At 37.4% G+C, this 133,151-nt stretch overlaps 10 protein-coding genes and 1 long non-coding RNA gene across 21 annotated transcripts; 4 read left to right on the top strand and 7 right to left on the bottom strand.

Moving 5' to 3' along the window:
- Positions 1-13,055: 13,055 nt before the first annotated feature.
- LOC130094952 (M-phase phosphoprotein 9) lies at positions 13,056-41,417 on the bottom strand. Of its 2 annotated transcripts, none has more exons than XM_056261565.1 (24): positions 41,285-41,417; positions 39,493-39,767; positions 39,237-39,381; positions 37,888-37,977; positions 35,026-35,510; positions 33,606-33,753; positions 32,337-32,409; positions 32,055-32,140; positions 31,088-31,198; positions 30,615-31,018; positions 29,263-29,412; positions 28,645-28,732; positions 25,996-26,211; positions 25,858-25,905; positions 25,705-25,769; positions 25,168-25,269; positions 23,774-23,896; positions 23,503-23,663; positions 22,198-22,368; positions 21,634-21,754; positions 21,441-21,541; positions 17,853-18,061; positions 15,086-15,154; positions 13,056-13,981 (listed from the first exon to the last, which is right to left on the bottom strand). In XM_056261565.1, the coding sequence occupies exons 2-24, from the start codon at positions 39,729-39,731 to the stop codon at positions 13,880-13,882; spliced, it is 3,507 nt and encodes a 1,168-aa protein (XP_056117540.1). In that variant the 5' UTR covers positions 39,732-39,767; positions 41,285-41,417; the 3' UTR covers positions 13,056-13,879. The 2 variants fall into 2 exon arrangements, with proteins under 2 accessions (XP_056117540.1, XP_056117541.1); XM_056261566.1 differs by having other exon boundaries at positions 35,026-35,489.
- Positions 41,418-42,781: 1,364 nt separating this feature from the next.
- Positions 42,782-45,637, bottom strand: LOC130094957 (cyclin-dependent kinase 2-associated protein 1). Of its 2 annotated transcripts, none has more exons than XM_056261572.1 (4): positions 45,438-45,637; positions 44,699-44,790; positions 43,373-43,499; positions 42,782-43,267 (listed from the first exon to the last, which is right to left on the bottom strand). In XM_056261572.1, the coding sequence occupies exons 1-4, from the start codon at positions 45,490-45,492 to the stop codon at positions 43,200-43,202; spliced, it is 342 nt and encodes a 113-aa protein (XP_056117547.1). In that variant the 5' UTR covers positions 45,493-45,637; the 3' UTR covers positions 42,782-43,199. The 2 variants fall into 2 exon arrangements, with proteins under 2 accessions (XP_056117547.1, XP_056117548.1); XM_056261573.1 differs by having other exon boundaries at positions 45,495-45,618.
- A 638-nt stretch (positions 45,638-46,275) lies between these two features.
- Positions 46,276-64,575, bottom strand: sbno1 (strawberry notch homolog 1 (Drosophila)). Of its 4 annotated transcripts, none has more exons than XM_056261563.1 (33): positions 64,183-64,575; positions 63,019-63,135; positions 60,742-60,843; positions 57,956-58,283; positions 57,413-57,451; positions 57,169-57,269; positions 56,964-57,060; positions 56,605-56,765; positions 56,310-56,443; positions 56,119-56,209; positions 55,875-56,036; positions 55,514-55,649; positions 55,303-55,408; positions 55,045-55,198; positions 54,736-54,918; positions 54,546-54,643; positions 54,259-54,404; positions 53,870-54,067; positions 53,440-53,616; positions 53,139-53,311; positions 52,585-52,716; positions 52,364-52,499; positions 51,031-51,143; positions 50,877-50,948; positions 50,401-50,500; positions 50,226-50,300; positions 49,959-50,105; positions 49,628-49,722; positions 49,423-49,509; positions 49,199-49,336; positions 48,335-48,411; positions 48,023-48,216; positions 46,276-47,478 (listed from the first exon to the last, which is right to left on the bottom strand). In XM_056261563.1, the coding sequence occupies exons 2-33, from the start codon at positions 63,130-63,132 to the stop codon at positions 47,336-47,338; spliced, it is 4,209 nt and encodes a 1,402-aa protein (XP_056117538.1). In that variant the 5' UTR covers positions 63,133-63,135; positions 64,183-64,575; the 3' UTR covers positions 46,276-47,335. The 4 variants fall into 4 exon arrangements, with proteins under 4 accessions (XP_056117538.1, XP_056117536.1, XP_056117537.1 ...); XM_056261561.1 differs by having other exon boundaries at positions 64,224-64,574; XM_056261562.1 differs by lacking the exon at positions 64,183-64,575 and adding an exon at positions 63,443-63,563.
- Positions 64,576-65,184: 609 nt separating this feature from the next.
- Positions 65,185-71,666, top strand: kmt5aa (lysine methyltransferase 5Aa). The gene is made up of 7 exons (XM_056261553.1): positions 65,185-65,462; positions 66,831-66,987; positions 67,098-67,308; positions 68,301-68,388; positions 68,481-68,540; positions 68,621-68,811; positions 70,832-71,666. Exons 1-7 carry the CDS (start codon positions 65,451-65,453, stop codon positions 71,040-71,042), a joined length of 930 nt encoding a protein of 309 aa, XP_056117528.1. The 5' UTR covers positions 65,185-65,450; the 3' UTR covers positions 71,043-71,666.
- Positions 71,667-73,687: 2,021 nt separating this feature from the next.
- On the top strand, positions 73,688-74,533 carry snrnp35 (small nuclear ribonucleoprotein 35 (U11/U12)). The gene has a single exon (XM_056261588.1). The coding sequence runs from the start codon at positions 73,744-73,746 to the stop codon at positions 74,515-74,517; it is 774 nt and encodes a 257-aa protein (XP_056117563.1). The 5' UTR covers positions 73,688-73,743; the 3' UTR covers positions 74,518-74,533.
- A 262-nt stretch (positions 74,534-74,795) lies between these two features.
- On the bottom strand, positions 74,796-75,504 carry LOC130094970 (uncharacterized). Its single transcript, XR_008808032.1, has 2 exons — positions 75,347-75,504; positions 74,796-74,945 (listed from the first exon to the last, which is right to left on the bottom strand). It is a non-coding gene; the product is annotated as an uncharacterized LOC130094970 (long non-coding RNA).
- A 1,361-nt stretch (positions 75,505-76,865) lies between these two features.
- rilpl1 (Rab interacting lysosomal protein-like 1) lies at positions 76,866-92,053 on the bottom strand. Of its 4 annotated transcripts, XM_056261550.1 has the most exons (9): positions 91,521-92,053; positions 89,770-89,920; positions 86,758-86,876; positions 85,312-85,557; positions 81,817-81,990; positions 80,349-80,503; positions 80,032-80,136; positions 78,695-78,782; positions 76,960-77,099 (listed from the first exon to the last, which is right to left on the bottom strand). In XM_056261550.1, exons 1-9 carry the CDS (start codon positions 91,806-91,808, stop codon positions 77,094-77,096), a joined length of 1,332 nt encoding a protein of 443 aa, XP_056117525.1. In that variant the 5' UTR covers positions 91,809-92,053; the 3' UTR covers positions 76,960-77,093. The 4 variants fall into 4 exon arrangements, with proteins under 4 accessions (XP_056117524.1, XP_056117526.1, XP_056117525.1 ...); XM_056261549.1 differs by lacking the exon at positions 78,695-78,782 and having other exon boundaries at positions 76,866-77,099; XM_056261552.1 differs by lacking the exon at positions 81,817-81,990 and having other exon boundaries at positions 91,521-92,051.
- An 827-nt stretch (positions 92,054-92,880) lies between these two features.
- Positions 92,881-109,902, bottom strand: LOC130094946 (huntingtin-interacting protein 1-related protein). 2 transcript variants are annotated; one of them, XM_056261547.1, is made up of 34 exons: positions 109,740-109,902; positions 108,832-108,895; positions 108,139-108,281; positions 107,988-108,044; positions 107,787-107,867; positions 107,627-107,703; positions 107,487-107,548; positions 106,785-106,925; positions 106,640-106,697; positions 106,051-106,126; positions 105,765-105,896; positions 105,596-105,645; positions 105,318-105,390; positions 105,055-105,238; positions 102,522-102,616; positions 102,090-102,206; positions 101,188-101,289; positions 100,873-101,067; positions 99,689-99,799; positions 98,546-98,740; positions 97,903-98,053; positions 97,730-97,816; positions 97,551-97,658; positions 96,105-96,241; positions 95,903-96,013; positions 95,760-95,818; positions 95,637-95,667; positions 95,018-95,080; positions 94,833-94,933; positions 94,643-94,748; positions 94,436-94,559; positions 94,268-94,329; positions 93,069-93,401; positions 92,881-92,971 (listed from the first exon to the last, which is right to left on the bottom strand). In XM_056261547.1, exons 1-34 carry the CDS (start codon positions 109,824-109,826, stop codon positions 92,963-92,965), a joined length of 3,582 nt encoding a protein of 1,193 aa, XP_056117522.1. In that variant the 5' UTR covers positions 109,827-109,902; the 3' UTR covers positions 92,881-92,962. The 2 variants fall into 2 exon arrangements, with proteins under 2 accessions (XP_056117522.1, XP_056117523.1); XM_056261548.1 differs by having other exon boundaries at positions 102,528-102,616; positions 109,740-109,901.
- A 601-nt stretch (positions 109,903-110,503) lies between these two features.
- Positions 110,504-121,741, bottom strand: ccdc62 (coiled-coil domain containing 62). 2 transcript variants are annotated; one of them, XM_056261544.1, is made up of 14 exons: positions 121,421-121,741; positions 121,301-121,341; positions 120,333-120,470; positions 119,971-120,163; positions 117,673-117,839; positions 117,464-117,565; positions 117,205-117,376; positions 116,931-117,047; positions 116,473-116,561; positions 115,654-115,754; positions 114,145-114,672; positions 112,682-112,793; positions 111,889-112,107; positions 110,504-110,640 (listed from the first exon to the last, which is right to left on the bottom strand). In XM_056261544.1, the coding sequence occupies exons 1-14, from the start codon at positions 121,479-121,481 to the stop codon at positions 110,587-110,589; spliced, it is 2,094 nt and encodes a 697-aa protein (XP_056117519.1). In that variant the 5' UTR covers positions 121,482-121,741; the 3' UTR covers positions 110,504-110,586. The 2 variants fall into 2 exon arrangements, with proteins under 2 accessions (XP_056117519.1, XP_056117520.1); XM_056261545.1 differs by lacking the exon at positions 114,145-114,672 and having other exon boundaries at positions 121,421-121,734.
- A 341-nt stretch (positions 121,742-122,082) lies between these two features.
- denr (density-regulated protein) lies at positions 122,083-126,540 on the top strand. The gene is made up of 8 exons (XM_056261546.1): positions 122,083-122,243; positions 122,999-123,109; positions 123,227-123,246; positions 123,408-123,492; positions 125,108-125,227; positions 125,807-125,923; positions 126,012-126,151; positions 126,239-126,540. The coding sequence occupies exons 2-8, from the start codon at positions 123,010-123,012 to the stop codon at positions 126,281-126,283; spliced, it is 627 nt and encodes a 208-aa protein (XP_056117521.1). The 5' UTR covers positions 122,083-122,243; positions 122,999-123,009; the 3' UTR covers positions 126,284-126,540.
- Positions 126,541-128,490: 1,950 nt separating this feature from the next.
- LOC130094969 (hydroxycarboxylic acid receptor 2-like) lies at positions 128,491-129,558 on the top strand. Its single transcript, XM_056261587.1, has one exon. The coding sequence runs from the start codon at positions 128,578-128,580 to the stop codon at positions 129,508-129,510; it is 933 nt and encodes a 310-aa protein (XP_056117562.1). The 5' UTR covers positions 128,491-128,577; the 3' UTR covers positions 129,511-129,558.
- Positions 129,559-133,151: the final 3,593 nt, after the last annotated feature.

Below are 133,151 nucleotides of genomic sequence, written 5' to 3'. Positions count from 1 at the left end.
GGAGGGAAAATTCCATTGGCCCTGGTACCCTATCAGACACGAGCTCGGAGAGGAACTTAGCCGAAACGCCGAAGCCAAAAACCTCACCACAGACACTAGCAGTAATGTAGCTAATCGAAGTCAGAACCACCAGCTATAGCGTTTCTGGCTTCAATTAGCTGGTAATGATGAAAACCATAAATGGTAACACTGCAGTTTTGATGCAACGTGCCAGTTTCGACATTAAGCTGCGTGTAAATATTCAAAAGGCAGAGCAAATATGAAAAATCAGTTTGTAGAACAGAAGGACTTGGGCTGGCATTGATTTTTATGTGAAATTAGCATAACTTGAGGCTTGAGAAATCGATCACACTGTTGAATACTGCATCAGGTGTTTGATATTGAGTATCATTTTACAGCCAGGAGATTAAACACAAAGCTCACACGAAAACAAAATAGACTCATCTACAAACTCCTGCACATACAATAGTTTAAAACAACTATTGAAAAATTGTGATTGTGGATCAGAATTTGATGACAGATTTTGTGTAAGAGAGACAGAAAAATGCCATCTGAGGACTTATTTTCTAGGGATGCACGATGATATCGGGACAACATCGGTTTCGGCCGATAAAAGCTTAAAATGACCATCATCGGCATCGGCCGATATGAATATTTCTGCCGATGAGCCTTGCCGATAGGGTGGCGTGTTTCCTATGCGCACGTGACGACCGTGAACGAAGCACGAGCGCCAGCAACTTAAACTTCCAACTAGGGGTGTACGTCTCACGCGGATTTTGATCGTGGACGATTAAAATGTCTCTTCACGATCTGCTTTTGAAGAAAAATCATAGTATCGTGCATTCTATCAGTTCAATTCTGGCGCCTTCATCTCAACATACTGTACAACGCGACGTACATTCACATCACATCACATGTAAACGCAGAGGTAGAGCTACACTCACGGGACACTGCAATTCACAAAAGTTCATTATTTGCATGTGCGTCAAAGTCTTGCTAGTTAAACATGTCATTCACGTGCTGATGCGCTGTTCTAACATCAGCTTTTCTGAGCGCGTAACGTTAACGTTACACCCGACGCTCACAGGAACTAAAAGCCTGTCACAGCGCCTACATACTGGACTAAGTTATCTTTCGAGTCTCATTGCGCTAATACTGTCACACACAAGGTTTAGATAAACAAAAGCCCCTTTCACACAGCGCTTTGAACCCGGCAAATTGCCAGAGTGCCTTCTGTGTGAACGCAAACACGACCCGGGACTGATGCCGGGATCGATGCCGGGTTGGGGACCTAGTAACATTGCCGTGTTCAGACCCGGAACGCGCGCTGTGTGAACAAAAGCCGTAACCAATGCAGTGTCGTAATGATGACGCTGAAGTGAAAGCAGGCTAGTGAAATGGTACGTAATGCGCTAACGTTAGTTTATGATCGAATCAGAGAAAAAAATCCACATGCGTGGTTTCTCCAGAGAGAAATCGCAGCTCATAAAGCCTAGTTCACACTACATGATTTTAAAACGTCGGGCTGAACTGTCCGGTTCACACTACATGACTTGCTCTCTGTGAAATCAGGAGTGTTCAAGTTGTTGAGCTGTTCACACCACACGACACAACGTGATTGATCCGCAACAGGAGGTGACGCACTACACGAGTTGACAACAACTCTGTCACCCAACGATTCTATCTTGTCTACAAACCATGTTTTGTCACAAAAAATCACGCGATAAAACGAACCGGAAATGACGCGAAACATCACGCGCGCTAATACCCAGCGAAGAAGACGAAGACCCATGCCTTGCTCTGATTGGAGCAACCCATGCCTTGCTCTGATTGGCTGTAGCTCATGACATCACTGAGGTTGAGTCGGGCGACAGCTCTGGATATCTAGCATGCTAGATATTTTTCTGGGCTCGGCGACGCGTCTGCGAGGCGTCAGTGAGCGTCTTTGATGCGTTGTTGGCTCTTTCATACTAACAGATTGGTGAGCGTCCATCGTCCGCTAATCCCCCACAATTTGCACGCGATAACACCCTGACCTGTCGGCAAACTCAACGATTTGCAAATCGGGCTTAAATCGGGCTTATAATCCTGTAGTGTGAACTAGGCTTAAGCAAACTATACACGTTGCTGAGACTATACACATGTCACATCGATGTCACGTGTCTTTCCGGAACATACACGGGTTGTGTGTGAACGCGCTCTCTGATTCCGGCAAATCACTGGCAGTGTGAATGAAGCAAAATCAAACGAACCCGGGTCAAATCCCAGGTCGCTTTATCCGTGTATTTTCCGGAATCTCTGTGTGAAAGGGGCTAAAGTTGGTTATGTCTAAAGTGAAAGCAAACAGAGAAAATCTGCTTGTCAAATGAGTGTATATTAGACGCGTCGCGTGCAGTTCTTAAAGAGACAGTAATAATATGCTGCCGCTTGTCCTTAAAGAGATACTGCACCCAGAAATAAAAATTCTGTCATTATTTACTCACTCTAATGTTGTTCCAAACCTGTGTTCATTTCTTTCTTGTGCTTAAATATACTATGGAAGTCACTGGAGTACAGCAACTGTTTGGTTAGCCACATTCTTCCAAATAACTTTTATTTTCAACAGAAGAAAGAAACATGAGTAAATGATGACAATTAAAAATTTTGGGAGAACTATCCCTTTAATGTTAATAAAACAACAAAACACAGAGGAAATCACTTGCTGCTCTTGACTAAGAACTTTAATAAGCTTTTTTTGCACTTAAAAAAAAATACAAATATATCGGTATCGGCATCGGGCAAAATTAGTTTGAAAATATCGGCATATCGAATATCGGCCAAAAATCCAATATCGTGCATCCCTACTATTTTCAGCTTTTTGGCGATATTGAATATGTATGTCAATATTTATATTTATGTTTAATCGAATCAGAGTTCTGAATAGGGCCGCACGATATATCGTTTTAACGATGTGCGCATCTGCGATAGTCACATCGCAGCGGATCGTAGTTGATCAGTGATCCGTACGGACCAGACCAAAACACACATGATTTGCACGCGTTTTAGGTCCTGTCAGTTTAAACATTCAAGTGATTTTAAACCATTTAAGAAGACGTGAAAGAGAAGAGTCGCGCAAGTAGCACGGACATTGAGTTCTGTTCTCTTTCTTGTCTATTTGTGCTTGAACGGACACATACATGCAAAATTATGTCAAAAATGCCCGTCTCAATGAACACAATACACAGCATCCTCATAAACACAGTCACTTATGGTCTACATGAACGTAAATAACTGAGAAAGAACGAATGCGTATCATTGTATTAGATCCATGCATTAGTTCTTAAAGTGACAGCAGCCTAAAATACCTGCTGTTGTATGTGTCATTAAAGGGATAGTTCACTTTGAAATTAATTTTTGGTATGTTTTAGCTTACCTCAAGGGCATCCAAGATGTAGGTGTCTTTGTTTCCGCAGTAGTTTCAATTTTGATATTTTTAGGTCAAACCGTTCTTGTCTGTCAGTCATATAATGCAGGTCTATGGTCACCACCTCAAAGAGCACGCACAGAGAAGTCCAAATTAAACATGATTTAATGACTCGTAAATGTAAGTACACATTGATGGCCTAAGACACGAAACGAGCGCTTTGTGTGAGAAAACGAACAGTATTTATATCGTTTTTACCTCTTGTAACGCACAGACCGAAGCGCCGGCGCCCTCAGATCACTTGGACGTGGCTGTGGTTACAAGAGGTAAAAACGATATAAATACTGTTCGTTTTCTCACACAAACGGCTCGTTTCGTGTCTTAGGCCATCAATGTGTACTTACATTTACGAGTCATTAAATCATGTTTAATTTGGACTTCTCTGTGCATGCTCTTTGAGGTGGTGACCATAGACCTGCATTATATGACTGACAGACAAGAACGGTTTGACCTAAAAATATCAAAATTGAAACTTCCGCGGAAACAAAGACACCTACATCTTGGATGCCCTTGAGGTAAGCTAAAACATATCAAAAATTTATTTCAAAGTGAACTATCCCTTTAATGTTAATCAAACAACAAAATACAAAAAGAAAATCACTTTGCATAGTCTTCACTGTATACATGTAATATAATTAATCTTTGTTAAAGCTGCAGTGTTTAAATTTGATTATTCAATTTCTGTACCTGAATACTGTTAGACTTACCTGAAAAACATAGGCTAAACCACTGTTTATTTAATTTGTATCTTTGTTCTACTGAATTTATATGCTTGTAATTTGTTTACTATTTTCAATGCAGATTCACTCCCCTACAAAATTGCCCCAATCATTTTAGAATTATTCATTATTTTCAAACAAAGCTGTTTATCTGGTGAAACTGTTTCCATATCGAAATATATATTGTAGAAAAACAAAATATCACAATGTCATTTTTTTACAATGACGTGCTGCCCTAGTTCTGATTCATTAAAACCGACATCTTGAAGTGATTAAAATAAATTAAGCGATCTGTGCCAATTCTAACTTTTGCTAACATTAAAACATTAAAAAATGTAGAGATACTACAGAAACATATTAATACATTTTTGAGATATGATGCAAACTACTATATTATCAGAGTTTTGAATCAATAAATTGAAATGAATAGTTTACACTGATTCATGGAAATTTATATTCAAATTAAAAAACTCTAAAAACATTTGTCAGTCGCAGGAAAAATCCTTTTATTTGATCCTTTTTATGATTTATGGATCATAAAAGGAGCTTAATGACAATCTTTAGAAATGCATTTAATGCATTAACCAGTATTAACTAACAATGAGCAATACATTTGTTACAGTATTTATTAATCTTTGCTAATGCTAGTTAATAAAAATAAATTATAACATTGTTAGTTCATATTAGCTCAGGTCCATTAAATAATATTAACAGATCCAACTTTTGATTTTAAAAATGTATTACGAATTAGATTAATAAATGCTTTAGAATATTTTCCATTGTTAGTTCATGCTAACTAATGTAGTTAACAAATAAAACCTTATTTTAAAGTGTTAGCACTTAATGGTCTTAAAAGTAAATTAAATTAAAGCAATATTTACAAAGTTGATTCATTTTACATTGTCAGCAAAAACATTGCAAATACATTAATAAATATATGCTGGTGTAGGCGATATATATTTAATATATTTGTAGACACTTCTTTAACTTCAGTGTAGGCGACGACACCATCAAAGTCACAGTGGGCGTGGAGTGGACACACACCCTAATACCATTAGTGCCCATCCAAGTGCAAAAAAGTGAGAAATATACAGTTTCTTCTCGCAGGCATGCCCGTTCAGAGCCCATAATGGCACACACCCCACAACCACGACCCATTTGTTGCCAAGATCAGGAATCTATTAAGACCAACTGGCCATTTCCTGATTGCATTCATTAATAATAGCGCTCTGCTTTGTGGAGAACGACTATTGCCTGCACACAAACAAAAACCTGAAGTAGGCTACTGATGTCACAAAAGAGGTTGAAGCAGGCAAGTCTGTACTAATAGAGTGGTTCTTTCAGTGTTATTGCCTTTCCAAGTCTATTACTGTAAGTGGGGCGGACAAACACTATTAAAATTTCAAAAGACACTGACGTTTGGCTTTGCCGTCACAAGCAGCATGAGCGCAATAACGCTCGGGGATGGTCCATGCAACTTTTCCATTTGTGAAATTGGGACGAGGTCAGTGGATGGTAACATTTCAACACACTTCTGATGTGTTTGAAGGGAGAGTTCACCCTCAAATGAAATTCAGTCATTGTTTACTCGCCCTCATTAGCCTGGCAAGCCAGACCTACATCAAGATGTTAGGTCTGGGAACTCACAATTGGCATACCTCAATCCGAGGGGCGGGATAAACGGTTGTCTTTCAATATCCCTCGGCACGCAATAGGATAGCGCTACAACCAACCAGAGCAACGAACGGCTGTGGCTGAGTGAGTCCCATGCGTTTTTCCACCAGTGAACCACCTAGTTGGTATATTAAACTTTTGCCGTGTCCGGTCGTCAAAACTCTGAACACATCTTCCTTTTTTAGGAATGACTTAAGTGACGTTCTCTTAACTCCAAGTCATCCAGAGTCGCGGGCAAAGCCGATTCGAAAGACCGTGTTCGCCAGCAGCATCTTCTTTGTTTTCAAGCAGAGGGAAATCACCTATGGAAATCACGCGGAACCATCATAACTCTGCCGTCATTATGTTAAGCCCACCGACCAACTCTACACGATCTGATTGGCCGGACCAGTTTTAGTTTTTTCCAGCTCAAAAGTCTATGGAGAGTTGCTAGACCACACTTTGCTGCAAAATAATTTTTGCTGCCGCTAGGGTGCGTCTAGATTTCTAGGCTACGCCCTCACGTCAATCCAAGCCTGTATCGTCTTTTCAATTACATTTTATGGTTTATGGTGACCAAAACACTTAAAAACCAACAAAGGTGACAAAAACACTATTAAAGTAATTCATATGACTTTGACACTATATTCAAAGCCATAAGAAATTACTATTAGCTTTGAGAGCTGCAGATTTTAAGTCAATAATGAGAAAATATTTATAAAACTATCATGCGACTTCAAAAGACTTGAAATATAATGCACAAAATTCTCCTTTTGCGTTTCATAGAAAAAATAATCAAGTTTGATAAGATATGAGGCCGAGTAGTTTTAATTTTTGGGTGAACTATTCCATTGAGATCCCATGTGTGTCAGGTTACGGATCCTCATCCAAGCCATCTAAAACAGATCTAAATCCAGATGCCGTTGCTCTTGTCGACTGCGGGAATCAACTCTTCCACATCAGCTGAGCTGACTAATGAGCAGAACAGGGAATAGAGATGTCGATGGAGATGGTATGGTTATTTGTAACTTTCCGTAAGTTATATAAAAACACCCAAGCATATGCCCACACAGCTCTTCTGCCAACACCAACACGTTTCCTGCTACAGTACGCTTGTTACCGAGCACAAGGGGTATATGTGGAAGCGGAGATACCAGTGGTGCCCAGTGGAAACGTTTGCCAAGAAAATCCAGCAAGAAATAGAACAGGACAGATCAATGCCAGAATGACTGATGAGATGATTCTCCCACAAGAATACTCAAGGAGATCCGGAACAAGCTATACTAAACATGATACAAAGCGCTCGCACATAAACCTACACACTTCATTTATTAATGGTCTCACCTGAGAGATATAGTGTCTGGAGATGAGAGGGTCGAGCGTCTCTGTTACACTCTCTGCCTGCTCGAGGGAAAAGTGCTACTGTTACACGGGTTAACAGATTCCACTGTACAGTGTACACCGACGACTGTCAGTCATAGCACACGTATGAACACAATCTCCATATCTTGAACCATATAGGCCCTTTAAAATGAAGAAGATATCAACAGAAATGTATGTTAAGAACCAGAAACTAAAAGGAAATTAAGATATTTTTAATACTTCTTCTTGAGTTACAGGCATGCAAACTTGGGGCAAAAAACACAAGTGCTTTTTCCTATTTTTGAACTGTCACTGTTGGTATATGAAACAAAGATTGGTAAAGTCAACAGATTCAACTAATAGCTGGGTTTCAGTCACGTGATTATGATGACGCGCGAAATTCAGATGGAGGGCAGGGAGTGAAGAGCGCAATGGACGAGATGGAGGAAAGTCCGCACTGGACTACTTTACACGCTTTTACAAGAGAAAGATGTAAACAAAAAAATCAAACATATGTTGGACGTGATCCTTACGTTATGAAGAGGAGCGATTTTTCAACTGAATTGAAAGATTTTCCTGCCATCGAGGCGGTAGATATCAGCAACTACCTCGTCTTACAGACATACTTTGACTTTACAAAGTTCGGAAACGTTACACGTTACACAAACATAGCCACTTAAGTTGTATTAACTCACCTTGACGAAGTGATCACTGCACACGTGGGCAATTTCCCATTCGGCTCCTCCCGACCGCAGACGTAGGTTTGCAAGCCGGTTTTCCAGAGTTTTTCGGTCAATTTCTTGCATTTTCCCCCCTTATGAACAACAGCTTTTGGTACACGATAAAAACTCCTCGTGGTTTGGTCGATTTAAGTAACCATAAACGACGCAAAACATAGGCATTTTGAGTTTGTTATAGTGCTTTCTAAATACAGCAAATCACTTCCTGCCCTCCATTTGCATTTCGCACCATGGCAACGCAGTATGAAAACAAGCTATAGACCTATACCTGCCATCTTTCTAAAGTCATTTTACCCCCCTGTAATTTGTCTCCAAATCTCAGGTGAAAATTCACAACGAAAATGTACAAATTTACAATGAAAATGTACAAATTTACAATGAAAATGTACAAATTTACAATGAAAATGTACAAATTTACATTCAATTTTCACCTCCCACAAAATTCTCAGTAAATATTCATCCATGACATTTAATATTTTGACTTTTATCGCTATTTATCTTTGGATTTCTTCAGAAAAAATATGACCAAAATCAATTTGAGCCGAGGAGGTTACCGAAATTTGGTTGATTTGACATGGCCAAGCAAACAACCTACCAAACCTGTGTCGCAGATGTGCATTTCTAGTTTATTAAAATGTCAGTCAGTCAGTATTTATTTTGTGTAGACACGGTTATGGTTGTAATTATAAAATTAACATGTATTGAACAATGGGAGAAAAAAAATACAATTAACATAAAAATCAACTTATGTGCAATTACATGTGTTAATATATAGGACTTAGCTCCTTACATTGGCTTCAGACATAGCCTAACAAATGTATATATTATATTAGTTTTAAAGTCTACTGTTTTGTGCAAAGCTGTTATATTATACTGCTTTGATTTGCTAGCAGACATTCATTTGTCATCTTTTCAAGTATTAAAGTATTCACTTCAGCTGATTATCAAAAAAAAATTATCTCAACATTTTTATGTAATATATAACATTTTTGGATTGATTTTCCAGCAAAGATAACTAAATTGTAATACCCAGTTATCGTGATATAAAATGTCTCATTTTACCCAAGGAAAAGCCATTGTAAGGAAAGCACAGAACAGGCTATTTCACAGTAATAACACAATGGATGACAAACTTCCTGGCCCATATGAACACACGTATGTTTGGTAGCAGCTTTGTTGCCCCTAGCATGCTCGGTTGCCTTGTTTGGAGGGAATACATTTCAGTGTTTACTATGTGGCTATAAATAACAAGGTGCAACTGTGTAGTGCCGGCCCGTTGTTTCGCTTTCCTCTTTTCGGTGTGGCAACAACCCGCAGCTGACGGTGTCGGGGTCATATCGGCATGCTGTCATGAGCCTGGCAGCGGCCTGCCTCGCCACCGTCCACCCATACATCCCTGCCAGAGCTACAGCCATTAGCAAGCGTTCTCCGGCCGGGGCTGAGGGAGGAGGCAATCAATACTCTGACTCATTCTTTCTACGATGGCTGCTTCATAACAGGATTCATTAAGGACAAACCTAATCATTTTGGCAAGATAATTAGATACAGGGAAGCATTTTTTTTCGCTCCATCGATGTGCTTGAAAAGAACATGGCAAACTATGAGGTCTCGCTAACTAAAAATGTAGGTTGTTAGCGAAAGGGAGTGCCCTGCGCGAAGGCTCCGAAGTGGAATAGCAGCTAAAATGAACAATTCCATGACAAGATAATTGTGACCCTGCAATTAAGACATGAAGAACGTCCCAGTTATCTTGACAAGACTGAAATAATTACTGGATGATGCAGGACTGTGTTCGATATGTTTATTAATCAAAGACATGATCGAGGATGAAACCACATATTTAGGACTGGGGGAATCAAATGTAAAAAATGTAGAATCAACCACCGGATGAATGGATGGACGGACACTGGACAGACACGGATAGATAGACATATGGATGAATAGATAGATAGATAGATAGATAGATAGATAGATAGATAGATAGATAGATAGATAGATAGATAGATAGATAGATAGATAGATAAACATAAATAAGCCAAACTATATCCAAAACTATGTTTTACAGCACAAACTATGTTTGCCTCTGAGCAACAAAACCTTAAGGGCTTTCTAATCTTTAACCAACCATGTAAGTTATTTATTTCTAACATTTGATTAACTTTTGGTATCCAATAGACCACGAAAAACAAGGTCATCAAGGAAACAACCACCCAAAAATGGACAATTATTAAATGGACATGCACACAGAAATACAGTGTCATATATCTGTGCAATTTATGACCAGCCTTTTGAGACAGTTTTCTCACATTAAGAAAATCATACTGCAGAATTGATATTTACAAAAACAAATGTATATCTAATACGGTAAGTTACTTTAGAGCTTAGCTTAATTTCAAAAATGTATATTCAAAACAGAAATGTAGCTGGCCTTTGCTGGCCTGTTAAAGGCCACCTTCCCACCATAAGAAGTTTTTTTCCTGACTGTGGGAACAGTGTTAACTGTGAACCTAAAATCTTGACATAAAAGTTATATCACTTATTTACAGCACAGAATCACTCATATTAGGTATTCATCTGTTATATGGATGTACAGTGGATGTCACTTGTAAAGTTCACTAATCTTCTTCAACCTGTAGGTTATCTCTAAAGGCTAATTGACTTTGATGGACCGTCAGTATTAGGTCACAAATTCAACACCCCAATAACCAAATTATATATCTCATAACCAGGTTTCCTGAGGTAAGTTAATCACGAAAATGATCCAATTTCCATGCCCATTTATAAATTACACAGAAATAGAAATAAGTAAGACTCTTTGAAGATATCTTGCCAACTATCCATGAAAATATAAATAAACTGAATGCTAACTCAAGAAACTGAATAGTTATTACAGGTAACGAACAGGAGTTTGACTACAATATCAAACTGTGATAAGTGATTTGCCTGGACAGCGATAACCTTCATTAACTATTCATGCTACCGTGAAGATTGGCCAATTTATGAATCCCATCTAATCTAGACAACTGTAAAAGACTGAAGATAAGACTAAAATTACAGCATCTAAATAATACAATAATCTCTTCCACAATTAATTAACCCCTTTAAGACTCACATACATTAATCTCATTATAACTCCCAAATGGTCCGTTTAAATAGGGCAATCCGTTTAAGAAAAATCAAGATGTGTGGCGTTTAATTATCTATTTTGGTCACGAATGAAGGCCAAGACTAGCTAACTCGCAAGCGACCGTTAAAATAAAAATAATGAACGTTGAGAATTACATTTCAAATGTGACAACCGCGCGAACAGATATTTCGCGCGCTTTGTTTTTTCTTACCTTCGGCGTGGAGTTTTAGCTCAAATCGGCTCTTATCAGAGCGACGTGGCCATCAATATCCGGCGGCTTTAGCTCACACACATCCCCGCTGCAGGTCGAGGTGTCTGCCGGTCGCTGCAACGCAATTTCCTCGCGCGGTGTATAAGCAAGCGGCTGGCTACCGGTTCATCCGACTAAATAAAACAGGAAAGCAGGCCAACACTGTCCTCCATGCAATTAAATATAAACTCCTGTGGTTTTAAAATAGAACTTACAACTGAACTGACTGACCAAAACATTCACACGTCAAAGTCAAAGAGGAAGTGACAGGACTGGTTGAACCACACTAGAGCTCGAACTCGGCTGTCACTGCTTTTGCATTGTTGTTGTCAGCATATAGAGCAGCGAGAGAGATCTTCCTGCATCATTATATCCGCTGCAGCTGATGTAGTGGGTCCTTAAAAAACAGCAGGCAGAAAAACAGTACAGGTATGCTGATCCGTGCATTTGCGTGACGTCCCGTGGGTTCTGTGGATCTATTTAAAGCATGCTCTTTTTCAAAACCTTGACCTAGCTTTTCGGTGCGCGCACGTCCTTTCCTTCTTTCTATATTTACCGAAAGTGCGAGCACCAGCATCATTTCTGGTCCGATATCATTGGATGGTAAATTCGCCTCTCCCCTTCCTCTAGTCACTCTAGGCCGTTATTTTTCCATCGCTGTAGCGCCCTCTGGCGGCGGCCTGTCGTAGTGCGATCGCTAAATCGCTGTTGTAAAAGTTGAGGTGAGACAAAATTAAAATTCTGTCATTGTTTACTCACCATCACGTTGTTCAAAATCCATATCCATTTCTTTCTTCTGTGGAACACGAAGGGAGATTATTTGTCTTTGGAGACTATACAATGGAAGTGGATGGGGACTCGCTGCCCAAAAAGTAGCGCGAATGTAATTTAACTTTAAACGGATAGTTTACCCATACATTAAAAATCATTTACTCACCCTTATGTCATTTCAACGCCGGTTTTCATGCTTCTGTGAAATAAAAGTTAGAATTTTTTGTGTGTGCAAAATGTCCGAACAGTTCTTTTCCATACAATGAAAGTGGATGGAGACTATAGCTGTTAAAGGGATAGTTCTGCCAAAAATGAACATTTTGTCATCACTTACTCATCTTCTTTTGTGTTCAACAGAAGAAAGAAACACATACAGGTTTGGAACAACCTGAGGATATTTAAAAAATGTTGGTAACCAAACAATTGACAGTAGCCATTGACTTCCATAATAGGAAAAAAATACAATGGAAGCCAATGGACAGTCAACTGTTTGGCTACCAACATTCTTTAAAAATAGCTTCTTTTGTGTTCAACAGAAGAAAGAAACACATACAGGTCTGGAACAACTTGAAGGGTAAGTGATGACAACATTTTCAAAAAAACAAAAACTATAAATGTCTGCTAAAGCCATAGGACCATTCTGTGAGAAAGTAAATTTAAGAGTAGTTCACCCGTAAATCAAGTCATTATTGTTTAACAATACCTTCAAGTTATTCATATTCTCTGAAAATCTTGCCTTCCACCCATGCTTTTCCACATATAAATCTAGCAGGTTTGCATTACACACACTTCTTTGTTTACATATTTCCAGAAGGGAATTTTCCTTTTTTGGCTGAATTATGCCTTTAACACTAAAACAGTTGTGATGAATGCAAACACATTTCAAGCTCATTTAATGAATGATCTGAGCAAACAACCAAGAGTCTAACATAATAGAGATGTCATCAAATCATAATGACTCGACGCTAAATTACACTGCCAAACACATTATTCCGTATGCAGTTTTAATTGTGGAACATTTTTGTGCAACAGTTAAATACGATTCCATGAGCTACAGGAAAAAAAGAAATGAACTGTCAACAGCTAACGATGGAAAAGCAGAGAAGAGCATATTTTAAAATTTCATGCATCAAAGTAAGCAGCACATCCTGTGTTGCGTTGGAAAATGTCAGAGGTCTACCTTTGATAATCATGTGTAAACAGTCAGTGCTGGTTTGGGTTTGTGTTCTTCACATGAGATGATTTCAACAGGGCAATTCATCTCTACTATGTGCTATCATTCTCTGCTCTTATATGGCACAGGCAATGTTATCACGAAAATTATTCATTAATGAACATGCCACAAACCTGATATGTGAACAAATGATATACCTTTTCAAGTGTCATTTAAATCAAAAGTCATAAGACACAAGTGGAATGGAAACATATGCAAATGAGCTGCCCTGCAGGACTGTATGTTTGCCATTCATTTACCAGCAGCAAATGAATACAATTAAAAATATCTACATCATTCACCTGAATGAGTCGAGCTTACAATTTTCCATATTTCTGTGACATTAAAAAAGTAAATGTTTTTACAAATCTAGGCATTATTAAAATATACTTTATAGTATGTTCACCATGTAATAAAACATACAAAATAGATCCTACAGTAATAAAAGTAGAAATATTTACTTAACATGTACATAGAGTCTGTACAGTGGAACGATCGTTCCGTTGTAATAATAATTCATATGGTCCAGAATAAAGAAAGCCACTGCATTGTGATCATAATTCATGACAGTTCACTGTTGGCTATATGTTGGCAGAAGAACGCAGGATGTTGAATCGTTTTAAAGTCATGCGGATGAATCCGAGGTCACGGTTCACCTTTTCTAGGCGATTCTCCAAGGACACCTGGGAGATGAATAACATCATAAAGTTTATAACGTTACACATTTGGGTCATTTTTTGTTATGCATAATCATCAAAAAAAAATTGAGCCTTTCATTTGTAAAGTGTTAAATTCACTGGATTATTAACAAAAGTAATCATCACAGTTATGTAACATATAAAACACTTTTTTGGGGTTGAATTTCCAGCAAAAATAACTATATTGTAATCAGTGTTGGGTAAGTTACAAAAAGTAATTGATTACAAGCTACTAATTATATCAAAAGAGGATAGACATGAAACTGCTCTTTAAAATTCTTTCAAATAAATAATATCAAATTTCATAAATTATGACCAAAGTATTTAAAGAAAGAAGGTTACATTAAACATTAGATGTTAAATCCACTATTGTTTTATATAACATTGCCCTATACAGTCTATAGAGTATTTAACGCAATAACATCAGAAGTAACTGCAATTAAATAACAAAAAAAAAATTAAGAGTAATCCCATACTTTACTTTTTCAAGCGACAAGTAATTAAATTACAGTAATTAATTACTTATTATCGCATTACACCCAACGATGATTGTTATGGAAGCTTGTTTCTGCGATGGAATAAAACAATTTAAAAGATTGTGACTTTTTATCTCACAATTTGCGAGATATAAACTCATAATTGCGAATTAAAAAGTCAGAATTGCTAGATATAAATTCGCAATTGCGAGTTATAAAGTCAGAATTGCAAGATATAAATTTGCAATCGCGAGTTATAAAGTCAGAATTGCGTGCAATAAACCCGCAATTCTGACTTTTTAACTCGCAATATTGACTTTTTTATCGCAATTGCAAGTTTATATCTCACAATTCTGAATTTATAACTCACAATTGCGACTTTATTTCGCAATTCAAACGTTTTTCTTGCCACTGCGATTATATCTCGCAATTCAAAGAAAAAAAAAAGTCAGAATTGTGAGATAAAACGTCACAATTACCTTTTTTATTTTTTATTCTGTGGTGGAAACAAGCTTCCATAGATTGCGATATATACCGTGAAATAAAATTGCTCATTTGATATAATATTTTTGGTCTATATATGCATCTGAATGGAAAGCGATTGTGTTCTCACCTCGTCTAGCCTGGTCTGCAACGTGACCCGGGCCCCGGTCCCAGGAATCCGGCTCAGTGCTGCCTCAATCTGTGGACAATAAATAAATATATATTCGAGGAAACTGTCACAGCACTCAGCAAATTGCTGGATGGAAACAGCTGAGCTTAAACAACAGGGTTTTGAATTAGCACTCCTCCTCAGCATGATTAGGAAAAGGGAAGCCTGGGCTAAAAATAGACATGATTATCAAGCAGCACTATAAAGGCAGGTTATGTAATGTGTAGTGCTGAGGACACAGCAGAAACACGCGCTGACATCGATCTACAGCCGCTCTCATTCCAGCAAGACTCGTGAGGGAGTCACACGCCGTCCAAACACTCATGTGACGTTAAGACATGCAGTTCCTAGTTTCTTAAAGGGGTCATATAATGGTGCATGCACTTTTACAAGTTGATTGTACTGAAATGTGTGTTGGCAGTGCCTGTACACAACCATCATATAATGATAAAAATCCATCCAGTGTTTTTGTTTAAATCTCCTTATATGTTTTCCCCTGCCTCAAATCGAGCCGTTCGAGCCTGTGACGTCACACGGTCGGACGCCCCTCCCGTGATTGTTGAATGACAGCCGCGTTTCAACACAGACCCGCCCTCGCTCATGAGGGAGCTGTCAATCATAGTCTGCGCGGCGCGGACCGGCGGTCATTGTTGATACGCTGGAGCACTGTCTATGAGCAGAATGGCGTATAAGCGATTGTGGTGTTCTGTTCTTGGGTGTAATAGCGAACACAGCAGTCATTTTAATGTTCCTAAATCGGAACCGCTGAAGACGCAGTGGCTGAGTTTGTTTTCGAAGGGAATATTCCTCACGAGCAACGTCAATGCTTTCATGTTTGCGCGAATCATTTCACACCAGACTGCTTTAAAAACCAGGATCAGTATAAAGCTGGTTTTGCTAAGATGCTGCTCATGAAAAAAGGATCGGTACCAGCTATTCGTGTTCCTGCTGAATCTCCAGAAGAACGGAAGTGAGTGTAACGTTTTATTAAACTTTATATTAATATATTAATCTTTGCAAATCGCTAGCTGCACGCTTCACAATGAATGCGTCTAAGGTTTACACTCAGGGTACATTACGGCATGTTTTCTATGTATGACGTTCTCAATACAATTAATAATCCCACGTTTATACTGAACAACGCGTTATGGTTATTGTGTTATTGAGTTACAAATGGTGTAGGCAGAACAGAGGGCCGGGGTGAGCAAAGCTCATTATCATTTAAAGTCATATGCACTGAAACGGCGTGCTGAAAACAGAGCTGTTTTTGACCAGGTAAAATAAGTGTTTTCTTACAATACTAATGAGAATTTTTAATTAAAGTATATTACAAACTTTTAATTTCGACCCTAAAGAATCATATTAGCTTGTACAAAAATGGCATTATATGACCCCTTTAATAATGACTTTAGCATGTATATGACCAGAAGGAAAATACTGAATAAACACAAATGAGCTGAAAATAAATCATCGGTTTTGTCAGCTTTTAGAAATTGCTAAAAAAATATAATTTGTATTCTTCTTCTACACATCTAACTCAAGAAACTGAATAATTAGTTAAATATTCTGAATGTTCCAATATAATCTGACTTGTGACCTGTGATGCTGCCTGGATCATAATCATACACTGTTCGTTGGTTGGCCAGAGGAGGACTGAGCGACTGAGTCTGGGTTCTCCCAAGGTTTTTTTTCTCCATTCTGTCACTGATGGAGTTTTGGTTCCTTGCCACTGTCACCTTTGGCTTTTGGCTTGCTTAGTTGGGGACACTTAATATCCAACAATATTATTAATCTGCCTGCATTCACACCATTATATGAGAACTGAGCTGGACGATGACATCACAGCTTTCTCCACAGCGGCTGTATATATAAAATTAACTAAATTAATAACTTTTTTACAACAAAAATGAACCATCACTGAATTTACTGTGTAAAATAACGACTTTATTTCAACTATTCATTTCCTTCTCTTTGGGCCTCTAGTCAGTTAACGTAGTGTGATTGCGTAGAGCTACGTCACACGTAGGCTCACTATTGGCCGACGCTGTTCATGTGCGTGATGTGTGTGACGTACAACAACAGAAGCTTACGCTATTACACTAGTGAACTGACTCGAGGCCCACAGAGAAGGAAATGAATAGTTGAAATAAAGTCGTTATTTTTGTTTTTTTGCGCACAAAAAGTATTCTCGTCGCTTGATAAATTTAAGATTGAGCCACTGTGGTCACTTGGACTATTTTAACGATGTCTTTAATAACTTTTCGAGGCCGGCAAGTTCAATCCCTGAAGAAGCCTATGGACTAGTATGGAGGAGTGATCCAGCTCTCAGATTTCATCAAAAATATCTTAATTCACGTTCCGAAGATGAACGAAAGTCTTACGGGGTTGGAACAACATGAGGGAGAGTAAATACTGACAGAATTTCTATTTTTGGGTGAACTAACCCTTTAAGCTGGACTGTGATGCTATTTTCTTCTAGAAATAAACTTAGTTGCATTATTTTCCTGTTATCTCTGTAAAGCTGCTTTGAAACGATCTGTATAAAGCGCTTTATAAATAAATGTGACTTGACTTAGTTTATTAAAAATATGTGTATAATAGTGTGTTTTACTACATTATTAACTATACTACATTATCACACTGTTTAGCTTATTTATTTAAAAATATTTGACAATAGAATGGAGTATTCTAGAGAACCGTGTAACAACAGGAAATATCCCACAATCACCTGCTGCTTTTCCTGTGTGAGCTCATCAAGGAGGCGCTCTGCGTCACCCAGCGACTGAATGCGAGGCTGACAGGAGAGGGACGTCTCTTCACCGGCGTCCTGTGTCTTCAGCGAGCTGACAGCAGCTTCCGGTTCCTCCCAGCTCGCATGTTCCTCAGATCCACAGCTCTCTGCCGGCTCGGACGAGCCCACGCTGGACTGAGGGTTCCCTGAGGAGGAAATTCACACAAGAGTTACGTTTCCTGAAGGAAATACCACTGCTTACAGGGAAGCAAAGTAGTAGTGTTAACGTTTTAGGTCAAATAATGGTTTGAAAATCCATTATATATATATATAGCAAAATAATATTTAGTGGTCTTTTAATGGTCTTAACCATTTTTATCACAAATCACTGGTCAGGGAATTAGCAAGAATTGCACAAATGCTGTAGATAAAGTAGCTTGGCACGGAAAAGCCTTCACCAACTTTCAGACAGCTTTTTACAGGAAGAAGAGTCCACTTGATGTTAAGGGCTTCAAACAGTTCATCCAAACACAATGAGACACTTCCTCCATGCTTCACTGTGGTAGAGATGCATTTATTATTATATTTCTCTCGCTCTGGAGCATCGCCATGCAACTCGTGTTTCATCACTGCACACAACTCTGCTGAACAACTCTGAATCAAACTTCCCATATTTCTGCCAAAAATTCAGTCATTCTGTCTTTTGATGTTTTTCTGAGACAGCAGTGGCTTTTTAAGTAGTGCATTTGCTTAAATTTAGCTCATTTCCAGACCAAAAATATGTGGTTAAGACAATTAAAAGCTTTTTGAGTGTGTATAGCTACACATATCTGAAGTAATATTGTGAAATATTTTTACAATTTAAAAGCATCATTACTCCAGTCTTCAGTGTCAAATGATCCTTCAGAAATCATTCTAATATGATCATTTGTTGTTCAAGGAACATTTCTTATTATTATCAGTGTTGAAAACAGTTTATGCTGCTTAAGATTTTTGTGAAAATATTATGATTCTTTGATAAATTGAAAGTTCAAAAGAACAGAATTTGTAAAAAAAAAAAAAATCTGAAAATCTTTTTCATCAGTTTAATGCATCCTTGCTGAATAAAAGTCTTAATTAAAAAATGTATAAAACCATATATACTTTACATTTGCAATATATAATGAAAGTATGCAAAAAAAATATTTAGTATGCAAATTTAACAATGACAAAGTCAAAATGAGATTTTACATGTTTAATGTTGAAACAGCATAGCAAGTTTATATAATATATACACTACATACACTATTTATAGCTGGTTAACCGTTAACAGACAGTAAGAATTTTTGACCGATTAATTAATTTTTAAAGTAATTGTTCAAGACATTTTGAAAAAAAGTTTGCTGCATTGTAATTTTTTTTTTTTTTTTTTTTTAAGACAAAATAAAAACATAATTTGCATATAAAATTACATTTTGTTATATTATTGTAAAATACCGGTAGGGCTAAATAAAACGAAATGTTTACAAACATTATAAACACTATAAACATAGCTATAAGCTATTTTAGTTCCCCTCCCTCCACAACAAATCCTTTCAATTTAACGGTATTTAGAACAGAACTAGAATGAAAAATAAAATATAAACAAATTCATTTAAAGAGAAACTGAAACAGAAACTGGCGTTGGGCTCACATAGCCTAACTCTCTCATTCGGAACTGATGTTTCCATATTCGCAATCTATTCGGATGGTAACTATTAATTTTGATGTAAACTTCACTCGCGTTTCAATATTCACATAAAACATTTTCTTTCATATGCGCAGCAATGTGTTTGGCCAACACCACAGTGGTCATGCTGAACGGCACAGATTGTACAACGGACTATTTAAATTGACCAGTGTAACTTGTTATATGTTTAGTTGACTGTATTTTATTTTGATAGTGAACACGATGCGATGTCAAGTTAGCAATGCTAGAACTGATATGCTGTGTGTGTGCGCTTGAAATGTTTTGTAATAAAAGAGGAAACAACACTCTGTCATTTAAGGTCATACAGATAAGAGTAATAAAGTGAAAGTATTTTTTAGTGAGTCACAGACACTTATCTATTATAATTTAACTTAATTGTAGTTTAACATAAACTTGATTGATGATCGTTTAAGCTTCGGTTGTCGATTAAGGGGGAAAACGATATGAACATCCCTAATATATACACTCACCGGCCACTTTATTAGGTACACCTGTCCAACTGCTCGTTAACACTTAATTTCTAAGCAGCCAATCACATGGCGGCAACTCAGTGCATTTAGGCATGTAGACATGGTCAAGACAATCTCCTGCAGTTCAAACCAAGCATCAGTATGGGGAAGAAAGTTGATTTGAGTGACTTTGAACGTGGCATGATTGTTGGTGCCAGAAGGGCTGGTCTGAGTATTTCAGAAACTGCTAATCTACTGGGATTTTCACACACAACCATCTCTAGGGTTTACAGAGAATGGTCCGAAAAAGAAAAAACATCCAGTGAGCGGCAGTTCTGTGGGCGGAAATGCCTTGTTGATGCCAGAGGTCAGAGGAGAATGGCCAGACTGGTTCGAGCTGATAGAAGGGCAACAGTGACTGAAATAACCACTCGTTACAACCGAGGTATGCAGCAAAGCATTTGTGAAGCCACAACACGCACAACCTTGAGGCGGATGGGCTACAACAGCAGAAGACTCCACCGGGTACCACTCATCTCCACTACAAATAGGAAAAAGAGGCTACAATTTGCAAGAGCTCACCAAAATTGAACAGTTGAAGACTGGAAAAATGTTGCCTGGTCTGATGAGTCTCGATTTCTGTTGAGACATTCAGATGTTAGAGTCAGAATTTGGCGTAAACAGAATGAGAACATGGAACCATCATGCCTTGTTACCACTGTGCAGGCTGGTGGTGGTGGTGTAATGGTGTGGGGGATGTTTTCCTGGCACACTTTAGGCCCCTTAGTGCCAATTGGGCATCGTTTAAATGCCACGGCCTACCTGAGCATTGTTTCTGACCATGTCCATCCCTTTATGGCCACCATGTACCCATCCTCTGATGGCTACTTCCACCATGTCACAAAGCTCTAATCATTTCAAATTGGTTTCTTGAACATGACAATGAGTTCACTGTACTAAAATGGCCTCCACAGTCACCAGATCTCAACCCAATAGAGCATCTTTGGGATGTGGTGGAACGGGAGATTCGCATCATGGATGTGCAGCCGACAAATCTGCGGCAACTGTGTGATGCCATCATGTCAATATGGACCAAACTCCCTGAGGAATGCTTCCAGCACCTTGTTGAATCTATGCCACGAAGAATTGAGGCAGTTCTGAAGGCAAAAGGGGGTCCAACCCGTTACTAGCATGGGGTACCTAATAAAGTGGCCGGTGAGTGTATATATAACACACACAATCAAAAAAATAATTGTAGAAACGTATATAAAGTATATGTGTAAAAATAAATAAAAAAAACTGCACGGGCACTGTAAATAGTTTTCAGTATCAATGTTTATCCTTTGGATAATAATCCTAGGATTTTCACATTTGATAGCTAAAAGCTGAAAAAGAAAGTAACAATACCTTCCAGTCTCTCAGAAGGATTAAACTGTAACCTCTTCCTTGGACTTGGATGGGACGGTAAAGAGGAGCTGATGCCATTTCGATCAAAACCAAAATCAACCCTAAAAAACAAGGCATTTATGAGACACATTATGTACAGACAACTGATCAGCGCGGATGGCAAGTGGACCAGACAGCAGGACAGAAATGTTACCGGCTCTGCAGGTGTTCTTGGGATGGAAGAGAGTGACCCAACGCGGTGGAGAAGTTCTCGGTTGGGCAGCGCTTAGGACTGGACTTGGCTGACAGAGGCATGAGTAACGTGTCCCTCTTTGCTAACATAAAAAAAAGTTTAATCAGTTACTTTGAAAATGGCACAATCATACATCCAACTCAAGTCAAGTCAGGTCACCTTCATTTATATAGCGCTTTTAACAGTATAGATTGTTTCAAAGCAGCTTTACAGTGATAATAGGAAATTAAAGTAAAAGAGATTTTTAGCTCTAGAATAAAGTTATTGTCCAGCTAAAGTTAGTTAGTTAGGTACTTCCGTTGCAAAGATCATTAGTTATTAACTTAGGGTCCGCTTACACGACACCGTTCTAACAGAAAACCCTTAACGACAACAACAACAGTGCCTGGCGGCTCGAGAACGCAAACCTTGAATTAGGTTCCAAGGTGCAACCCTTTAAAAATTTTGGGGGAAAAAGTTCTCTGCACAAACTTCAAAAACGCGAACCTGTGAGAAACTCAAATACTAAAGATTTGGGTCACTTACTAGGTGTGGAGAAAGGGTTGGCTCTCTGTGCTCTGGGGGGCAGAGATGATGACCTGTGGCCTTCTGGAGAGAGACTCCTCTGGGCCCTCAGGACGGCCCCGCTCCGCTCCTCCACCGCGTCCCTCACAGAACTCTCCACAAAAGCCACCGTAGGCCTCCTCCTAGCCAACCCTAAAACATCACAAAATAAAAATTACCAGTGTTGAGAATATTAAAAAGAAATTAAATAACTGTTAGGATTAGGATTACTGTTAGGTTACTAGCTTAGCAGTATTCAATTTACTGTAGCTTTCCTTATACAGTAGATAATAGCAACTGTAAATCATAGATAATCAAAATGTGGGCTCATAAAATACCCAATATACACAATACAACCCCCTTTAAAAGTTTGGAGTTGGAACATCTTGTGAATGTTTTTGATAGAAGTCTCTTATGTTAACCAATGATGCATTTATTTGATAAAAAATACAGTAAAAACAGTAATATTGTGAAGTATTATGTCAATGTAAAATAACTGTTTACTATTTGAGTATATTTTATGTAATTTATTCTTGTGATCAAAGCTGAATTTTCATCATCATTACTCCAGTCTTCAGTGTCACATGATCTTTCAGAAATCATTCTAATATGGTGATTTGATTCTCAAGAAACATTTGCCGGTACTATTATTATCAATGTTGAAAACAGTTGAGGTGCTTCATATTTTTGTGGAAACAAACAAAAAATTCTCTGAATATTGATGATGAATAGAAAGTTCAAAAGAACATTTTGTGAAATGGAAACCTTTTGTAACATTATAAATGTCTTTACTGTCACTTTCGATCCATTTAATATGTCCTTGCTAAATAAAAGTTAATTTCTTTAAAATAAATCCCACTGACCTCAAACATTTGAATGGTAGTGTAAATATTATAGTCAATAAATATAAAAAAATAGACAAATATTTGTTTTTTCAATTACACATTTTCAATTCTATAATAAATATATAATTTTGTTTTATTACTTTGTATGCGTTTAGTATAAATTTGTGTGTCCAAATCTGATGCTGTCACCCTAATTGAAACCCACCTTACTTTCAAGCAACAATAATAAGGCTTATTATTTATATAATTTTATATCATTTAAATATTAACTCCTTAAGAAGATTCAGTCTGTAGTTAGTTATTGTTAATTATTTGTAGTGTAGCTAACTACCGTTTCAAGCTAAAAAAGGTATACACAATTTACAGTACATTCCCCCAAAACATTGCAGAAGGTACTTGGACACCATTCAGTCTATTTATTAAGGAGAATTTCGAGACATACTGGACGAACTGCAGCCGTTCTTGGACAGAACACGTCCCTCAGTGGCTTTAGTGTCCTCCATCTGGATCAGGGCCTTCATCATGGGCGTCAGTGGGACATCCCTCTTCCTCGTCTCTTCACAGTGACCCGGAGTCTGTTCTCTCTCTGGCGGAGACACCCGCCTGATGACAGAGGATAACATAAGTCAGAAATCACCTTCTCTAAGTAAACGCGCCACAGCACAGCATGGTAAAGAAATTAATATCGTGTAGAACTATGAATAATGAAGTACCCTCTAGCTGTTCGGTCAGAGGATGTTTGTTCACCCCAGAGACCAACGCCGTTCCTCATGCCGACATCTACATCACGATGCCTTTTACTTGGTGAAAGCAGAAGATCAGGGTGGTGGAACAATCTGGAAAGATTCAATTTGTGAGTTTCAGTAATAACTGTGATAATAAGTGAATCAATTTCATTGTTTAAAAATAATAATAATTAAAACTAGAGTGCTTTCACACTAGCACTTTTGGTGCTCGCCTGACGCCACAGTTCAGTTCATTTGGTTGATGCTAACGCTGTTTTCAGAACAGAGTCCAGCTAATAAGGGTTGTCTGGGGTACGGTTCATGTGACAGGGTTTCTGCAGGTTTTATGAAGGTACATTTAAAACTTTTTAAAGACCCTTTAAGACCAAGTAAAGAATATTTAAGGAATGAACATTGTGAACACAATACGTCACTATGTTCTCTAAATGTAAATGTTTAGGGAGAAACACGAGTTGTTTTAGCAACATTTCAGAGTTTGAAAATACTTGAAAACTTTCAACAGATATCTATTACTTTTCAATTCATTTTAACAAAAAAATTATTCTTAAATCAAGAAAAAGGAAAGAATCAAGAAAAAAAATCAAGAAAAATTACATAAAATAAGTCTTGTTTTCGGTCAAAATGAAGTGACTTTATGATTAAAACAAGAACAAATATCTACCAAGGGACTCAGAAAAATCTACTTAATTAAAAGGGAAGTTTTCATAACTTATTGACAGATATTTGTTCTTGTTTAAAGCACAAACTAATCAATTTTTCAAGATTTCATTTAACATTTGCATCTCAAGTAAATGTATATTGATTTAAGGCAGTTTAGATATTTGTTTTAGAAAACAGGACAAAAAAAATTAAGTTATTTAAATTTTTACAATGCATGCAATATTAAATGCCCTAACATTATGAATTTAAGAGTTTCTGCTCTGATTTAAGACCTTTTTAAGGCTTTAAGACCTGCAGAAACCCTGTGTGAAATCCGGTATAGTTCGCTGCTGATATGAATGCAATTGTACAAAATCACGGAAAAGAACCACGATTTACGACGACATATGATTCACTTAAACTGTGTTTGTGTGTGTGTTATCACTCACTTTCCTGACAAGCGTGACTGACTGCAAGCAGAGAGAAATGGACTCCCGTGATCTTTGGAATAGTTTAATCACGGCAGATAGACACAAGGTAAAAAACAGGAACGCAGCTTGATGACGCAAGCATACCGTGGTTCAGACCCAAATAATATAATGTGAACAGAAACCAGCGGGGGAAGTGGGAGGGGGAGCAATCGAACTCTGGTTCAGACCAAGCAATGGGAAGTGTGAAAGCACCCATAGGCCCCTGATGAGCATGTTTTGTGTTTTTCGTACCCCGCTCCAGACGGCTGTGAGTTACCATGAAGAGATTGACGTGTTTTGGACAGATTCTCATGCTGCAGCTGCCGGATTTGAGTTTCTAGCTTAGAGATGGCCCTTCAAAACCAGAGAAATTCAGACACGATTATTTTTAAAGATCACAAACGTTAGTACACAAAGTTATATTATATTAGTATATTAAATACACTAATATAATATATTATTTCCTTTTAACTATAGCATTCAGCAACACTTTTGACCACTACTGTATATATTACATGTACAGTTTGTTAGTATGATCACTATTATAATTCATCATATTTACAACACAAATGAATTGCATATTAAGAACATATTTTTCATTTTTATTCATAATTATTATAATTGGTATAATTAAATATATTACAAAATAAACAATTAATTATAACATTTAAAAATTAAACAATGCAATGCAATTGTTAAATATAATTAAATAGGATGTAATTAATCCTTAATTTAAATAGCAGTTCATATGATGATCCTAAATGCAGATTTTTAAATGAAATTGACTACCTTTTCAGTTCACATATTTGATCATTGGCATCAAAGAGCTTATTTTCAGTTGAGACCAGCTTGTCCTGTTGGGAAAGAAACAACTGAGTAGTTTGTGCACTTTATATTATTTTTGCCGATTTGTGTCATGGTGTCAGATAAAACAGTTTTCACCTTCGCTCCTTCATGCTCCCTTCTCAATGAATCATATTCGTGGAGGAGCTGCCAAAGAAACAACGCACATCATCACATTGAACTTTGCAGTCTAACACAACAGCATAAGGGACGTTTAAAGGATTCTGCATGGCTCACATCCTGTAGCATCTTGTGTTCTTTCTTCATGCGGGCCTCTTTCTCATCCACCTCTTTACAGGCGTTCTGCATGGCTTCCTCCAGCTGACGCAGGCGGTTCTTCAGTTTGATCATGGTGGCATCTTTCTCGTGGCTGCTGTGTTTGGTCTCTTCTAAGCGCTGCTGCATGGTCTGGACTGTGGCTCTGGCTGCATCATATCGCTCTGGCCATTCCCCCTGGACCACAAACACAAACTTTAGGAGAGCACAGTGTTTAAAAACATTTTGACCACTTTTCCAGTCATTCATGATCTCTATTATTAGGGACGTCACGGTAAGAAAATTGTCACATTGGCCTTACCGATAACACCGGGGGTCAGGTGAAAACACTAGTCAGTTTAAATAGTGGATCAATCAGAATATTGACTTTCTTGAGCCAACATAGTTAATGTTCAGCATATAGTGGGGAAGAAGCTTTGAGTTGTTGAAATGTTCATCTTTGGAACACAATTCGCCTTTGGCTAAGCCACACCCTAGAATGTAGATTGACCAATCACAGCGCAGCCAAGAACGAGCTCCCACAGAGGTCCGACACTTTTTCACAGCGCTCCATTGCCTTTAACACAGGCGTCTCATATTGTTGGTCTCGGCAGGCTATTATTACTGTCGTAGTTTTATCAAAAATATGGCTAAACGTTGTGCCTGGGGCATTTGTAACACAGATACGCGTTTCCCAGAGAGGTTGGAGGGGAGTGTCCGTTTTTTTCCCTTCCCAAAACCGAAGTCAAATCCTGACAAGTGTCGCTCACGCTGCTAATAAATACAACGTTATACTCGCCTAGTCCGTTTGCTTTGTAATAACGACTATAGAAGTGAATAGAGACCTACCCAGCTTTGCATGAACAGTGTTGCTCCTTGATATTGTTAGTCCCAGCCTCCGTCTCGATTAGTAGGATATGCGGTGGGTCATTTTTTGACTGTGACCGGTATGCTTTTGCCTCTATTTGGATGCCTTGTTGTTCCTTGCGTTTCACCTGTATGTCGTGAATATAGCCTTCGAACGTATATTGCAGCCCCTTTTGCCTACTTCTATCGGACACTTTATTTGCTGCTTTATAAAAGTTTGATAAAATTTCAGCAGGAAGAGCTGTCACAGCATAAGCCATGTTGATACCAGAGCCCAGATGAAGTTTGTTTGTCAGACGTAGCAACAGTAACTAAAGGGGGCGGGGCTTAGCCAAAGGCGAATTGAAGATCTTTTTGATGAAATCTGAGAGATTTCTGTCCCTCCATTGACAGCTACGCAACTACCACTTTGACACTTCAAAAAGTTCATAAAGAGATCGTAAAACTAATCCATATGAATTGAGCAGTTAAATCCAATTTTTTTTTTTGAAGGGACTCGATCGCTTTATATGATGAACAGATTGAATTTAGGCTTTTATTCACATATAAACATTCATCAACTCACACATCAGTTGTGGTTAACGGAAGCTCAAGCATGACCTGCGAGAACCAATGAGGTTCATTCTCGTGTTACGCAGCAGGTTTGAGCTTCTGCAAGAGGTTTGTTCTCGCGCGCCAAGTAAGGTAGTTGCGTAGCTGTCAATAGAGGGACAGAAATCGCTCAGATTTCATCAAAAAGATCCTTCATTTGTGTTCCAAAGATGAATGAAAGTTTTATGGGTTTGGAACGACATGAGAATGATTAACGACAGAATTTTCATTTTTGGGTGAACTATCTCTTTGGCCTCGTTTACCCTGTCAGTGAAATGTGACCCAATTCCGATTTTTTACTCGTATGCGAAAACAGATCGGATGTGTTCTATGACAGTGTAAACAGGAAAAAAACGCATGCATTCGGATATTTCGAGATCGGTTTCAGGCCTCGTTCATATGTAGAAATAAATCAGATGTAAATCGGATATGTGCCAATGCGACTGTCTTGTAAACAGGCAGATCGGATTTTCTGAGGCATTAGGCTGCGTCTCCGCGGTTTAATGACGAGAGAAACCCCGACGCGCATCTGCGGATGGACGGATGGCCCGATGAAACATTGTGTCGTCATAGGAGAGGAATGTGGACACACGTTGACACAACATATCAAAGGTTGGCTTGCTCATCCTAAAATTTCGGACCCACTGCTCCTCGTTAAAGCCCGCCACAATCTCATGAAAGTGCGTATATTGCACAATTTTTTTTTTCACGTGCCATTTACGCCAAAAATAGTTTTTTCGTGCATGATACGCACTTTATGCCGTTCAATACGCACGTTTACAGTGCGTATCATATGCAAGCAAAAACTATTTTTGGCGTAGCCTATAAATGGCACGAGAAATAAAATTCGTGCTATATTCACTTTCATGAGATCGTGTTGTATGTTCCCACCTGTCCTGAGATCTCGCTGCGCGTTCGTCCATCTGAGCAAGAAGACCCCTTTAAACATGCGCGATGTTTCAGTCAAGTGTAAACACATGACTCGGATATGGGTCACAATTTAAAGAACGTGTAAACGGACGGTCAAAACAATCGGATATAGGCAACAAATCAGAATTGGGCATCAAGACCTGCAGTGTAAACGAGGCCTTTGATATTGTTTTGCTGGCTACAAGCACTCAAACACAAGCCACTGATCTATTTCCTGTTTTAGATGGAGGCGGTGACTCATACCAGCTGTCTCTCCAAGAGGTGGTTTTTGATCTCCAGCTCTCGAATGCGTGTGCTTGCCTCTGTTAACGCTCGTTCCAGGTGCTGACATCTGCCAAACGATGATCAAAGACACAATCAGTCAGAGTTCATCGGACTCCGCCGATGACAGTGTTTATCGTGCGTTAAACACCAGACACCTGATGTCACCAGACTCACTGTGCTGATGTAAACGCAGATAGAAAACAGGCTGAAGAAAGAGCCAAATATATCAACATACCACATTAGACCTACTAGTTATTCATTATTTGCTTACTGAATTTCATTATGCAGTATGAAACAATGTAGCAGACACTTCATATTCAAATGTAAGGAATGACAAATATAGAAATAATGGCTGATGATATTTATGTTTGTCTAGTAATAACCAATATGGAATTTGTTCATGTATATTTTACATGTTTGTAAAGAAATGGGCCATCAAAACATTTAAATGTACTATAAAAACAGAGCTTTTGAAACTAATAATGTGCAGCTGACATTTTCAGACAGATATTGATAGCAAAAAATTGCTAATATTGGAGGATGCCAATCTGGAATGTAGAATGCAATCCTACAAAATAGCAGCGTCTTGTTTCTCACCTCTCAAGTAGGATCTGGTTGCTTTTCTCCATGTCAAGAGGCAAATTCACCAGATCCAGCTTTTCCTTCAGGGCACCGATCTCTGCTTCATAGTACGCTCTGAGATCGGCTATGTGGCGGGAATGTTTCTCTCTCAGCTTCTGTCTCAACCTAGCAAGATTAGACCAACCAGAGGAGTTAGTGTGGCACATAAGATGGTGGTGGATACACCAAATAGCATGGAATAGGTTCAATAAAGATTATCCTTAAACATCTTAAGCTACACTACCATTAAAAAAAGTTACAATGAAAAAGTGTACAATATGTACAACATAAGACAATAATCAAAAGAACACTGATGATCAAACAAATAAAAATTCACCGCTGCTTGAAAAGGAGTGGGATGAAGTTTATCACTTATTGATTCCCAAATAATGAATGCACAGAAGTTTCCATAAAAGCAACAGGGAAACGCCTTCTAAATGCAATTATAAGGAGCATGAATAGTGCATGTTATTTTAAAGATTTTTTTTTTTTATAGGAACCCAATAACTTTTTTCAAACATTCACAAATTTCTGCTTATGCAACCAAGGCCATATGGTAAGGGAAAATAATAATGACTAATAGCGTTTGATCATTAGGGTTTGGTATCGGTCAAAAAATTTCTATATTGATACCGATACCTTGACTTCGATAACGGTTCCTGAACAATACTTTTTTTCGATACCAATTTTATGAAATCAGTTTAAACATGATTTCTTAAAAAAACGTTTTATTTTTTCAGTTTGTTGACTTTTTTTTACAGACTAAAAGATATATATGCCTTGCGCTCAAGTGCACCTATAAAGCTTGCTGCAAAGCACTGGCAAAAGTAACCTATTGATTATGAATGTGTCAAGGGAAAAATAGCAAGGAGACATTTTAATTGTTTATTAATAAACTAGTGTTTTCTGAGTCAGTGTTGGCTGCAAAGATGAAATGTAGCCACACTTTTGATCTTTTCCACATCTTTTCATCTATGGGGTTGGGACGTTTACACACTACAGCCTCACGTGTTCGACACGTCTCTGGGCTTACCCGGCATAAACTAGTGTTTTTCCTTGATGCCTTGCCACAGCCAATCATGCTGCATGCTTATTGGCTCACTGACATTGACTAGATTACCCCCTTAGGTATCAAAATTTGGTGATTTTATGATACTCGATGGCATCAAAGCAATTCGGTCGATGCCTAAAAAGTATAAATCTCGATACCCAGCTCTACTAATCGTTATGCATTTTATGTGACCAAGCTATTCAAAATAATTCAATGATATTAATGCATTGTAAATGGCATTCCATGTTGAATTTAGGGGGATTTTCAGGACTCTTACAGCGAGAGGACAACCGGGTCCTCCAGCGAGGTCTTCCGCTCCAGTTTCCCATTGCCTGTCCCTGGGATGCCTCTGCTCAGCTTGTACATCTCTTGAGCAGACGGTCCTCTGGGCTGTACGGTGACCGTGGCAGTGTGGCTGCCCTCATCTTCACTGTTGGCCTGGTTTGCTCTCTGTGCAGACGGGGAGGGAGACGCCTGCTGTGCAGACAGACTGCTGGCGTTAGAGATGCAGTCGGTGTCGCTGTGGCTGCGCAGGGCCATGGAGTCGGGACTGACGGGCGCGTCGCTGCTGCTAGGACAGGCCCGGACCTGCGCAGACGGACTGCTGAAGTGGGACGGCGACGTGAAGCCTGATGTGCGATCTGAGTGCTTCACATGCAACGTGGAGTCCAGAGTCAACACCTGGGAGAAGGAGCAACAGGTAAGGGATGACACTAGTTATTTTGTTCCTTAATTTGGCTCTGCTCTGACCTGAGGAGACGAGGTGGACGTGTTTATTAAGGAGTCCCACTCCTGGCCTTTGGTATCTGCTCTCTTGTTTTGGTAGATCTCCCTCAGAGACAGACGGTTCTCTTCTGGAGTCTGTGTACAACAGAATAACAACTGCATTCAAAGAGTCTGTGGAGATCACTGTGTTCAGCAGGACAGACTTATCCTGTTTAAGCCCGATGTATCATATTTGATACGCAAATTCTAAGGCCTCTAAATTATCAACATTATCAAATCTTCGCTTAAAAACCTGTTGTACAGTAAATAATCTTCCATATGCCTTCTGTCGCCTGATTGATAGTTTATACTTTTTAGCAACTAAAAGCCTAGTATAATTGTAAAAACATCCACATTCACGTTTTGCTATGAAATATTTACTGATTTCTATAAAGTAAACATATGAATAATTTCTATGAAGTAAACATGAATAACTTTTATATTGCTACTGTTAGTAATATTTCAAGATGAACACTTAGTGGACTGAAGCAGGTTATGTTTACTTGATTGTCCATACATCTTTTTTTATATAAAAATCATGTTAAAATGTGAGTAGCAAATATGATCCATCAGGCTTTTTTAGGAACATCTCTCAATCATCATTGTTTTGCATATGTTTTCCCCCCCATAATAATAAAACTATAGAGCTCTGATCATAAAGCCAAGCATCATCTTACTAAGACATATTGGGAGATATAAAGTGACAACTGATATTTATATGCATTTTATGTAAGTAGTCTGTTATAAAGATCTCATTGATTTGCATTACAAGCGATCAGAATTTCATAGTTTTTGCCATTTAAATATCAGCAACTGCACCAAACTGCACATCAGAGGTTGGGATATCAGGGGATCTTACGATCGATCCGATTCCAAAAAGATTCTTCATCTACATTTTTTTCTTAATAAATAATGAGTTTACCAACTTTAAATTAATTCAATAACAATTTACCTGCATTAGGACAAAGGAGGCACTTTCAAAGTTGTCAGGTAGAGGGCGGTATAACTCACTCTCTTCCAGCTTCCAGTAAGATAGGCCTGAAAAATCAAACAGAATTAGAATATGTGAACAGCAATTTCACAATAATCAGAAATGAATTCAGTCTTAAGCACCAATTCAAAACCCCGTAACATAACACATTTCTATCCACACAAAGTCCTCCGATAACAAGCACATCCCTCCAGTGTGCGGTTAGACAGACAGCAGAGCTTGATTCTTAGTGAAACGTGTTACCTGAGGCTTCAGACACCAGGCTGTCACTTCTCCTTAGAGGCAAAGGGTTCATGGAGCCAGCACTGCATCCACGCTAGGGGTAAAGCCAGAAAAAAAGATGTTTACTAATTCAGAAAGCAATTTCTAAATGCACACAGAGGCCTCTATGAACAAAAGTAATGTTCATATAACTATGAACATATAACAAAAGTAATAAGGAGAATATTGATGCTTCATCTTATCTCTGAAACAGCAAATGATGGACAATTTATACATTAAAAAAATCAAAGATGCATAACAGAAATTTTGGCCAACTAAGAATCGTTTCTGCCTTTAAAGGACAAGTTCGGTATTTTACACTTAAAGCCCTGTTATAAGATCGTTTCGGATGAAATAGCACAGTTAAGATTGACATTTGGACACATGCTGCTGTCCCGAGAATTTTCGGTTTCTGTGGTTGCACCCCCCACCTCCACAATAGCCCCTTTCACACAGCGCGTTGATCCCGGGAAATTGCCAGAACGCCTTCTGTGTGAACGCAAACACGACCCGGGATTGATGCCGGGATCGATCCCGGGTTGGGGACCTAGTAACATTGCCGGGATCAGTCCCGGAACGCGCGCTGTGTGAACTGAACAAAAGCCGTAACCAATGCCGTGTCGTAATGATGACGCTGAAGTGAAGTGAAAGCAGGCTAGTGAAACGGTACGTAATGCGCTAGTTTATGATCGAATCAGAGAAAAAAATGCACAAGCGTGGTTTCTCCAGAGAGAAAAGCAAGGTTTTATCGTAGTTTTTGTCAAAGGAGTTGGACAAAAACTACGATAAAACCTGTTGGAAAGCATCTTTTTCAGCGATTTTTGTGTGAGCATAAACACCCCAGACCACTCGGTGAGTTTAACGTCTTTGTAAACTAAAGTTTAATGCTTTTTATGAAGGATTGTTCCAGTGCACCTATGCAACCATTGTGGAGGTGGGGGGGTGCGACCACAGAAACCAAAAATCCTCGGGACAGCAGCATGTGTCCAAATTTTAATCTTAACCGTTCTATTTCATCCGAAACGATCTTAAAACAGGGCTTTAAGTGTAAAATACCGAACTTGTCCTTTAAATTTAGAAAGTGAAATCCGACATCAAATATTATATACAGAAGAAAAGATGTAAGAACATTCAAGGAAGAGTTCGCCAACACCGATATGCTCACAGATTTCTCATGCATCCCTGCTGCCCATGGTTATTTAAATAAACAACAAAATAATAAACAATCATTCAATATTAATGTTTGCTTACCTCAGGTAGATGATCTGTGTGCTCCTTAGGAGATCCTGCTCCTGCTGTGCTCCTTGTTCGCTCCTCCACATGTGACGTCCGGTTTTGTGCTGTTCGGCTCTTTCTCGGTCTGTGTTTCTGCCGTTGGGCCCAGGAGGTCAGAGGTTGACTACACAACACATATCAACACAAAACAACTGTATCTATTAATGGTATAAAAACTATTTAACAGAGTTCATTAAAGCCAGTGTTATTTTAGCATTATTTATATACTATTACGGTTTTGATTTAGCTTTTACACTTACAATTTTCATTTTTAATTTGATCTTACTTTTTAGCCATTTTGTTATGCTTTTGTAAAAAAAAATTTGTTTTATATATATATTTCTAAATCGTTTTCATTTATTTTTATTTCAGCTTTAGTTTAATTTCAGTTAGTAATTGTAGTACTTAAACTTATTTCAGTTAGTTGCCAAGGCAGCATTTCTATTTATTTATTTTTAAGTTTTTCATCATTACTTCACAAGTTATATTTTAAAATATTTCAGTTAATAAATTTGTTTTAATTTAGTTAACAGGGACTACAACAAAAGGCTCTATTTATTATGTATTTGAACATTAGTCAAAAGTTAAAACACATTTGACTGAATTTATTCCAAATATAATTTTAGAGAGAAGCATTTTGATAACTTTATTACATAGTTGTTATATTTTAACTTAATGCCAGGGACACACTTAACGACTAGCTGAAACATTCTAAGACTGAACTGAACACACTTACAGACTGTTTCCAACGACTGGAGCAGATTTTAAATGTCGACTGTGAACACCGACTAAACGCGACTGTCTCTGACTCGGCGCATTTAGGCATGATCAGTCGTAAGTATCAAATTACATTCATAATCGGCCTTACAGTCGTTAAGTGTGTCCCCGGCTTAATCTGTTGTATTCATTATACAATGCGTTTAAATAAATCAGTCATGAAAACAAGTTATTACAGCCACCGTTTAAATGTTTATATTTCAAAAACAAACAGAACTAAAAAGGTCATTTTATAATTAAAAAATATTATATAAAAACATCCTTATGTGCAATGTAAATGTTTATATAAAATGAGGGTTGATTATTAAATAAAGTTGATTAATTAACTGATTATTTCAATTTACTTTTCAGTTTTCAGGTTTTCGGCTAAATTTAATCTTTAATTTCAGTTTCGGTTTTAATTTCGGTGCATAACTATTAATAATATCTATAATATTCATTTAGAAAATAGATTATAGTCAAAAGTTAATCACATTTTACTAAATTTATGAATTTCTCAAGTTGATCTAAAAAACTTTGACCTAAAGGCTCATGCTAAAATCTTTTAAATTAGAGTTAGACAAATATATTTCCCATACGTTTGATGACTCTAATCATACTTAACCAACTGCAACTTTACCTTATTACTCTCGGTTTATCAGTCATGGTATCAGGTGCGGTCATCGCAGGCGTCTGGAGTTTGTCATTGGCTGTGATGGATTTGCTCAGCGGGTTCTGGCCTAGCGGGCTTGTGTCAGGAACAGGGGACGGTGTAAGACTGCCATCCTGCTGGTTCGGGGACCACAGAGCCTCATACCGTCCCTCAGTGGAACTGGGCCGCCCTGTTTCTAACCCATGCTCCCAGGCGGAGAGAGTCCCATATCCGCTGCTCAGCACGGTAACCATCCCCTCCTCCGAGCTCTCCTGAGGGTGAACGGTGAGCTGGGGATGTGACAGAGGTCCTGGAGCCGACAACGTGAAGGTGTTCTCAGCAGCCGGGTCCTCTAGAGGCCTGTGGATCTTACCGGGCTCCAGAGGGTGTGTCTGTGTGCTGACTAGGCGGTTCTGTAACTGCACTAATGCCTTAATTTCATCCTGTATGAGCTGGAAGAAACCATGCAAGAACTGTCTCGATGACAGAATTTTCATTTTTGGGTGAACTATCCCTTTAAATCAAGTTTGTGTAACTAGAAGGATGTTCATTCGCAGAAATGCATGGCATATGTTTCAAGCCTTATGCCGGGGACACACTTAACGACTAGCTGAAACATTCTAAGACTGAACTGAACACACTTAAGCTGCGTTCACACTACAAGCGACACAATACCATTCATTTCAATGGAGAGCGGGTGATTTCCGGCGACATGAGCGATACTGACCGTTGGCGACCGGGTGGGGCGTGTCCAGCGACGCGTCAAAGTTGAGATCGGTTCAACTTTATGCAAATGAAGAGTGACTTTCGGGAGCGACAACCAATAGGAATGAAGTCAGTGGAGTCACGTGATCCGTCACTCTTCAATGCCGAATTCGACCGAGGCAAGATGAATGAGAAGCTCATTTTAGCAGTCAGAAACTGTCCTATAATTAATGATACGTCTCAGTGCACATACGGTGGTACTCGCCGTGATGACTTTCGTGAACCCAGATGGACTGGCCCTTTTGCTGCAGTTAAATAGCCGCGATGGCAAAGAGCCCTCGCTGTTTCTCGTTCATCTTAAATATAATGCATTTTATGTACTGATTCCATTTATATTTAGACTTCTCCTTCCAAAATATTTGTTTGTAGCTGCAAGAACGCGCATTTGTTGTCTACAACATAAAGTAATATCCGTGAATGTCACTCACAAACATTACTAGGCAACAGCGACAAAGTCACTTGTAGTGAATAGAGCTGGGCGATTTTTTCCCCTAAAAAACTCGATTTACGATTCGATTCGATTTCCCCCCCCTTCCATTTAAAACGAAATAACTGCGAACTGTAAATATATTTTAAAAATATATATTTATTGTATTTAATTAAAGTGCATCAACATTTACAAACCCTTTCTCTAACTGAAAAGTCACTGTGCAGTGTGCAACACTGAAGATACTGAAGAGGGGGAGAATTTTTTTTTTTTTTAAATTGATTTTTTGAAAATATGAATAGATTTGACCTACCAACTCGATTTTTTAATCAAATCGATTTTTTTCCCAGCCCTAGTAGTGAACGCAGCTTAACAGACTGTTTCCATCCAACTGCAGCAGATTTTAAACACCAACTGTGAACACCGACTGAACGCGACTCGGCGCGTTTGGGCATGATTAGGGATGGGAATTGATAAGATTTTATCAATATCAATGCCACTAACGATTCTGATTATCAATCCGATTCTTTAACGATTCTCTTATCGATTCCTGATAGCACTGTGTGGAAAAAAGTAGTCATGCTTTTTCGGGGGGAAAAAACCAAGTGGTTTTATTTGTTTTAAAGCTTACACTTGAGTAAGCAAACTGTACTTTTTATGTAATTTATGTAATAAACGGAACCTTATTGTAAAGTGTTACCGATTAGTTACACACCGATTAAACGTACCGTGAGTTCAGTGTTGGAAAGATCAGTTGTTTTAACCATTCATTAAAACGAATCGGTTCAAATGAGTCATTATTTCGCGAATTGGACGTGTCATTATCGGACGTGTGCCGGCGGTTGGGACATCCCACAAGATGTGTCATCACAGAAAACATTTCATCACTGGATAGTTTTTTTCGTTTATTTAAAGTGTGGTTTATGTCAGCTGAATGTGCGGAACGCTTTTTAGAGAAGATAAGGCAACGTATTTTAGCACAATTCACACCCAGCGGTAGCCTAATTCAGGAAAAACAAATCTCCGAATGCTCCACGTGAAACTTTAGTCTCCCGACCTTACCATTGTGTCGTTTATTTTGATTAATATGTGCGAGGTAGAGTGAGGAAGACAGCGCTCAGTTTTGAGACGGTGAAGCCGCCTTGCTCCGAAGAGAGAGAGTGCCCGCGCGCGACCGGGGCTCTCTCTCTCTCTCTCTGCTCGTTCAGTTAAACATGCGCCTTGTCACAAGCACAGCAGCAGTTCATCTACATTACTCACCGATCAAATAAGACTTCGGCGGTACAAAAATTAGCTTTGGACGCCGTGCTATGGTGCTTGATAAAGGACATAAGGGACAGTTGTGAGTTCACGGTCTGTAGCCTACATACTATGGCTGACTCAGAGCAGGAGCATCGATAAGAGGACTCGTTAACGTCGAGGGCATACAATATCGATGGATCGTAAAACTTAGAACCGGTTCTCGAGTGGAACCAACCATGATCAGTCGTAAGTATCAAATTCATAATCTGCCTTACAGTCGTTAAGTGTGTCCCTTAGACTAGCTAAACCAGATTAAACACACTGAAGCACCTTGTCGGCATCAGATACAAGGCACAACACTTGAATGAACACACATATGTTGTAAACAGTCCAATCAGATCCTTTGAGAAACATACCTGTATTTGGCACTGGTACTGCTCCTGCTGAGCAAGGATTTGTTCTTGATATTGCTTTTCCACCAACTGAAAGAGATGAAGCCACCGGCCCTGTTTGAGAAAGAAAACACTGTCACTATGTTGTCTGCTTTTTAATAAAAGCATAAAAACAGAATCTGTGGCTGCAAATGAAGGAAGTGATATGATAGACAAATTGGTGTGTTTTAGTTAGATGAGCAAGTAGAGGTTGTGAAATTTCTACTGTCAATATCACACACAAAAAACAGAAATGTGATTGCCGTGTGGCCAATCTCAGCATATAACATTTTTAAAAAGGCGATGAAACAGAAGTAGCTAAATATCTTTTCTGCTGTATTGTGACATACATCCGAATGTAATAGATTGTCCAAAAATAACCATTAGTCAGCTAGAAAAAAAACAATTGTTTTAGAGAGGAGCATTTTGATAAATGTATCTGCCCTACATTGCACATTCATAATAGTTACATATTATATAAAAACTGCCTTATGTGCAATATAAATGTTTGTATACAATGAGGGTTGATTATTAAATAAAGTTGATTACCGGTAATTAACTGATTAGTTTAATTAGTTTTTGGTTTCAGTTTTCAGCTAAATTAAAACATAACGTTTTGGTGCATAACTATTAAAGTCCCCCTGTGGTGAAAATCAAGTTTTTAATGTTGTTTATATGTCTGTGGTGTTTTTAGCTTTATATGCATTAAGACGAACCATGTACAAATTCATAAGTCAACACCATTGCAGAGTATTTTCTCCTTAAAACTGCAGTGAACCAAAGACAGTCTCAAAAAATCGGTTTGAAATCACTGGTGTTTCTGACGTCACAAACTACCTTGTAACCAATCATGTCAACGAGTGGATCTCTGAGCTGAGTGAGTGAGTGGAGGCGGGGCTCATTTTCATATTCATAGAACCGCGTATACTAAATGAGGCAAAGGTGTCGAATTACATTCAAGCTATTTTAAGGCATGGACACATTTTTTTTCAAGGAAAAAAAAACGTTGTTGATCAAAGATGAGTTTTAATGGATAAAATTATTGACTACAGGGGGACTTTAAGATCTATAATATGCATTTAGAAAATAAATAGGGTGATTTTTCATTTCACGCCAATTTTAAATGGCACAAGATACTTCTAAATGATCTATTTTTTTATGTCAGGGATCAGCTGCATTGTGGGATGTTCTCCCCAGCTCTGAGCGTGGCTGCTGTCGTCGGCTCGACTCCTAGGAGAGACCCCAGACGATGGCCCAGAAACCTGGGCCATGATGGCTGCTTCATAACACCACATGAGGGAGGGAATGAATGGACAGTGTGGACATCTGCGCACCTCACAGTTCTTCCAAATCTCAGGGTCGGTCTCCCCACTGCTCTGGATCTCCTGCACCAGGGCTCGGAGGGTCTCTAGAGAGCTTGGGTTGATGAAGGGTAAACTTCTCCCTGAGCTGAACTCCTCAGTACGAAGACACAGATTTCTAAAGCATGTGACATGAGGAGAAAGACACCCAGAGGGATTTAAAACAGCTTATCAATGACAGCATCTTTGTAAAGCTAAAAACAGTCAACATCACATGAAAAAAACAGACCTTATTTTGTTGGAAATGCTGCATGCTGGTGTGGTGGAGGGTCGGTTTGCCCCTTCTGTGGCCTGAAGGAAGCCCTCGGGGTGGGACGCAGAGTGCTCTTCTTCAGGGAGACCCGATACGGTGTCCTCAGAGGAGACGATGGACGCCTCGCTCTCTTTCCCACCATTGGCACTGATTTGATCGTGGCTCAAAGCCACAGAGCTGGACACGTCCTCAGAGATGCTGTCATCTGTGGACATGCTTAAACAGCCGTGTACAGTGACTGTATGCGAGCGCTGTGTATAAAAAAATAAAAAATGGCTAAATTGGAGAATATCATATATTTCATAAGAGTAAATGCATCTAGAAGACACAACTAGCAACTAGGGCTCAAACCTGCAAGCTTTCAATTACCAGCCCATATCTTTAACTAACTAGCCACAAACCAAAAGAAATAAAACCTATTTTTACTTTCAGAATTATTTACCTATGCATTTTTTTTATCAGCTCATATAAACTGAGATAGAAGTACTTTTTAAAATGTATCTGCCCACTGATTAAAAATAGTTAAACACACTGATTAAAAATTGTGGCCCGTTACAGGATCTAAAATATGTATTTTTATATGCATATAAGATTTTTTAAAGCATTCTTTTAAAAAAATAAAGTACATATTACAGAAGTAATATACTTTAAAAGAACAAGTGTGGACAGAATGTAATGTTTTGGACACTTAATTGCATGTTAAATTGTTTTACTTTTTTACTTTTGACATACTACTTAAGTAGGGCTTCAGTACATATTTATGTAATATCATAATTAACTCTACTGTCTCTACTGACAGAATGTACTGACATTTACTAAAAATGTATGTAATTTCTATTGATTGAAATGTGTATGTCATGTATTTAAATATATTCGAGATGAAGAAGCTGCAATTTAGTACATTTAAAATATACTTTAAATGTAAAATATTTAATTCGACCATTACAAAGTAGGCTACACTTTTTAAAAGTGTACTTAAGAAACAGTCATAAAAAGCTTACTCTCTTCAAGTAGCCTTTTATTGTATTAATATTATATTATATTATTTGTAACTAAGCATAGTTTAAAAAAAAATACATATATATATATACACTTTTAAGATTTGAAGTATGCTACAACTGCACATGATTCAATAGGATTAAGCACACTCAATTTCCACAAGGGATTTGTTTGTTTACTATTCATATTCATCCTAATACAATATGAAAAATCCTTAAATACAAGCAGCAGAAAAATATATCACAAGGATGTATCACGACTATCATGAACTTAGAAGATAACGTATCATTCATTATAATATTTTTAAGGGTTAAGGAATAATCAAGAAGCCAGCTGTCAGGAAATAATGGCCACATCTGGTAAATACGCGGTTTATATGCAGTCTGACATATTCACACAACAAATGTCATTCATTGTTAATAACTTAGATGGAGACCAACAGCAAGTTATATGCAACCATAAAGCCAGAACCACACACACATTATGTCATCAGATCAAGAAACAATACAAAGCAAATCTGTCACCTTACAAACCCAGCTGGTGGTGCTTTATTGCATATCTATTCTAGAAGATGTGAAGCAGGTTCACAGATGTGGACATGCCAGCAAAACACAGAGAGCTCTCCTCTCGCTATGGCGCTTCCTGTTCCACACACAACACGCGCGCGCATCACCTCTGCAGCTGCATCCCGCGAGCCACCAAACACAAGGGCTGACACAGTTGACGTTACCATGATGATAATAACTCCCCCAAGTAACGCGGCACTTACTTGTTACTTTTTATCATCACTTGTTCTCCCATTTTGACATTTCCTCATGTGCCGCGCGCGCTCTCTTTCCTTCTCTTCATCTGTCACTGACTGCTTCTCGCTCAACCTTCTAACGTTCTAAGCTAAGCAAGCAACGACGACACACTGCGCCGCGAAACGCCATTGGCCAAATGAGTTCGAAAGGCGTTACTTGATTGGTCAGCACCACTAGTCAACGTCCCTTAAGTCTCTGTGATTGGCTCCTTTGCAGGATTCTGCGCATTTTGAGACCACAACAGTGGTTCTGATTGGTCTTTTGAGTAACCCCGCCGCCGCACTACATGGGTGCATTCATGCATTTCACCTGTCAGGAAACACCGAGGTTCTATTTCCGTCAGTATTCAAAATAAATAAATAAGGATTATATTTTGCTTAAAGAAAATTAAGCCTTTTTGGGAACAGATTTTTTTTTTGTTGCATTGTGACGTAATTTTTTATAATAATTAAGGGTAAAAATGTATTTTAAAGTAACGTAGTTGCACGTTACTACATGTACTTACTGTACTAATAACAGTAAATTATGCATAATTACTTAAATTATGCAAAAGTAACTAACCCTAAACCAAACATGAAGTTAATTAATATTACTCAGCACTTATTTGAGTAAGTACAATGTAAATACGTCACCTTAAAATGAAGTGTAACCTAATTAAGTAGGCCTAGTTTATTTCACCTAAAAAAAATATTTTGCCCGGCCTAATACAATTAAAAAAATCTGTATTATTGCAGAAATGAAAATCACTTTTGAAATCAAAAATAATACCAGGATTCATTACAATAATGATAATTGTGCGGGGGAAAACGTGCTTAATTGTCATGAAAATATTTTCACAAATTAATATGGATCTAATCTATAATTAATATGGATCTTATATCATTTTCTTAATGCAAAATTACAATTTCTTAGTGGCCACACAAACTTAGATACTCTTGACCTGTAATCACATAGCCCATGAGGCCTCAAACATATCTAGCTTTTATGGTTATTCAAACCATTGCCAACATTTCTTTTTTAGGATTAATAAAATATTCCATCAATGACAGCATTATTTTGATTAGTTAAACATGCCAATTAATCACACAATAAAGCCTTAAATAATTACTATGGTAAGCATAACGCACTTTCTTCATCAAAAACGTAAAAATCTTTGTTATTTTAATTTCTTGTTTAGGTGGATCCTCAAACCAGTTTACCAGTTTTATTGTAGCAACAATAAAATCTTGTTAACTTTTTGTAAGGATAGTAAAATTGTCTTTTGCAAACCAATAAACAAAAGCATTTCATACACAATGAATGTCATATTTATTGACAGATATACAAAATTCCAAAGAGTGACCTTTTTTGTCTTTACATGAAAATACATTGTATTACACAAGGTAATAAATACAAATAAAGACGAAAGTAATGGCATCACTATAATACTTTTGAGTGTCCTCCCCGATTAAAAGAAAACTCAGCTATCCATGAGAGTGTCCGAGGAGAAAATATTATCCTGAGAGCTATTTCTAAAAGCACATACCTAGTCTAACCTGTAAAAGCCATGCAGATTCTAATGTGGGACCGTTAATCCGGTTGCATGCATTTTTGCTAATTTTGTTCTTAAAGATACTATGTGGTCAAAGAAAATGAAATATATAAAAACAACTCAAATGGCAACAGTTCTTCCAGATCTCTTGCATTTATAAATCGGATGATATATTCTCTGCGTCGTGCCTTATTCCCTCCAAACCACAGATGAGAAGCGCAACTCGTAACATAAATGCTCCACTTGTTGATTGTTTTATCCCCCTCAAAGGAAAGGCATGCATGATTCCCGTGTGACGGTATAGAAGACACAGTTCTTTCAGCCGTATGGAGAGAATGAGGAAGGAGGCGCTAGGATCTCGCATTTCTTTCTGTCTCTGCCAGACACTCACGGACAAGCCCTCTGGCGTGAATGATACCTTTAAATAAAGACACAATATTTGAGTTGCTGTGTAAGTATAACATGTCAGTGCATTTGTTAAAACTCTTATTTAGAAGCAGATTTATAGATTTTGTTCACAAACCTCTTTTAAGTCGCTCCATGGCGCTTTTACTCCCTGCATATGTTGGCCTTATTTCTTTCCCAAGTTCTTCGATGATGGCGAGGAGTTCAGCATATTTACTCTGAGGTACTTGGTTTCCATTTGGACCCTAAACATGATATAAAACGGGGGGGAAATTAAGGGTTATTAGTTAATCAAAAAAAAAATATTAATCTCTTTTAATGAATTAAAATCTCTTTTTAAAACTCTTTATAATGGAAGTACCAGTAACTGAGATTTTGAAGCCCAAAAAAGCACATCCATCCATCAGAAGAGTAATCCACACGGCTCCAGTGGGTTAATAAAGGCCTTTATGTATTTTTTTAATATAACTGATTGTGTTTGGCTGAAAAAAGAAAGTCATATACACCTAGGATGGTAAATCATGGGATAATTATCATTTTTGGGTGAACTACCCCTTTAAAAATATGCTTATTATGACAGAATGAGTATCAAACCTACCAGTGTTATTTTAGGTACCTTTATGGTTACTATTATGAATGAGTTTTTACTTTTATATTTTCTGTTTTAATAAAAAAAATTAGTTTCAGTAATTTAGTTGTATTTTTTTGTAGTTTTTGATATAATATTCCAAGTAACGAAACTGTTTTTTATGGTTTAAGTTAAAGTCGGCGATGGTCTTTTGTTCCCTATTGTGATGTTTATCTGAGTGAAACAGCATTTTAAACCAGGAAGAATTGTCCGTGGGGAATTTATTGAATGGTTGTGGTTTGCTATTGGTCGATCTCATGTGAGTGACAGGTTTCCCCGCCCTCATGCAAGTCATCAGAGAAGAGGGCTGCGTCCAAAATCGTAGGTACTTCTTATGAATAAGTAATTACTTAACAATTGCTAAAAATGTATGTTCTATATGGTATGAGTGTGTGTAGTATGAATGTAATCTGGACGTGCTACATTCGCCATGTTGTCATTATCATTTGACCTACCAGTGTCAGTTACGTCACTTAATTGCTATTCATAAATCCTCTCCCGTGGCCTCATGGGATAGTAAAGTGTCCATCATAAGCACACTTCAGAATCTAACCGGAAAAAGTAGGTCATCCGGGTACTTTTTGCCTACTCTTTTATGAGTACTGTGAATTCGGACATAGTTCTTTTGTCACATACTGTGTTTCGCCTACTATATAGTAGGGAAGTATGCGATAACGGATGCAGCTGAGATGTTATTTTGATCAAAAACTGATAAATTATTTATAACTACTGCAATATTCCATACAAATTTAATAAAAACATTTTAAATTTTGATTTCATGGTGACTTTAACTGCAATAATAACCATGAAACCTACCTGTGGGAATCCCAATGAAGGTGGTCCAAAGTCATTTAGAATTGGCTTGTATGACTGTATTGTTGCCATTGAAGACGGAGAAGGAATGTTTCCTGTTAAGAGTGAACAACACAATACAAATCATTCACTGTATTAAACAACACATTACGATTTACATAAATGCATAATAGATATTTCTAGACAGACTGACGGGTAGATAGTGTAGATGGACAAAAATTCTTTGTGCATTTGCGTAATTGGCCTTTTGTCTCGATCCCACTGAGATGCAACCCCTGTGACAACTAGCCCCGGTCTCCGTCACGCTCATTCCATGCGATACCACCGTCGGCCACTAGGTGTCCCCAAAGAGCAATAAAAAACTGCACGTCTGAATCCGATCAATCAACAGCCCAAGAGACAATCATGGAGGAAACGGCACGGGCTTGATCTTAGCCGCTAAAAGGATTCATTTTTATCACAATCTAGCGGCCTCCACACAAACCCATCCGGCCACGGCGCGACGCGGACCCTTCGGGAAGAACCCGAAAATGTACCTCAAGCCGATATTTAGCACTATAGAAGGCGAGGAAAGCGTTTTTTTCACTAGTAATAATGGCGGATGTGAAGGATCTGACCCTGTAGCGATCAGACTGGACAAAAACTACACACGGCTTTTCCCCAGGTATTCTTTCTCACGCCAATTCTTACATTCGATCAAATACACTAAAGACGAAGAGTTTTCCCCGCTTTTTCGGCATACCTTGGTTCCCAGAAGTTCCCGGAAGGTGTTGATGGGGATTGGGTTTGTAAGACATACCTGAAGAGTTAATAAATGAGAGAAATAAAATTGTCCCTAAAATCAGCGGAGCGTCCGTCTCACAGACACTTTTTGTTTACAGCAGAGCAGCACCGGCAAATATGGCCGCGTCACTCCTCATGACACCCACACTGCTGTCCATCATCATCACAAAGAACTCAAGACAATTAACACATCATTAATACAAAAAATTAACCAATGTTGTCCATCAACACCGTGGCAACCGGAGAAGTTACAAAATCATTAATAAAGAAATACTGCTCGTTATCACAACGGTTTACATTTTTTTTAAATGTATTTTACTAGGGAAAATGTTTTAATTTCGTGTTTTAGAAAAAAATGCTTTTCTTTCTTTTTTAAAAAACATGGAAAAAACGGAAAGTACTTGTACATAATACATTTTTTTAACTTCATTTTTATTTTGTGACAAACAAAAAAAACCATCAGACGTGAAGATCAAATTCCAAAAGGATTTAGTTTAGTTGAGAACAAACCTGATTTAGTCTTATTCTTCTAAAGCTTTGTACATAATGTACTTTTTACTGTGTCAAAGTGCTATTAAACTGTACACTGAAATAAATGTGACCTTGTTTTTTTTTTTATAAAACTCATCTGACTTTGAAAACTAGATTTACACATTTACTCACCAAATAATTAAAAGAATTAAAATTAAACTTACTTTCTTGTTCAACCCTTATTAACATTGATACAGAAAGCCAAATACCAAAAGTCCCCAGAAGAAGAAAAAATTTGGTTCCCTTTAAGTAAAGACATTTTGAAGTAGATGTAATCCACAAGATTTATTGGTCATATGCAAGAGGTAGAGATCTTGCAGTCAGTTAAATTTTTCCATAGATTCTTTGTACAACAGATCCATCAGTAGTGCAACTCGTGCAAGGATGAATGACATTGTCTTCAGAGTGCTGCAACATCTACAATTCAGCAAAAACATGACATTTCAGATATGCAACTATACATCGAGATATAGTAGAGAGACCGAGAAAGTGTCAAACTCACACATTTACAGCAGAAATGAGGTTCGGGAGCTCTTTGTCCCAAGTAACACGTGTGACAGCAAATTATTAAAAGCAAGAAATAGAAAAACAGAGCAAAAGCTTTGATTGATGTGGCCTTTTGTAAAAGGTCATTCCAGTTTACAATTGCATTAAACACTCAAACTGCAACACCGGGAAGCAGCGAAAACATCAACCCTCTCAGACGCTGACCTGCTTCCACAAACTAAACTAAATCCAAAGGGTTCACCAAACCATGCAACGTTTCTGATAAAGTCTTCAGGGTTGGGTTTACACCACTTTCTTACAGCCGTCGGTGAGCCAGAGCGTCCCTGCTTTCAAATCAGGGACTGTATTAAGTGGTAAACAAGCAGCGTCATGCCCAAGACATGCTGGGTCACAAGGCCAAGGTGGAGACAGGCGTGTTTAAAAAAATTAAAGAAAGAGGGACAAGAAATGAAAAAAGAAAACTCGATTGCGAGTAACCCCTGAGCGCTGTCCTGTGTACATAGTAGTGTGTGTGACTTCACAGAGCCACGTATGTCGATGGAAAGCACAGGCGATGATTTAGCCGACTGGAGGTTGTGAAAAGGAAACAGTCTGACTAAATATCGTCCAGTGTCGCCCCCTTCTCAGTGCGGTTTTCTGACGCGCAGAGCTCCGATTCTCTGGTCCAGCAAGCTCCTTTGGCAATGAGTCCTCTTTGGACACGAACCCTGAAATATTAAATACGGCACAAGCACTGTCTTTCTCACAGTGTACCGGAAGAAGGGAGGCTGGCTGGCGTATAATGCCACATCTGCCCTAAAGAGAGGCGGGTTTGTCACGCTATGTGTTGACGGTGTGGCTGATGCTCTGCGGATGCAGTTGCTGCCACATTTGCTGCTGCTGCACCGCCAGTTGCTGAGACTGATCTGATGATGACAGGATGTTGATCAGGGGCGACACGCAGTTGGCGGGAATGATCAGACCTGAGCGGGGAAAAAAGAAACGGGATTAAATTAAACTCATCTTGCTTGTTTTTTTATAACCACAATGTACACTACTGTTCAGAAGTTTGGGATTGGTAAGATTTTTTTAAAAGTTTTTGAAAGAAGTCTCTTTTGCTCTCCAAGGCTACATTTATTTGATACAATAAAAACAGTAATATTGTGAAATATAACAATTTAATTCTGTTTTCTATCTGAATATATTATAAAGCTGAATTTTCAGTATCATTACTCCAGTCTTCAGTCACATGATCCTTCAGAAATCCTTCTAATATGATGATTTGCTGCTCAAGATAAATTATTAATTGGGAAAAAAGTTGTGCTGCTTTATATTTTTGTAAAAAGTATCAGTGTCACTTTTGATCAATTAAATGCATTCTTGCAGAATAAAAGTCTTAATTTTTTTTAAAGTCTTAATTTTCAACACCTCTTGCCACAGTTACATTATGGAAGATTTACATTTAAAAACTCAGGTGACGCCGTGACTTGCATTTGAAATTATATATATATATATTTGACAACTTACCCACAATTCTCTGCCCATCCTCTGTTCTCAAACGTACAATCTGCATCTTCACATTGGATCCGCTGACTGAGGCCAGAACTCCCTCCACTTTAGTCCACACGCTGAGAACGGAGCCACAGAGGACGTAGTATGTCCTGCACCGCAGCCCGATCTCACACTGTAGCCCCACTGACACCTTCTTACAGTTCCCTCGCCTGTCAAACAAAGTTACTTGTGACAACATTTCCTAACTTGATGAGATTCACGAATCAAGTGAAACTGCGCAAATCTTTTGGATTTTCATTTCTGAAGTGACTTAATAGAAGCACCTACCAGTACGCGTGCGAGCAGACATCGGCAGAGCCGTTGTACTGATCAATCCAGTGCTGCTTGGCATCATCAGAGAGGACCTATTTTGGGATGAGATGTATTAGTGAACGCACAACTTTAAGAAATTACATGAAATAGTCTGCAGAGTGCTGACAGGGTCTAAAATTAACATTCACTCACCAATCACCAAATGACACAACTTTTGATTTGGATGTTGGCTTATAAGTGGTTTAAACTAGGAAGCCTGGGCTTCATTTGGTGATTGCAATGCTGGTGTAAAACCTATAAAGATCAAATTTAAGAAGTGGATCCTGACTGCTGTAGAGGAGTTTTACAAGCAAGTGCATCTCGGCAGATATGAATGCATGCTTGATTTTGGGATATTTTTGTGGGGTGGCATCTTTGCTACATTGAGGAGCTGCTTGATCTCAGACTGGCTAAAACAAGCTGCTTCTAGCGACACAAGGTTGCTTTCACACAGGTTCAATTGACGTCAGAGTTTAGTTTATTTGGATGATGTGAAGGCCGTTTTCCAAAATTGGGTGCGCACCCACAAACCATATCAAAGTCATTATAAAAAGGGTTCACATTACAATACAGTTCGCTGCTGATATGAACAAGCATACTAAACTGTGGAAGTGAACCACTACTGACGACTTGTGATTCGATAAAACTGTGTCAATCAAACACCCTAAGTGCAGTCTGACGATAAAAATATTGACTGAGCTAAAGCAAAATACACAGGCTAAAAACATCCGATTAAAAAAATTTATTCATGGCTGGTAAATTTATAATTTGACTGATGCTGAACCAAAAACATAAGGAACGCAATAAAACTGCATCTTATAAACAGCAGTAATGTAATACCTTTTTACTTCTCTTCTTGAGGTCAGCGTAAGTCTCCAGTTTAACTTGTTTTCCGATATTTGGTCTGTACACCATAAACAGTCTCTTTCTGGGATTGACTTCCTTTATAAGGATGGCAATTTTCTTGTTATTCCGCACCTTGAGATGAAACAGAAAATGGTTAGGTTTAGTAGTTGAGTGAATTGGCAGAAGGGTGTATAAGGGGAAAATAAAAAAGGCCTCACCTGGACGTAAAAACCATCATCCGGTCCGTTCTGGTCAGCCCAGACATGGGTGGCATCCTCCCATGCCATTCCTCGCTCCACACTCACCTGAAGACACAGAAACACATTTATTAGACATTAGCCAACTAAACAGACACATATGATATACACAAAAGGCATCATAAAGGTGCATAATTTCAGTTTCTCGGTATGGATATAAACATACTGTATAGAGCTCCACATGCCCTGAGGTGGAATATCCTGGTGTCAAGAATTTCTTTGCATCAACTTTCTTTACTTTTTCATCTCCAGAGCCCAAATCTGCAAGGAAACAATATTCAAACTGAAAAAGGAAACAAAAACAGCTAATCCTAAAGTCTAAAATGGTGTTCACTTCATTTGAAGATCACATTGAAATACATTTTAGTCTGTTAGCTTTGAGATTTGTTTCCAGTAGAACTTCCAGCTATAAAAACAAATTCACCAACACAGAAAAGAAAACCTGGGTTCTTCATTAGATCTTTGAGACTTAAGTCATGTTTAAAACACATTCTTACCTAAAATTCCCATGTCATATCTTCCAGTCTTTTTGGCATTCTGAATGACAGCGCTCAAAGTGTCAGAGAAATACTGAAAGAGTGCATTTTGCTGCTGGACCTCCATACCAAGAATCCTGTTCAGGAACTTCCCAATGTTGTTGTAGTCTATTAAAAGAAAAAGGTATGTGACACGAGAAAATGAAAACATTGTTTTACTAGGTCTTAAACATTCGACAATTCATGAGAAAATAAAAACTGAGAAAATTGACTCTGAAAATCTCTCACCTTTGTCTAGGGAGAGAACACCAGATCTATCCTCCACATTTATCAGCCCCACTCCGATTAAACCATTGCGGATTTCTAAAAATAAAATAAAAATGAATATCCAAGGTATTAAGATGAAATTAAATGTGATGGTTTTCCAGTGACTTTCCTATTGTCGAAAGACATTCAACTGTACCTTTGAAGAAATCCCCATTGAAGTCACCGGGTGGAGACACTAAAGGAGAATCCAGACTGACAATAGACTTCATGACTATTTCCAGAGCGTTTCTGCCATACTGTGGATGTACAAAAAGACATCAGCGAATAAGTCTAGCAACAACCCTATTTAAACTGCAGTCCTTAACTTTTTTTGTGCTCAAAATGTTATACAATGAGCGAGTACATCATGAAACCATTTTCCAAACCGTATTTTTGTCTTATCCTGAACCACTATAATAAGTGTTTATATTCAGGCTATTTTAGATTGGTTCAGGTCGTACCACTGCTGAGTAGCCCAGTAACTGCGTGGCTCGTCGAATTTAAACAGAGAGAAGTAGCTCCGGCTACAATGTTCTTCCCCAAGATGCATGCAGTTCTGTTTATTAACTGCTAGATCTCCAAAAGTTATGGACTGCAGCTTTATTACTGACAGTGCGTGTAATCCAATCTTACTTTGTTGTCAAAGTTAAATCGGCTGAGATCTCTCGTCTCTGTGGCCCTTCTGTCTCCGTGTGTTAAAGCACCCTATTTGTGAAAGACAAACAATTAGGCTTACAAAATTAAAACTGACACCCATTAGCATGCAGAATGTGCATGAGTGACTCACCAGGCTCTCCAGTCGTTTGGCAACAATAGAGGCGAATCGTTGCTCTCCAGCGAGTTCAGAGATGAGGAACACATACTCAGGTGCTGTGACCTGGTTGGATCTGTGAGTTCGACCTGATTGCAATGAATCCAAACAGTCAGTGAACTGGAAACTCTAATACAAATGTGATATTTTATATATTTATGCCTTATTTGAATTGCATTTAAAATGTAATCTATTTGGATTACAGTTTTAACAAACTAATAAAACTTAGTGTGATGCATATTTGTCAGTCATACATAAATGGAACAGATAAAAAAAACCAGCGGTTTATTATTAACTATCTGCATCTAATTTTATTTTTATTTAAATCATTTTAAAATGTATTAATTCAAACTGCTTAGGATCAGCATAAATCTGTTTATTGTGGAAACAATTAAATTGATTCAGTAAAAAAAAAAAAAAGTAATAACATGGTTAAAATATGACTAGTTGTGGAACAAGCAACATTCAGTTAGTAAAAATGATTAAGACTGAAATAAATTGGATTTAATTATGATAATTATAAAGACCTGGTTATTGTGCATTAAAGGGATAGTTCACCCAAAAATGAAAATAGTCATTAATTACTCACCCTCATGTTGTTCCAAACCCGTAAGACATTCGTTCATCTTCAGAACACAAATTAAGGTCTTTTTAATCAAAACTGAGAGATTTCTGTCCCTCTATTGACAGCATAAGCAACTACCACTTTCAAGGCCCAGTAAGGTAGGAAAGACATTTAAGTAATCCGTGCAACTCAAGTGGTTTAACCTCAATTCTATGAAACGACACGACGACTTTGCTTGCGCAAAAAAACTATTTACCACTTTATTTACAAATATTAATCTCCAACACAAGTTCACGCAACAACTTCTGCTCTCATGAACGAGTGTTGGAGATTAAAGTGGTAAACTTATTTCTCATGTCGATTCATAAAATTGAGGTCACATGGATTACTTTTATGTTGTCTTTACTACCTATCTGGACCTTGAAAGTGGTAGTTGCGTATGTCAATGGAGGGACAGAAATCGGTCATATTTCATTAAAAAGACCTTCATTTGTGTTCCAAAGATGAGTGAATGTCTTACGGGTTTGAAACAACATGAGGGCGAGTAATTAATGACAGAATTTTCATATTTGGGAGAACTAACCCTTTTTACTAGTACAATTACAGAAATCTTACCCGTGTCATTTATTTATGACTGACAAATATGCATCACATTAAGTTTATTAATTTGTTAAAACTGTAATCCAAAATGAATGGACATTTTGTATGAAATTCAAATGCATGAATTTATATATATATACCCACCAAACTGCTGAATAGCTCTGTCAGCACTCCAGGGTAGCTCTAATGTCATGTGTACCCTCCTCCTCTGATTCTTCACTCTGCGGTCGGCTTGAAGAGAAATGCCAGAGCTGGCAGCCTCTGAGATAATTGCGATGTTCTACCAAGGTGAACATAGAACTGTTAAGATGTTGTTCATAATACCAAAACATTACACAGACAAGGGTAAAACCAAAGCAGCAAACCTTATCTCCATCCATGAACCTCTGCTTCTCCGTGAGGTTTAGGATTTCAACTGGGACGTCAAGTTCTGATCGAGACTCGTAGGAAATGCTGCCATCATCATTGCTGACTACTCTGCCTTTGCGGCCAGTCATCTGCATTGCATAAGATGCACACGTTTAAAAATGGCATTGCTTTTTAGGGCTGTGAAACGATTAATCGTATCCAAAATAAAAGTTTGTGTTTACATAATATATATATATATATATATAATATTTTTGTGTGTGTGTGTATATATATATACACATATACATATATATTTAAGAAATATTTGCATGTATATACTATATATATATATATATATATATATATATATATGCAAATGCTTTATATAACAAATTCTTCTTAAATATATGCATGTGTGTATTTATGTATACACACAAAAAAATGATATACCATACACACACATTATGTAAACACAAACCTTTATTTTGGATGCGATTAATCGTTTCACAGCCCTAATTGCTTTAATTAAACAGTGTGGGTGACACCGAAAACCCTCTACAAACAGACCAACCTCTGCAACGTTTTCAGGGCCTCCCAGCTCATCGATGAGTTCGTCGAGCGTGTTGGGTGGTAGATCCTCTGCCAGCTGCTCCAGTCGATCCAGCAGGTCCCTCTTCATGCGCTGGGCGTCCTCAACAGCATCCTGACTGGTCACACAGCTGCTCTCCTCTGGCTCACTTTTGGCTTCAATACAATTGTTTGGTGTGATTATTAATATTCATTGGACAATGGCGTTCTTAATTATACAGCTTTATCTAACAACTTTCAGCTGTAATGGTCTAAACTTTGTGAAAAGCTCATAGGTCACTTACCTACAGCAACCGTGTTGTTTGAAGGTTTGATGGTGGGGGTTGTAAAAGTGGGTCTGGTTGTTCCAAGCCCGGAGGCTAACAAGGCACTTTGAATAGAGTCAGGATCAATGCTTTTTTTCTTCTTCTTGTTCCTCTTTTCTTTACTCTTTTTAGAGTCTTTCCTGATGAGCCACGGATCTAAGTTTCAAATAATAGGCAGCATTTGAATATTTATAATTATTTTGGTATCAACACTGAACTGAATAATGACACTATAGCATTCTGCAGCGATGCTCATAGCTGAACTGAATTTATCATAATTGAATTCTACAAGATTAACACTATTTTCCTGTTTATTAATGTGAAGCTGCTTTTTGATCTGTATTGTATAAAGCGCTATATAAATAAATGTGACTTGACAACATCTTCGGTGTAACATGCAAATTCTCACCATCTTCCTCATCCTCACTGGAATCATCCTTAAAGGGGTTGAAGTCATCTTCATCCTCCTCCCCTGAGCTGACCGATTTGAAGCTGTCGTCGCTTTCTGCATCTTTGTCCGAATCGTCCGAGTTGCTCTCGTCTGAGCTGGAACCAGACAGACCACCAGATTTACGAGCCTTTTTCACTTGCTTCTTTGTTTCTGGCCCTGCAAAAAAAAAAAAACCATGGTCAGAGCAAACACATTACTAAACTTCATTTTCAATTTGAGCAACCTAAAAGCCCAAGTGTGGTTTTGCTTCCTTCCACATTGAAATGTGCTTAGTTTCAGGGTAGAAACCATTGCTAAATATAACAGGGCATCTCTATTGCGGTTTCCAAGAGCATGTGAACTATTACCTTTCCGCTTTTTGCCTTTCTGCTCAGTGGTGGTTTCTGAAGGTGAAGGTTTTTTCTTCACACTCAGATCGATGCCTAAAAGGCTGAAGAGTTTTTGTCTGTCTGGTGCAGGAAAATGCTTCTCCACCAAGGACTGCAGGACACCCCTTTAAAGAATCATGCATAGAAATGTTTAGTTGGAGAAAAAAAAAAAAATCACTTTGTCCATTTTTATGTTACAGAGGCAAGTCAATTATAAAAGGAAATATTTCTCTTTTAAAAAAATCTATTGAAAAATTATTACTCACTTTGCAGTGGAGACAAAGTCATTGAGCTCGCCTCCTCCCTCCTCCAAGGCCTCAAGGGTTCGAGCTTCTCCAGTTGATTGAAGACCAATCACCACACACTACAGAGAATGTTAGAGGTCAGCACAACCAAAATCACTGTAATTCTTTCTCTCTGAAAGCTCTTTTGTAATAAGAGGACACCTAATCTAACCTTTCCATTTTTAACGTCCTCTCGGGCCAGCTGCACCACTCTTCGAACCTTAGAAGCAATGCACAGGTACTTGAAGAACCTCTGATGAGCTGACCAGAACTGACCCCACATCGACTTTTTCATCCGTTGTTCTGCATCCATTAGGTTGGCGGCTTGCTGGAATTTCTCTCTTGCGCTGACCCACTACACATTTGCAAAATAAAGTGTTTACGATTATTTAAGGGTGTTTTCACACTTGGCAGGTTTGGTTCAATTACCCTGGTGTGCACCAAACAAGCAGACTGAGACCCCTGAAAAGGTTTTACCCACCAAGCGGACTGATTTGTTGTACATCTTGATGTAGCTCTGCGTCAAAGGAACTTCTTCAATTTTAAACGTCACGCCTGTGAAGCTCAGCTGTCGAGCAATGTACATTCCTCTCAGCTTCATATCCATGGCAACAATCTCCATGGCACCGACACCTCTAAAATAAACCAACCAAAATAGGGTTGCATTCAATATTGAGAGAATGCAGGCTTGTACCAAAAAGCAAGGTCATGAACACAAACTCTTTTCTGATAGACTCACCTTCTCTCAACAGCTTGGATAAAATTAGTAAATTCCTTAAATGGAGTTCCTTCTCCCCAGATCCCAAGGCGATTCATGTAGGCCATATTGCGGGGCTCGGATGCTCCTACACAAATTCATACAAAAGATATATACATAGCAAACCAGAAATAAATGCACTGCTTACAGTGTTCCTACAAAAAATTTAAAAATACAACATCCAGTCACATACCTGTAGCACTTGCGTACACAACCCGGGCTTTTGGCAGCTTGTTCTGTAGCTCTAAAACCGCCAACCCGGTCTTTGTGGGCTTGGATGACCCAATAGGACAAACATTTTTGGCTTTGTGACACTCATCAAAGACGATCTGAGATGCTTAGTCAAGGGAATCAGTCACCATAGTTACCAGAAAGCCGAATACAATCACACCATGTGAAGTGCTTCACTGCAGTTCAGTCAATATGCAATGAAACTCGCTTTTTCTGGTCTAGAGCATAGAATGTTTTTCTAGTGTTGCCAGATTATGGCATTAAAGAATTTCTACCAATTCGGTATCACAACAACCTCGCTTCCCTGTGACGTGAAAGGATACAACACCATCAAAGTCATCTCCACACCAGTGTAGTAACTGTTTGAATCTTGTCTTGTACTTTCCTCCAGACTGGCTCTCTCCAATCAGGGAAGAGTATGTGGCAAAGATCACACCTTTTTTCACACTCCCATTGTGCTTTGATGAAATCTTACCATATTTGAACTGAAAGAGAGAATTGTGGAAATAATGTACTACTGGAAAAACACAAACATCTTATGTGTTGGGTAAGAAGCACTTAATGTACCTTGTTTAGCGAATGGACCTGAATGTTCTTTGCTCCGATGTCTCTCAAGTCCCTCTCTGCATCATATTTCAAGTCATTTGAGACACTAAACCTGCACAGACCAGTGGTGGGGAAAAAAAAAAGGCATGAATAATGGTACAATTACACACCAAAAAAAAGCAGATTGGAGGGGGAAGAAACCAAGTGATTACCAGAGGGACCTTTTCCTGCCAAGAAGATAATTTTCATATATGATTCCAGCAATGGTTCTACCCTTTCCAACACCGGCTCCATCTCCAATCAAGTAGGCTGCTCTGTCTCCATTTGGTAGGAATGTCTCATGTTGCTGTACGAAAAGACACGATTGAGAGAGACAGATCTGAAGTACTGCAGTAAACGATTTGAGAAAGTTTGACACTATTGTGATTTGACCAGCATAAATTAACTAAATCTGCTTCCTAACAGCTACTACATTTTAAAGGTTACAATATGTAAAAAGACCCGAACCTGAGCAGCATATGTGATGGCCTCTAGCTGGAGGGCAGATAACCAGCCTCTATCAATGGTCTCCTCTGTAATTGAAAGTCTGTACCACACATCTGGCGGGTTGACACTGGACAGAGAGCTGGTCTCCACCACAGGATCAGGGTGCCGCAGTCCAATTCTCACTGAGAGAGGAGATGCGAGACTAACTTTACAAAACTTGTCATAAACGCAGCGGAAAACCAATGGATCTGTTGGCACTAATAATAACAATCCAACATTCTTAAAAGACAAAGTGTGCATTTAATGACTGTATTAATGCTAAGAAGTGACTGGCTATTTACAATATATACATTAAGCACCCTGACAACAATTATACGTACGTTTCATTGGCATGTATTCGGCGTATGTCTCCGCATGACCCAGCTCCTCCTCTTCCTCTTCTTCTGGTTCATCTTCCTCCTTCATTCCTGGTAATTTCTACATTCAAGTAAATAATATTTTTTTTAAATCCAAAAACATTAAACTTACAGATAAAGGCATCAGTGCATGGCTCACCACATGTAAATAAATAATTCTAAAACTTACATTAACAGGTGAGAAGCTCCGCATTTTCATGTCATCGTTGACCCAGATTCTTGCTACATCTTTGCTGGACACTTCTTTTTTCAACCCATTGTTTAATTCCGCTGAAGAAAAGATAGAGACAACAGATTAGAGACAAATATTCACACAGCCACAGCAGTTTGTCAGAACTGATACGGCCCCACCACAACATGAAAGCACCTGTGAAAACAGAATCAGTGCACTGCAGTTAAAACCCTACCCATACCTGATCTGCTCATCATCTTTGTGGAGACCAGAATAATTTCTGAAAGGAAGAGCATTGCCATTAAGAAAAACACAGCATGATTGCATCCACACGGTCTCTCTAGATGAGCTTAGGTCAGTGTTTAAAACTTGAACAACGAAACTCACAAGCGCGCCGTAAATGTTTTGGATTAAAAAAACGTATTAAGTTACAATTAGTTGTTCGATTTGAAGCACTAAGAAGAGCCGAAACAACCATCTTTAGCAGCAACATGTACGTGGCCTAGGTTTAAAACTTTTTCTTAAAATAAAAATGGACCTAAAAACATGTCTTAGAGCATCTAAACAGCATCTAAGAGCATCTAAACAGCTTTAACGCCTTCAAAGGTGATTTGAGCTCATGTTGGTTTCTTGTTTTGACAGCTGGAGGCAGCACTTGAAAACTGGCATTCAGCGTTAGATCTGGAAAGTGCCACAAAGACGACAGCTGCAACGACAGACCCTTACAAGCAAAAAAACAAACATCTATGATCGCTCGAGGTCCAGCATGTCTGCCAGCACTCACTTGTGCCTGTGGCTGTTGCCGTAGCAACGGGCTGCGCTATGTCAGGTGGGGGCTTCAACTTCATAAGCTCTCCAAGGCTGCTTGTCTTCAGGCTGCTGGTTCTGAGGAGGTCCTTCAACCTGATCTGGTCATTATTCGGAGCACCCACAGTTGAAGATGATAAAGACCTCTGTTGTGCTGTCGAACTTGTGTGTACCACCTTGGTTACTGTGATGGTCTGCCTGGAGCCGGTCCCGGCTGATGGTTTGGTGACTACAATGGTACCCAGCGATGGCAACTGATTCAGTTGATTTAAAACGAAGGTAGTAGTTGAGGGCTGGGGCTTCTCCTGCAAAGACACAGAATAGGATCAATGCAGCATGTGTAATTCTGAGCTTTACAATCAAATATTAAAACGTGTCACACACCCAGAAGCCTCAAACAGACCACCCACAGTTTGCTCACTCACAGTCTGCATTATATTTCACAGAAAAACTGCACGAAATTGCTAGTTTCAATCTGATTGGGTAGCTTGATGCAGAAATGCTTCCAGAAATGCACTTAAAGGATTAGTTCACCTCAAAAAGAAAATGTCCTGATAATTTACCATCCAAGATGTTCATGTCTTTCTTTCTTCAGTGGAAAAGAAATTAAGTTTTTTGAGGAAAACATTTCAGGATTTTCCTCCACACAATGGACTTCAAATGCAACCAACGTTTTTAAGTCCAAATCAACGCAGTTTTAAAGGGCTATGAAGTGCTTCAAACGGCTCTGCACGTTCCCAGCTGAGGAATAGGGTCTTATCTAGCGAAACGATCGGTCATTTTAAAAAAAAATGTATATACTTTAACAATTGTTCATCTTGTGCTGGTCTGCGACGCGCCAGGGATTACGTCATCACGTTGGAAACGTCAGGATTTTTTTTTATATAATAATAATAATAATAATAATTTAAAACAGATGTCAGATGATTTTGAAGTTGGAGGAGAAAACGGTAGAAAATGAGATGGATTTTTCACCCTTCCCTGCCTTTTTTAACCGGATTACGCTGACAAATAACTTAGATAGATGACGCGACGCGTGTCGTTTCCAACGTGATGACGTAATCCCTGGCGCGTCGCAGACCAGCACAAGACGAACAATTGTGGTTAAAAAGTATATAAATGTTTTTTTGTTTTTTTTTTAGAAAATGACCGATCGTTTCGCTAGATAAGACCCTATTCCTCAGCTGGGAACGTTCATAGTTCATAGAAACTGCATTGATTTGGACTTAAAAACGTTGGTTGCAATGCAATTGAAGTCCATTGTGTGGAGAAAAATCCTGAAATGTTTTCCTCAATTTTTATTTCTTTTCCACTGTAGAAAGAAAGACATGAACATCTTGGATGGTATTGGGGTGAGTAAATTATCAGGAAATTTTCATTTTGAGGTGAACTAATCCTTTAAGTGCAAGTTAATGAGCAGAACTGGACTTAGAGTTATAATCGGTAAAATCATCTGTATACCGGGTATAATTTAATACAGATACACCTAGGGTTGGGTATCGTTTGGGTTTTATCCGATTCCAGTACCTACTCGGTATTTTTTAAACGGTTCCGGTGCCTCAACGGTTCTTAAATCGGTACTTAAGAAAATGAAACCGCACACACTTTATCAAAAAATAATACCCTTTAATTTACAGGGCCAAACTGGACACAATATTAACTTAAATCTTTGAACAATATAAATACAAGTAACAATTGGTAATAATAAAACCAATATAAAATAAAAATTCATATTTACATAATATCAAATGAAACAATATTGTATCAAACAATGTAATAATACTGGAGATTAATAGAGATTACTAGCAGGCAGAGCTGCCAACTCTCACGCATTGACCGTGAGACTCACGCAAATGACCCTTTTCACACAGAAAAATCGCGGACAAAGAGGACACTGACAAGACAGAGAAGGTTACTTTTGATAGGGAACAAATCCACAGCTGTCAGATTCTGTCAATATTTTTACGAGATTCACACAATTAATAACGTTTTGGCTCTTTGAAATGTGACAGATCGCTGTAGCGCGTCAGTTCAAACGGCACGTGATACAGCAGCCTACAAATCCACTGCTTCTTTGAGTGAACCTATGAAAGAGAACATCTCTGGTTACTGGTGTAACCTATGTTCTCTCAAAAGGGAACGGGACGCTGCCAAGCTCCTCGCGCTGCCGACCAGCTTCCTTTTTCGGCAGAGAAATCGGAGGAGCAGATGGCGCGCGCGCGCCAACATAGTATGACGACGTAAGTGCGTCGAGGCGGCGCCCGCGCCATCAGCCAATGAATTGGCTTGATTCTATATGGGATTCAGACTATCGGCACACCCAGAGGGCGTTCTGACACGTAATTTTACACGTGAAATGCAGCCAAACCTTGCGAGAAAGAGCGCGCTTGCGAGACAGAAGAGACTGTGGTCCAAACTGTGTAGCACACGCACGGCGGAGAGAGAGCGAGCGAGAGACCTTGTGTGTGTGTGTGTGCCTAATGAAGTTAGGCACCGAAATCAGGCACCGAAATTTTCGTTCTTATTCGGTCTGGTTACTACCGTTTACGTCGGAACCGGTTCCCTATTGGCACCGAGTTTCGGTACCCAACCCTAGATACACCTGATTCTAAACGACACCTAAGAACAAAAACTCTGGTTGGTTGCCTAATAACATACCTGTCTTTCTGCCTAAGTGGCCAGTTCTTGGACAGAATAAGCTGGACCAGACTTTACGATGTTAGTCAAAAGTCTAAAAATACTGACGCTATTTGCAACACTTACCCTGATTGTGACTGTAGGAGTAGGTGGAACTGCAGGTTCAATCCTGACAATTCCAGAAGTTTCATTACTGAGACCGATGTCAAGTGCATTTAATGAGACTGACTGAAAAGGGAAAAGAACAACTCATGTCAATCATCAAATGTGCTACTTTGAGAAAGATTGCTTTTAGATTCCATTCTGTTTTGAGTAGGGCTGGGTTAACAATATCAATTACACTTAATCAATCCTCATTATGATGAATTCGAAGATCAGTCTTTTAGTCTACGCTGTTTTCAGTTGATGCATGAACAAAACTTCACTAAACATTATTTGTAGCATGAATCCCATCCAATAATCGCAGTTAACATTGTGCTTTATATTAAAATTTATAAAGGGCATTTTTTCCACCTAATCTTATTGAATGCATGCTTCATCTTTCATTTCAAATTCTTAAATTTGATCATATTCAATTAGCAGGGTTTTTCCTGCATTCAAATTTTTTTTGGCGGCCACCAAAGCACATTTTTGTCCCGCCAAAGCCTTATTTGATTGGTGAGTGATGATGACTGCTGCGCTTGTGAGAGGGCGCATGTTACTGAAAGAACGAGCAGAGAGAGAGCCCCGGACGCGCGCGCACACTCTCACCGTCTTCAAACTAAGTGCTGTCTTGCTCTCTCTCCTTCGCGCATATTAATCTAAATCAATTGACACGATTGGTAAAAAGGTAAAGGTAAAAAAAAAACACCTTGCCTTATCTTCACTGAAAAGCTTTCCGCACATTCAGCTGACATAAACCACACTTTCAATAAATGAAAAAACCTATCCAGTGATAAAATGTTTTCTGTGTTGACAAATCTTGTGCGATGTCCTAACTGCCGGGATAATCACACAACGCACATCCGCTAATAGCACGTCCAATTCGCAAACTTATGACTCATTTGAACTGATTCACTTTAATGAATGGTTAAAACAACTGATTTATCCAACACTGAACTTACGGTGTATAACAAATCAGTAATACTACAATAAGGTTCCATTTAGCTAATTTTATTCAATTGTATATGGTACAAAAATAAACTATTAGTTAAAAGAATTTGTAATGCTACTTTTTTATTTACGTTTTGATATTGATATGATTATACCAAATTATCAGGTCATAGCAAAGAAGGATTTTATCTTACAAAGCTATGAAATCCAGTGGTAAAATCACAGCTTTTTTTTTTTTTAAAGAGGGCAAGAAAGGATGACAGTTTCTGTCGGCCATCACCGAAGACCAATTTTGACCCAGGAAAAACCCTGAATGAGAATAATATAATATCGGGCTGTTACCAATCAAAATTAAATAATTTACACTGAAATAACAACTGAATTAAATAATGTTGTAAGATTTTTATAAATATTTTTTTAATAAACAAACAAGAAATGTTGAAAATAATAATACTTTTAAACATGAAACTAAAAACCGCCAGTAGGTGGCGACAAGTGACCGTCTTAATGAGTGAGTGTTTGAGTCATTCATTCAAAAGGCTGATGAATGAGGCAGTTGTTTATGAATGGGTCATTGAATCTTTGACTCAACCAATTAGTTTAAAACGCTGAATAATTCAGTAAAGAGACATAGCTGAGTGTTGCTGTGAGATGTGCTATATTTCTGCTGTGATCTTTGTTTGGATATTTTCACTGCTAAACAGTCCATATCGCATCTAAAATGTAAGTGACATTAATATTATCTACTTGTTTATTTAACTGTTGAATGAAATCAGTGTCACATTATTAATCGTGATGGTATTCAGGAAGACAGCACTCTTGGTTGTGTGATGCTTAACTGTGTCATACGTTACAAACATAAAAACTTCACGGTTTTTTTATTTTTACCATGGTATGTTAACTGAGCTTATGTGTGTGTGCTGCACTCATTTGTTTCGATTTCTCCTCGAGAGTCTGCGTGAGCCTCAACAGCGCAACCTATTACCATCAGTACATTATAGATTATTATACACCATCAATCGCCACATACACTAGATGTAATAAAAACCAGAATCATTCTTGCATTTTGGTGATTCCCTTGTTATTGACGTTTTAATTAGGCTTCTTGTCTGGTCGGGCAAGTAAATTTCTCTTTTACTTGCCCCTTCAAAAAAAAAACATCCCGGAGAAGCCTTAATAATCAAAAAGTTTTGTAAAATCTGTCTTTATACACGGTTCTAGTTTTGAGTAAAAAAAAAAAACAAAAAAACTACAACTAGACTGCATGAAAATATATTGTATATCATGTTGCATGTATGCGTTTTAAATTACCTGTTGTGAAGCAGGGAGTGGAAGTGTGTCCTGAGGATCAACATCAAACAGATCATTAGGGCAGATTCCACTTTCACTTAGAGCAGCGAGAAGCAAATCTTGTCCAGGATCCATTTTCTAAAAGAGAGAAAGAAAGAGAAAACATTATATTAAAGATTACAAAGAGAATCTGCTTTGCAAAACATTTCACTTGATCTTCTAACATAAATCGATCATGTCCTCTTAAACTACACAGATATATTGAATAAAGACAATGACATATACCAACGTAAGGTTCACATCTTTCCCATTACATTACCAAGATAAATAAAGAATATGCTTGGGTGTTTTTTAAGTTAGACTTCTACGACTGAAAACCACATATTATATAAATCTAAATATCACTAATTAGTCAAGAAATGCATTCATAAGGGCAAAAACATACTAAACCACGGTAATGCTGCTAACGGCTCACCACAACATCCAGCTTCACACGTGTTTGCCTAAACTGATCAAACTAGACTTCCTGGTCTGACGTTGCTGCTGGATGTTAATGTCATCCACCTTACACATCCAGAAATCCACCCAGAAACAAAAGAAAACTCTAACGATCTCTGAAGTGTTCAAAACATTGAAATTACACAATAATAATAACAACAACCTGTCGTAGAATTTAACGGTTGTAAAGCACACGAGTAGACAACCGGTCCTAAATATTCAGCAGAGAAGTCTAAATGCTTCCTCAAACAAATAATCGCGGATTAAATACAAACTAAATACTAAAAAACGCGTAAAAAATATGCTGCATGTGGTGTAACAGCTCCTCAAGACTTGCTTAGGGTACCGTGGTTGCTAGCTAATTTCCCCTCACGAACCAATTAATCAACTTTAAATAGCAGAAAATGAGCTAAAACGTTCTTTAAATAGGCTATAACCGGGTTTCAACAAATCCAAAAGAACTTGATGAGCAGAATACGTGGCAAACAATGACATTTGAACGAATAATTCCTGTCAGTGACTTTGTCAAAAGTGCGCTAACGGCTCGCCTCAGGTTAGCTGCCTAGCGCGTGAACCAGTCGCGAGACTCCCTCAGCTTTCACGCGAAACGCAATAAAACTCAATATTCCTTTGCACAGCGGCCCTAAACCGACCGGAAATGTGATTATAAGGGAAAACAGAGCAAACCCGCTGTCTGACAGCTTATGTCCAAAAAGTCAAACACGTACTCCACTCGGTTTCTATGGATCCCAAACGTCGCGGCGGTGTGAAGGATGTCGCCGCTGCTTGCGCTGCTTGTTTTCTAACCGTCGGGCGCCATCTTTACCCGAGGCGCGTGCTGGTCACGTGACGCTGCAGCCCACAAAACAGACGATTTTGTGTCCAGAAATGTTCCCCTCGAGCCGCGTATAACGCGTCGCCATGCATCGATCGAGAGCCGACCTAAGACCATCTTTCATAAAGCCCCGGAGCCCGTCCATATGAATCGAGATTTTCAATTATATTTTTAAATCAAAAGTAGTCGGAGAAAGGAGAGCGCCGAAGCCATGTCACGTGACCACCCCCTTACTCATATTCAGGAAGTGACGCTGTGAAAAATAATTTCCTCCAATGACACGTCAAAATGACATTGCTGAAGCCATACTGGTAAGGTCAAAGGCAGAGCCTGACCTACGCTGTTTGACAAAGGTTGTAAACACCCAATATATCTGATGAAAAGTCTTTTAAGTCTATTAATTATTTCAATCAACTAAATCCACGAAATGAGAACATCTTTAAACAAATCTTTGTATGTTGTATTCTGCAATACTGTCCTTAAAGCACCCTAAACTTGCTAAAACTATAAAAAGTAAATTCTTTAAATCATCTTTGTACACTATTAAATATGTATGCGTTGTGTGTACATAATATACTGATGCTGGGATGTTTTGCAATGTGTCAACTATGTATACACTGGATGAATGGGTAGATAGATTTTTATTTTATATATTATAACGTTTTTTAAAAACATAAAAATGTAGTATCATGTAGTGATTAATAATTCGTGGTAATACTAAATCAGCCTAAATAATTGTTTGATTTTTAGAAACATATTTTATATAAATAAGAAATTCTAAAGTAATCCGTCTAACAGCTCCATCTTCCGGGCAATTTGAACTCAACTTCCAAACATTATTGGTTATTTAAATGCTCACATGGTTTCCTCCCGTGAATGAGATAAAAGTGCAAACATGGCGGCGTGAAACTGTACAAACTAGCTCGGATGGAGGAGCATTAATTAAAACAGCTCGAAAGTTTCTTGTTTTTTTTTTTTCTTCGTAAACACGGAGCTGTTTTTGAATGTCCTCGTTCGTCGCCGTTTAGAAGGACAGAAGTGTAACGTTAGAGGAGAAAACACTGGACCGGACCGGACCATCGCTTCACAACAACAGGGCTCGAAGAGAAAGTGGACTGAGATGATGAACGGGGTAGGTTTAGACGGCTTCTTCATCACAGATGATGATTATTTGACGCGATCTCGGCAGAATGATTACAGACTGTGTTCTGATGAATCTAATATCTTCAACTCTCCATCCGAAACACACGAACTCCATTGAATGATTCTGGTTCCTGTTTGATAAGTTGTATGAATGGATGTGGCATCGTGTGTGTAGTCAATGGGATGTACGATACGTGTGTTAGTACAGTTGATCGAGACGTTTAAAGCCGATAAAAGAACAATAGCGCTGCGGCGTGCAGTGTTATAACATCGCGAAGCGCGAGCGCGGCTGTTACAGGCCCAGTGTGGGCGTGTTCATCGACGATCAATAACATCACAATCACTACATGTGATCGAATTAATGATCGATTTAAATCTGATATTTTGAAAATCGCTATTTGGTTAGTCCCCTTCAATTGAATATATTATTTATATTAATATTATTACCACCACAAGTAAGTATAATTAGTATTATAATTAGTATATTTTACACAATAAGTAGAACTATTATGGGATATTCAAACTAAATGACCCATCATACCACTGATCAGCTCTACCAAACTTGGATGTCTTTTCCAGTAATAAACAAACACTGTTTAGTTGTTTTGATTGATACTGTGAAGCAGCTTTGATACAATCTGTATTGTGAAAAGCGCTATATAAATATAGTTGACTTGACTTGACTATTACATTTATTATGATTACCACAAGTAGTTCTAGTTATAATTGACGATTAGTATATTTTACACAATAAGTACTATAACTTTGTTTTTATTATGATTATTATATATTATTATATATCAGACATAATTCTAATTTATTAGTTTTTTCACAGGTACTATAACAATAATAATAATAATATTGATAATAATACCATAAGTAATTATAAATATAATTTATGATTGATTAGTATATTTTAAACAATATGTACTATTACATTTATTATTATTATTACTACCACACGTAATTCTAATTCTATTCGTTTATTTTACACAATGTGTAGTAATATTATTATTATTAATACTACTACACGTAATTCAAATTCTATTAGTTTATTTTACATATGTACTATTACATATTATTATTATTACCACAAGTAATTCTAATTACAATTTATGATTGATAAGTATATTTTACACAATATGTAATATTACATTACATTATTACTATTATTTATGCACCCAATGTGTCCTCCTATCATGTGTACCTGATTGCTTAGCTGTATATTACTATATTTTTTGGCCCTGTGTGTTGGTTTTAAATTATATCTGGAATGACCACAAAAAAAAGAAGCTAAATTTCCACTGCACAGAAAACTCAAGTTAGCGACTGCTTTCTAAAACCCGCTGTTTTGCAGGACGTCATATGCAACGGACACTCGCCATTTCACCGTCTCCTAAAGCACAGCAGCTCCAAATCCCCGCATCATGAAGCCATCGCCGTCAAACTCATCCAGGACGGCAAAACTTCCCGGTTATTCTGCACGCAGAATGAGCCACAGAAGCATGGAGATTGTAAGGACGAACAAAATGCATTATCTGTCTGTCTTGACATTGGTGATGTTCACTGCATGAATGTGTCACATTTATATTTGTTGCAAGTCATTCATTTCTGTGAATTGTAGCCAGGAGAGTCAGTACTGTAAATGGTGAGTTCATGCTCCCAAAAATGGCTGTGAATGAAGAGCTGAAGCACTCGGTGCACAGAGTAGAGGAGCAGACGCGTCAACTGCACTGCACGGCATCATACATCCACGCCAGCAGTGACATCACTTCCTCCAATCAGAGGAAACGACCCCCTCGCAAACTTAAAGTAAAGAGATCCACACCGAGAATGTAAGTCAATGGTGAAGTTGATTCGCAGATGTTAAAAGGATAGTTTTCATCCAAAAGTAAAAAATTCTGCCATGTATGAGTTTCTTGGTTCTGTTGAACAACACAAATAAAGATATTTTAAAGAATGTCAGCACTCGGTAACCAAACATTTTCTCGACCCCAGTGACTTCCATAGTATTTTCTTTTTTGCCATATTATTGAAGTCAATGGGGTCCATCAACCCTCTGGTTACCAACATTCTTTCAAAATATCATCTTTTTGTAACTTTAGCTGGAAAATAACTTTAATCTAGAGCTGCCATAAAGCCAAAACAATCTCAATCTCTTACTTGAATTTCCTATTATCACTGTAAAGCTGCTTTGGAACAATCTACATTGTTAAAAGCGCTATATAAATGAAGATGACTTGTGTCCAACAGAAGAAAGAAACTCATACAGGTTTGGAACAACTTGAGGATGAGTAAATGATGACAGAATTAAAAAATTTGGGTGAACTATCCCTTTAAGATTACAATTTTTAGACCGTTTTTGCACAAATATTGAAGAAATTAGTTTTTGTTCAGCCAATAGTCAAGCTTTTTTATTTCTAGAATGTCAATTATGTCCTCTTTATTTATATAGAAAATGTATATAAATAGAAACATTAACTGAAATTACATAAAACATTTACTTTTATTTCAGCTAGGCAAACTAAGTTTAGTTTTTAAGTTGACTAAAGTAACTAAAACATAATAACCTTTATATATACATTAAAAAAAAAATGTAAAAGTGACAGATAGCAAAATTACTAAAATTAAAATCTAATTCAAAATATTATCAAAAACTATAATATTATATTAATTACACTAAAATAATATAATAGTTATTTGTATTATTTCTATTTTTTCTCCTATATATTGTTGTTAATGATTTATCAGTACACATCATTGTATAGAAGATCAAATAAATTTCTCTTCTTGACATTCTTGGATTATGAATGAATTTGTTTTGCAGAGCTGATACCAAGATCCCTCAATGCCGAAAGGTTACAGATTATTATCCCATCAGAAGAAGCTGCAGAAAAAGCAAAAGCGAACTGAAGGTAGTGCACAGATTCATGTTTTTCCTGCGTTACATCAGCCAAAGCTGTAATATTGATGTGTGTGTGTGTGTGTGCCTGTTTTCCGTCAACAGTGTGAAGAGAAGAGGCACATAGACATGCTGATCACAAACGGGATTGAGAATGGAATGATGGTAATCTTTGACAGTGAATTGAGTTGAATGTTGAAGTCTGCTGGACGGACACAAACGTACCTTCATGTCGGTCTTGACAGGTCAGGTACATTGAAGGAAAGGGCAGGGGAGTTTTTGCCACACAGATGTTCCAGAAAGGGCAGTATGTAGTGGAGTACCATGGAGATCTGCTCCAGATAACAGATGCCAAAAAAAGGGAGGCTTTATATGCACAAGATCCAACCACTGGCTGCTACATGTATTACTTCCAGTATCTCAGCAAAACATATTGGTAGGTTCAAGCACTACACCCACTTTCCTCTCGTTTTATCTCGTTTTTCTTGATTTGATTTGAATGAAATTGAAGCAAACTGTCTTAAAGTCAACATTCAAACACTTGGTCACTTCTGTAGAAGAAAGTAAACGGCGTTGATTGTGATTTTCATGCTGACCAGTGAAACCAGAAAATGTATTTATCCACCTTTTTCCTGATGAGCCTATTTCCCGCACTTCCGGTTTAGGGAACTTCCACTCAAAAAGACTCAAATGAATCATTTTAAATGATAAGGTTGAGCTACAGATACTCCTTATCAGTTTGACTGAGTCAGCTATCCATCTTCCTTCATGTTTTATTTTCAGACATCAGACGAATAATGCAACGCTTGCTATTTTAAAGTGACGTGGTATCATAAGAATATCCGTGGCGAGAGCTTTTTTCAGTCGCTGCATTCTTTTCCTCATTATTATTTTCTTTGTATTCCATACTGTCCACAGTATGAAAAAGACAAACATATATTATACTGCGCATTTGCGGTCTGCTCTCCCGATTTCATTTACAATATATCCCATGAATAATTCACTGGATTGCACTGAATCTCTTCTTTTTCTCCCCAAATCCTCACGTCTCTTTCCAGGTTTGTTTTCACATGGATGCTTTAAAATGTTATTGTCTCCCCTTTTCACTTCTAATCCATATTAACATTGTTCATATTTGCTAAATACAATATGTGTTATCTGTCAAAAGGACGGAAAGCACTTTGAAATATTACCACTTAATGCTAAAGTTAATGGACGTTAAGGCAACGTACGTTACATAATATAGACAAATATTACTCCAGTTATATTTAACCTGTCTGTAATATTGCTGCGGACAGAATCAAGATTTTAGGGCAATTCATGGTTTATTGAAAGTATTTTGGTGATGCTTTTACACTTTTTAGTTTTCTTTTAATGTTCGATGGTTGAAGGGCGAGTCGAATAATGTCACTTCATTGTTTTTTAAAAAGTAAAAGGTTTTGCAAGGCGTCATGGGGTGTAGAAAAAAGGAGGATAGCGCTGTCTAAAAAGGCCCTGTTTACAGCTGGTATTAAGATGTTTTGGTGGATCGGATCACAAGTGGACGACTCTAAATACAGGTGTAAACGGGGTCTAAAACGCTTTAAGCTTGTCCACTTTCTGCCACTTCCAGAGGTAGTGAAAACACATTAAACCTGTATTGCTTTCGTAGTGTAAACGCTCATGTGGTCGAGTGTGTTCAAACAGCCACTAAACACCGTCTTCTCTCCGTCTACTGTCCTCATGAGGGAACATTATGGGTTCGCCGCGGCTATCAGAGCAGAACTGAAAGTACATTTACCTGCCCATAGACCCTCCTCACGAAGATATCATGACAGTGGTTGAAAGTGGTCAGATTAAAACACCAGGTATAACAGGAATGTGAACTCGTCTACTTGTGATTCGAATGACCAAAACGCATCTCAATACCAGGAGTAAACAGGGCCTAAAAAGGAAGGCCTACTCCTTTGTCTTTTTAAAGGAGTAAAAAGACACTTAATATCCAGTAATATTATCGATTTGACACGATTGGATGAGAAAAAAAAAACTTGAACTGAAATAAGCTGAATAATGACAGTCTTCTGCTTTATAGCTGAATCACTTATTGAACTGAACTGAATCAACATTGAACCGACTCGAGCCGAATAATGAAATGACCGTTTTCAGTAGAGCTGCTTATAGCTGAATTGAACTCTTCATAATGAATGACCTTTTCGGTTATTGAGCTGAATAATGTCTTGCTAAAGCTGCTTTACAGCAGAATTTCTCTTATATTTGAAGTTTGCATCATTGATTCCGTCACTTAAACCATTTCTATTGTAACCAGCGACTTGGCCTTTCACAATACACGTCGTTTCAAAGAAGCGGATTAGAGCTGGGCGAAAATAATATAGTCTCCGTTTGGACAGACTGACTTTATATAAAGAGATGGGCCATTATAAGCGCTGTCTAAAACTTGTGCATTTGTTCCCTGACAGCGTGGACGCTACGAAAGAGTCCGATCGATTGGGAAGGCTCATCAACCACAGTAAAACCGGCAACTGTCAAACCAAACTCCATGACATTAATGGAATACCTCATCTTATCCTCGTGGCCTCCAGAGACATCCAGGAAGGAGAAGAACTGCTTTACGACTACGGCGACCGCAGTAAAGCTTCGATTGAAGCTCACCCGTGGCTAAAGCAGTAATGTACTGAGAGGAGGGGAGAACACCTTGTTTCTTAACTAGACAGTTTTTAATGTAATTATTGCCTTAGTAAACAGAGAATGTTTTGGGCTAGTAAGTGTATGGGTATGTTACACAGTGACAGTAACGCGTTAGATTGCGGTACATATTCAACGTGTCCTACTTTTAAGATATTTATCCTGCTCTATGACATGCTAGTTTCGGCACATTTCTTTTTGTATATTTTATATATTGGTAGATCAGTGCTTCCAAAGCATGCAGTTATAGTCCAACTTTCTGCATTTTTATAAAGTTTTCTTAATCTAATCTAATGTAAGGTAGTTAGAGGCTTAGCAATAATTATTTATAATGCCCAAACGTTTATGTTTGAAGCAGAAAGCCTGTGATGCTAAAAGGAGCGGCGTTTTAAAAGGTTCAGAAAACTGGAATGTGAAACCAAACTTTGATATCATTTGAAATGTTACCGTTGTACAATGCTGGGTGTGTCGTGATTAACCTGAACAAAGCTGTACCTGTTACACACAAGCCGAGTGTTGATGACCAAAAGCTCCAACGGCCGGGGAGTGTTCAAATCAATCTGTATGAGATGGTCGATGCATTGTTTAAATAAATGATTTTATGCAACACTTGGTCTCTGTTGTCGTATATACAGTGGTTTCTAAAAGGAAATGTTTTAAGGAAATATTACAGATTGCATCAGCATAACAATTTTAGTGTTCAGTTGAATTTGATGGTCAATGTCACAAATTAGCTTGTTTGATTAGTGACCTAAACATTTAGCAGAATGTTTTCAGTATAATTCAATCCATGTTTTGTCATGATTTTCTTTAAGTCCTACTTTTTTCTCTTTTTTTTTTCAAAATTACATTTAAACTTCCCAGATTTTTAATGTGGTCTTGCACTTTTAAATAGAAACATTATTATTATTTTTAAATAACATTATTATAATTAGAATATTATTATTTTTTTTAAATTACTTTCAAAAGTCAAAAGCCTCTCTAAAGGGACAGTTCACCCAAAATTGAAAAATCTGTTATTTTCTCACTTTAATAATTTAATCATTTGTTACATTTATATAGTGGGTACTTTTCTGGGTACTCAAAGTGCTTTACATGGAAGGGGGAATCTCTTCAACCACCACCAATGTGCAGCACCACCTGGATGATGATGCGACGGCAGCCATATTGAGCCAGAACGCCCACCACACACCAGCTTACTGGTGGAGAGGAGACAGTGATGAAGCCAATCAGTGTGTGTTTATATATATATATGTGGGGATGATTAGGAGGTCATGATGGACAGAGGCCAAGGGGCAAATTTGGTCAGGATGCCGGGGTTACACCCCTACTCTTTTTCGAAGGACATCCTGGGATTTTTAATATTCAACGTACTGCATGAAGTACTTCTGTAGAACACAAAAGAAGATATTTTGAAGAATGTTAGTTATTGAACAGTTGATGGACCCCATTGACTTCCATAGGATAGAAAAAAAATATCATGGAAGTCAATGGGGACCAGAAAATGTTTGGTTACCCACATTTTTCATAATATATTTTGTGTTCAATGGAACAAAGAAACACATACAGGGTTGGACTAACATAAAAGTGAGTAATTATGATGACAACGTTAAAAAAAATAATTGGTGAACTATCCCTTTAAGACCATGCCCGGTGACGTCAGCGACAACGACACGAACACGGCCCGTCGAACAGCACAGCCGGAGTTTCCACACGGAGAGTTTTAGACGGCGGACCGACCCACAAGGTTTGTTTTGATCATAGACAGTAAAAGAAAGGTTTCGATGGTTTATTTTATTGTACTGTGTAAAATATGTGTATGACATTATTCAGAATTACAAAATTAAATCTCAATAGTATATGGTGTTAGTGAATTCAAAGAGGTATGACTAATTTAAACACTAAAATTGCACAACACATCTTCGTGTGTGCTTGGATTCGGTTAAAAATTACTGGATAACATCGTCTAGTTTGTTAACGAGTATAAAAGCAGCATCTTAAAACCTAGTAGACAACATTTAAAGGCGTGGAGAGAGGCCTTTCACTGGGTGGTACAAACGATCAGATGTCCTTGTTTCCACTGATCATTCTCTAATCATGCTGGGTTATTATTAACTAAAAAACTATTAAAAACATTTTTGCTAATTAAAATAAAGCTTTGGCAAATTGAAGCAGTAAAGTGAAAACTAAAAATAAAATTTAAAAAATGAAAGCTAAATAGTAATATAAAAAGAAAACGAATACAAATGGCACAGAGACAACAAAAGTACTAATATATATAACTAATACTAAAATAACACTGCATCAAGTTCTGTTCATGTCAGCTCGAAATCAAATACTGAAGACAAACAGATAAAATAGAAGCGTTTTCGCTAGTGTTGTCTTTGGAACCCACGTTACGATAGAAATAATATCTCACACAAAAATCAAAGTTGTGTCATTATTTACTCACGTCGATCCAATACCAGTATGCTGTTAGTTCCATCCATTTCCTAGCTATCAAAGGCTGTCAAGTTCAACATAGCACTATAAAATGAGTCTTCACGACTCATGCGCTATATTACAAGTCTGACAAAGAACGTTTAAAATGTAAGTTTCACGTAGGGTTAAAAAATAATGACAGAATTCTTCATTTATTTGAGAGAACTGGATTTTGCATTAATTATTGCATAAACTCTACCATCAGATGATGAGCGAGTGGAGTCCTGTTGCGATGGTTTACGACCCCCTCAGAGCGGGCAGTATCGATGGCACAGATGTGGAACCACATGACAGAGCCGTGTGGAGGGGCATGCTGGCCCGCTACCAGCCTAACAAGGGTGTGACCGGTGACCCTCACCTGACGCTGTTCGTGGCACGCCTGAACCCGCAGACGTCTGAGGACAAGCTCCAGGAAGTCTTCTCCAAATTTGGAGACGTCCGCAGGGTGCGTCTGGTCCGAGACATTGTGACGGGTTTCTCCAAGCGCTACGGTTTCGTCGAGTACAAGGAGGAGCGCTCGGTGAAGAGAGCCTGGAGTGATGCCAACAAGCTGGTCGTGGACCAGTACGAGCTCTTTGTGGACTTCGAGCAAGAGCGGACGCTCCAGGGATGGATTCCTCGCCGACTCGGAGGAGGCCAAGGTGGCAAGAAGGAATCCGGGCAGCTGAGGTTTGGAGGCAGGGATAGACCTTTCCGGAAGCCCATCAATCTGGCATCCATGATGCCCCAGAACCGACCAGCAGATAGATGGGACGCATCAAGCGAGAGGGAGGAAAGGCAAAGAGACCAAGAACAAGATAGGGAACACGGACGATGGAGGGAGAGGAAAAACGACTGGGATAGAGGGAGTGAGCAAAATGATAGAGGTTACTACAAAGAGAAAAGAGACTCTAAACACCACCGGGACAGAAGCCGAGAGAAAGACTCCAACAGAAAGGAAGACAGACGACACATAGACTCTTACAGAGACCGAGAATAAACTTTGCATGCATGCATTCAAGACTTTCTTTTCTTAGTTTAAACTGTTTTTAAGTTAGTTTGAAATAAAAGTTAATTTGAACATGAAACTGCTGCCATTATTTACTCATACAGAATGGACTGCCATTAAGCTGAGTAAATAATGACAAAATGTTCAATTTTGGGTGAAGTATCCCTTTAAATTTTAATAACTGGATGTGTAACAACTCGTTTGTCGTACAAATAAAGTTTCAATGACTATCAATATGTTTGAAATGAGAGCAGGAATTTCTGACCATACATGGTATAAAATAGTTTAATACACAATGAGATGAGTTATGCATAATCCTTCATAATGATACATTTGATCCAGTTCTTGTTGCTGGATATCACTCTCAGTTCTGGAGTTTGCCATCATGTTGAGTGGCGTACTAGCTGTCCAATATGGAGCTAGAAATGTGTCTATTATATGCGAGAAAATAAATGATCTGAGAGAAAAAAAAAAGTTTGAGAGAAAATGTTTTTACACTGATAGCTAAAAAATATATATTTAAGAATTTTTTTCAAAGTATTTTGAGAGAGTTTTTTTTCTCAGAAATAATTGTAAAAAATTTAAATGTAAATTTTATTATGTTCAATGAGAAATTACTTTCTCTCAAAACTTTTTTTAGTCTCAAATATTATTTTTTGCTATTGATATGAAAACTTTTTCTTTCGTGAAATGCTTTTTTGCTATCAGTGTGATAACTTTTTCTCTCAAACTTTTTTTTCTTCTCTCAGATCATTTATTTTCTCACATATAATAAAGACACATTTCTAGCTCCATATCCAACAACTGAATTAAGGCCCACAGGCATGAACTTCTTAATCACAAAGCTTCTACACTTTACCATAGTCACGCGTTTCCATGCTTTCTCTAAACACAGTGAAAGCACCACTCAAGCAATGCAAAACCGCTGGTGAATGACGTCTGTCCATGTGACAGATACTTCAGCCAGATGCCAGTAGTAAACTACAGAAACACTTAATGACGCATCGAGCTTTGTTTCATGATTCCAGGGTTTAAAGACATTATCCAGGTTCTTAAATGCAGTCAATTACCACAGAAAATACGTTTGATTTGCCCCTCAGTTCGTAAAACAAACACTAAACGTGCAATGATGAGGATGATGTATAATAGAACTATAAGGTGCATTACAATGGGATAAAGGGTCAAATATACAGTGTGATTAAAACCCCTTTCATGACCATATGACGTCATACAGGTCACATTTTATATTTTTATCCAGTAAGGACGCATTAAATTAATCATAAGTGACAGTAAAAACATTTATAATATTATAATATTAAAATTCTATTTCAAATAAATGCTGTTCTTTTGAACTTTCTACTCATCAAAAATCCTGAAGAAAATGTAAATTTTCAACATTGATAATAATGAATGTTTCTTGAGCAGCAAATCATCATATTAGAGTGATTTCTGAAGGATCATGTGACACTGAAGACTGGAGTAATGATGCTGAAAATTCAGCTTTGATCACAGGAATAAATTACATTTTTAAAATATATTAAAAATGTAAATAAAAAAATAGTTATTTTAAATTTAAAATAATATTTCAAACTTTAGTTTACTGTATTTTTGATTAAGTAAATGCAGACGATACTTCTTTTAATGGGAAAAAGTGACCATTTCTCACAAAGCGTAATTCACTTCACCGCAAAAAACTTTGATTTTAAATAATAAAAATACGTTTTGCCCCATAGACTTCCATTTTTAAGTGCATTACTGTAAATATAACATCTGTTACAAACTGAAGGACGAATCAAAAATATTTTCCATGATAATCTACAGCATGCCATGGAGGACGTCAGTAGAAATTAAGTTTTGAACGTCAGATATTCCTTTAAATTCTCAACATTTCAGTGTGCCAAACGAATTAGGCTACTGTGCAATTTCAAAAAAAAGTTTTAAATATGATTCATCATATAATGCCACCATCTTTTTCAGACGATCTCTGGCTTGGGTATAGCTACTGAAAACATTTTCTTCTTCAGCCACAAGCATATTCATGGTTACTTGTCATTGTGTCTCGTTCATAATTCAATTTGAATTAAAAATAGATATGTATCTTATCTACTTAAGGCATCTTCTTTTTAAACATCATCAGAAAACTGTCTGAAATCTTCTATTCTTCCACTTACAGTAACTTATCATTTGCAATAGCAATAAAATGTCTAACTATCTAACGAAATAGGCACATAAAACCCCCTAACAGTATTTTTGGATGAAGGTAAGGGCCACAATCTATCAGTAACTCTAAACAGCCCCGTCCCCCGCGTTCCCTTTTGTGAGCTCTCGACTCGTCTGCTTGCAGACGTTGTGCTGTGAAGGTTGACCATGAAAGGGAGCGTAAACGTGGCGTACGGTCACATGGTGCAGGTTAGCGGTTAGTGGAGCGGTGTGTTGGTTACATGTGTTGTAATGCCTCCTGGGCCTGTTCTGTGTACACGTCCTCTTTCACTGCCCACGAGCCCAAGCCGTCTCCCATCTGCGGCATCCTCCTCTGCGAACCTCGGGTTTTGTCCCGGGAAAAGAAGCTAAACCTGTGAATGTGAGACAGGACATCAGCATCATTTGTTTTCAAAGCCATGCAAGATTGTGTCCATAAACTATGATTAAAAAACTAGATTGATTCATATACAGGTGAAACTCGAAAAATTAGAATATGGTGCAAAAGTTCATTTATTTCAGTAATTCAACTTAAAAGCTGAAACTAAAACATAGACTCATTACATGCAAAGTGAGATATTCCAAGCCTTTATTTGTTATAATGTTGATGATTATGGTTCACAGCTTATGAAAACCCCAAATTCAAAATTAGAATATTGTGAAAAGGTTGTCATATCTGTAACAAATAAAGGCTTGAAATATCTCCCTTTGCATGTAATGAGTCTATACAATATAATAGTTTCACCTTTTAAGTTGAATTACTGAAATAAATGAACTTTTGCACGATATTCTAATTTTTCGAGTTTCACCTGTACATTTGGGTGTTGTTGGGCTATTTATTATGTTATTGTGAAACACTCCAGAACTGTTCAAGTTTAATTTTTTATTGATGATAATGCACAGCTAATTTATGGTTATATTGCACAAAGTAATATCATATTTCACACCAGAATTAAAAATAAAAATGTATGAAAGAAGTTAGATTCCCCCCCCCCATTATGTTTATGATAATTTGCTAGATTCTTATTACCATCATGCAAAAAAGTCTAGAATATGCTTTTCTAAAATAAAAGCATCATGAATAAAATGAAATTATTATTATATTAAATTAATAATAATTAAATTCACAACTTCTACTTAGTGTGAAATGTATATTTACATAAAATGTATTTCGTCATTTTGACAAATATTATAAATATAACCTGAACATTTTCTGACAATATTATTTTTTTTGCAATGTTATTTTAGAATACAAAAAAATGCAGAAAGTTTATATTTAAATATATATAAATATACAAAATATATGTGTATATAATTGTCTATAATTTGTGTATATAATTTGATTTTGGCACAAAATATGATCTTTTGGCATCATTATTATAAAAAATAACTATAAATTCTCTCTCTCTCTCTCTCTCTATATATATATATCCCCCCCCCCCCCCCCATTTACACATATAATATCTTGCTAGACATGTTTCACACTACCATAGCTGTCACACTACATATCCCTACAGCATTACTAATGTCTTTCCAGATATACACTAAGTTACAGAAAGCATCTCATAAATGCTAAACATTTAGTCCGCTGTGTATTCGTACTCTTGCTTGACATTCCAGCTCATACAGGCAGTGACAATCAAGCGTTCAATCTTCCTACGCATCTATAAAGCACACTTTTAGTTGACACGATGTAGTGACACAATGTTATATAACTGGTTACAGCGCAGCACGAGTGTTAGAGGAGTGAGCGGGAGTTTGATTCTGACTGGCTGATTCTAACGATCCTCCTGCTGATTGGTCGTACACACAGATAGCCCCACAATCAGCCAATCAGAATGTGCTCTTTACGATCAGTGGCTCTAATGAGGGGGTGAGATGAGGGGGCCATGCAGCTCCATCACATGCAGGGAGGATAAGGGTGTTAAAACAGCAGACAACACAAAGGTGAACCACCAAAAGGTCGTACAAGGGAAATAAGTCGTCTGATTGGCTGTAAAGTGGGGTCATCTGCAATCAACCCAGCCGCCACCATCGGCATAATGGCTGTGAAGATCCTGTTACAAAGAGGCACAGATATGGAGAGTTGAGCAAAGAGAACCACCTGTAGTGTCCTGTTTCTAAAAGAGTCTTCAGCATTTCAGATGCATATGGCAGCATTAATGACGGTCATGCCTTAAGATGTGTCATATCATGTCAGAAAACTCTGCGTGTGTCTGTCAGCCTGCAGTTAAGCGAACGTGTAACTGCTTTTTCATGGTCTCGTGTTCATTTAGCTCAAACAGCATGTCATGGGTTCAATTCCCCCAAAATGCATGAACTGATAAAATGCATACTTTGATTGCAATTCAAGTTGCTTTGTACTGGATATTATATTCAGCTTTATTCACATACATGCAGTACGCTCACATAAAGCTATATTTATACTATATAGCAAATCTCAACTGCTTGATTGTTTATTTCCTTGCTAAATGTAACTATATTATCGCCCAGCTCTTCCTATAAATTTGGATATATAACTTTATCTGCATACATACAGTATATAGACATAGGGTGATATATACTCTACTACTATATATCATATATCAGCTTGTATCGTCACAAAACTATATTATCACCCAGCTCTAATCTGTTAAACCAAGCCAGAAGATATTAAGACATAGCTGTCAACATTTGGTTTTCAAAATCCGGGAGATTTGTGCTCGCTTTCGGGTTAAGCTTTCCGCGACTGCGCAACTGGGTTATAGGTTGCCAGGTTGAGATGACAAACGGTTTGAAATTGTATATGGTGTGTGGATTGTGTGAATATTATGCATTTAATACAAGATCTGGCAACTGGTCAACATTAGACAAACATATTGGTCCGATTATTCATAAAGGAGTTTGGGCCATGCAAATTACGGGAGTTTCCCGGGAGAAATAACAAACCGGGAGGGGTCCAGGAGATAGGGCTAAAAAACGGGAGAAACCCGGGAAAACGGGAGTGTTGACAGGTATGTATTAAGATATTGTAAACATTAACCATGATTTTCTGTAAAGCTGCTTTGAAACGATGTGTAATGTGTGAAAAGTGCTATATAAATAAATATGACATGACTTGAGAAATGCATGAACATCTAAATCATTACCCGCGACGCACATAGTTCAGCCTAAACAACAGTTTAGCTCTGTTCCTATGCTAAACCTAAGCAACATATGTGCTCTCAACACAAGACCAAAATGGTGCTGATTTAGAGGATTAATTATACTTGTAATATATGTATGTGCAAGTGTGTGTAGAAGTTTGGATCTTTTAGCGGTACGCACAGTCGTTTTATCCCCGACTCGGGCTGAAAGTTGGAGCGAGAGCTTGGCCGAAGGGTAGGAGAGAGATCTGGCAGCGGCGGCCCTGTTTCCTCCTCCTGTTCTTCACTGTAAATGTGATTAAAAAATAAGTCATACATTTTATATATATATATATACATACATACTCATGTAGTCAGTCATATAATTAATATATACTATCAAAAACTATATATATTATATTATTTGTAATAATAAGTTATAATTAAGAACATTTCATGAATATATGAAATTTCTTAAAACATATGACTGACCAAATTGTAAAACTTTAGATTGCTAACCTTCTGTAATAGGCGATTTCCTCCTGCAACATGAAGACTTTAGCTTTCAGCTCATTGCGCTCATGCAGGACGTCCCGCAGCTCTTGCAGGGTGAATCGCGGGCGGTTCGGGTCTTTTGGATCTAGAGTGGACATGTCATCATCACACAGCGCCTCCTGGTGGATCAGAGGAACACTTACAGTCACATACACAAGTCTTCATACAGAACAACAGGCTGCTTTAAACTAGAGACACACACACACACACACATTTTCATTATCAGAGCAGATATCACCTGGTGTCACTGCTGTTATTGGACAACAGAAAACACACCACAAGACACATTCAGTTGTTTCTAAAGACCCAATAAAATTGAAATTAGAGTTTGCTGGCTTTTAGTTCATATCTGACAACTGATATGTTCCTAAAAGTTAATAAACATTTACATATGCACTACTGCATTACATATAAACCTCACAGGTTTGGGGTCAGTGAGACGTTTTTAAAGAAAACTTTGATTTAGCAAGGATGCATTAAATTGATTGACAGTAAAGAGATTTATAATGTTACAAAAGATTCTATTTTGAATAAATGCTGTTCTTTTGATCTTTCTATTAATCAAAGAATCCTGAAAAATATGTATCACGGTTTCCACAGAAATATGAAGCAGCACAACTGTTTTCAACATTGATAATAATAATAATAAATGTTTCTTGAGCAGAAAATCATCATATTAGAATGATTTCTGAAGGATCATGTGACACTGAAGACTGGAGTAAATGATGCTGAAAAATCAGCCTTGAATCACAGGAATAAATTATTTTCAAATAGAAAACAGTTATTTACAATTGTACTAATATTTCCAAATATGACTGTATTTTTGATTAAATAAATGCAGCCTTGGTGAGCAAAAGAGACTTCTTTCAAAAACATTAAAAATCTTACTGACCCCCAGAGTACATAAGAAATAGATAAAATGATGAATAGCTGTTGAGTACTTCCTGTTTCAATGGGAAATATGTCAGCAAGATTTTTAAAAAAGGGCTCTTTCACACAACATCCCCTTTGCTTTCATATCACACGGCCATTGTAGGTTTATGACAGGTGACTCTGATTGTAAATGTAAATGAACTACAGTACATGATTGGTGCCTTTTTTATTTTACAGTAGACCACACGCTCTCTGTTATGATCTACTATGATCTCATGATCATCAATGAGTTAACATTTAATTCAGTCACATGGTTTGCATTCAGTGCAAACACTTTCACACATGCAGGCTGCATTTACAGTCAGGCATTCGCCAGCTGACACTCTTCACAATGAGTGTGTATCTGTGTGAAGGACTAAAGCCATTAGTGCACTACTCTTACGGTCTGTTGTATGCTGGTACAGGACCAGCTGCACACACTCGTGCAAACAGTCGCAGATATGGGTCAGGTGTTAGTTTACACTCCATGCTATCCTTAGAGCTGCCGCTGCAGGGTTACCCTTAAAAACACAGCCTCTTCATCATCATCCTCCTCCTCCTCACTGTCTTCTGTCAGGGCTCCCGGGGCCCCTGTGTGGGGGGTGAAACGGAGGGGACCCTCCTCGATCTCCAGGCCCCCGGCGAGGAGCTCAGAAGCTAAATCCTGACCCCAGGAAGGGGTCGCTTTAGTCGACTGTGGTTACAAACATGTGGATTGCAAATTGCAACCGACATTTTATCTGGAGTGTTTGTTTGGGTGAATAGTTCAAATAAACAACGGAACAAATTGGCACAAAATGAGAGTTATAAAAACACAATCTAGCACAATTTTTGAAAAAGGGGTTTCATTTCTTCTTTCGAGTTTTCTTTGCCAAAACAAAAAAAATGCAGTCTTTCACACTACATAATATTAAAAGATTAAAACAATCACAATTAATCTCATGACTTTTTGCTATTATTATTGTGATTCGTCTCAAATTTTGATATTTCATGCATAAGAATGTTAAGCTATGATAATAATTAAATTCATTCAAAATTGTCCAAAATAACTTCTGTGTTTGTTAAATCTCATATGAATTTGATTTCTAAGCAAATGTACCATGCAATTGTTCTCTCGCCATTATTTACTAATACAAGCCAATGTCAAATGAAGTAAATTTGCGAACTGCCATAAATGTAACTGCGTTAAACATTAAATTCAGAGTTGAATGAACACTGAACACTCAAATGAACACTGGCAGCCATTGATAATATATATTTGCACCTTAAACACTGCGATTCAAAAGTTTGGGGTCATTAAGATTTTTTCTTAAGAAATTAATACTTTTATTCTGAAAGGATGCATCAAGATGATCAAAAGTGACAGTAAAGACATTTGTAATGTTACAAAAGATTTCTATTTCTTTATCGATTTCTGTTCTTTTGAAAAGAATCCTGAAAAAGTATGTATCACGGATTTCTACACATGATAATAATAATAATAAATGTTTCTGTTTTTGAGCAGCAAATCCTTTGTGAGCATAAGAGACTTAAAAATCTCACCGACCCCAAACTTTTGAACAAACTTGCAATGACTTTACTTAGTTCTGTTTTAAAATCTCAACTGCATTTGATTCCTAAACAAACGCACCATGCACCTTTTCCATCATCATTTGCTGATAAACAATCTGTTTAAATGCAAGCATATGTGCGAACTGCTTTAAATTAAGCATATTTAATGAATCCCAAAAGTTCACAATTTAACCCTGGCAGCCCTAATTAATAAATAGTTGCACCTCAAATACACTGTCTACTGGTTTATCTTCTCATCCTAGATTCCTCTGTGACTGTGACTCACTGATGTTTCATTCTGACTCATTATGGTCACCATGTGAACATTCCAATGCTTTATATCACACTTACTTCTTCCTACTTACTTCTTACTAAACTTCCTTTAAATAGAAATAGAAATGACTGAATGCTGCAGTTGAACACTGAAGTGGCTCAATGCATTGGAATCAAGCAAAGACGCAATGGAAAATTAAATTTCATAACCCATTAATGCTTTCGTGTCACCTGACAATCAAAAGAGTATGTGCGCGTTTGCCCCCACACATCAGGATTTCTGATCGTAAGCATTTAACATGTTGAATATTTACGATTCGCGATCGTTCTTCCGAGCAGGTTCGGTCACTCTTAACACACCTCGCACCACAGGAAAATCTGATAAGATAATCGGGACTTCACTTAGGACTGTAGGAAGGGGAGAAATCGGCCCGAATATCTTGTGGTGTGGCCCCAGCATTAGCAGAACATTTCATGAGTTGCTAAACAACATGCATGTCTAAGGGGCTGTTTACACCTGGCCACTTCATGCGTTTTCTGTGATCGCATAGCTATCCGATCGTGAAAAGACCAGGGGCCTCATGTATCAACACTGTGTACGCACAAAAACACGGCGTACGTCAGCTTTCACGTTCACGGCCAGATGTACTAACAGTGAAATTAACTTAAGAATGTGCGTTCCTCCAAGTAAACTTCATGTCTGGCGTACGTACATTTGTCGGGATTTTTGTCCGTTGGCGACTCATAGAGGCAATAAAGTGAAGTGGCAAACATTACACTACGAATTGTTCTATCGCACCACCAGCTGTCAGATATTGCTTATAATTTGTAATTGATAAATTATTTGACATATTATTGTCACACGAGTGTCATTATGCAATTAAGTAAGAACATATATAAAGCATGTGCAAATTGATACAACCCGTCTAGCAATGGCAGTGTTGGCTTAACTAGGAATAAAAAATAAACTTCATTAATTCGGTCAGTAAAAATAAAAAAGAAAGTAATATTTTTATTCAGCAAGGACACATTGAATTTGTTTAAAAGTGAGAGTAAATGCATTTATAATGTTACAAAAGATTATAAGATTTCTATATCTGTTTGATTTAAGTTTTTATTCATTAAAGAATCCTGAAAATACTATATCACGGTTTCCACGAAAATATGAAGCAGAAGCACAGCTGTTTTCAACACTGATAATACTCAAAAATGTTTCTTGATCATCAAATCATCATAATAGAATGATTTCTGAAGGATCATGTGACACTGAAGACTGGAGAAATGATGCTGAAAATTCAGCTTTGATCACAGGAATAAATTACACTTTCACACAGAATACGTTTTCAGTGAAATTTCGTTTCTTGCTTGCTTTAGCCATGTTCTTGCAGGTTTCTTTTGCCAAATTGGACTAATTACCATATTTAAACTAATTTAATTGGGGGAGGAGACTGGGTGGGGCGTTGTGCTCGTGCATGTGCGCTCAATTTTACGTTAATTGGGATGTACAAAGAGAATATGCGTGGGACCAGATACATCTGGGTTTTTTTGTGCGTACGCACATTTACAGCTTTGTCCGTACGCAATGTTTTAGTATGAATTCAACGCAAGTCTTTGTACATGAGGCCCCAGGTGTAAATGCCCTCAGAAACGCATTCGAGACGGATTTGAATCCGATCGCTCAAACCACATCAGGAGGAGGTCTGGGCCGCATTCCAGACGAAACTGGACAAGTGTAAATGCATCTGGTTGTTGAAACCACATATGTAAATTTTACTCCACCCAAAATTGCTAAAAAATAAACGTGTGAGAGTGTGTTATATAGGCTATATGTCATGTTATAGTCACATATGACGACGCTACAGCAACACGCATAACCGCAGATGAGCAGCTGAGTGTCTATTCAACAAGCCAACGCGCCGCAAACTATCGCAAATCAAAGTGAAAGTAAGTCAGACGCTTAACACACAATCATCTTCATTAAAAGTAAAGAAACGAAATGATCTTAGCAGGGCTGTTGCCGCTCTCTCTTATTGCCGTCTTTGATTTTGAAATTAGCTTATGATCAATAAAATGCAGCTCATATCTGTTGCTTTCCGTGACTGGACTCCATTAAATCTGCATATAGCGCGGGAATTGAAGATCGGATTTATATCCGTTTTGCAAAAACACATTTGTGTGTTTCATCATGTACCTTTGCAGGTGAGGGTGGTCCTACAGGCTCCTCTGTCTCAGCGCTGGTCTTGCCTTGCTCTTTAAGTCGCTCCTTAAGACGGGTCACTTCCTGCCGCAGGTTCCCGAGCTCCTGCTGTCTTGCCTGACCAGACGCCTCCAGCTCCACCTTCTGCTGGATCAGGGATTTACCCTGGGCCTCCACCACCGTGATCTTATGCCTCAGGTCATGGTTGATCTTCATCAGCCGGTTCAACTGCTGCTGGAGCTGGAAGACATTCAACAGCATTTGCAATGCATTAAAGGGATACTTCAGGATTTAGCATTGAGCTTTGTATTAGTAGAAAACCTGTAGTATTTTCGAATTACCGTGCTTTCCACCCTCATATCCCCCTGAGAGGAGAGATTTATGTATTTTTTGTCTGGAAAAAATCCTCCGATGACGCAAAAATCGTCATTTTGCGTCATCGGAGGATTTTTTGGCCAGAGGCTAAAGACTAGAGTCAGTAGTAGGGGCTGTCCCGCATGTCCTCAACCCGCCCATAGAGGGTGGGATCTCACTCACAGAATGTACACATAGTGTCAGCCATCTTTTTTTGGAAGCTAAGCTAGCAGGCTCTTGTTCTGTGGAGAAAGCTGAGTAGTAGGGGTTACCATCCTCTTTTTCCCGGACATGTCCGGCCGTCGATGCCCGGGATTCAGCTTTTGCTTTCTGCAGTCGCCATTCATTGTTTACATGCACACCTTTTGTTTCAATCTAACTGAATTCATTCCGATTGGTGAATCTGAATGTAGTGTTTGCATGAACGCTAAACAAGTGATCGGTTGATGTGCGTTTTAACATTGCTAAGAAAATTCCCGCTCCTCCGTGAGAGATACGAGACCGGTGCGTCTCACAGGTGTCGCTCATCAGTAATCACGCCACCGGCCTCGCGCCGTTCTCCCGCGGCCCTCACTCGTCCTGCTCTCCACAGTAAACATGATGAATGGCGACTGTAGAACGCAAAAGCCGAATCCCGGACATTTTGGGCGATCTCGAAATCCTGGGCAGACTCATCACGGAGACTCACTAGTAGCCTAGACTTGTTGTTTAACTACTGCGCTCTGTTACCGGTAGGCGTGGCCTCCTAGGGCAGCAAAGCAAGTGCATTCTGGGAGTTGTTGTCTTTCATCCACATAAGCCAAAAATACATTTTCTGGCTTTTCTCAGTCTAGAAAGCTCCAAATTCAAAAATAATTTCACATTTCTTCTACATAAATGACCCATTTTAAATACACATTCATCTTCCCAGAGGTGAAGTATCCCTTTAAACATCCACAATATGATGAATCTCCGAGTGAAACTTTGATTATTTATCCTGCAAAAAGACTCATTACATTTTGATGAAGACTTTGACATCTTTCTGTCTTGTTTTCTTGAGTTGAATCAGAGCTCTAATGGGTTTTGATCAGAAACAGAGCCCCTTACCGCTTCAACGTCCTCGTTTTTGAGCGTCAGCTCGCGGTCTTTGGCGCGGATCTCGTCTCGCTGTTTATCTACAACTTCCTTCAGCTTTTTCATCACCTGCCGCTCCCTCTCAGTCATGCCTGGCATCACAAATTAAAAACAGCCTTATTTACTACACAGAGAACTGACATTCAAAGAAACATCAAAATATAATGCATGTTTAATCGATAACATATTGGGCCTTTTTTATCGGCACACTAGTTGCAGGAAGTTTCAGGGTTAGGTTCTTGTTTTGCATGGACCAGGTCACTGGAAAGACACAAGAAGTCTGACGGACACTGTAAGCAAATAACTTCTTGTCTGAGTGCCCATGTTGCTGCTCTTAAAATAGATCTGTGTCCGTGCAGAGCATCTGACACACAACCACTGACACACTTCATGTTTGTCATGACCTAGAAATATAACGTGTTGCCGGCCTTCAACGAATATTCAGAGTTAAATACAACATAAGTTTAATTATAGGGCCTAAAACTAACTTTTTGCCACACCTGCCAATGGCTGATGACTTAGATACCAGCTAAAATTCACAATTCTCTATTCCAATTTCGATACCACAGCTAAAACTACTAACCTAACATAAATTTAAAACTACGGAAGCATATTGCATTCACTTGAGGAAAAAAATCTACTCTGTTTTTCTGAATTAACAAGTTAATTATCTCAAAATTATGAGTAACTCATTAATTCATAAAAACAGAGTGAAAAAAAATGTTTTTCAAGAAAAAATTATCTCATAATTCTGAGATATTAACTCGTTAATTCAGAAAAACAGAGTAGATTTTTTTCCTCAAGTGAATGCAATACGCTTCTGTATAGAACATTATTAAAGACAAGTAACAGTAGTTTTCAGGTAGAGACATTAAATAAAGTAATCAAATGTAAAATAACACTAGATAGTCTTCACTGTATGAATTAAACAGATTAATCCTTATTAAAGTTTCAGTCAAGAGCAGAGAGTGCTTTTTTCTCTGCATCAGGAATATTAGGCTGCTGTCACTTTAAGAGCTAATGCACAGATCCATTGATACTGTACACATGCGTTTTCTTTCTCAACTGTTTACGTTCACTCAAGCCATAACTGACTGTGTTTACTAGGATACTTGCCGAGACGGGCATTTTTGACATCATTTTGTGTGACATCATTTTGGGTGAATATACAAATGAGCTCTGTTTTCATGTCTTCTTGCGCTTGAACGGACGTTCAAGCGCAAGAAGACATGAAAACAGACCTCATTTCAGTATTCGCGCGCTGTTTGAGACGTGGCTTTCTGGATGTCTGTCTGCTTTAAAGGGTTAGTTCACCCAAAAATTAAAATTCTGTCAGTAATTACTCACCCTCATGTTGTTCCAACCCCGTAAGACTTTCGTTCATCTTCGGAACACAAATTAAGATATTTTTGATTAAATCTGAGAGCTGGATCACTCTTTTTAAGGGATCGAAACTTGCCGGCCCAAAAGTTATGAAAGACATTGTTAAAATAGTCCAAGTGACTACAGTGGCTCAACCTTAAGTTTATCAAGCGACGAGAATACTTTTTGTGCAAAAAACAAACAAAAATAACGCCTTTATTCAACTATTCATTTCCTTCTCTGTACGGCCGTGATATTTCACGTAGTGTCTACGCAAAGCTTCTAGGTTGCACGTCACACGCAGGCTCACTATTGGCCGACGCTGGTCATGTGTGTGATGCGTGTGACGTGCAACCTAGAAGCTTTGCGTAGTTTCAGTACGTGAAATATCACGGCCCACAGAGAAGGAAATGAATAGTTGAATAAAGGCGTTATTTTTGTTTGTTTTTTGCGCACAAAAAGTATTCTCGTCGCTTGATAAACTTAAGATTTAGCCACTGTAGTCACTCGGACTATTTTAACGATGTCTTTCATAACTTTTGGGCCGGCCAGTTTCAATCCCTTAAGAAGCCTATGGAGGAGTGATCCAGCTCTCAGATTTAATCAAAAATATCTTAATTTGTGTTCCGAAGATGAACTAAAGTCTTACGGGGTTGGAACAACATGAGGGTGAGTAATTACTGACAGAATTTTCATTTTTGGGTGAACTAACCCTTTAATGACAAAAGTTCAAATAAGTGAGCAAGTTACAAATATTGGTATCGGCCAAAAAAAATTTATTAGGGATGCAATGATAGGATTTTTTGGGACGTTATTATTAAATACGTTAATATACATCATTAATATATTTATATTAACATTTATTCATTTTTGATAAGCAGATGCTTATCAATATATATATACACTTTAATATTAATATATTAATTTATATTATATAATTATTATTACATTTATATATAATCACAGGTGCTGTCCATATACATTAAGCTGTAAATGATCCAGAATATTATTTTGAGGAGCCTATGATACAAGTAATTTCCTGCATTCTATTCAAATAGCTCTTTGCATTTTTAAATCAGTGTTGAGAGCGGCGCTGGAATGTTTGTGTAAACAGCTGCGCTCTGCGTTTGACACTGAATCAGACTGAGAGAGAGCCTGTTCTGACGGCAGTGAGTGTGTCAGAGGCACTGTGGCGTCTCTGTGCTGCTCGTGCAGTAATCGCACTGCCTCGTCTTCTGTCACATGGAGAAGGAGACGCTTTGTGCAGCGTTTGTGTCAGTTCCTAAATGGCTGAAAGAATGTGAGAGAATTCCTATGGGCATGATCACATGTGTTTGCTTTGTATCCGGTACAGGCATGCTGGGAAAACAGCATCTGGCTACGTTTCAAATGGAATACTTACTGACTATATAGTGCATATTTTGTGTCATTTTGTGTTTTTAATACAATTTTGTGTAACATTTTGTTTTGGATGCCTTATCAAATAAGTCAAATACGGTTGTACTTCATCACATTGGAAATGGAAGATCAAGTGGAGCGCAGTGCATTGTGGGATATAGAGTTCGACACCGTTTGAGACTGACACAATGCTTTCTTTTTATGAACACTGAGCTTTAACACTACCTTCCTGTTTCTGTATGTCCTCTTCCGTCATCGGATACTCTTTGACGGACAGGTTGTTGAGCAGTGTTTTGTTTTCCTCCTGCAGCTGGGAGATCTGGGACAACAGATCCTGGGCTTCTCCTCTCCACACATCCTCCACCAACTCCAGCTCCTGTTCACACACACACACACATTTCAGAAGTGGCTCATAAAATATACATGAGTGTATATTTAACAACTGACCTTCACTGGAGTTACGTAATGTCTGAAACAATAAGCAAAAAACACACAAAGCAGGAGGAGCATAATAACATATTCACAGAAGGAAAAAAGCTGTATTCAGGGCTGGGCGATATGGCCAAAAAACTAATATCTTGACTGAATGGCAATATATAGTATACACTTGGTATTTTCTACATTTCTCTATAGATAATAAATAAAAAAAAATCTGTATTTATAAAAAAAAAAAAAAACAGTTATTTCACAATCCTGCCCAGTGTTATCCTACAGTGTTCATATTGAAGGCAATGAAAACAAATATCGTGAATGTAAACATGTAGGCTATGTTATATATTATGTGCAAAAATAGGTTTAATTTCACATTACGTTCTAAACACTGAATCATTACAATCTAAAAACAAAATGATGCTTTTTTGAGCACAATTTAAATGTACTAAACTAAAAATAAAAATGAATGAAAACAATGGCACAGACTAATTATATTAGGTTATTTAATTACCTCATTACAATTGTCAATTTACAGTAACTGCTATCATACAATACACTCACTTGTAGGATTAAAATCCTACATATGGCACATTTATTGTCCAACAACAAATATTTTAGCAAAATGTAGCTATTTTAGTCAGAATTATTGGGCTCTTTTTCAGATGCGCTCATACCAAACTACTGTATATATCGATATAAACAGTACTGCCCGATTATAAAAAATATATATATATCGATCAAACTCGATTTACCACCCAGCCCTAATTCATTTGTCTGCTCATATGCAGATATTAATGTAAAAACTAAATTATTTTTATATTATGTGAGAATCTTAGGTGCTACACTTGCCATAATACCATGGACATGGTATTCTTTAAAGCACCATAAAGTACCATGTAAATAAATCTGATATGTGTTCACTGTCCCAGTGGACGCGATGTTACATGATGGTGATGGACTGTGGTTCAGTTCCATCATTTCCTGTCCAGGGCAGGAACTTAGAATTTCCCATGTACACACTGCTTTGTTCAGAAACACCACTTCTGAAACAACTTCATAATGTGATGTGACGTGTAGTAGAAGTAGTAGGAAAAAACTGTATATATATGTAATGTTATTAATGATTAATGAATAGTAATTACATATAATAAATGAATATTATTTATATATAAACATTTAATATATATATAATGTTAATAATAATAATTTACAATCTATATATTAAATTACACATATTTATTAGTGTAATATTAATTACATATAAAATATTGACATTAAATACAATAAATATAAACATTAATATATTTATAACTGTATGTAAAATACACATCTTAAATTTGATATATATATATATATATATATATATATATATATATGTATATATAATATATATATAATAAGTGCAGTAAGATCGCATCTAATAATAAGTTTTTGTTTATATAATATATGTGCGTGTATATAGTAGTATTCAATATTTATAGTGTATTATATATATATATATATATATATATATATATATATATTCCTCGAGTCTATAAAAGCACCTTTTTATGTTTCTTCTCCTTCTCCAGTCTGTCCATCCGCTCCAGTCGGAGTCGGTCCAGCTCCAGGCGCAGCTCCTCGGTCTCTGGGCTGATGCTGTTCCGGCTCACCAGAACCTCCAGGATCTCCAGCACCCGGACCACTTTGGGCATGAGGCGGGACAGAGCCTCGCATCCGTACTGGTCGATAATGCGCTCGAACTCCTGACCCACCACTGCGGCGATATCGTACACGTCCATCACGGTCAGATCCGCCACGTTCTTCTCCAGCGCCGAACCGAAATCCTCCATGACCGTCTCTGGAACGTTACGTCCCTGAAGTTCGTTTCCTTCTAAACTTTCTCAGTCCCTTTCAGTAGCCAAACAGATCTTCAAAGCCCCCTAACACCTCGCTAACAACACCTCGTCAAGAATAAAAGCCATTTTGGGGTATTTTTAGGCCGAATTGGACCGAGATAAGAGTTGTCCCATTGCGGTTCGGTTTCCCTGCCCTTATTTATTCCTGAGCGGCGCTTCATCGACTGCGCATGCGCACAGCTGAGGCCGCTGTGAATGTGAAATCACTGTCAAGCGCCGCACTGACCGTATTATTGTTCTAGGGTAGTTTAACTGTGTTGATAAGACGTTAAATTTTGTTATATCAAAGTATTAACGGGTAGTTGACAGAACATATCAAGCAGTGACAGTGTGACACGAACGCAAAAATATTGTAAACATTTTACAATTGTATGTGTAATTATTTTTTATAAACTCATATTAAATGAGAATATTAAATTGTGTTTGTATTCACAGTTTTAATGTAACATGTTTTAAATGTCTTGTTCCATCTGTAAAAAAAAAGAAGAAAAAAAAGGGGAAAAAAAGACCCATGTTTTTAATATAGTAAAAGTGTAGTAACCATGTTTTTGGCGGATTGATTACCATTTGTATAACCAGTTTTCCTACAAATACCATGGTTAAACTATGGTTAGTGAAGTAACACCGTGGTTAATTTGTAGTTACCATGGTTTAACTATATTAACCATGTTTTTTTATTTGTTTTTTTTATTTGTACTAAAACCATGGTTAATTATCATACTGGTATTAAAAGCAACAAACACAAACATCACTTTCACAACATAATTAATTCTTTTTTTATTTGCCTAAGTTTGCATGTACAACTTTAAGTACATTTACTTAAAAAAAACTAACATGTGTAAAAAGATCCCAAATATAGAACCAGCCATAAACAAAAATAGCCTGGAAAACAAATAAAAACCTGATAAAAAGGATAACTCACTAAATGATTATTTAAATTATAATATAAATTGAAAGGCATTATCTTTTATTCACACCATACGGTATTGTCAAACCCATGCAGGAGGATACAGAGACTCTAATGATGCGCTTCAGAATAATGTACATTATTATAAGATGGTTTCTTCTTTATACATCCAGGTCACCTTTCACCTAAACTGTAGGAAATAAAAGAAGAAAAACGACTTAATGTCTGAATGTCGTTATAATGGCAATATTGACACTGGAAAAACAGGTAAAGGGGTTAAAACTTACTGGATTCTTGAGGATGCTACCTGATTTATGAAAGATTGAGGTTCGTTTAGAGCTGGTTTTGGCTGGTTCGGGTGTGGGGAGATCCGGTCTGGGTGGGTCCTCCAGTCTCAGTGGTTCGAATCTGGCTGGATCCAGTGTGAACACATCCAGACTGGGCAGTTCCATTGTGGGCGGGTCAGGAAAAACAGTAGGCAGTGAACTGTCAAAACTATTGACTGCGTTCTCCGGAGGCGAGTCCATTGGGATCCCTCCAATCTCGTAGTGCTTTTTCCTGAGCCCTCCCAACCGTACGCGCTCGTTCGCCAGCTGCTTCTCCAACTCTAACACTTTCACCTAGAAACAAACAGGAGTTTATGTTTATGCATGAAATGCTATTTCCAAATCATTTTCCTTGCAAAATGACTTGATTTGATCATCTAGGATTTAATTAGATGGTCTAAACAACATTTTCGTTTCAGAATTGATTCTGTGTTAAATGTGAGTTTGCAGCAGGGTCGGAAATGAATGTGCGCTCTAGCGAATTCTCTCATCCTAATCAACAAAGTGCCGACACAATACGAGTAAGAGATTAATTTCGCTTCAGTGATTGTAATGGGAGTTTTTGTGAGAGAACATAACTCACGGTACAATGAAGACACGGACCGCTTCAGTAATGGGGAACTTTATTTGTTTGCTTTCTGTATATAATTTATTCCATTTTGTTTTTCTACTTTTTCTTATTTTTTATCGACAATAATGATTTTACAGCCCTACCCTGTCATGAGTTCCTGTTTTTTTCATTTTAGAATTGATATACTTGATGTTGGCTATTTACATAATGCAATTGTTATGTGAATACATGTATGCAATCTCATTAAACAGCATAAATGCCATGTCTGTTCCACCTTGGCAATGTAAAGATGGCTTTTGTTGGTGTTGATATCATTTTATTGGTATTCTGATAATTATAATAGTAATTATAATTCTAATAGTATTCTGATTGATTGATATAAATGATTAAATTTAAGTATTTTAAATAAAAGACAACAGAGATACATTTCAAAGTAATTATAAAAATGGCCCTTACGAGGGTAAAAAAGGCCTATGTAAATCAATTCAGGGGGCAAATATTGGCCCTTAAAGGAAAATTTCTGACACTGGTTTTCTGTGGCGCACTTTACTCCTAAAACACTATCATTTTTTCGCTTTGATAAACTAACCTGGGAATCCATTTCTTCTGTTTTGAGCTTTATAAGAGACATGCCAGAAAAGTCCATGGAGTCTGTGGGGGGGAAAAAATAACCAACTTAAAGTGCTTTCTGGTACAAACTTCGCTACTTGCGTAGAGTGTGTTTCATGCTTTTTGCATTTGTGTCCATGACACTCACCTTTGTCCTCAATCTGCATTTGTCCTGACTTGGTAGAGGTCACCACAACAGCGGCCATGTCGTTCACGTGGCGGGACGCCTGCTGTAAAGTATGGAGCTTCTTGTTGCCTCGATCCGCCTTTACCTGTTAAATGAAGGATTGATGTGTCAGAATAAACTGATTTGATTGGATTGAAAGCACACTTATATCTCTCTCATGGATTTTACCTTTGAAGCAGCGACAAGCTGTGCCGTACTGGCCGCGATCTCATGAGAGCAGACGATCAGCTCTTCATATTTTCCTCCACCAGTCACGACTTTATCAGCCGATTCACTTTGTGAGAATGCAAATCAGTTATACAGACGCACACTAATAAATACAGGTTAAAAGTTGAAATCTACACTCAAATGTACTCACAGCATCTGCGTTGCACCCCATCCTACAGCCTTTGACGCAGAGATGAGACCCTCCGTCCAACGGGAATTTTTAGCATAAAAGTCTTTATCAGAACCGGCGCCCTAAGACCGAAACAAGACCCTGTGTTTTAGAGTGTGAATGCATATTATTTATGATCTTAAATTGCTCATATAACCAAATCTTACCCGGCCACTTTTCACAATGTCTCTCTGCAGGTCAGTAGAGGCCGTCACCAACATGTGTATAGCCTATGGACAAGGTGACAGAAGAGATTCAAAATTACATTTACCTTGATGTGCACCGTTCAAAAGTTTGGGGTTGGCACGATTTTTTGAATGTTTTTGAATGAAGTTTCTTATGCTCAACAAGACTGCATTTATTTGATCAAAATACAGTAAAAAGAATAATATTGTGAAATATTATTGCAATTTAAAATAAGTGTTTTTGAATATATTTTAAAATGCAAAACAGAACGTTCAGCATCATTACTCCAGTCTTCAGTGTCACACAATCCTTCAGAAATGCTGATTTGCTGCTCAAAAAACATTTCTGGTTATTATCGATGTTGAAAACAGTTGTGCTGCCTTATATTTGTGTGGAAACCGTGATACATTTTCTTTCTTTTTTTCAGAAATCTTTGATAATTAGAAAGTTTCAAAGAAAAGCATTTATTTAAGATGTATATTTTTGTAACATTAGTCACTTTTGATCAATTTAATGTGTCCTTGTTGAATAAAAGTCATTTCTTTCAAACGTTTGAACAACAGTGTATTAACACATTCATCTCGGTAAGTCTAAACATACCTTCATTAGATCCGAACAGGAGCCAATGATGCTGTAATAGAACAAAACACGAAAACTGAAATACATTACACAAAAAAAACCTACAAACTTTATGTTATCTATGAAACTATATCCCAAACAAACCTTTGGTTAACTTCCAGTTTCACTCCAGAAGTATCTCGTCTTGCCTGGCTCAATATTTCCTGTGTTACATAAGAAAAACCCATGAAGTCATAGCAAATGATCCTCGAGTTGAATCCAGCATCATTAACACGGTGCTAACTTACATCCATTCTCAGCACAGCATCTTCAATGGCAGAGGAAGTCGCAGCCATTTCCTTATCCACCATATCTGCCAACTCTTCCTTCCGCACGTCTGCTCCCTTGGGCCGCAGGTCCTGCGAAAGATCGGGAGAGGGGTCACTTATTACTGCACACAAACACTAGCAACATATAAAGTCTGAAGATGCCATCTCTGGCCCACCGCACCTGTCCTTGGTTGAGGATACGCTGGACCACGTAGCGGACGGCAGTGGGGTCTGCTCTCGGGAGCGTGGCCTTCATCTTCAGCTCTTTCAGGTACTGGAGACACTGAGTGGCACAATCCCGGCAGTTATCCGTCAAACCTATGGAGAAATGAACCAAAAGTGCATCAGGAAATATATGCATAAGGTGGTCAAGATGGTTTTTGTAGCATGGTAAATGATTTGCTGCTGATTCAAGATGGTAAAGCAGCTCTAACTAGCTTGACTAATATGGTCTACCAAGTTGCAACCAGGTCTAAGGTTGACAGTCCAGTCATCTAGACCAGCTTGAACCATAAATGAGCAGCTTGGACCAGCTAAAAAACATGTAAAACCATCTGGTATTAGCTGGATTTTCTAATGCAAATCAGTGGTACACATTTAGTAAAACAAAACTTTGAATAACTATAAGACTGTGCTAATTTGTAACTTATTTTTAATAAATTACAAATTATATCTAGACTAGCTTAGACTTGTCTAAGACCTCATTTACGGATGTAGTATTAGCTGGATTTTGTAATATAGAACTTTGAACATATTTAAAGAATATGTTAATTTGCTAATTAATTTTTAGAAATTATTAAATATATGCAGACAACCTTGGACAATTTAAGGACCATAAATGAGCAGTTTGGACCAGCTAAAACCATGCAAAACCATCTGGTATTAGCTGGGTTTTGTAATCCAAAACTTTGAATGACTTCGAAGACTGTGTTAATTTGCAGCATGTTTTTAAAGAAATGATCAAATATATCTAGACCAGTAGTAGAAGGAAATCCAAGGCACTCTTCTTAGGAATTAATAAAAAGCCTTTATTTGACTGGCTATTTCATAATAGAAAATTTAAAAGACATGAAAAAAAGAAAAAAGAAACTGATTCTGTAAACAGGATCGTTTTGTCTTCTTCTGGAAAAACTCTGGTCTAGGAATAGACTGGGCTTTCTTATAAGCATTTTGTACAGTTTCTGTATGATAGCCCCTTTCTAAAAAACGGTTGGACAGGACTTTAGCTTGCACTTCATATTCATTATCGGTATCGCAAATACGTCTAAGACGTTGAAACTGGCCAAAGGGTATATTGTTTTTTAGCCAATTTGGATGGAAACTATCTGCTTTTATCTATATCTAGACCAGCTTGCACCATAAATGAGCAGCTTGGACCGGCTAAAACCATGTAAAACTATCTGGTATTAGCTGGATTTTCTAATGCAAATCATTGGTACGGATTTTGTAGAACAAAACTTTAAATGACTGTGTAAATGCAAAATATTTAAAGAAATTATAAATATTTTGTATATAATGTTTTGTAGAGAAAGATTCATTTTGAATGTCAACGGCACTGAATACACAAGAAATTTGCATGTGCATGTGTGTGTGTTTTTTAACAGTAAGGAATAATTCTGGTTCTCACGGTCTGCTTGGTCCGTAGGTGCTGAGTGGGCAGTGCCAGCTCCGTTAACAATAGTGTCAGCGATGAGATGGGAGAACTGGGTCACCGACCTCAACAAACCACTCGCATCTAGAGGAAGAGGAAGAGATTACATCCCACTAACGGCTGAACCTGTAACTTACTGATGAGAACATCCTTACCATTATTATTCCTCAAATAGGCTGCATGACTCTGCTTCATCTTATCAATGGATGCCAACGTCAACTCAGCCCGATTGATCAAATAATCTGCAAGCAGAGATTAGAGATGTGTAGAGTAAAAGGACTGATGAGGATATTGAGAGGAATGAGGAGGAGGATGAGGAAGGTCAGACCTGGGGTGCTGGTGCAGCGCACATGTAGCGGATCGTCCACTTTGGCCACGGCGTCCAGCACGATGCCTTCGGCCTCCACCACGGCACACTGCAACAAACTGAACTGCTCGTCCTGCAGCTTCTGCTGAAACACTCCTGAGTCCTGACTCGACTGCACAAGAAAAACACACCACAGACGCAACAATTAAGACCCTCAAAACACGCTACAGTAGATACAGCCCAATTTAATAGGATTAAAGTATCCCAAATCATCGTAATTCAGCATTATATCAGCCATCAGTCAGCCTACTCTCTAAATATTGACATTTAATAATATTTATATAACTAATATTTATATTATATCAAAAATATAATATAATGTTTACAATTATTAAATTGTATTATATATCATATTTCAGTATTATATCAGCTATCAGTCAGCGTACTTTCTAAATATTGGCATAACTAATATTATATTACATTACATTATATTTGCTACTATTAAATATATCATATTTCAGGATTGTATCAGCTATCAGTGTCCCAAATCCTAGTACTTTGAAAACTGTGCCAGAGTACATAGGGAAGGCCTATATTATTGAATGCAGATTTTCGAGGTATGCTTCCATGCATGCTTTTTGGAGGCATCCTGTTTTTTTCTGACCTTAGCCTGCATTTGGTTGTGCAGCGTTGCCATCTCTCTCTGAGATCGGTCTCTCTCCTGCAGAAGTGTGGTCTGGTGGAGTTGGGTGGCCTGGCGCAGGTTAGTGATCTCAGCCTCCTGTTCTCTCACTGAACGCAGAAGAACCTCCTTCTCCGCCTGCAGACCCACTAACACACTGCTCAGCTGGTCTCCTGTCTAAAACACACACACACGAAACAAAAATAATGTGTAGTTATGAAGGTGTAGTGGTGACCCAGTGGTGACAAACTGATTACACCCTTGGTTCTTAGTATATATTGGACAGGCTGTGTTATTATAAATATTCGATATTTTGCGCATAATCAAAATTTTGGAATATATATTAATATATATTATTTATTTATTCAATCTTTTATAAAATATGTTTCACATAGTATGTAAACAATATTTTATAACTAATATTTCCACTCTCTAAATATTGACATAACAAATATTTATATTGTATTATACATTATATTATTTACAAAAAACATATATTAATATTTGCAATTATTAAATTCGATCTTATATATCATATTTCATAACTGATATTTTTATTAGATTTTATTATAATAAAAATATTATATTAATATTCGTTATTATTACATTTTATTATATATCATATTTTAGTACTATATACATGTCAATAATATTTTATAACTAATACTACCACACTCTTAATATTAGTGTATAACTAGTGTTCATTATATTATATTACAAATCCTATATACTAATATTTGCTATTATTAAATTCTATTATATTTATATTATTTTTCATGACTAATCTTTTTATTATATTAAATTATATTATATTACAAAACCTATATATAAATATTTGCTATTATTAAATTCTATGGCTTATATTAATTATATTATATGATATTATATCCTATTAATATTTGCTATTATAAAATGTATTATATATCATATTTCAGTACAGTTAGCCTACTCTCTAAATGTTGTATCAGCATCAGATGTTGTAAAAATGATATTGGTTAACCACTAATACAAAAGTCAACATGCTGGAGAATATGGGAAGTCGCATTATGCATCAATTGCACAAATGTAAAGATCCAAACTTGCAAATGTTAGTAACAGAAAGACTAGTGAGGAGGAAGTCCTCACGGTTTCTTTAGTGTTCAGAGCGCTCTGAGCACGCAGCGCCTCTGCTCTCTTCTCCTCCAGCTCGCGTCTCAGTTTCTCCATCTCCAGCTGCTGCTCCTGTTCCCGACACAACTGAACACAAACACAGCAGAACAAACAACTAAAACCTCTCGTTCTTAAGCTGTTCTGTGGCACTGAGTAAAATTGTGATAGCAAAAAAAATGCATGCAAGTTAACATTATTGGGATTAAAGCTGCAGTCCTAGGCTTTTTGGGGGTTAAAAATGATCCAAAAAAAAAAAAATTTAAAATACATAACCAGCCAGTGTTCAAAACTCTCTGCTTGCCTTAGCTCGATTCAAAGCGGTAAGCTTGTAATAATGTTTTTAATTCCAGTGGTACTGGTGGATTTCCACGGGAAATTCGAGCTTGTCTTTGCCTCATTACGTCACATCTGTACACACACATCTGTACACATAAAGGAGGAGTCTCGGCTAGAAGGCTATATTGAGTGTGAGGATGTTGGAGGTGGAGATTTATAGCCTTTTCTCACAGCACTTGATATAATTAAACTTATCAATTTGATGGCGGATCCAGAAAGGTTCAAACGACAATCACCAGTGACAACTGAAGATTCACCCGCTGTAAAACGCAAAAGACTTCGTTCGGACTTCAGAGTGAAAAAAAGAGACTGCAACCGGCCCATGCGAAAACAAGGATAAATATCGGAAGGACATTACATGTAGTCACGCAATGCTGACGTTGAACATTAACAATTTGAGAACAAAGTATAATTTGCACGGTTTTACGTGATATAAGCGAATGTTAGATTTAATCAGCGTGTTTTACTGCAATGTCAGAACCAGAACAAAAGTGGATGTTTCTTACTTGTTCAGATTACATTTTCCGGTGAAAATTACTATGTTGGTCATACTTCCAAAAAGTAGAATCTGTGATTCTGAATGACAGTCTCCACACCGGCACGGCGACTGACAGCCTCACACTCTCCTCAAACATTGGATTCATCTGCGCTGTGCCGTGTCGAAGTACAACTCACGTAAAGTTGATAATTCCGCGAATAAATACAATTGCAGATTTCGGACAGAGATGGCGACAAAGAGGAAAAACTACGGACTGCAGCTTTAATATGACTTTTCTTTATAAGTCTAATTTCAGTTGTTCTACATGACAGGACGTTGCACAGACTTGTTCCTGAAGTTGGTTGTGCAGTGCTGTCATCTCTCTCTGATGTCGGTCTCTCTCCTGCTGTAGGATTGACTGGTGGAGTTGGGCGGCCTGACGCAGACTAGCCATCTCAGCTTCCTGATCTTTCACTGTACGAAGGAGCCTCTCTTTCTCCGCCTGCAGACCCACCAACACACTTCCCAGCTGGTCACCAGCCTACAAACACACACGAAGATCAGAGAAAGCGTGCAGTATACAGTATACTGGCATGTGTTGATGCATTCAGATGCTAATCAAGAGACATGAGTCGTTTATGTGCATGGATGGAGGTCCTACCTTCTCTTTGCTCTGCAGAGCATTATGGACGTGGGACATTTCAGCCCTTTCGGTTGCTAGCTCATGTTTCAAACGTTCAATTTCTGCTCTCTGTGCCTCCAGCTGAAAATTAACGTTCAGTTAATGAGAGGAGGATATTTCAGCCAGGCCAATAAATAGGCAGATGTATCTGCATCAGGTACAACTAAATCTTCCACCCACTTGTCGATGGGTAATGCACATTTTCTCTTTTGAAATAATTACGAGCAAATCAAAAGTTTGGGGTTAGGAAATTGTTTTAAGATACGTAGTTTTATTCAGCAAGGATGTATTTAATTGATCAAAAGGGACAGTAAACTAAATTCTGTTTGTATGAACTTTCTATTCATCAAAGAGTCCTGAAAAAAACGTATCATGGTATCAAATTTGATACTAATAATAGCTAAATGTTTCTTAATGCAACAAATCATCATATTAGAATGATTTCTGCAGGATCGTGTGATTCAGGATGGATCAGATGAAGGATCAGATGACTCCTGATTTATTTTAAATTGTAATTATATTTGTAATGTATGTTTTAAAATTAGTATATACAATTACTGTATTTATTGTATTTTTGCAGCCTTGTTGAGAATAATAGTTTTCTTTCCAAATGAGACATCAAAAACATTTTACCGACCCCAAACTTTTGAACAGTAGTGTGTGCATGAAATAAAAACATTTCATTTCAGCAAGTACATGCATGTCTCATTTGGTTTCATGCCATTTTAATTTAATTAATACTATCGTACACATAAGGCATTATATCAGATATCTCCATCCATCAGTCATTGAAAAATTCCTATTGGTTGTGGTAAAGACAAGTTCTCTAAACCTCAAGAATGACTGGAATCATAAAGATAAACGTGTAGTGTGTGTGAGACCTGGGCGCTGTTGTCCTGTCTCAGTTGTTGTCTCTCCACCACTATCTGTTGTTTGGCTGTGAGCAGATCGTCCTGCGCTTGCTGAGAGCTGTTGACCTGCTTCACCATCTCTGCATTCTGACACACACAGCAATCAGCACCATTAGCAATGACGATAAGCGCATGGAAAACGACATTTCAACAACTTCTAGAACGAATTAAGGTATTTTTATCTCCAGAACACATTTGTGAAATATTTCTTGCATTTTGCCTCATATTCACAGAAATACGAGGAACATAATTACAATGCGTTTTGATGTTTTTGTGGAGTTTTGTGCGGGCTTACTGGAGGCTCACACATGATTGATGCTGCAAGTGACAAAATTAAAGACACTGTTTGTCATTAATATGTGAGAAATACAGCTAAATAATTCAGTCGTCATAAGCACAAACCTTTACCTTCCTCATGAGATCAGCATGCCTGCTGACCAGCTCGGCGTGTTTCTCTTTGAGTCGAGAGAAGTGTATCTGAGCAGTCTGAGCTCTGCCTAGAAAACATGAGAACAAGAGATCAACCTCACTGTGAGATTTTCATTTACACTACCGTTCAAAAGTGTGGGGTCTGTAAGGTTTTTGAATGTTTTTGAATGAAGTTTCTTCTGCTCATCAAGGCTGCATTTATTATTATCAATGTTGAAAACAGTTGTGCTGCTTCATATTTGTGTGGAAACCGTGACACGTTTTCTTCAGATTATTAGATGAATAGAAAGTTCAAAAGAACAGCATTTATTTGAAATATAATATTTTGTAACATTATAAATCAATCAATCAATCAAAACTTTTATTAGAGACTCAAGGTCCAAATCTTACCCACAACAATACATAAATACATATCCATAAACACACATGCATACATACATGCATACCTAAATAAAAAATATTGTTCTACCAGAAGACAATTAAACCAGTGTAGTACTTAGCCGTATGTTAGTTAAGCCCATTATTATTTCATTTTGTGACCCATTAAGCCGGCACATGGATTTAAACATTAGGTTTCTTAAAACAGCATGAAAGGTCCTCACTCTTGCAACCACAAACACCTCACTTGCACTACACCATCTTGGTCTTGTGAGTAACATTCTCATTGCGTCGTTATATGCTACTTTCAATTTTAAAAGACTTGGCTTTCTATAATTTGACCACAAGTGCGCAGTATAGAACGGTGTGCAATATGCTTTAAACAGAGATATCTTTACACCAACCGTACATGCCCTAAACTTACGTAAGAGAATATTGGCTTGTGCATACATCATGCAACATTGCCTGTAAATATCTTCATCATCTGTAATTTTATCAGTGATAAAATGACCAAGGTATTTCACCTTATTACAGACACTAAGCTTATTTGTTAGCCAATTTAAAATCAGGGTAGTTCAAACATTTATCATCTTTAGTTCTACAGATCATGACGATTGGCGTTATTAATGTCTTTACTGTCACTTTTGATTAATGTAATGCATCTTTGCTGAATAACAATAATAATTTCTTTTAAAAAAAATCAGTAACACTTTACAATAAGGTTTTATTTGTTAATATTAGTTAACTACATTAGTTAACATGAACGAGCAATGAACAATACTTCTACAGCATTATTAATCTTAGTTAATGTTAATTTTAACATTAAAAGTTGTATCTGCTAACATTAGTTAATGCACTGTGACTTAACATGAACTTTTTAATAACTAACATTAACAAAGGTTAATAAATGCTGTAAGAATATTGTAACGTCTGAAGAACGACAGACAAGGGATGCTCCATTTCTGAACTTTTAATCGGAACGCAGGAACAACTGTACACAAACGCACCAGCTCATTTCTCTCTACCCGGCCTTTTCCCAAACTCCCCGCCGTAACCCTGTAACTCACGGTGCAAAACACAACCCTGGCAATTTCACAACTAAATTATAAAGAATCTGTGCGCTATACCAGGGCCGGCTCTAGCCCTTTGGTTGCCCTAGGCGAGATTGAGTTTTGCGCCCCCGCCAAAAAGTTAGTTCAAAATTAAAAGCTCCAACCCATATTGGGCAAATTTAAGAAAGAAAAATTAAAACCTCTTGCAGATTGCGCTCCTCACAATTGAACATGCTGGTTGTTCCTAAAACTCGCTTAAAGTCTATGGGTGACAGGGCTTTTTCCTTCTATGCACCTGTCCTTTGGAATTCTCTGCCTCTTGAACTATAGGGAAGCCAGTCTTATGCCATTTTTAAAGGTCAACTTAAGACATACTTTTTTAAACTTGCATTCACTTGTTGATGTGTTTTTTTTTTAACAATTGCCCATTGTGTAGGCCTTTGAGAAGCTGCTTTTAAAGGCGCTTTATAAAATAAAGATTATTATTATTATTTTGTTACAGTGTCTGTCTACATTACACTACTGCATAATAATAGTTATAATAATAATCCCATGACAGTAATAGCCATATATTGTAAAACAAATGCAATGAAAAATAAAGGAAACTTTAATAGTCTAATAAGTTTTGTGCACATTTCTATACTTGAAAGCAAGTTATAACCCAGCGCCACCAATTAAACAAAACAAAACGAATGGGCCGCCGATGTACGAGTTTTATGGGCCGTTCAGACAAAAAATAAATAAATATTAGTGCTGGGCAACGATTACGCGATTAATCGCATGAATTTATTGCGATTAATCGCATTAAGCGCAAGAGTGAATAATGAATTCAGGCCTATCAGGTAAAGTTATGTATAATTTTAATTTAAGTTAAAAAGGCTACAGCTGCGTAGCGCACAGAAGCCGTTGCCATGGTTACTATCCATAGAGCGCCTGTCATTCACTCGCGGAGCGCTGCTATACTACATTACTCTTTGTTAGTTCATGTTAGTTAATGCATTAAAGTGTTAACAAAAAATCTTTTGAACGGTAATGTATGTGTTTTTAAAGTGTGTCTGGGGTCAGAGGTCACTCACTGCCCGCGTCATCGGCCGTGGCCTGAATGCTGGCGGCGACTGCGGTCTGTGCTCTCAGGTTCTCCACCTCCATGCGCAGACGTTCGTTCTCCACCAGCGCCATCTGCTTGTGCGTCCGCTGGTCCTCAAGCTCAGATTCCAGCATATTCACTTGAGTTTTGAGCTGGACCACGACACGCTGGGCCTGCAGACACACCAATGATGGATGACTGCAGAAGAAAATACTTCTTCAAGACAGATGTAATTAGAGTCAAATGTCTTACCTCCACTTTTATGAGCTCCAGCTCTGGTTTCACCACCTCAAGTTCCTTCCTCAGAGTATCAGCCTCAGTCTCTCTGAGGATATATAGGTCAAATGAAAAGAAATGCCAAACATTCGGTCTTCCAATTTCTTTTTTACTGTTATTATTATTTTCCTCAATTTATGAAAACAGTAAAGACATCAAAACTATCAACACAACTTAATTTTTGTCAACTTTGCTCGCCGTTTATACATATGAAATAGATCTCATAAAGCGAGTAGATCTCAGGCGTGCGTTACCTTTGCTCTGGTATGTCACTTGGAGGGTCGAACTGGTTGTAACCGTAATACTGTTGAGCCAAATAATCAAATGTTAAGATTGTCACAGATGTAGAAAAGCTCTTAAGACCTTCTGCGAGCCAATCTACTGGCCTACAGCTAAAGCTTGAGCACTCCAGGCTGTGTTTACCATCTGGTACTGTCCTTCACCAAAATCCAGCTGAGTCTCCGTATCGTCATCGTACGGTGTTCTCTCGTTCTGAACGACCACGGGCTTCACGTGATCAGCGAGTGAAGCCGCACGCAGGAAATTCGGAGGCTCCTTAAACGTTCAGAAACTTTAATTTAAGCAGCATTTATTCATATGCATTTGTCCAACATGTTACGCAATATGACAATTATTGTTTCTTTTATATTAAAATGTTTTCAGTCAACATGATTTGAAATTCATTTAAATATGGATGTGAAAATCTTACATTAGGAAGATCAGGGATCTGAATGATAGTTTTGAAAAACTCCATCCCTCTCGCTCTCTCGAAAAACTGTGTCAAACTGTGGAGGACAAAGACAGACCAATAAACGTACTATATGGTCAACAAATCTTTTTCTATGCCAAACATTAAATCCACCCAAAAATTCTGTTTTTAATTCCTCACCTTCATGTCAATCCAAACCCATAAGACTTTCGTTCATCTTCGAAACACAATGCTTCAAAAAGTTCATAAAGAGATCGTAAAACTAATTCATATGAATTGAGTGGTTTAGTTCAAATTTTCTGAAGAGGCTCAATCGCTTTATATGATGAACAGATTGAATTTAGGCTTACTGGTTTGGAACGGCATGAGGGTGAGTAAATGATGACAGAATTTTCATTTTTTTCATTAATTAAAAGTACATTTTAATGTTTTGATGTCTGATTTTTTCTTTCAAATTTCTAGACTGGAGCTTTGGTTTCAATGCTGTTTATTTAAATAAATATATGAACCATAATATCGGTCATTGGCAATAACGAACATAATTGACGGCTTTTGGTATTGACCAAAATTGACTGCAGACCACCGTTACCTGTTGAACTGCTCGCGGAATCGTTCTCTGTGTCCTAACAGAGCGTCCGCCGGTATTCCTGTGACACATATGCACAACAGCTGTTGAACTCAATGAAAATCATTCACTTAAATAAAGAGAGAAGCATGTAAAGAACACGACTCACGGCTGTGTAGCTTGAACAGGAGCTTGACCAGGAAATGGTAGAGTGGACCGCAGTCCTGAATGACCAGAACCAGCGGCGCCAGACGGCACTGACCCACCGCAGTGGTAGAGCTGGTGGAGTTGGACTCCATCTGCCGGAAAACTGCATTTAAAAAAGATCAAAAATGTATAAATTATACACACAAACATAAAAACATCTTACAGAACCCAAACTTTTGAATGGTTGATCTCTTCTGCTCATCAAGGCTGCATTTATTTGATCAAAAATACAGTAAAACAGTCATATTGTGAAACATTTTTACAATTTTAAATAAATGCTTTCTATTTGAATATTTTTTTAAATGTATTTTATTCCTGTGATCAAAGCTGAATTTTCAGCATCATTACTCCAGTCTTCAGTGTCACATGATCCTTCAGAAATTATTCTAATATGCTGATTTACTGCTTAAGAAACATTTATTATTATTACAATGTTGAAAACTGTTGTGCTTCTGCATGTTTTTGTGCAAACAATGATACTTTTGTTCCAGGATCCTTTGATAAATAGAAAGAACAGCATTTATTTGAAATAGAATATTATGTAACATTATAAATGTATTTACTGTCACTTTTGATCAATTGAATGCATCATTGCTGAATAAAAGCATTTTTTTCGAGTTGGATTAAAAACATTATTGCATCCTTGATAAGACACTACGCTTACCTGTTTCTTGCAGCTTTAGAGCTGCTTCCATGTAGTCCAGAACCTCTCCTGTCATGTCAAACCTGTATAAATAGCAAGCATGAGCATTTATTTCCATTAACAGATCATTCAGGAAACTAAATCATAAGCAATGCCCTTACACTTTGTTGATATCAATAGTGATAGCTTTATCAAGAACTTCCTCAGGAGTTTCAAGGTTTGGTGGGATTTCCAGATGCTGTGGGGGAAACAGGACACTATATATATAAACAGGATAGTGTTGATGAACTCAAATGTTATTGAAGGAAACATTAAGCCTGCCTTTAAATGGAAATCGATTTTGATACACAGCAGCTTGGCGTAAAGCGCAACAATATGTCCATATCTATCATGTAGATTCCCCTAAAAACACAGCAAACGCATACAAAATTTAAGTTGAAAGATTCAAATGCAAGAATAATCGATTTATATGAGATTGTATAACATTGACTGTATAACACCCAGATAATTTTAGACACTCACCCATAATGTTCCCATCTGTCCAATGCCTGCAGTATGACCTCTGCTGTCCCGTAAAGTCTGAAAGAGAGTAAAACAAAAATGTGTAGGGTCATTTCAGATGAATAAAGTGAACTTAAAGCCATCTGATGATACTGTGGTAGACGGGACTGACGTTGGGATGGCCGTCTCGGAGGAGTTTGTGCACCATGTGGCAGAACTTCCAGCTGAGGATGGCGTTGCTGGACAGCGGCAGACTCACGGCATGAGACCAGAACGTGACGGCGCCGCCTTCCTTATGTGTGCCTAAAATAATCTCTGTACAAATGTTAAGGACAATGTACTAGTCCAGATATCAAAGATGATATAGAGCAAATTTCAACTGCCTAATTTTAAATGTAACTAAATTATCTCCAAGCTTACTATATAAAGTAAGAAATACAAGTATGTCCAAATTTATTTGCATACATACAGTGTATATCAAATAAGGCGATATATACTCTAATATAGGAAATCTCAACTGGTTGATTGCTTGTAACATTGCAAAATGTATTGTAAACTATATTATCGCCAAGCTCTAATCTGCTAAATGCAACATGAAGATATCAAGATATTAAACATTAAAGTCATTATTGTCTGTAAAGCTGCTTTGAAACCATATTTATTGTGAAAAGCACTAAACATAAATTTGACAGACAGATTAACTCATTAAGGACATACTATTACTGTAAATCTTGGGCATCTGTGTGTAATGCTCATTACAACACAAATACATATTAAAATGATTATAAATTGGAGATATATGAATTAAACTTCCTCCCCGCATCAGACTAACAATATGCTGTATTAAAACTATACTTAAGGATACTGCGTCCATATTTCTCTTTGATAGGGGCCTCCGCGCTGGTGATGGATTTGGAGATGCTTTGAAGCTGTAAAGCAGATGAAATAAAGATTTAACATAACATCATTAATAAAACATTAAATGATTTACATATGTAATGCTGAATGAATATGACACATTTAAAAAAAACATTAAATAACACAAATTACATTACAATGAAGTAAAAATGCAAATGAATAACCACTAAATAATTGTTGCCAGGTATATCATCTGAGTCTGATCTTACATGTTTAACCAGTACAAACAAAAGTTGTAATTACAGTTAAAGTATTGGGTCTTAGTTATGTAATAATAATATAATAACATATTAACATGGTACACCAACAGTATAGGCTACTTCAAATACCATGCATGGTGCATATAAAAAGAGATATTATGGTCAAATGTATTACCATGGTACAAATGGAATTACAATGGTACATATACCCAAAAAAGATTATGGTATTAAACCGACTAGTAGCCTATATCAGGCCCCCCAAAAACATGGTACAAACTGTGGTACATACCAAAAATCATTTTATCACCGTGGTACACGTAAAAAATATATATATATTATAATGACGCATGTCCAAAAACCACATAATGTAAATGAAAACAATGTATTAAAATATAATGACGATTACGTTTATAACGTATCAACGGATTATGCAGTAATTAATGTCGCGGTGACGACGCGATCCAATGTGGAGATTTTAAAGTGGAAATAATTCTCAGTTATTTACTGTCATAATACATTATTTTATTATTAAAATAAAAACAAACAAAAAAAATATCAGTGAAAGTATAATAATAAGTTATTTAAAAAAACAGTGACCACTGAACATCAAATGCACGTTGAATGAGGTAAAAATGTGCGCGTGCGTAAATCTCACCTGTAGTTTGACGAATTGCTCCTTTTCCGCAGCTAAAGCCTTCTCCGTTTTCTCGTTTTTCTTCGATTCGGTTTTCTTTGAGGCCATGTTTTACTTCTTCCTCAGATTAAACCAATTGTACAAATGATAGATTGAGTCCAGACAAACACACACACACTCTCTCTCTCTCTCCTTCTCTCTCTCACACACACACACACACACACACACCTGAGAGCTACCTGTCACGTCAACGAGTCACAAACATGTGAGTTTCTTTAACAGGCTTTCTCATCCTTTTCTCAATCTGAAATTGTATTTCAGGCCAGGGTCAACCAAGTCAATGATAGCATGTAAAGACTTTTATTGTTCTCTTAAATGTCCTGAGATTATGCAAATACACTGTGTTTCAGTGGCTTTTGAAAAGGCTGATGGCTCGTTCTCCTTACTGTGAGAACAACACTGGATTTCAGGTGTAAAAAACAACGATCTAGACTAGAGCCACATACCAGTTCATTATCTTAGAAACCAAACAGGTTAGATGACAGGGGAAACTGGAATGACAAAAACATCCAGCGCCATTATGTCATCTTGCAAGACAGGTTTAACACTTGAAGAAAGTAGTTTATATAAATAACAAGTCTTAACATCTGTCCAGGCAGAGGTAGTGCTTTGTGTAGAATTAATCACTAATGCTTATTTTAGTACACATATCATAAAAATAGATTTTGATTAAAAATATAGAATTACAGCATCTGTAAAAATTACATGTTAGCTTTGCAAAACTCTTTGGTTGCCAAAAATGGATTTATTTTTCAGAAGCAGGAAGAGAAGATGAACAGGGATCCGCCGGTTCTCCTGGCTCTATGGATTACTTGCTTCCTTGTAGCAAATGTGCGCTGCTTTTGATCTGGGAGTCACTATCCTTTAGGAAATTAAGGAGGAAATGCCATTTAGTTGCAGTTTAATCTTGAAGCATAATTTTACTATGCGTTAAATGATTGTGCAAATGTGATGTAATAAGTAAGCATTCAGCTAGGGGTGAGCGATATGACCAAAATAAAATTTTATTAGGGATGCACGATATATCGGCCACCATATCGGTATCAGTCGATAAATTCTCATTTTTAATGTTATCGTTATCGACCCGATAAGAACAATTTGGCTGATATGTTAAAGCTGATAAATAATGGATTACTTCCTTCAGATAAAACACTTCAGATGCATATAAAATTATAATGAGAACATCATTATAATTGTGTGCTTGAGACATGGATTTAATGGTGAGACTTTTGTTTTTGTAATCAGAAAAAAATTTGGATTTAGATTTATCGGCCAATATATCGGTTATCAGCTTTCAGATATAAAGAATTATTAGTTATTGGTATCGGCCAAAATGTTCATATTGGTGCATCCCTAATTTTATTTCACAATAGCGATATATTTATTTTTGATAGCATTGAAATTTCATTATTCTCATCACCATTTTCAACCTGAAAAACTTTATACAAGCACTGTATAAAGTAATCAAATGTATTTAAAAAAACACCGCTAAGTGTTCACTATGTAAATTAAATATTAATTTATTCTTATTGAAGTTACAACAGTGATTCAGTAAAGAGCATTGAGAGATGTTCTCTTTTTATTAATAAAGACAGCAGGTAAATTGGGTGTTGTCACTTTAAGACCAACTGTACGGATCCAATATACTCATGGGTTTTCTTACTCAACTGTTTACGTTAACTTGACACATAAACATTTGCAATGTTGCAAAGACATGGTCGCTTTGACACACAAGTATGTGTATTTAACCGTTCAAGTCCAATTAGTTGGCAAAAAAGCACTGTTTAATACTCACACGCTTTATGAGAAGCAGCTTTATATGCGCGCGTCTCTCAGACAGAGCTCAGAAACTCTCTCAAAGAGCGAGCGCATATACTGAAATTAGTTGTCATTCGCTGCTTACTGCGTGCGCTTCAATGGTTTAAAATCATTTGTTTTTATACAGCAATGGTAAAAAAAGCATGCAAACTTTCGTGACCATGCTGCACAGCAACATGAGTACGAGTGTAACCGCGATAGAGACGATAGTCCAAAAATTTTACCGGTTAATCGTGTCTCCGGTATATCACCCACCCCTACTTACAGCCTACATCCTCTTAAAGGGACATACCCTGCATGGTTGGCTTCCCTCTTGGCTCTGGGTGGAGGATTGGGAGTGGCTGCCATAGCCATGGTTACTTTGGAGGTGACAACCAGCATTGCAGTTTGTGGGGCTTTGAGATTTCACTGGGCTGACAGATTTCCTGGCAGAGCTTTCCAAACTTGCCACCATTTCCTGAGATTCAGCCAGCAGACGCTGTAAACGGCTTGTGGATGAGCTGTAACAATCCTGCGTGAGATGCAAATATACATGCGATAAATATAGAGATTGATAGCATGGATACCTTTCATTTAAATATGCCTAAAACACACATGTGAAATTAATAAACAAATATATTACTATTGCAATAATACTATTGTACTGTAAAAAAAATAGTCTTTAATAATAACAATTATTTTTATTAATCAAAATACTATTTTAATTTATATTATTATTTAAATTATAAACATAAAATCAATAAAAATATATTACTATTGTGTTTAATAAAAATAATAATATACTAAATACTATTATTTTATTATTATTTAAATTATAAAATATAAATTAATAAATATACTAATATTGTAGTAATACTATAGTACTGTAAAAATAAGTATTTATGATCATTGATATTTATCATCATGATCATCATGATCATCATTATTATTATTTTACAGAACAAATAGATGCATTTTAAATGTATTTGAAAATGCAGCAATTTTCGATCCTGATTTACACATAAATACAGAAATCCATATAAATACAGAAACATCCCTAATAAGAACAATATATGTAAAGTGTTTGTTGTGATGCGGTGGACTACCTCATTGCCATGGAGTTCAATACTTATTGTAGAATCGGGTAAACTGACAGAGCTCCGCCTACTATGGTTAGAGGGGGAGGGACAATCCAGGTGAAGGCTCAGATCTGCTGCGCTAGTTAACCAAGAGAAAGGCACAATTATTATCAGGCCAACAACATTAGGTGTGTTCGACTTGAAGCGGCGCTGTGCAGACTGATCGGTGTATGATATCAAAGTACCGTGAGAGCGATTCGAAAGCATATGGAGCCGTCTGCTCGCGGTACTTTGATGTCATGGACTGATAGGTCTGCACAGCGCCGCTTCAAGTCGAACACACCTATTAGCATTGATTTCAAAACATGCCCAGATCAAATCTGCAAATAAATCTGAAAACTTTAGTGAAATAAAGCTGAAAGTACACCATTGATAGCTGGAAACATTATCAAATTATAAAAATTGTGACTTTTCACTTTTTTTCAGTGGCCTTGGTTCTGGAAGTATTTTTCCCATAGAGATAAAAAAAATAAAAAAAATAAATAAATAAAAGTCCAACCAGCTACAAGGACCATCACAACATTACAAACCTAGATTTAAAGCAAAAGCTTATTTGAAAATCGGACAAAAAAAAAAAAAAACAGGTATAAGACTTACTTTGAACTTAATGGCTTTCCAATCAAATTGTGAATTATATGATTGAAATAATCACAATGGTGGTTAAATATAAAACTATTCATATAAAGATGTTGATTAATGTATATAGAAACAATTTTTTGTTTATTGCAAAATTTGCACAATAAATTTGTAGATATTTCTGTGTCATTCTCAGTGCTTCATGTGAGTGTGCTAAACACTCTTTTGGCTTGATTTGCTTGTTTAGATTATCTGATTTCTTTGCAGAATCATGGGTAATGTTTGTTTCTCACCAGGAATACCACTGTGAAATGCGATTATTTTATAAACAAGTCAAAATAACTCATAAAAATACAATTTATAAACAAGTCAAAATAATGCATCGATTAACATCTTCGTAGCTTTTTTTCGTAGCTAAGTTTTATAAGTTATCTTTAAAAATCAATTCCTCTATGGAGAAAATAATGAGATTTTTACTTCGGAAAACCAACTGATGCACTATATTCTGTTTTGTGCTGCTGGAGGCATATAAAATACATGTTTCACCTTTAATAAACGATCAAAAAGGAAAAATTATATTGGCATTTAGTTTGTGCTTTTAACATTCATCCTGCATGCCGCTACCAAAGCCAAGGTCATGGGTTTGATTCCTAGGGAATGCATGAATTGATGAAATGCAAAACGTATATGCAATTGAATTCATTTTGAATAAAAGCATCTGCCAATTGTATGAATCTTTTGTCCAAAACTCAAGCAACTTTGCATTCGGATTCTGTGGAAATCTGCAGAGCTTTCTATGCAGGCCTAACATTTGACTACAATCTAACCCACAAGACAAAGCTAGTTAATCCTACCAAGAGAACCTTGGATTGATATCCACATCAACAACACAGACAGGAGTTCCTGTCTCTGCATCATAGTCAATGACAGCCATTACATCCACGTCGGCTCTAGCATCCGAATATACTGCCTGACTCTGTGGAGCTTCTGATGGGCTGTTAGCGCTTTCACAGCAGAGAGCTGGAGGAGCGGACTGGATTAACAACTCAACACAGTTCTTCGCTCTTTCCTTCATTTCCATCTTGGCTGACTCTTGTTCACTGACATCACACCGGCAAGTTGTACAGGTGTTCCTAACGCTGTTGGTGCCGGAGCAGCTTTCCTCTATGGCTGACTGTTCTGCGACTTCATGGATCGTGGCGCTCAAAGTTGAGCCAAAGTCAGTCTGTGTTTCCATTTCGACACAAGGATGCTGCGTTAAAACCGATGGGGCATTTTTGCTTGAGCTGTGGCACAGTGTGGACATTAGCCCTGTTTCTAGTTCTGTCCCTTGATGATCACTGTATTCTAGCACATGACTGTCTCCTAAACCAGAATCAGCCCTACGAACACAATAACACTCATAACTCAAGACGTCTGCACCAGGGTTATTATCCTTAACTAAAATGAAACTAAAGCTAATAAAGACATTTTTGTAAATTGAAAAAAAGCTGAAATAAAACATAAATATTAGATAACTTAAAGGGATAGTTCACTTTGAAATTAATTTTTTATATGTTTTAGCTTACCTCAAGGGCATCCAAGATGTAGGTGTCTTTGTTTCCGCAGTAGTTTCAATTTTGATATTTTTAGGTCAAACCGTTCTTGTCTGTCAGTCATATAATGCAGGTCTATGGTCACCACCTCAAAGAGCATGCACAGAGAAGTCCAAATTAAACATGATTTAATGACTCGTAAATGTAAGTACACATTGATGGCCTAAGACACGAAACGAGCCGTTTGTGTGAGAAAACAACAGTTTTTATATCGTTTTTACCTCTTGTAAACACAGCCACATCCAAGTGATCTGAGGGCGCGGGCGCTTCGGTCTGTGCGTTACAAGAGGTAAAAACGATATAAATAATGTTCGTTTTCTCACACAAACCGCTCGTTTCGTGTCTTAGGCCATCAATGTGTACTTACATTTACGAGTCATTAAATCATGTGTAATTTGGACTTCTCTGTGCGTGCTCTTTGAGGTGGTGACCATAGACCTGCATTATATGACTGACAGACAAGAACGGTTTGACCTAAAAATATCAAAATTGAAACTTCTGCGGAAACAAAGACACCTACATCTTGGATGCCCTTGAGGTAAGCTAAAACATATCAAAAATTAATTTCAAAGTGAACTATCCCTTTAAAACGAAAATTAGCCATGGCAACCAACTGAAATAAGTTGACGTTGAAGCACTAATGTATACTATTAACAAATATAATAGTATATATAAATACTAAAATAACACTGGTCTGGACAAAAGTGAAGCAAGTGGCTGAAATAAGCAATTTACGTTTATAATACACTGCACATTGTAGATGCCCACCTCTCACGTGACCTTTGACCCTCATGATGTCGGAGTGCCTCTCTGGCGCTCTCCAAGTTCAGCTTCAACAGCTGGAGGTCATTCTGTTGGTTTTCACACACCTGTCACAAATACATGCATCAGTCATTCATTATGTCTAAACTTGGTGTGAAGCAAATCAGAACCAATCAGAACATATCTGATGCTGTAGATCCAGTAATGTGGAGAAGGATTATGGACAATGAGATTTCATGGAGGGCGGGGCTACCTAACTGGACCATGTGATTAAAAAAAACTGACCAAATGTGGTCTTGGCTGGTTAGGACACAAATATATTTTAGACATCAGATATGTTGATTGGTTTGGTCACGCCATACTTAAAATAACTCATAGAAAATAATAAAGCAATAAGCCCTGTGAAGCCGTGGTTTACAGTGAATTTAGAACAGCTAACGGATGTTGTTAGGCACGACACAGAGCTTTTTTAAAACAGCTAGTCCATAAAGTATTTATTTTATTATTTATGTAAGGAAGTCACAGGTGTATCTTTGTAGACTAGTTAATGGCAGAATCAAAGACCGAAACTATCCTTAAAAACACAGAAAAACATTACAGTTGGTTTCAAACTGATGAAAGATTACTGGCGCTGTTTAAGAAAAGATCACGACCAAGTTAAATGTCATGGAAAAGGAATGCCGGAAGTCTTAGACGCATGCTGACAAACTGGAAAAACTGCTCCAGAAGAACAAATGGGAAGGACAGAGATTTCTAAAAATGAATGCTGACTGACATTGGACGATGAAAAAAGAGGGAGTTAAAAAAACAAAAAAAAAACATTACCTGCCGCAGACAGACCAGCTCAGATTCAGCTCGGGCTTGTTTTGATCGGGATAGTTCAAGTAATTCATCCCTCCAGCTTTTATCTTCATCTGGACAACAGACACAAATACCTCCATTCATTTAAAACATTGATCATTGAGACCATAAAATATGTTTTCTGCACCCGTCAGTGTTTGTTTAGGCAATATTGCTGTTTGTTATCATTGTTTCTTTTATGGCTGTTAAAAGATTTACATCAATAAATTTCCTTTTTAGGCATTAATAACAATTTAAAACATTTACTGGCAATTTAATATCTTTTTTCATATTTTTCAAAACACACCCTTGAAATTCACATTCCCGCAACAGTCTGAAAAAGTCCAGAACATGCCTACGATGCTGTCTAGTCTAGGTAGGCAGGTCACTAGGGTTTAAAACAGAGCCTATCTTACACTATAAAACGTACAGTAGTGACATACTCATCCTCTGAAATTCAACAGCAGTGATCTCCTTCTTCAGCAGCTGGTTTTCCTGCTTTAAGCGGATGAGTTCTTCTCTCTGGCTGTTGTTCTCAATGTTTTTTTCCTGGAGCTCAGCTGCAAAAAAAAAAAAAATATATATATATTTAAACACACCGACAGCGTATTTTTATTCTTTATTTTTCTTACAGTAAGCAAGAGACAGATAAAGACATGGTAGGATTCCCGGCGAACACCAATCATGACTCTTGGATTGTTAAATAACCCTATCTACCTTTTAGTTGTGTGTTTTCATGTCTGCCCTCTCTGAATCGGTGTTTGTGTTCCTCCATTTCTCGATGCGTTTTGCTCTCACGTGTCCGCAGCTCTTCAATTGACTTCTCTAGGTCACAAAGACGACCAGACAGCTCTAAAATGTGATTTGTGGCCTCAATCACATCTTTATCCTGATAAAAAAGCATGCACTTACATTAATGCGTCTGATTCATAGGACATAAGATAAAGGATGTGTGAGTGTTTTGAGTCTCTGCTACCTTCAGTTTGAGCATGGAGCTGAGCTCTTCCTCGCGCACCTTCAGCTGCCCCACCTGTGATGACAGTATCATGACTGTGGAGTTCAGACTCTGGTTCCTCTCCTATGAGTGTCATTTAATTGATGCAAGATAGAAGACAAGAAATGATGGGATCAGGATGGGACATGCTAGAACAAAGGCTCTAAGAAAAGAATAAAAATTGACTTCACCTCCAAGTCCTGCTCATGTCTGCTGTTGTTCATCTGTCTCCGGCTCAGCTCGTGTAGTTGCTGTTGGGTGGTGTTGAGATCTCTGTGCGAGTCTTTCTCTCTCGCTTCCGCCACCTTCGTCCGCCTACTAAGAGTTCTGATCACCTCATTACGCTTCTCCAGCTCATCTAGGCAACCATGAGCAGACAATTACACCACACAGTTAAAAAAAAAAAAAAGAAATTACTACTTTTATTCAACAAGGATGGACAAAATTAATTAAAAGTAACAGTAATGACATTTATGTTACAAAAAAATCTATTTAAAAAACTTTTTTTTAACTTTTATTCATCAAAGAATCCTGAAAAAATGTATCACGTAATGTAACAATATGAAGCAGCATAACTGTTTTCAACATTAATAATAATCAGCATATTAGAATGATTTCTGAAGGATCATGTGACACTGAAGACTGAAGTAAGGATGCGGAAACTCAGCTTTGATCACAGGAATAAATTACATTTTACAATACTCAAATACAAACCAGCTCTGGTAAATTGTAATAATTTCACAATATTACTGTTTTCACTGTATTTTTGATTTTTTTTTAAAATGCAGCCTTGGTGAGCAGCCTTGACACTTAGATTTAAGGAAAACAGAATTTCTTGCTACTTTGAATTAAGAGTTGATCATACTATCAACTTATTTATTTATTGAAACTGGTCCGGATGCTCAAATAGATCAACGTTTTGAAACTGTAGCACTACACTTTAACCCCAGGTTTCACAGACGAGGCTTAAAGGGATAGTTCACCCAAAAATGAAAATTCTGTCAGTAATTACTCTCCCTCATGTTGTTTCAACCCCGTAAGACTTTCGTTCATCTTCGAAACACAAATTAAAGGTGCTCTAAGCGATGTCACGCGTTTTTGAGGCCAAAACATTTTTTGTCACATACAGCAAACATCTCCTCACTAACCGCTGGCTGCCTGTCCCCTGAACACACTGTAAAGAAACGCGATCTCTGTAGACAGCCCAGGCTCCACACACAGCAACAAAAACAAACTGGGCTAACCCGCTCCACGAAACATGACAAACAGTTCCAGCCAATCACCGACAAGAAGGACTTGGGGGCGGGGTTTGGGGGGTTAGTGCGCGGATGAGGAGGAGGGAGGGTCTAGCTAGCCTCCGTTTTGTTTGACAATACTTTAAACGTCAACAAGAAGTAACGTCACCCGACATCGCTTAGAGGACCTTTAAGATATTTTTGATTAAATCTGAGAGCTGGATCACTCCTCCATAGGCTTCTTAAGGGATTGAAACTGGCCGGCCCAAAAGTTATGAAAGACATTGTTAAAATAGTCCGAGTGACTACAGTGGCTAAATCTAAAGATTATCAAGCGACGAGAATACTTTTTGTGCGCAAAAAACAAACAAAAATAACGACTTTATTCAACTATTAATTTCCTTCTCTGTGGGCCGTAATATTTCACATAGTGATATTGCGCAAAGCTTCTAGGTTGCACGTCACACGTAGGCTCACTATTGGCCGACGCTGGTCATGTGTGTGATGTGTGACGTACAACCTAGAAGTTTTGCGTAGTTTCAGTACGTGAAATATCACGGCCCACAGAGAAGGAAATCATTAGTTGAATAAAGTCGTTATTTTTGTTTGTTTTTTGCACAAAATGTATTCTCGTCGCTTGATAATCTTTAGATTTAGCCACTGTAGTCACTCGGACTATTTTAACAATGTCTTTCATAACTGTTGGGCCGGCCAGTTTCAATCCCTTAAGAAGCCTATGGAGGAGTGATCCAGCTCTCAGATTTAATCAAAAATATCTTCATTTGTGTTCCGAAGATGAACGAAAGTCTTACGGGGTTGGAACAACATGAGGGTGAGTAATTACTGACAGAATTTTCATTTTTGGGTGAACTATCCCTTTAAGCCTAGTCTCGGACTAAAATGCATGTTTGAGTTGTTTTAACTGAAAGCAACTTGTACTAATATATCTTAAAATATGTCAGTGCCATTGTTTTGTCTCAAGTCATGCACATCAGTAATGTTGTTTTTTTCAAAGGCACGTTTATAAAAGCTACTTAAATGCCCTAATTGAACTAAGGTCTAATCTTGGCTTAATCTAAGCCCTGTCTGTGAAACCAGGCCTACGTGTTTAATACAGAGGTCTTAAAGGTACAGTATCAAAAACAACCTGTTTGATTCTACAGGACAGAAAAAAAAGTGGAAATGGTCATTAAAACTAAATTAGTGTGTTCGGTGCAAAATTATAAGTGAACTTCACACTGGATTCACTCTCACCCTCCATTCGGGAACATCTCTGTTCCAGGATCAGCACTCTCTGACGGTCCTGCTCCCAGGACAGCAGCTGCTTGTGATGGGCAGCTGCCATAGAATTGAGCTCCTGGTCGCGGTCCTTTAATTCTGCTATGAGAAGCTGCAGCTCCAGCCGCTGCCTCTGCATGGTGGAGACCTCCAACCCATTATCTGGTGTCTGGTAACATCACAAAAACAGGACAATACTTAAGCCACAAACCCATCCAAAAGTTAATATGCCAACCAGTTTTAAAATTAAATAGTATTCTGGAAAACTGGGAATTAACAAGAAATAAGCAGCAAATGTGGGAAATCATTTAAAGCCGTTTCAAACAAAATGTATGTACCTGGAAGTTCTGCGTTAATGAAAAAGAGGACAATGGTTTTGAGAGATCTTGCAAACTCAGTGGTGCTGGTCTCGTTCTGTTTTCATCTTGGAGCTTGGTGGAGGAAACATCTGGGGTCTCATAAGCAGCAAAAAGATTCTGAAGAAATTAGTATCATAAAATAAGCATCAAATCTCTTTCTTTTGCCAGTAAGTGTAAAGTTGAATTTAATATGTAACTGCTCAACACGAAATCACCATTACAATAAATACAAAGGAACATTTACACATTGCGATATACAAAAAATGCAACCAGAATGCAAAACAATACACATTAAAAGTGTAAAAAGTAGTGCGTTCTGTTTACTGAGAAAATGCCAGATTTACAATAAAACAGGGGGGAAACATTACTTTTTTATGTCATATCATACTTTTTTTTTTTACATATTAATGCTCTATTCTTCATGACCATTATTCTACACCCCTTAATCCTACCCAATACTTAAACTTAAATGATACAACTATCTAACTTACTATTAATAAGCAATAAATTAGGAGCTTATTGAAGCAAAAGTCGTAGTTAATAGTGAATGTGTCCCTCATACTAAAGTGTTAGCTAAAATGTTTTTTAGAGGATTAGATATCAGTCAGAATTTAGGCCACTACTTATTTTTTATTATCTCTATTTCCACATCTTAAAATAATCATAAACTTATCAAAACAATTTAAGAACACAAATGGAAAGAAGTCACATAGTGACTAAAAATATCCAGAAAATGAATACAATAAAATTAATTTTAGCTTATATAAGTCAACACCCATTGTCTATATTATTCTGTACACTTTCTTAACAAACATCATGGATGCTTTTTAAATATAATTGAAGGAGTTCATATGAGATCATGATCAGGTGGTCCTTCGCTTTTCCCCCACCTCATCCACTAATGAGTGATATTATTATAACATAAAACAATTTAAAAAACAACCAACCTTTTTTACAGGAGTACTGTGCCATGGCTCCACTGGATATCCTGTAAAATCATCAAGTTACTTAATGTAATATAATAATCATCATGTTGAATTTCATTATTGTTGCATGACGTTCATCACCTTTTGATATTGAAAAACTTCCAGGAGTTTTAGAGTTTCTTCTGTCTGTAAACCCCTCCATCACATCTCATATCGGACAAATAATAACACTGACAAATATCTGGATTAACAGACAAGTCCTCAAATTACATTTGACCTCGCTTTATATGAACAAAACATCAGCGACAACATCAAACAGATGCAAAAGAATATCAGTACCATTGTCTTATTATCACAGACCTAAGTCTATTTGTTTTTAAAGATCCATTATTTAAGTGTAAACAAGGCACTCGGGATTAAAAATAAACAAACAAATGTAATTTAAACACCCTAATACTATTTCCAAACTAAGATTAATTTATAAAAATGTGCAGTTATAAAAATCAATTCTGAATCATTGTGAAATGTAAATGACAAGAAGCGGGAATTATTGTCGGAATTCTTAAACGGCATGTTGTGAATGTGATCTGCGCTGAACAAGGCGTCCACCGCGATGCCTGGTTTAAAAGAATCGTTAAAAAAGATCTTTATGCGTTTTAATTTTATGCAATTACATAAAATGACTTATCTAAACACATCTTGCTTATATTAAAATTATTCATTCACTAATAACCTAAAATACTCCACCACGACGTATGTACGTAATACGGCATAGGCGCAAACGCAGTTGTTGCTCTGCCTCAGACAGACAGGCGTTGTCAGGACCCAAAGCCAAATCAGACAGTGAAGGTGTGCTGAGCAACAGTGAAACTCTTTCACCCGTTAAAGAACAACAACTATAGTTAATGTAATAATGATCAAGGTGTTACTCAAAAGCAAGTTAAACTGAGATTATACCGACGGGGTATGTATGAGTTTGAGCGCGTGGCTGCTGTAGGAGAGCTGTGATTAGCAGTGGTGGCTAATGAATGGGAGCTCAGTGGTGTAGATGGATGATCATTGTGCGGAGGCTTCATGATTTAAGTCACTGTCAGTGGCTTTGAAAGATGTTTAAACTATATGTCAATGCTTATGAGAGTGTAATACGAAGAAGCTTTGATCAGAGCCATTGCATCTGGTCTTAGTGTGTTGGTTAGTATCTCTAAAGCACCACTAGGGTGTTGCTGGTACTTGACATTTAATGTGTTTACATGCGCTTAAAGTTAAATGCATACTTTTATGATCCAAAATAGAATGTTTTGAGAGTTTAAAGAAGTTGAATCTATTATAACGATTTCCCCAAGGTTGTTAAATAGTGCACATATGAAAGGTCTCTCTTCTGTCAAATGGGCCTTTAGTAATAAGATAAACAGACCTGCACATCTTTGGTTATGGCATTTTAAATTTCAACCCAAAAACGTGTGCCTGATTTGTATATCTGTTATAAATTAAGTATAATCATCTTCAGACAGACCACATTTCTGCATGCACGTCATGAAGGCACCATATTGTTGGTTTTGACAGTGTTTCAAATTAACTGACCACTTTCCTCAAGCTGTATGTGCTTTTTTGCTGCATAATAGCTTAGAATTTAAGCTATCATGTATCAGTTTGTTAGCCACTGTGCATCAGCTCGAATTATGAGTCTAAAATAACCCTTCTGTTCTGTATGGTTTGTAGATTCATGTAATATGGCTACTACTGAAAATGCAGAGTCAGGTTTACCAGAAAATAAAGGGGATCGGGCCGACCCAGATGCAAAATACCCACTGAAAGTTCTCTACTGTGGAGGTGAGAAAATGCATGAGTTTTTTGTGGGAAATGGACTGGATTGAAAATGCTCATTTTTAAATTAAATGTTATTCTCTTAGTTTCACAGCTGTGTAATTTCTCTTCTTTTACTTGCAGTTTGTTCCCTGCCAGTAGAGGTGAGTACATAATGTTACAAATTATCACTTCTTTTTTTATTACTTGTTTCTTGATGTACGGTGGTTGTTGTTGTTTTTTAGAATTATTCAGTGAAAACTTCATATGGTATGAGTATGATGGTATTAAGTGAATTAATAAAAAGTTCTCTTTGCTCTGCTAGTACTGTGAGTACATGCCTGAGCCAGCCAAATGCAAACAGTGGCTTGAGAAGAACTTTCCTGATGTGTTTGCTAAACTGACTCTTGGTAAGTCAACTTTCTTTCACAGCAACTTTCATTTAGGCCATAGTGAAACCGGGGGTACAAGCAGTGGCGGCTCCAGACAATTTTGATTGGGGGGGCAATGGGGGGTCCTGGTCATTTCAAGGGGGGTCTCATGAAAACCAACAAAAAATACAGAGGACACGACTAATAACTGCATATTGCTGCTACTTAACAAAAACAACACAGCATATCAACTACTTTGTTTTTAATTAATCAATTGCAGTTTGCAAACAATATGCTCGAACTTTAATTGCCATAGCCACACCCATGACAGAAAACATATTTACAAAATAGTATCCTCCTCATCCTCCAATTCCTCGGTGTCCTCTGTTTCCAGTCTTTACTAAGAAATCCTATGAAAAATTATTTACAAAATCTTCTGCAGGACAGTTCAATTCTTTACAATAATATAATATAGTATGAAAGAAAATTAAGCTGTTACACTGAGATGGTTTGGGAAAACCAAGTGTTTTTGTACAGTCAATTAATTGTACAGGCAGCATTAAACCATCAAAGTTAAATGATTGTTTATAGCTTATGAATTTCCAATATTTTCTTTAGCAGGGGGTTTCAAACTTTTTAATGGCAATGAGCCCTAAACAATCCTCTTTATTTAGGCTTATAATATAATAAAATATATGCCTAATATAATATAAAAAAATGAATTGAAGTATTTGAAGTTATATAATATATCAGTTTAAATGCTTCAATTTGTTTTCATATTATATTATTATAATATGAAAACAAACTGAGGCATTTACTGTAAATAGCTAGATCTAATAGCTAAATAAATATTTTCAAGAAAAGTGAATATGTGAACTCTTTTATAGTAGCCTAATCTAACCATGCCTGAAACTATTTAAATCTATGTAAACTAATGATGTATGTTGAGTTTGCACGCGGGTGGGTGTGTAATTGTTACCGTTCTGTGTCCATCATCCGTTATTTCCACCACTTTAATCAAACCACTCTTCTTTAAAACATGATATTGTGATTTTATTTCACGTCTTTGCGTTTTTCGTTGCCTCTCGTATTGAGATATTTGGTCCGCACACACGACTCACTGCCAATCACACGCGCTCACATCATTCTCTTTCTTTGAAACCTGTTAACTGCACTCACCAGTTTGAGCACTGCAATTATTTCTCACATACAATCAAATGGATTTCCCCACACATTTCGCGTCAGTCCTCTGCGTGGCATATTATTCTTTTCTGCGCGGCCGCGGCATCAGAAGTGCACGACCGCGCACGCGCGCAGCTTAGAGGGAACGTGATTCTTATGTTTGTATATTTTGTATGTCGAATAAATTATTAATTGTTCTCAATGTTCTGCGTAGTTTGAAGATACACATTTTAAAATATTTATCCCGGATATATATATTTTTTAATCAGGAAGGGGGTGGGAGGTCAAATGGGGGGTCAAAGCATTTTTTGGGAGGGTCTTGAGACCCCACAAGACCCCCCCTGGCGCCGGCGCTGGGTACAAGTCACAAAAAAACGGGGTTGAGGGTGATATTTGGTCAGCACCTTTATGACAAGCACTGCTGTATCAGTTTGCCAGTATTTTGCTAACCAAATTCACTGCTGTTGTATAGGTACAGCACTCAAACAGGAAACAAGAGGAGGTGGAGGAGGAGGAGGAGGAGGAGGCGGTGGTGGAGGTGGAGAAGTGCACCCTGCAGGAGAGGAAGAGGAGAAGAAGAAACAGAAGAGAGGTTAAACATTTAATTTAATATTTAGACATATATAAGCATTTGCATGTGCTCACGATGGTGCTCCCAAGTTTGAATCTGCATATTTCTTTCCATTGGCATTGCACACCACATCCAAAACTTTCCTGAATCTCTTAACTGTCCAATTAAAACATTTATTAGATTTTTTTTTAAAGTGTATTTTGGTTTTATGGCATTGGTTATTGATATGATCTTCAATACCAGGCAACTTTAACTTTCATGTCAAGATTAATTCAAGCATATGTGTTATTTTATTATTATTTATATACTATTATAGTATTTATTGATATTTTGCATACTTTTATTTATATATTTTCAGTTTAAGTTTGTCATTTTTATTATTTTTTTACTTCTATTTAGCTCTCATTTATTTTTATTTCAATTTTAATACTTCAATCAAATTTCAGTTAGTTGCCAATGCAACATTTCTCATTTTAATTTAAGTTTTAAATCCAATATTTATATTTTGTTTAATTTCAGCTTGATTTAAATTACTGAAAATTACAGATTTTTCTCTCTCTAGCTATTAAAGTGTTTCTTGTTTTGTTTTTCCCTTTGCAGGTGGAAGAGGTCAAATCAAACAGAAAAAGAAGACCGTCCCTCAAAAAATCACGATAGCAAAAATCCCTAGAGCTAAAAAGAAATATGTCACGAGGGTGTGTGGCATGGCCACTTTCGGTAAGGCTGTGATTGTAGTAATAAGTATTAAATGTTTGTCATGTATTTTTACCCTGCGGTAACTTTATTATTCTGTGGTCCACATCAGATATCGACCTTAAGGAGGCTCAGAGGTTTTTTGCTCAGAAATTCTCCTGTGGTGCCTCAGTGACAGCAGAAGACGAAATCATCATTCAGGGAGACTTTACAGATGACATCATTGACGTCATCCAGGAAAAGTGGCCTGAGGTGAGCAAACATCCCAGATCCCAGCGGCCAATCCGACCAGATGAACCATTATCAAAGCTTTTCTTGACATATTCTCTAACCCGACAGGTGGATGACGACAGCATCGACGATCTTGGAGAGGTCAAAAAGTGAAGCCCCATATGCACTTTTACTGAAACTGATGCGACGTGACACAGCAAACCTGGCCAAATGTACACATTGACATAAAGCCCTTTTATATCTATTTTATTTACTGTATAGAATTTCCATGGACTTGGCTTCATCCTTGGGGTTTTTCAGTTCTTGATAGCAGCTTTGTCACTTGGTTGCCAAACGTCTGGAATGATGTGACTTAAAGCATTTCACACATGCAAACAATAGACTAATAAATTTCGGTCTCATTCGACACACTTCTGTTGTGTATTGTTTCTTTTATTGCTGAATGCAGTGTAACACTGTAGCCTTTAGTTTGATTTAGATATCCATTTTAAAAGTATATTCATTACATATTTGCAAAAAGAAAAATCATTTACTCACCCTCATATCGTTCCGAAACCGTAGGACTTTATTTCTTCTGCAAAATACAAAAGGAGATCATTTAAAGAATATCCAGTAGGGTGAATTCAATACAATGACAATACACAATTGTGACTTACTTTATGGTTTCATTAAGCACAGAAAAGTGTCAGCAAAATATCCATGCGGCTAAATGATCATTTCCCTAGTGCTCCAATCAGTTTTGGTATGTTTAAGCCATAGTGCAAAAAAAAAATCACCACAGCGGCTGCATTTCTCTCCTTTGCTTCAGTCCACACTCCAGTCCAATAGGTGGTGGAAATCCATTTATGTTTGCCAACTGCCATTTAAAATTTCAGTAATGCCACACATTTATTTCTACAAAAAAGATATCTGGTCAAAAGTTACAATGCATGCTGAATCATATAACTCTTATACTCCTCCAATGCCTCTAGTCCACAGCTGTGTACAGTAAGCCGTTAAAAGACCCCCGCTGATTAGATTCATCCCTACACTCCTGCTCAGTCTGACGGACTCTCAAATCCTCTGGTACCAATTTTTTCACAATGTCCTCCATGGGGAGCAGGTCCTTCAGCGCAGCGGCCCCTAGATGCTGGAACTCTCTCCCCCTGCATCTTCATGCCTTCCCACCTTCACAACTTTAGCTCAGCCTGAAATTTTGCCTCGTTTTGTTGTGCTTATTTTCTTCGGTCTCTAGTATCTATGTGATCTATTTTCTCTTTTTATTCTAGTTCTAGTTGTTGCAAAGTTGTTTCTGTACTTGGGTTTGTAAAATTCCATATATAATTACTATTAAATGATTAAGTAAGTAATTAAATATATGTATTTTGATCACTATTTGGGTTGTTTTTGCCTCTTCACGATGACTCGCTTGGTTTAGTCCTCAGTTGTAAGTCGCTTTGGATAAAAGCGTCTGCTAGATGACTAAATGTAAATTAAACCAGATATGAGAGATCCGTTGGCGTATAAAAAATTCACTGGAGATTTTTGGATGCATAGCAAACAATTTTGTCCTGCTTTAAAAAAAAAATTAATTTGAACAAAATATATATTTTGCATGAATAAAAATAAGTTGTTTTTTTTGCGCTGTGACATTTTTATAACAATGTCAATAATGGCCCTCACAAATTTCAGTAGAATATTGTAATGCGAAAAATGTTGATCTAATTACTATAATATGGGAAGATAAAAATAAATAAAAATGCCCAGATTATATATTTCGCCCCAAAATCAAAAGAGCTATATTTATTGCCAATAATGTCAGTAATGGGCCTCACAAATTTCAATAGCATACTGCAATATATACAAATAATACAAAATATTACATTTATAAAGAACAATTGTGTACATCATAATAGTATTGGTACTTCAATATCTGCTTATTTTAAAATGTTCTTTTTTATTAAATATGTGCTTAATTGTCATTCAAATAGTCACAATGCAAAAAAAGCTAACTAATCATAAAAGTTAGTTTTATTTTGGATTGAAAAATAACCTGGACTTTTTTTTTTTGTGAGATTTATCCAAACACTTACATCAGGAGCAAAACATGCTAAATCATGTTCAACAAAAACAAAAAGTTCTTTGTTAATTGTATTGTTCAGTTTTTCATTGTATGCCCAAGTGTAAAGTATACTACTTATAATCATTTTAATGGTGCTTTTGGAGAGTCCCAAGTTGTGGAGCGATGTGATTAATAAATTCATAAGAGGCACAAATTCCTCTCGAGACCATTTACCCATCACACCTGGGTTTTTTGTTGTCCTTGTGCATGCTTACAGCTACACCATTTGCATGAGAGCAAACATCTTAAGGAAAAGTCTCATGGGAATCATTGCCATATGAGACGAAACTGTAAAAAGATATGAAGTTCTCTGACTTTTGTCTAGTTTCACAGCAGCATCATAATCATGAACAACTCCTCAATTTGCTGCACTTATGAAACACCCATGCTGGACCAATTCCTTCCCCCTATAATGTTCACGGAATTCGTATTGGGCCTTATGGGGAATGTCATCGCCCTCTCGATGTTCTTCTTCCACAAGGACACCTGGAAGCCCAATTCTATTTATCTTGCCCATTTAGCTCTGGCGGACTCATTGGTCCTTATCTGCCTTCCTTTCAGGGCCGACTACTACCGCAGGGGCAAGGACTGGGTCTATGGGGATATTTTCTGCCGTATTTTGCTGTTTCTTCTGGCCGCCAACAGAGCTGGTGGTATTTTTTTCCTCACTGCTGTCGCTGTTGATCGATACCTGAAGATCGTCCACCCTCACAACTGCATCAACAGCATGGGTCTGCGCTACGCCATGTGGGTCTCTGTTGGCCTGTGGAGTCTCATCATAGCCATGACTGTCTACCTGTTAACAGACCAACATTTCTACTATCTAAACAACCACACACAGTGCGAGAGCTTCAACATCTGCTTTGGGAGTAATTCACGGTTCACCTGGCACAATGTGTTCTACGTTATCCAGTTCTTCGTGCCCACGGCCATTGTAATCTACTGCACAACCTGCATTACATGGCAGTTGAAGAGTAAGACAGTGGACAAAAAGGGCAAAATCAAAAGAGCAGTGCAGTTTATCTTAGCAGTGGCTGTGGTTTTCGTTGTATGTTTCTTCCCAAGCAACATCTCGCGTATCGCCATGTATGTCCTGAAGCTCTGGTATAACGAGTGCCACTATTTCAGTGAGGCAAATGATGCGTTCAAAACCACTGTCTGCTTTACCTACTTCAACAGCGTGCTCAATCCCATCGTCTATTACTTTTCAAGCCCTGCGTTTAGTGGATCCTTTAGGAGAATCTTCAGGAAACTTCTAGGAAAGAAAATTCAGGATTAATTATAGTTCTGTGACAATATTCAGGTAGACACTGGCCCTGTCCCAAATCCTAAGCTCTCACAAAAAGTGCATTCAAAGGGGGCACTGGTGAGCATGTTACTGAAGCCTAAAATGACAAATTGGACACTCTAGTCTCATAGACTTAGACACTCGCATGCAATCACAAAAAAGTGAACATTAAGGGTGCCATTTGGGACAGGGCCACTATGTATAAAGTGGGATATATATTCATTTAAATGTAAATGACACCTCCCAATATATATTCGTTTAATACATCTATGTGAGACAACCTTCAAAAAAATGATTAACTGTTAATTAAATGTTACACATTATATATTATATATTTAAACAGTTGTTGAGTTATTTCTAAACATTTATTACATATTTTATCACTGTCTGTTTGGAATACTGACTTGTATTCAATGCATCATAAATATGATTATAATTTTGTGTTGCCTTATTAGTGCAGTAAACATATTTATTTGTAATAATCTCCCTGACCTTATGACTAACTTAAGACACTTTCTTCTTCATAGGCAAAATACATCAATAAAGCATTTATTAAATATCTTCAATTGTCCTCTTAGTTTTCCTGTGTGATAATTTTATTGGAAAACACTTAATTTTATTTAATCATTAGCATCAGCTTAGAGCTGTTGTTCAGGATGAGCTATAATTTCACACACATATTCTGAACAAATTTACCGTACTGCTTGCATTTATGATCTGTGTTTTAAATTGCCTGCTTTTATGGATTTTTTTGGGGGGGAAACAGTAAATAAATATTCTTCTTATTAACTGATGAACAAGTTTGAATTCAATTAGGTGTGCATGCTCTTTAGACAAATATTTAACAAAATTGCAAAGAAATAGTTCAACGAACAAATATTTGCAGACATAAAATGACTGTTTATGTTACACAATCTTGAAATTTGAGAGACTGGCTTTGATCAAATTTCAAACACTTTTCTGATCTCATGAAGAACAAATTTGTCTCCTACACTCATGATGTATATCTAATCCACATAAAGTTTTATGCAGATTTTGTAATCAGTGTGAATTTATCTATGTCTTACCACTAAAATCCAGAAGAGGGAGCCAAAAAGATTTTGCGCTTTGAAATGATGAGAGAAGGTGAATCCTACAGGCTAATCATGCCATTATGAATATATGTAAAGCAGGTAACAGAACAGAGAAAGTGTTTCAGGGGAAAACTGAGAAGTGAACAAAATTATAACAAATCTAATCACAGATGAAATATAGAGAATACAATCCTGATTGCAAACCTTGATATCAGTGATAAATCTGCATTTAATTTCTGCATTAAATCTTTCTGTTCCTCTCCTCTGAACCTGCCTTTTTGCATATGCATTTTTATACAAGCTATTTTGGATTATGATCCAAATTAGGAAATTTACATTATTTGTGTTGTGTATGGCCTTTATTACTTTAAAAGTGCACTTGCAAAAAAAAAAAAAGCCATTTGAGCTTATGGCAAATTTAGCAAATAAAAACTAAAACAAAACAAAACATTTATTTGGTCTAAATAAAATATGTTCGTATAGAGTGCTTTAGCGATAGCCCCCTTTTTCAGCGGCGCTGGTTCCGGAAGTATTTTTTCAGTAAATTTTTCCCATCGGTTTTACAAAAAAGTTGTAGTTAAAACATTATAAGCCATGAACCAAGCCAACCAGCTACGAAGTAAAAACACATAAGCAAAAACGTATTTGAAAATCGGATAAAAACACAAAGGTACAAGACCGTGTAGTTAAAAACTACAATCCCATGAAGTTTTGCGAACAGCATAATTGAATTAAAACTGATGAAGAAATATAAAACTACTCTTTTGAAATGTTGATTATATATATAAAAAAACTATATATTTAAGGTTTATTGCAAAATATGCATATATATATATATACATATATATATATATATATATATATATATATATATATACAGTTGTGGTCAAAATGAATGGCACCCCTGGTAAATATGATCAAAAATGGCTGTAAAAAATAAATCTGCATTGTTTATCCTTTTGATCTTTAATTTAAAAAAATGGCAAAAATCGAACCTTTCATTGAAGTAAAAGAATTGAAGGTGTGTTTGTGTGTGTTTGGGGGGGGGGGGGGGGATGTATATATTTCTCCAAAACACGTTGGCCACAATTATTGGCACCCCGAGAATTTTTTACGAGTAAAATATCTCTGAAGTATATTCCCATTAATATTTACCTTTCTTTAGCACACCAGGGTGGCAGGAACATGAAATCGTCTAGCTATGACTTCTTGTTTCACAGGAGTTTAAATATGAGGAAACACAAAGGCCAAATTCCCTTAATCATCCATCATGAGTAAAACCAAAGAATATAGTTCTAATGTGCAGCAAAAGATTGTTGAGCTTAACAAAATGATGTATGAAAATAGCTAAAGAGTTGAAAATCCCCATTTTGACCATCAGGGCAATAATTAAGAAGTTACAATCAACTAAAGATGTTACGAATCTGCCAGGAAGAGGACGTGTGTCTATATTGTCTTAATGCACAGCGAGGAGGAAAATTTGAGTGGCCAAAGACTCTCCAACGATCACAGATGGAGAATTGTAGAGATTAGTTCAGTCTTGGGAGTCAGAAAGCCTAAAAAATATATCAAACAACCCCTACATCCCCACATGTTGTTTGGGAGGGTTTCAAGAAAAATCTCCCTCACTCGTTCAAAAACAAACTCCAGCAAATTCAGTTGTCAGACACGACTGGATCTTCAAAAGGGACTAGATTTTCTGGTCAGATGAAACAAAAAAGGGCTTTTTGGCAGCAAACCCACCAGATGTGTTTGGTGCAAACAGGGATAAAAAGTACCCCATGCATACGGTTAAATATATTGCTGGATCTTATATGTTGAGGACCTATTTTTTGCTGGAGGTCCTGGACATCTTCTTCATGGCATTGTGGATTCTAGCAAATACCAAAAGATAAAAAATCAAAACCTGACTGTTTCTGCTAGAAATCTTATAATGGGCCATGGTTGGATCTTCCATCAGGACAACGGTCCAAAACAAACATCTAAATCAACACAAAAATGGGTAATTGAACACAAAATAAAGCTTCTGCCATGACCATCCCAGTCCCTGACCTGATGAGTGGGCTGAACTGAAGAGAAGAAGCACCAACTTGTGAATCTGCAGGATCTGGAGAGAGTCTGTATGGAGCAATGGTCTCTGATCTCAGGTCAGGTGTTCTCCAAACTCATCAGGCATTACAGGAGAAAACTCAGAGCTGTTATCTTGGCAAAAGGAGGTTGCAAAAAGTATTTAATAAAAGGGAGCCAACAATTATGGCCAGTGTGATTTGGAGAAAAACATTTATTTCATAATGTGATTTACCCCCCACTTTCAATTCTTTTACTTTAATGAAAGGTTAGATTTTTGAATGAAAGATCAAAAGGATAAACAATGCAGATTTATTTTTTACAGACATTTTTTATCATATTTACCAGGGGTGCCCAGTTGTGGTCAGAATTAATGGCACCTCTGGTAAATATGATCAAAAATGGCTGTAAAAAAAAAAATCTACATCGTTATATATATATATATATATATATATATATATATATATACAAATATTTAAATATTTTGAGAGC

The sequence above is a fragment of the Rhinichthys klamathensis genome, unplaced genomic scaffold (genome assembly GCF_029890125.1).
Source record: "Rhinichthys klamathensis goyatoka isolate OS25496 unplaced genomic scaffold, OSU_Roscu_1.1 h1tg000183l_1, whole genome shotgun sequence".
NCBI classification, from domain to species: Eukaryota; Metazoa; Chordata; class Actinopteri; order Cypriniformes; family Leuciscidae; genus Rhinichthys; species Rhinichthys klamathensis.
This window is presented reverse-complemented; position numbering and strand designations above follow the sequence as displayed.

Coding starts and splice junctions, on each gene's coding strand:
- LOC130094952 (XM_056261565.1), bottom strand. CDS start 39,731: ATGTCCACAGATGACAGCATCTCTGAGGACGTGTCCAGCTCTGTGGCT. Junction 31,199..32,054: donor CCTCCTTTGTCCTAATGCAG/GTAAATTGTTAT, acceptor TGTTGTACACAG/ACTCCAGAAGAGAACCGTCT. Junction 21,542..21,633: donor CAAGAACACCTGCAGAGCCG/GTAACATTTCTG, acceptor CTTGTTTTTTAG/GGTTGATTTTGGTTTTGATC.
- LOC130094957 (XM_056261572.1), bottom strand. CDS start 45,492: ATGTCTTACAAACCCAATCCCCATCAACACCTTCCGGGAACTTCTGGG. Junction 44,791..45,437: donor GGGAACTTCTGGGAACCAAG/GTATGCCGAAAA, acceptor CACTCTTAACAG/GAAACATTCCTTCTCCGTCT. Junction 43,268..43,372: donor CATGGAGCGACTTAAAAGAG/GTTTGTGAACAA, acceptor CTTTATTTAAAG/GTATCATTCACGCCAGAGGG.
- sbno1 (XM_056261563.1), bottom strand. CDS start 63,132: ATGGATCCTGGACAAGATTTGCTTCTCGCTGCTCTAAGTGAAAGTGGA. Junction 58,284..60,741: donor CTCCTACAGTCACAATCAGG/GTAAGTGTTGCA, acceptor GTGTCTTTGCAG/GAGAAGCCCCAGCCCTCAAC. Junction 50,106..50,225: donor TGTTCTCTCCCTAGACAAAG/GTGAGAGATTTT, acceptor TTCTTTTAATAG/ACTACAACAACATTGGGAAG.
- kmt5aa (XM_056261553.1), top strand. Junction 68,389..68,480: donor AAAGCAAAAGCGAACTGAAG/GTAGTGCACAGA, acceptor TTCCGTCAACAG/TGTGAAGAGAAGAGGCACAT. Junction 68,812..70,831: donor TATCTCAGCAAAACATATTG/GTAGGTTCAAGC, acceptor GTTCCCTGACAG/CGTGGACGCTACGAAAGAGT.
- snrnp35 (XM_056261588.1), top strand. CDS start 73,744: ATGATGAGCGAGTGGAGTCCTGTTGCGATGGTTTACGACCCCCTCAGA.
- rilpl1 (XM_056261549.1), bottom strand. CDS start 91,808: ATGGAGGATTTCGGTTCGGCGCTGGAGAAGAACGTGGCGGATCTGACC. Junction 89,921..91,520: donor AGGAGAAGAAACATAAAAAG/GTGCTTTTATAG, acceptor GTGTGTGAACAG/GAGCTGGAGTTGGTGGAGGA. Junction 86,877..89,769: donor GGACATACAGAAACAGGAAG/GTAGTGTTAAAG, acceptor TTGTGATGCCAG/GCATGACTGAGAGGGAGCGG.
- LOC130094946 (XM_056261547.1), bottom strand. CDS start 109,826: ATGGCCTCAAAGAAAACCGAATCGAAGAAAAACGAGAAAACGGAGAAG. Junction 99,800..100,872: donor ACAACCAACTTCAGGAACAA/GTCTGTGCAACG, acceptor GTTTGTGTTCAG/TTGTGTCGGGAACAGGAGCA. Junction 96,242..97,550: donor ACCTACGGACCAAGCAGACC/GTGAGAACCAGA, acceptor ATTTCTCCATAG/GTTTGACGGATAACTGCCGG.
- ccdc62 (XM_056261544.1), bottom strand. CDS start 121,481: ATGGAGGGGTTTACAGACAGAAGAAACTCTAAAACTCCTGGAAGTTTT. Junction 120,471..121,300: donor ACAGTACTCCTGTAAAAAAG/GTTGGTTGTTTT, acceptor TAATTTCTTCAG/AATCTTTTTGCTGCTTATGA. Junction 120,164..120,332: donor CATTAACGCAGAACTTCCAG/GTACATACATTT, acceptor TGATGTTACCAG/ACACCAGATAATGGGTTGGA.
- denr (XM_056261546.1), top strand. CDS start 123,010: ATGGCTACTACTGAAAATGCAGAGTCAGGTTTACCAGAAAATAAAGGG. Junction 123,110..123,226: donor GAAAGTTCTCTACTGTGGAG/GTGAGAAAATGC, acceptor TTTTACTTGCAG/TTTGTTCCCTGCCAGTAGAG. Junction 126,152..126,238: donor TCCAGGAAAAGTGGCCTGAG/GTGAGCAAACAT, acceptor CTAACCCGACAG/GTGGATGACGACAGCATCGA.
- LOC130094969 (XM_056261587.1), top strand. CDS start 128,578: ATGAACAACTCCTCAATTTGCTGCACTTATGAAACACCCATGCTGGAC.